This window comes from Tauraco erythrolophus, chromosome 9 (genome assembly GCF_009769465.1).
Source record: "Tauraco erythrolophus isolate bTauEry1 chromosome 9, bTauEry1.pri, whole genome shotgun sequence".
Lineage (NCBI taxonomy): Eukaryota > Metazoa > Chordata > Aves > Musophagiformes > Musophagidae > Tauraco > Tauraco erythrolophus.
The window spans coordinates 654,910-789,969 of NC_141473.1; the positions used below are offsets into that span (position 1 = coordinate 654,910).

Sequence of the window (135,060 nt, forward strand, 5' to 3'; positions counted from 1 at the left end):
TAAAAACAACAAAACCGTGCGCGACCCAGAGCTGCCGGCACCGACCAGCCGCTGCGGCGGCGGCAGCGGGGGGCGCCGGGGCAGCACCGGTCCCCCCGGGGCCGGGCCGGGCGCAGGGAACCGGGCAGGGCGGAGGGCGGCGGGGAGCTGCCGTGCCGTGATCGCACCCCGCGGCGCCGCCCCGTGCCACCGCCGCCCCGTGCCACCGCCGCCCTGTGCCACTCCACCGGCCAGAGACCCGCGCCCGCCGAGCGCGGCTGCAGCAGAGAGCGGCGCCCCCCGGGGCCGGGCCCCGCTCCGCAGCCCCTTCGGCCGGGCAGGGGGCGGGCGGGGGGCGGGCGGGGGAGGAGGGGCAGGAGGAGGCGGACCCGCCCCCTCCCCGGGCCCCGGCCAGGCCCGGCCGCACCTGCGGGCGGCGCCGCCGCCCTCCCGCCGGCCGCCGCCGGGGGCGCTGTGCTGGGGGCGGCGCGGCCCGGCCCGCCCCGCCGCCGCTCCGCTCCCGCCTCCCGGCGCTGCGGCCGCCCGGCGCGGCTCGGCTCGGCTCGGCTCGGCTCGGCTCGGCTCGGCTCGGCTCGGCTCGGCTCGGCTCGGCTCCGCCCGGCTCGGCTCGGCTCGGCTCGGCTCGCTCCGCCGCAGCCGCCGCGGGCAGGAGGACGGGAGGCGGCGGCGCCGGGCGCTGCCATGCGGGCAGGCGGCGCCGGGGCGCGGGGCGGGTGAGGGCGGCGGCGGCGGGGGCTGGCGGCGGCTCGCAGCGCCTGGTGCCGCCCGCGGGAGCCGCCGGGGCGGCGGGGAGCGGCGCGCAGGGCATGCCATCCGCCTCGCCCCGATGTTTCACTGGAGCAAGTGGAAGAAGAGGATGGGAGCGAGCGCCTCCTCCTCCAAGAGACCCGTCTTCGACGAGCGGGAGGACGGTGAGTGCGGGCCGGGATGCCCGGGAATGCCGTGCCCCGGGATGCCCTGCCGCGCACCTGTTGAGCCCCGCTCCGGTCAGTCCCGGCGGATCCCGTCGCGTCCCGCCCCGGCGGCGCTGCCCACCGGCGGGCTGCGCGGTGCGAGCGCGGGGAGAGCGGGCGGCGGCTGGGGCGGGCGGCGGGGCCGTGGCCGTGCCCCCGGTGCGGGTTTCCCGGGCGGGTCTTGCCTCCCCGCCGGGCGCGGGGGTCGCGGAGCCCCCGGCAGCGCTGCCCGGCAGCGACGGGGTGGCCGTCGTGAAAATAACGGGTAATTTGGAAGCGGGCAGAGAGGGGGCAATGAAGTTTCAATCTGCGTAAGGAAATCCCTGGTTTTCACAAGTAACGACCAAGTGCAGCTGGCCATCGAACTTCTGAAAACTACTTGTCATTGCGAAAAGGCTGCTTTGGGCTTTTTCCCCAAGATACAAGATTGTTGTGGTTTTTTTGTGGTTTTTTTTTGTAGAAATATACCATGAAATATTGCAGTTGCCTTCGACTTCTCGGATGCAGGGTGAAATTTCAGCGAACCAAAGGAAGGAAAGTTTGACCGAGGGTGCGAGAGGACTTGGGAGAGGCATCAGGCCAGCAGACGGTCTCCTGGGTGCTCGGGGGCTCTCCCGATGTACAGAGAACGCTGCATTGGCCCCGGGACACCAACCGGGCACTGGCAAAATCCCCGCGTGCTCAGCGTGCTGGGATTTTGCACTAGATAAACTTGAAGTTAAATATATGTGTTAATTCGAGCCTTCAAGGCGTGGTGATGTTCCAGTTTACCTGAGCGCTGGGTCTGCTGGCGTCCCCCTGGTGAGGGTGATCAGACCTGAGTCTGTCTGTACTGCTTCTGGCAGCTGAAGGGATGTTAAATCAGAAAAACTTTTCCTGGAGAAGTAGCTAGCTGATATCGCCAGCAAGTATTTATGAGCAATTCAGAGTGTGACATTGGATTGTTAACCCTTGCATCTTTTACTACAGAAGTGTAGAGGAAACATCTGTTAGGATTTCTGACAGCTCACTGCGCAAGGGCTGCGCGGTGGTGTGCCTGAGATGCACATCAGAATTGCTGTTGGAAGGAACTGCAACATCCATCCAACCCCCCCCCCATCCCTTTGTACTAGCGGGGTGCATGAGACGGGGTCGATGGGGCTGCTGGGTGGGGACCGTGCCGTGGGCTGTACCAGAACTTTGTGCTCGAAGTGGAAAATGTGTTTCACCTTGGATGTGGTGGGTTGGCAGGAACAGCGAGCGACTCAAGTGAAAACGCTTAAATTGAAGGCTTTGCTGCATAATTCGGAAAGCATTTCATTCTGAACTGAGCCTCTGTACAGCCCATACAGGGAAACTGAGCTTGGCAGGTGAATGACCGTTGACAGAAACCTGGTAACATCTCATAAGGCATTTCCAAGCAGTGCTTTTGCATTAGTGGAGACTTATTAGGACGTTACTTTCTTAATATTGCCTGCTTTTTCATCGTTGCTTGTTAGTGTGTGCTCAGAGCAATTACAGTGTTGTTCTGGTGAACTCCTATTTACTGGCACATCATGGTTGCTATGGAGATCTCTTAAGACATTCCAATAACTTCCTTACATAAAGAAGCCAGTTAATACTTTGGTTTTGTGTGTGACATAATGTGGAAGCATTACTAGTGCTGACAATTTAAAGTTAAATAAGATTTTTTTAAAAAGAGAAAAAGATGGGTTGATATATGAAATTTTATCCATAGGTGGTTCCAACTGATGGATATACAAGAATGAGCCTGATTGTCTAAATCCAGTGGTTAATTCATTTTAATTATGACAGTGTGTACGTAAATAGAAGGTTAACATTTATTCTACTGAGCAGTAACACAAGTATTTACTCTCAGATAAATCAAACTCCAAATGTGTAGATCTTTGAGGCAAGAAAACCTTACAGTCCTCTTGCCTGCCTTCCTCGGGACTGGTTTCAAGACTTTACTGAATTACTGCCTCAAGTCAAACTGGGGTGGCTAAGCCGGAGCGTGGTGGGGTTTCCTGGGGTGGGCAGTAACGCACTGGCTCTCGGTGTCAGATGCCTGGCCCTGGAGGATTATCTGCTCTTAACCTCACGGTTGGAAATTGTCCTTTCTCTCCAGTCTTGGTGTAGCGGCGCGCTGGGACCACGGCCACCCGGCATCCTTGTCAGTGGGTTGCAGGGACTGAGCTTTCTGAGTCCGTGACTCCGAGGGTAAACTTCCTATTCCTGAGTCTGTCCTGTGGATCTTCTCTCAACCTTCTCCATTTTTTTCAGCATCATTTTTGTTAGTGCTGGGACTGGACCCATTGCTTGGGCAGGGATTGGCCCGGGGCAGGTCGGTGCTGCTGCTGCCCGCGTGCAGCGCTGGCTCGTTGTCCCTCTGGTAACAGGGTGGTGTGGAGCTGTGCTATGGAGAGTCGTGCCCGAGGAACAGCTGTCCTGCTCCCTCCTCGCTGCCCTTCCTGCGTGCTGCGTTCTTCTCTGCCCGCCGATTTTCCCCAGCCCAGGTCATGTCTCTTGACCGTGCCAGATCCGGGCCAGGTGCGACCGGTCCTTTGCATTTCGGCTGAGCTGCAGCGGGGGCAGAGGGGCATCTGCGTGTTTCTGCCACGCGCCTGGTGCCGTCTGCTGCCTCACGCTTGCCCATGCACCCTTCGGAACGTTTCTGAGCGTTTCAGAGTTGGGATTCAATGAATGGAAAAGCTGATGGTGAAAGGAGAGTGTCTGTGTGTTTTGTGGGTGCTTCCAGGAGGCTCTGGGACGTGAGAGACAGGTTCCCCGCGCTCGGTGAGTGTCGGCTTCAGCCGGTTCCGTTTACACGGAGAACTCGGCGTGTTGAGGAGCAGCTGCATGGCATCAGTTGGGCGCCAGCTCCAGCCTGTCCAGTGGGGGATGCTGCCTCGAGAGGCCTTTCTGACAGCTTGTTTTTGGCGAGGTTTGTCGTGCGCTGTTTCTGAACAGAAAGCTAATGAAGGAGACCTTGGAAAGTTGCAGCGAATTGTCCGTTTTCCATCAGGAAAAACAGGCCTTTGTCTGTAAGGGCTTGTTAAAGTTTTCTTATTTATACTCGTAAAAACCTTTTAAAAGCTTCTTACCTGGTCAGAGAGTTGGTTTGCTGGAACTGAAGGCAGCCCAGTCCGAGTGCCAGCGCCACTCTGCCGGTCATGAGCCATCGGCGCTCCGCGGCACGGCCCGGGGCGCTGGGACGTCTCGACCCACAGCCGCAAGGCTCATTCTTCACATGGGCAGAAAGTATTGTCTGTTGTTCTGGGAAATGGCCAAGCAAGTTTTATTGACACACCTCCCTTTATTTATCTTATTTTTTATACTAAACGGGGAAAACCTGTCATCATGAAGCCAACGGGAACGTTTCAAGCCAAATATTAAAAAAAGCTTTTAGCAGAGTTGCAAGGACTTGGGAAACAGGGCGCTCTCACGCTTCGTGCTGTTGGCGTTGCCCACAGTTGTGTTACATGAGCAGGGGGGAAAAACACAGCACAGCAGATCTTTATATGCAGCTGTATCGAAAGAGGAATTTCCAGAGTGGTTGTGGCTTCTCCTGAATCACAGTGGCTTGCTAAAAAAGTGTGTGTAAATATACATGAGAATATGTAAAGCCATCTGGTGCTTTCTGCTGAGCTGTCCCTTCCTTCGCTCGCAGCGAGGCGAGTGGTCGGGGGCTTTCCTGCCTGTTCCCTGACACTGAGGTAGGTCTCCAGCTGATTTACAAGGTTTTAATGCTGCAGCCCAGTTGTTTTCGTCGTGATTTTGTCTCTATCACTTCTTTACCCATCCTGTATTTGACTTGCTCTGCCGGAGCACAGATGGCTTTTTGCAAGGAGGTCAAGCGCAGTCTCCTGCATTTATCCGACTTGCATCAAACTCAGTTTTCTTTTAAAAAAAAGTTCCCAGTTTTGCAGCCCACAGGTACAGCTCTTCCAGTAAACCAGTCTGACTCAAGCGCGTACTCAGGGTTAGCCTTTGGCCAGGTGAAACGACTGTGAGTGGGTTTGTTTCCCCTCTCAGGGAACAATCTCAGTTTGAAATTCTTTGGCTCAAGTGATACTGGGAGGAGGCATCAGACTGGAGTTCGGGAGAGCAAAAAAACCCAAGTGCAAGGGCAGCTGGTCGTGTTCAGGGGGATGCGCGGGGCGAGGGCTGCTGGGGAGGAGGGGCAGCCCTGTCCTGGGGGGCTGTGGGGTTTGGGGGCCGTGGGGTGGGTGAATGCCCCCTCTTCACTGGGGGCCGGGCTGCCCCGCAGCTCTGGGCCGGCTCTGCCGTGGGGCACCGTCCTGCGGCTGGGCCAGCGATGCCCGCGGCGGCGGCGGCTGCTCTGCCCCACGCCTGCGCGTGTCGGTAGATGTGGGGCTGAAACTTGTGAAAGAGCCGCTCTGCGATCGCCCGCTGCGAGCTTCCGAGCTGGGAAATGCTGTTCGGGAAAAACATGTTTTGGTGGTGAAACAAGAAAACTGTCCCACGTCTGGGTGATGCTCTCCTCGCGCTCCGTCCCTGAAGCGCTGGGCTGGGTGCTCCGGAAGCCCGAGCAGTGCTGGAGGGACAGTCCCTGCTCTGCCTCTGCACCGTTCTCATCCTCGCAGGACCACGGGAGGCTGGAGAGCATCGGCAGCTGCGCGGCACGGTGCCCGTCCCCATGGAAACGGGCGAGAAGCTGCAAAACCTGGGGGAACGTGCTTAAAATAATCCCCATTTTAATTTCAAACCATGTGTTGGCAGGCAGTAGGGTTACACACGCGCCAGAGCTCGCGTCCCTCCGCCTCGCCCTGCCCGTCGGGCGAGCGGAGACTGGAGCGCTTGGCTCGCGGAGCTGTTGGACGTGCACGGAACGAACCATGTGTGCTGGTGCCCAGCCTGCCTCTTGCTCCGACCCGTCGTCCTATAACTGCCTTCTGCTGAGCCTGGACCAACTGGGGGGCTGCTGGGACTGCTGGGGCTGCTGGGTGCTTCCAGCCGCAGCTCCGGGGAGGGCTCTCAGACCCACGTGTCACTGTGAACATCCATCGCTTTGAAGTCAAGAGCTCGGTTGTCACAGGTCGACAAGCTGTTTGCATTCCTCCTCTTACCTCCTGTTTTCTGATCTGATGGGAGCAAGATGTCCAGTGCACTCCACAGCACCGGGCGTTGGTTTTTCAGATCGGGATTCTACCCCGTAATTGTTTGTTCCAGGAGTTGGGACCTTCAGGGAGACAAGGCCATGCCGCCAGACTGCCGGAGGTGTCGGAGCGACAGAGATGTGGAGAGGATGGGGAGCAAAGCCTGCCCTTGTCGTGTGTCCCTGAGCTCTGTGGCCACCCAGCCCCTCCTGCCAGGTTTGCCCCAGATCTGGGGCATCCTGCTGCGCTGCTGGGAGAGGGGCCCTGGGAGATGGGACAGTCCCAGCCCTGGCCCAGGCACCAGGAAAAGTTTCTCTCCCTCTCCTCGGGTGATAAGTGTCTCAAACCATGTGCTGCTCTTTCGCGGGGTGGCCGGTGTGGCCTGGCTGGATGCCCTGGTCCCTGGGGCTGCCCTGCAGCATCATCCCTGCTCCAGCTGCTGCTGACCACGCTCCTGCTGCTGGTGCCGGCTCCTCTCGTGGTCCGATGCCCAGCACTGCTTCTCCCGTCTGGCTTCATCTCAGCTGGGCAGGGGTTCCAGGCCCTGGGCGGGAAACATTGCCCTTTTGACTGGAAAACTACGGACTAATGCCCAGTAAGGCGGTTATAAAATCCCGAATCCTATTTATTTGGGGTCAGATACAGATGTGTTAAGCTTCCGTGCTCTGCAAATTACTGAAATAATCACTGATCAGATTGCAAGGCAAACTTTTTTCATAGCCTGACTCTTACGTGGCTGTGGGTTGGGAGCACAGATGCCTTTCCCTATTATTTAAAAACAAGAGAAAAAGCCTTTCTGTATTATCAAAGTGGTAGCTAAGTAAGTAGCGGGGGGAGGAGGGAGTGGGAATTACGAGGAGGTGTCAGAAAAGCTGTGTTTAGTGTTGTCAGTGGTGCTTTGTTTTTGCTTTAGATGGTGCTTCCCCCGCACCCGTGGCATTTGTGCGTGCCTTGCCCAGAGACGAGCTCCTGCCCTGCAGCTTCCCTGGCAGAGCCAAAGCTCCTTGGTCGGTCCAAGAATTGGAAACTTCTCCGGGCGTGAAGCTTGTCAGGGTGTCACGTAAGGCAGAAATAGGTTAAATCCAGAGAACTCGGCAGTTGCAAGTCATGAAAGCGCACGGTAATACGTACGGCGTTTGGGTCACTGGCTCCTTCTCCTTCAGAAAGAATTGGTAACTTTGCTGTCACTCCACGCTGAAGCCGTGGTCTGTTCTCGGTGGTGCTGGAAGGAATGTGAAGAAAAACCGTTCTGGATTGCGCGGACAGAGGGGGACGAGATGTCTCCCTTTGAACACGGAAAACTGCAGTCACGGAACACCATTGCTATTGCTCACCTAAGAGCATGCTTTCTCCTTCGCTGGTGTGGGCTTAGGAACAAATATTTAAATCTTCTCGATCACAGCGATTTACAAAACTAAGCTGCCTTTCATAGAGAGAACACAGCACGCGTAAAGACCGGAAATTCCATGTTTCCAGCGTTTCGTTATGTATCTTGTTCTTTCGAATCCTGGTCGTGTTCTCAGGTTTCCTTTGCCGTTTCCCGTTTCCCGAGGCTGCCGTTAGCGGAGGCGCAGGGACGTTGTCGCCGGGACGGACCGCGGGCAATGCGGGGCTGTGATCGCTCCCGCTCTGCTGCCCACCACTGGCTTGGCCTCCTCCTGCCAGGGACGGCTGGGGTGGGTTTGCCCGGCGCGCGGGTTGAGGTGGTGCCCGCTGCCCGGCGCAAGCGTGGCATCAGCAACGTGCACGTTTTCCTACTTTTTGCGAAGGTCCGGCACACATGACAGACCCGGCCATGACAGCCACCAGCCCCTGAATGCTTGAGTCTGGCTCACCCAGTGTGCAGCCCAAGTGGGATGCCCTGTCCTGCAGCACTGGCACAGCATGACCTGCCCCTCAGTGCCCGCCTGTGCTGGATGGGGATTTCACGCTCTTCGTGCTGTGGCATCACCCCAGGCATCTTTGGGAGGTGGGGGAGGAAAGGTCCTGCGAGGCCTCGAGGGGCTCGTGCGTCTATGGGAGGTGTAAAGAGAGGAGACTGGGGTAGAACAAACCTGGAGGGCAGCTGAGGCTGTTTGCGTGAAGCTAAGGAAGGAAAAACTTCCTTCTGCAAATCCAATTGCGGTTCATGGGACACTTGACCGACAGGACGGGAAAAGGGCAGACAAGAAAAAGTAATTGGAAGTAGAGTTGGAGTAAAATGTTAGATCAAATTAATACTTGGTCTATTCTGTAAAGGCCACAGTCCTCAGAACTGGTTTGAAATGGGCTTTCTGTGAATTCAGAGCAACGTGTAAGAGCGTGCTGGTAGGGATCTAAACACCTTACCGACTGTGTTCCTGGTGCTGGCATGGTGACCTTCCCAGCTCCGCTGGCATTCCACCGATGTCTGCAGCTTTCCGGGGGCACATGCACAAAGGAACGGAGCTGGTGGTGCCAGGTCACTCATAGGCACCAGCACCGGCAGCTGCCGGCTGGGACAGGATGTGCCGTCAGTGCCTGGCTGCAGGGGCTCAGATCATCTGGTGCTGCGGCTGGCAGGACATCAGTGTGTCTCACCTGATGAGTAAAACCTTCCTAGGAATGAAAAAAGTTGCTCTTTTTGTACTTTGATACTTTTATGGTGTGAAACTCGGGTTCTGAGCGGGAAGCAGGTTAAGAGGCCTGGAGCTGGGCAGTCCTTGCCTGGCGGTGGGTCACCTCCGGTGCGCTGGCAGGAGGAGGCTGAGTAGCGTGGTGCGTGCTCACGAGTGCGCGCAGGCAGGGGACAAGGTATGTTTCCTTTAAAATATCCCTTAAATTCTTGTGGGGATGCCCGAAACTGGTGGGTGACATGGTAAAACAGGGAGTGAGAGCAGAACCCAGGGCACGGTGGCGGTGCCAGGGACGGTGGATGGTGTGTAGATCCGAGCGGCTGTGTGTGCCCGTGCATGGGCAGGTGTGCAGCAGGGAGAAGGGCACTGGTCGCTAAGTGCGGTTCTGGCACGTGTCTCCCAAGGTAAAGAGAGGTGGGATAGCTCGTGAGCAGCTTGGCTTTTCCTAACAAGAGAAGATAAATGTCAGTGTCCTCTTTCCCTCTCCCACTGTTTTTCCGGAATTAAGTTGCTTTAGGTGACAGTTAGGGAAAATGAAAAGTGCTTAGGATGTGTGGGAACAGGCGGCTCTGAGTAGTGCTAAGCAGTGAGATATGACAGTGTGTGAATGTTGACGTGCTCATTTACATCTAGTCTGTTGTTCAGGGCCTTTTCCGATACCTGGGACTAGCGAGGAGATGCGGGCACTGAACGATGTTCCGAATTGGGTGGCTTGCAGATTTGACCGAGCACACCGAAACCTTATGGGCCGATGGTTAGTTGTGTTGGGTAATTAAATTAAACAGCAATGTAATGTATTTACAGCTCAGCTGACAGTTCTGGGACTGGTAAATTTCATTTATTATTCCTAAAAATACACTTATTTGGTTCTAGTGGCACCAGCAAAGAGCTGGTGGGTGTCCGAGGCCAACGGTGCTCCGAGTAGCTTTCAGGTTAACCTGCAAAAGGCTGTTCCAGCATAGAAAGTTACCTGATTGTCCAAGGTTTTAGTTTCATTACAGCCTAGCTGTCCAAAGATCTACGTGATCTTTTGTATTTATGTGAGTAATATGCTGGTTGGAGCTCTGGAGACAGTGCGCTGAGTAGCTCTGGAGCAAGGGGTTTAGGGTAAGAGTAAAGACATGAAAGAACAGTGTGGTAGATACTGGCACATTGCTTTGGGTCTCCTGTTTCTGCATGGTCTGTACAAGGGAAAATAAAGCTGTCTTTGCTCAGAAAAAAAATATTTCATTCTTCCTTTCTTCATTTCAGGTTAACTCCCTGACCAAAACCCACCCCCCACCGTCCAACAACCAACCAACCCACCAACCCAAGCCAAACCCACAACTGAACTAAAGTTGGCATCACTGCTTAAAATACTGGTGATTGATTTGTGTCTTGTGAATTCAGAGGGATTATATAGTGGCAACAAAAGGCCATCATATATATATTTCGGATACCTGGGGAAAGGGGGGAAGGAACGTGGGGGAAACTCAGTAGTAACTGGGAAGAAACTTCCCTTGAAAAGAAACTTGCCGTATTTAGGAACTGAACAGCCAAGACACTTTCTCGTGTTGGACTTATGTTGTTACAACTTACATTATTTCACCCATGTTGTTGGCGTATAGGCAGGGTGTTCGGGGTAAGGGCATGTGGAGAAGGGCTCACTTAGGTCCCCTGTTATGGTCACTTGAAGAATTCCCATGTGTTTTTAATTCTAGTGCCTGAGTACACTGCCAAAGGTCAGAAGGAAGGGGCTCGGAAGGGCTTGGCTGGGGGCCGAGGTTCCTTCTCGGAGCAAGCAGCTCTCCCTGAGGATGAGGTGACACGCTTACGGAGGTGTGGGCTGCAATGAATGCTGATTGCAATTATCCAAAAAACAGAGTAAATTGTGTAGTTGGAAAGTCCCCTGCGTTAGATGTCAGTTTATCATCCAGGACTATCGGGGTCAGCCAAGTGCCCTCCAAATCTGTTTTCCGCTGACCGCACAAGTAGCACAGGACATGTACACAGCTCAGGAGTCTCTGGATCTCGGGTGAAACACGTTTTTCTTTTCCTTGCAAATAGTTTATTATTGCTACTACCATTTCTGTGCTATTTCAGGTATAGAAAAAACACTTTTGGGAGCACTGGATGGCAAACGTACTGCCGAGGTGTGACGGTCCCCGTCAGCGCGCGCTGCGGGCACCCACGAGCCACTGCCAGGAGAAATGAGACCTGCCCGAGTGCACCTGTGGCTGTGGCGTGGCTTGGCTGAGCATTCGTGGCAGCAGGGCTGGGCTGTGCCAGCTGTGGCACAGCTGGGCTCCACATCCATGGTGGTGCAGCTGAGCTGTGCCAGCTGTGATGCAGCTGGGCTGTGCCTCTGTGGCAGTAGGGCTGGGCTGTGCCAGCTGTGGCACAGTGGGCTCCACATCCGTGGTGATGCAGGTGGGCTGTGCGGGCTGCAGCCCCTCTTCTCGCTGGCGGTGGAGGCACAGCCACCTCCCGAGTCAGGCCATCGGCAGGCAGATCTCTTGCCGTCGCTGCCCTGATGTTGGCTGGACACAACAGTACCTCCACGACTCAGTGCATTTTTCACTGTCAGAATCATGTTATATCTCTTGTGAAAGACCTTTTTTTAACCTGTGGTATGTAGCATGCTAAATTACCTCGTAAAACAGATGTCGTATAATTCACTGGAAAGCTCTATACTGCGCGTTTGCCTTGTGCTTTACTGGTTCCCCAATCTTAGTGGAAACTGGCAGGCGAGAGCAGCGGGTCAGCAACACAGAAAATGATATGCATTAGGCTTGGATTGTTTGCACTGTTGGAAAACGTGCTTTATGCTTTACAGAAAATAAGGCTAAAGCTTGGTCCCAAATAATTTGCACTTTAAAGGCTCGATGCTGCATGTGGCAATCACATGAATAATTCATCCACAGGCGAGCAGTCCCCATAATTTCATATTCAAGCCTGATTCTAGATGTGCTCAGAACTCTGAACCGGCACTGATGAGTGGCTCCTCCAGCACAGAGAGCAGCTTGGCGGGACCTTCAGCACAGGGATGAAACCATAACCTCTCCAGCCCGTGCCCGTCGCATGTCTCCGTAGGGCTGGGAGTGTTCCCCATGGTCCCTGCTCGGGCACACTCGCCGGTCGCTCCGACAGGGTCCGGAGCTCAGCCACTCAACTGCCACCTGGGTCTGACCTTGGCATGTTTTCACTTGCTTTCATACACCCTTGCACCTCTAACCCATAATAATCACGACCCGGAGAGTCAGCGCGGGTTCGAGCTCTTGCCCTGAGCTCAGCACAACGCCTTGCGTTCCCCAAACGGCGCCCGGGCAAGAAGTGAACCGCGTCATGGGAAGAGATGCGGCCACCGCAGCCCGTGGTGGGCAGCGACGGGGAGCTGGTGGGCAGGTGGTGACTCGGGCTTTTCTCCATCACGGGTACCGCCTGTCGGCGTAGTGCTGGGATTTTAGGAGTGACTGGGAGTCCTGAGGCTTCAGCACAGCTGTACAGGCAGCACAGGTTCCAGGTGGAGCTGACAGGCAGAGATGCTCACGTCGTGGTACTGATGGTGGTACCGCATGGCTCTGCTTGGCCATCCCGACTGGCCACGGCGCTCCGTCTTCCGGCTGCAGCTAATTCATGAGCCAGACCCACTGGAATCTGGGAGCTGCCCTATGTTGTCAGTCACTGCCAGGACACCAGCATACTGGGGATCTGTGATAGTCCCTCGGTAACGTGTTAAAAACCAGCTGTGGGCAGCGGTGGTGCGGTGCGTGCAGCACGGGGCGAGGGCAGGCGCTGGGGCACGCGCTGGCACCGTTCGTTTTGTTCCGTCGGTTTTTACTGCACGTTAAATGCCGCAGCAGGAAAATTGCAAGCAGGTGTCAAAACAAGCACAGTTGCGACGAGGCGAACTTAGGGATTGATTAATGAATATTTTCAGCGTGTTGTGTATTTTTCTACATGGCTTTCTGATCTAAAGATCAACGTCTGAAATTATTTAAAAAATAACAGGTCTCTTTCAACTAGAACAAATCGCTTCTGTTTATCAAAACGTTGAGTAACATCAACAAACAATTCAGTCGCTGATTGCCCCTCAAAACTACTTTGGGAATAATTTTCGTTAGTGTTTGCTCTGGCCTTGGTTTGGATTTTTCTGTGCACTTAGTTCGGCACCTGCAGAGGTACCCCCGCCTCTCCGGGAGGCCTCTGTCCTCCTCCTCCTCCCTGCGCTGCCGTGGTGGTTTTCCCTTGCCGGCCCTGCTCCTGCCCTCGCCGAGGCTGCACGGGAGTTTATTCCCAGCCGTGAACCAGCGTGGGTGGAAAGCGGGCGGATGGGCGGCCCCGGAGCTGGAGGTGTTGGGCGTTGGGGATGCTGAGCCGTGCAGAGCCCTGGGGGACGTGCTCAGGCCCCGCAGCCATCCGTGCTTGGGTGCCAGCGCCGCGAACTGCCGTGCCATGCCATGCTGTGCCATGCCTGGAGGGAGGCTCTCCCAAGGGCTGTCTCTGCTCCCCATGCATGCACTGCTCTAACGGGGCGAGGGCTGCACCCCGCCGTGGCACCTGCGGCAGCAGAGGGGAGGGCGATGCTCTGCGCTCTGCGTGCCGCTGCAGGAGACAAGGTTTCCCCCTTTCTTGTGTCTAAAGTCTTTTTCATGAGATCTTGTCTTCCCAGAGCGAGTTGGTACATAACGGTGCTCAGAAGAATTTCTTATTGGGGAAACAGGATGTCTGCTTTCCCCGGAGAAGTTAGACTTGGTGAATAATTCTGTTTGACATCCCCACTCTCTGTGAATTTGGGTCTGCTCTCTTGTTGTTGAGTTGAAATGAATCCTGAGCAGTTATGGTCGTCCATCCCGTGCTCCTGCAGGTACCGGCTGGGCCGGCTCAGCCCCCGCGGTGCTCAGCACGCTCGGATGTGTCAGTGTAGTCTGTCCACTGAGCGAATCTGTTTTGACACCTCCAAATAAAGAACAGATTTGTTGTTGACTTCAGGGAGAACCGAAGGGGATCGCTGCTCCTGCCTGGGGTCAAGCCTACCCTGGCAAAAATATCTTCCAGTATTCATGAATCTCTTGTGGCACATTTTTTCCTTTCCAGATGTATCTACATGGCAAGGCTGCGGGTCTGACAGCTGCTCGTTTGTACTGGCGTGGTCCTCGTGTTCCCCTCTTTGCAGAAAAGAGCCCCCTTGGTCGCCGGGGCTGTGTGGGACCCCTTACCCAACTCCATGTGCGGCACGACGCAGAAGGTGCCGGAGACGCCAGCACTTGCAGGAGACTGAACTCCCCAGCCCCAGGACCACGTTTTGTCCTGCCCTGGTGCTGGTGTTCAGCCTTGGAGCCGATGGCTCCTGGTGCCGAGTGCTGCTGCCGGGCTCGTCGCGGCGTTGGTGCAGCAGCCTGCTCGGGTGCTTTGGTTTCCTTCCGAAGCCTCGGTGAGTGAGCCACCGGCGCTGCCGGCCCACGGTACGTGTTCCCTCTTCAGCTGTATTTGTCAAAAAAGCGTGGGGCAGTTGAGAAGCAGCGTTTCCCACAGGCATTACAGCTCTGACAAGCAACACATTCATTGATCCCAGTGGAAGGTATTTCGGGAGCGTGTCTGCTGGTCACGAGCCTCCGGCACAAGGATAGGACCGTGCACCCAAAATAGCGCCCTGGAGCCCAGCGCGCGGTGCAAACCCCACCGGTGGCTGCTCTCGGGAGGAAAACCCAGAGTTTGTTTTCAAGTCGTCATGGCTGTGTTGACAGGGCTGTCGTGGGGAAAGCCATCTCAACTGGGAATGCATAAATTAACTCCCAGAGCGATGTACGCGCACCCAGCTATCGCACGCTGCGCACATCGCAGTGAATAAAGGACTCGTTAGCTTGGAGATCTCTGTGTGGTTGCCTGCCTGTTGAAGAAGAAAAGCCTCTCCCTGGCTGTAGGTCCGTGCCTGCTCTCCTCCAAGCTGTCTGTTGGGGTTGCTCCCGGGGACCCCTGTGCCCTGAGGGCATGGCAGCCGTGTGTGCTCTGACGGGCAACAGTCCCTGCTTGTGGCTGCTCTCCCCCGGCTGCCGTGGCAGCCAGCGGTGCTGTGCCATGCCATGCCAGGTGACCTTTCTGGGAAGTGGAGCATCGTGGTCTGCTCCTGCGACATGGAGAGATTCATGGCTGATGCCAGCGGATTCGTTAATACACGTATGTTAAAAAACCCCACAACCCCAGAGCAGACATCAACTGTGTTTCCATGGCGTGAATCCATCCAGTTGCCAAGAAGTGAACGTAGCTGACAACTCCAGCCCTTTTTCATGAGATTTTTTTTTTTCTTTCCAATTTTCTGTATGATATTCCAGTGGAATGAAGTGCTGTAGCAGAGACCACCCTTAAACGCGGTCAGCAGTACTACAGTTACAGCATATATGTGTTAAAAGCAAGACAAGTGCATTTCATTTTTAGCGTATCCTTCGCTGCAGCCCTCGCAGGTGAGATGGTGCTTCGGCACGCGCAGGCGATAAGCGATGGCAGAGCGTGTCTGTTGGCTGAGCTGCTGCTTCGTGCTTGCGGGTGGGAGCCAGATGCTTCGAGCTCTTCACCCTATAGATTCACTACTGCAGTAGAAAAGTAGACAGGCCGATCTGGCCGCTGGATAAACCACTTTTTTTGGGTTTATTTCTGCAATGTTCTGATAGTCGTTTCCAGCCACAGTGAAATAGCAGGAGGAACAAGACTGTCTTTCATCCCACGATGAATTTGCTGGTATGGCAAGCAGAAAAAGCCTCTTTTGATTAAAACCCAGAAGCAGCTGATGGTAGGAAATCTTCTTGGAGACTCGTTACAAAGAGCTCTTGTCTCAGGGCTGTTACGCACTGAGTCCGGGATGCTCTGCGCGGAGCGGGTGGCTCGCCTGCCGCCAAGAGCCACGCGGATCCAGGAATGTGCCGTGGGGCCGGAGACTCGGTGGGCGCGTGGTGGAGCCCTGGGAACACCGCAGGGAGCGGGGACGCGGCTCCCTTCGCCCGGCCTCGTGCGCGTGGCGCGGGGCTCGGGGAGGGCCAGCTCCCGCGGTGCAGGCAGCCGTGGGGCTGTTTACCCTAAAAACACCGGGGACTTCTCCTGCTGGTGTGTCACCGATCGCACGCTGGTTGCTGCTGTGAGCCTAATAATTTGTGCACAATACCTCAGCGTTTGTTTCTGCATAAAACATGAAGTTCAACAAGAAGGAGGCAGCGCCTCTCCTTCTCCGCTTTGAGCAGCCTTTGTTGCTTTCTTTAGGTGCACAGAAAAAATACGCCAAGTTTGAGGACTTCAGTTACCCACGGCTGCTGGATTTCATGCAGCTCGCTCTTTCTTGGAAAAGCATTGTTAATTATTAATATTGCTAATTTTCCTATTAATTAGTGTTTAAAATCTTCCAAATACGATGTCAGGGCCTTTCCAAGTGATACGGTACTAAGATTAGCAACGGTCTATCTACTTTGGATATTCTTGTAAGCCGTTTCCCTGATCTTTTAACCCAAAGCATCATTTTTTTTTAACTTCTCCAAAATGGCTCCATCTCTGTAAGATGCATTTGTGTGATTGCGCGTCAGGAGTCGGGGTGTCGTTACAGCACGATAAAGTGCATTGGATTTCACGTTAGCAACTGGTGCATCTCTACAGTTGCTCTTGCTGCTCCTTATTATCTGCATTTCCATAGCAACCGGAAGGTCTGGTCATGGCCCCGCCGCTGCGGAGCGCAGTGCTGGGGACGCGCGGGAGCCGGAGGCAGGATCCCCCGCGCCGTGCCGGCCCCTGCTCCTCGCTGGTCAGGAATCGGTGCCGCTCAGCGCCGTAAGCGAGGCTTTGTCTCTCCGTTCAGCAGAGCTCCTTCAGAGCTCTTCCCGTCTTGTAAAAACTACAGAAACCTTTTCTTTTCTCATTTTTCTTACCCAGGTAGCAGCACTCCTGAACCTTCCATACGGTTCCTCCTCCAACTCAGATCTCTGAGCCATCCCAACACCCCGTCTCCAGGCTCGGTCGCACCAGCAGCGGTTGGGGGAGTCGGGCAGCTGGGGGCAGCCGGCAGGCGCATCTCCTGCCCGTCTGCGTGTGCCTTGACGGAGGGGTGCGAGCGTCCCTGCCGCTCTCGGCGTGTCAGCCCGTGGTGGTAATGCGACCTGACAGCCCTTAAAGGAAAGAGACTGGAGAATCTGTTCTGCTGCAGTCTCGGGGCACTGCTTTCCACAGGTTGACTGTTGCTATATAAAGAAATAGTCTGTTGTTTCTAAATTTGCTCTGTTAATGTCACAGAGCATAAAGAAAAATAGCAAGAATAAATTGGCATTTACAGCGGGGAGCGATGCAGGGTACAGGCTGGTCTGGCCGGGCGCTCTCGGAATATTTGTTCCTTGCTCTGTTTAATTACTCAAGCCCACAAAGTCATCTCCATGGGTGACATTTTCCACTTCAGACCTCACTCCTCTGTGCAATTGTCTCTGATTTTAAGCAAAACCCAGGCACTGTCAAAATTTTTAAAGAACCAAAAGGGGAGCAAAGCGGCACACTAAGTTTGCGGTCGGTTGCCGGGCGGCCACGGGGCTGTTGCCTTTCCCGGGTGGAAGGGAGCAGAGCTGTGTGCCCACGGCAGCGCTGGCACGCACCGATGCTGGCGTGCGCTGAGGTCAGGAGCTGAAAGCACCTTCCAGGCATCGGGGAGGCCGCCCCAGGGGTTTCGTTGGCGTCCAGCCGTTGTCAGTCTCACCTAAGTGGTTTGCAGCCTCGGCAAAATCTGGATACTGGTGTCATAGCGCCCAGAGTCGTCTGTCTGACCGGCACCGTCAGAGAGCTCTTGCCTCTCCTCTGCCACCAGCAATAACCTTCTCACTGGGAAAAGATCTGTGACTGCAGTCCAGAATAATCGTTAAATGTAAGAAATTACTTATGTTGCCATAAATATAGGCACATTTGAAAAAAAAGTAGTTCTTCTCACTAGGATGTGAATGTAACCTGTCTGGGCACCGTCTCCTTCTGGCCCTCAGGCATCCCTCAACTTGTCTTACTCTGGTGTTCCTCGTACGGACCTGCTCTCGGGAGTGCAGTTGGGGTTGTTCCCATAGGTCCGACATCAGATTTGCCATATCTAACATAAGTGGAAACTCAGCTCCCCTGAGTTTGTCTTTTAAGCCTTTTTGGGCAGCCCCAGTACTTGCAAGTTCTTTGTGTGCTAACGTGTTGCAAATTTTGCGTGAGGTTTATTGCAAAAGTAGGTCTTGATACGACGTCGTTGGGTAGGCTTTGAGCTCAAGTAGAGCCCTGACAGTAATGTCAAATATACGTCCCACATACATAAATTCCATCCCACAAGTGCTTCAGAGAGCTGGTATTTGAGGCCTCGGGATGCGGGGACGTACCTGCCTGTGGATGAACTCTGTTTCTGTTGGCTCTGGTCAGACAGAAGCGTTTGCCCGGGTGGTACGAGCGCCGTCCTGCAGCGAGGCTCTGCAGGATGAGCCCCTCATTTAGGGGGGGGATGTGTCCTCAGTCGCCAGTGCCCTTTTGGGTCATGAAGATTTGCCCTCCATCAGCGTGCGAGTGTCTGGGTGTTACAGTTGGCCCGTTGGACTGATGAGGGGGGGTCCCAGAAGTGGCCCCTTAGACCGCGTAGGAAGTGCCCGCTGAGTTGGGCTGAGACCTCCCAGGCAGGGCTGTGCCCCGTGGCAGACTGATGCCCCCCCACGCCCAGCACCGGAGAGGCCGTCACCGCGGGCGCACAGCGGGGCTGCACAGCCGGCGTACGGGGAAATAAACTGGGGCGAGAAATAGATGGAACGGGAAAACGATACCTCATTCTTCTCCTGCCCCGAGCTTCTGTGTCTTTTAGACCTCTCAGCTGCTGTTATTTCAAACCCATCCCTCTGTGTCAGTCTGGCACCGAGGCTCCCTCCCCACGCCGAGCAGCGGCTGTCCGCCAGACGTGGAACCTGCAGCCTGCGTGCGTCCAGCGGCGGCGGTTGGAGCTGCCGCGGGCAGTGGCACAGGGCTCAGGGTGCCAAGCGGGTGACTCGCACAAACCTCCCTTTGATCCCACCTGCGTTGCGGTCCTGTCTGTCACCCCCCATCCCGGCAGCCCCGTGCTGGGGGACACACGCCAGTGCCTCGCCGCGGGCCAGCGCCGGGGAGGTGGGTTTGGTGCCAGGGACGTGCCAACGTGGCTGGACCAGCCTGTCGTTAAACCCCACTGCATTTAGGGGGCAGCGAAAAGCCATTGAGAGGCACGCTGCTGAGGCTGCTTGGGTGATGGTAATTACTGGCAGTTAATTAAAAAACAGGAGGAAAGCTCTTTCAGGGGCTCGAGCGAGGTGCGGAGTGGCTCGCTCCGTTGTTCTCCCTGCGTTTTCTGGTTGTACCCACACGCGGCTCCGCGCTGAGGCTCTTCTGTCTCAGACGTAACTCACGTCTTGCCAGAGGCGCTTCTTGCAGCACGCAGCAGCCCGTGCCCCCTGCCCACACCCCTGCCCATGCCCCTGCTCGTGCACCCCTACTCACACTCTGCCCGCACCCCTGCCCGTGCCCCTGCTCTTGCCCATGGCCACCTGCATCCTGACGTCCATCCGTTGCTCCTCGCCCAACCCCACCACCCCCAGCCACCATCCGTCACCCAGCACCTTCCTTTCTCCTCTCCCACTGTGAATCTATATCAGCAAATGAGCAAAATAAATGTTGCTTGTTTGTTTTGACAATTACAGTACAGATTTAATTACGATCCTTCTTCCTCGTATACTGCTGAATGTTATGCGGAATGTTTGGCGTAAACAAAGATGTTCTGCTAATGTGAGATGCGGTATTAACGATGCACTGTCAAGCCGAAGCCTCGTCGCTGAGGCCGAAGGCAGCTGGAGCCCAACTTGCAGCGTGTGCGTTTTCGCGTTGGTTTTTGGCAGCCGGCGCGCCAGGGAGAAGCAGATGCTGCGCTGAGACGTCGCTGAGAGCGGCTGGGGGAGCCTTTGGGATGTGAGCGAAGGAAACTGAGACGTAAGGAGAGAAAACCGCTTCCGTCTGTGTTTGTTTTGAGGAAGCAGCTTCAGATATTGCAGCAGGAATCCTGCTCTCGGAGTGAGTTCTCTGTCGGAAACTGTGGGTACCTTCAGTTGTCACCGTGAAAAGGGCCTGATTTTCCTGCCAGTCACTTCCTGCCTTTGGAGGATCTGTTGTAAATCTGAGCCCATTGTGTCGATACCAAAGCAGCTGTGACATTGCCTTGTGATGGTGAATTGGCAGGGCCTTGGCGTTTCATAATTCGTTAACAAGGAATCGCTTACACCGTACGCGTCTTTCGAAATCTCGTTGACATGTGCAGCCCCGTTTGGCACGCCGGATGAGCAGTAGGATTTGCAAACGCTCTCGGGTGACAGTCTCCGTTTCCCTTCGCTCAGTCGGGCCGTTGGCAGAGACCAGGACGAGTTAAGTCAGGGGTTTGACTTTCCTTCTGAGAAGTGCTTCGGGACTCCAGGGTGATTAAGGAGGGATTCACAGCCCAGGGACCGTGTTTCGGATACCCCGCTCGGCGCCGAGAGGAGCAGCCCTTATCCCTTATCACGGGGCAGGAGAAGGTGCGGTGGGCTCCGGGCCGGGGCTCTGCCAGCTGCCCCGCCGCAGGTGACGGTCACTCCTCAGTTATGCCTGGTCAGAAAACCTCTCGAGGACGTAATTCAGAGGAGAAATTATTTCTAGAGATTCTTGTCAAATTACAGAGAGTCTTTAATTAAATGAGTGTCCATTACTTAATGGCAATGCGGAGAGAAAATCCTTACTTCTGAAAGAGGCATATCTCTGGTTTCCTAACAAAAATTTGCTTTTTAAAATATAAGATAAAAATAGCTTATTCTGCTCCAGAACTGAAGCCTAAAAGAAATTAAAGTCTCTCCTTGGAGGGATTTGGTGGGTAAGTGAAGAGCACTCGCCTTCGCTCTCTGCACTCATTTGCCGTGGCAGAAGTCAGCGCCGCGGGGCCGCAGCGGCTGGTGCCTCCCGGGGTCCCGCGGCACCGGGCCTTTCTGCAGGTGTGCTGCTCTTCAGCCGGACATTCTGGAAATTTCCCAGCGTTTTCCTGTCGGCCTTGAAACAAGCTGGGTCACCCCGGGGTGCGGGGGGTGATGGTGGGAGGACGCAGAGCCGAGGGGGGGACGCGGACGCGGTGCCATCTCTGCCGTCTCTCCATCCTCCCGCGGTGCTGCGGCTGCCCATCGCGGGGGGGCTGGAGCGCAGCATCCCCCCGTGCTCGGGGAGCCGTGCGGGTGCGTGTCCTGCCGGCCGCCCCAGCTCACCCCCAACCTCGTTGCCATCTCATTCCAGACTCTGGTGAGGCGACAAGTGAGAAAAAATGGCCCGACATTGCGGGTTTGGAGCCAAATGAGGGTGTTTCAACTCTGCCTTACGTCTTTCGGGTATTTTTATCGTCTGCCTCATTCGAACGGTCTTGTCTGAGTCATCTCATCCCTAGTTTAGATTTATGCTCCTTTCTGCACCTACTCCCAACAGGACCCGATTCCACCAAGCACTGCCTGCTGCTGTTCTTGTTAAATTATGTGGGCATCGGGTTGGGGAGTTCCGAATATTGATATATTTTATTTAGCAGCCTTCTGAATTTAATGATTGGCCGTAATAGAATAATTCATAATTAGCATAAATAAAGATGACAATTAGGTTGCAATTTAATTATTGCTTGTTTTTGTAGCTGTTGTGGGGTTTGTGTGGCAAAACGCGGACAGGAAAAGCAACTCTTCCTAAATTACAGCCCGTCCTTTGCGCAGGGGGCTAGGCGAACGGTCTGACTCCTTCCAGTGGTGCTGCCCACAGGAGAAAATGTCTTTGCTCCAGGAGGGCTTGCAGGACCGTGTTTTGATTCCACGTGCGTGAATGGCATTGAGGCCCTTGCGATGGCGTTATCGGAGTCACCCGGTCGTCGTGGGAGATGTGCTGCCGTCTTCTGCCCTCAATCATAGAATCATGGAATGGTTTGGGTTGGAAGGGACCTTCAAGATCATCTAGTTCCAACCCCCCTGCCATGGGCAGGGACACTCTCCACTACACCAGGTTGCCCAAAGCCTCATCCAACCTGGCCTTGAACAATTCCAGGGATGGGGCAGCCACAGCTTCTCTGGGCAACCTGTTCCACTGCCTCACCACCCTCAATGTAAGAAATGTCTTCCTTACATCTAATCTAAATCTGCCCTCTTTCAGTTTAAATCCATTGCCCCTTGTCCTATCACTACATGCCCTGGTAAAAAGTCCCTCCCCAGCTTTCCTGTAGGCCCCCTTCAGGTACTGGAAGGCTGCTATAAGATCACCCCGGAGCCTTCTCTTCTCCAGGCTGAACAGCCCCAACTCTCTCAGCCTCTGTCTTCCACAGCTTCTGCTTACTGAACGAACAAAAACCCCTCCAAGTGGGGACGACGGACAGCTGTGCTGCTCGTTTTGTTCCAAATGGTGAATATTGTATTTATGACAGAGAGACCCAAATGTGGTCCATCTGCTATGTGGCATTAAGCTGTTCACTTCATAGAGAAGAGAACGTTTCCATGTCTCTCGTGTGATGTTCACATGAAGAGCTGAGTTTTTAAAGGTGTTTCATGTTTCTCTTTAGGGAGCAGATGTCAGCACATGAGAAATCCCACCAAATCACGTGCTTTTCATGTTCCTGAAGCACCAGGGCTGCCAGCATGTGTCGTGAAGTCTGTCCTGGTCTCATGCATATCTGCATGTGCCGTCAGTTCTGCACATCGTCGCGGCTCACGGTGACCTCTCCTACGTGCTGGCGGATCCGCCAGCTCCAGCGGGATGTGGCAGTTGCATATGTCTCTCTCCCAGTTACCAGCGTCACAGCACGAACTCGCCAGGTGCATTGAAATCGGGCAAAAGCAGGCAGAGCTGTCTTGGGAGCACGGCCGGGCGCAGGGCGGGCATTGCGGGGGGCGGCTGCAGGTGGGTGCCAGCTCTGCCCCCAATGGCCGCCCGGGAAGGCCGTGGCTGATCCCAGGGGTGTCAGGGAACCCGGCGTTGGTGCCCGCTGGCATCTCCTCGGCTGAGCGTGCCGCACGCTGAGCTGCCCTGCAGCTGCCGTCGGCTGGGTCGAGGGGTGGGCGCTGAACGGAGGCTCCTGGCTCGTGACCTGGTTAGAGAGATGGATGGTACAAACGGCTTTGAGGAGTGCAGGAGCAGTTTGTTGCCAGAGGACTTTAATTTTGCAGTGAGCGTAAGAGGAGTGGAGTCAGATGTAATCGAGAGCGTGCTAGAAATAGTCCAGAGATAACGTCCCGACTTTCGCTCTGAAAGTATTAAGAGTTTCATGGTTGATTTCAAGGGAAGCAGCGCTGCAGTCTAAAATGAAAGTGAGTTGTGGAAGATGGAATGGGTCAAAGATGAGATGATTTGAAGGATCAGCGAGCTGAGAGTTGCTAAGAATAGAGTGCGCCAGAGACAAAGTGAGGTGTCAGGTAGTCTGATGGGATGCTCACGCGGCTACGGCGTCTCCGGTGATGACAGCAGCGGCGGAGTGATGAGTGGTTTGGAAGAATTGGTTAGAGAGCAGCTCTGCGAGAAAGAAGTTGTGCCTGGAACTGGCGGGGCTTGGTCAACGGTGAAGCTCAGGCTGGGTGCGCTCAGCACCGCTCCCTGGGGTGCTGCGGCTGCTCGGAGAGGGGCCAGAAGGGTCTGCTGCCCTCCAAAACCTTGTCTGACTTTGAAACTCCAAAAATCAGTATTTTGATAGCCGGAAATAGAGAGTCAGTGCCTCACTGACACACATTTATGGCAGTTTTTGTGCTTGCGCTGACTGGTCATCTGTTAATGTTTTTTCAGTATTCAATTTTCAGTGTATACCACCTTCTTTCCATACAAACATTATTTTTCTTTACTGTTTTTGAGGTGATGCTGGCCAAGGCTGTTGGATTAAGTTGATGGTGAGGCGTATGTTTCTTCGCGTCTCCAGGTCTTCCGTAGTGTTGGGATCCAGACTCACCGTGTGAGGGTGTCTCCCTTCGGACTCGGGCAGCCCCATCCCCAGCAGTTCCTGACGATCCTGATTTGCAATTACTGGCTTTGCTGGATGTGGATCCTCCCTAAGAGCCGTGTGGAGCCGGGAGGGTCACGGGGTGTCCTCGTGGCAGACGTGCCCAGCTGGGAAAACCAAACTCTCTACAAGTGTGTCTGCCAGCTTAATGCTTTTCCCTAAGATAATTATTATTGCAAATTAGAAACTCATTTTCACTGAAATTGTTTCTTAAGAATTCTTGATCACCTCAGTTAAAAAAAAGAAAAATAATTTCAGCACACTTCAGAATTTCATTGGCACAAATATTAATTTAGCAAAGTCTTTGGTTTCCTCCACGCGTGGTGCAGGCTGCCTGGTGTTCCATGAGCAACTTCTGCAACGTCCATTTTTGTAACACCACATTACATTAAATTTTGATTCACATCTCTGACATCTAGAAAATCGCTCCTTAACAGAAGGAGCGTAATAGTTGTGCTATGAAATACAGGCATGGTCTGGCCACGTTTTGGATAACTCTACCCTGTTCTTTAGAAAATTGGCTTTATTACTGGTAATTGGGCTAAAAGGAAGACTGTTTAATCCTGGCCAGCCCGACTTTCTGGGACATTAAGTTCTAATAGGCAGATATAAACTGGTTTTAATAGATGAGTCTGACATCATCTGGCTGCTTATTAACTATTAAACCTTGTTTCAGTAATTCTCTTGGCAACTATGTGTGTGTTGCCATAGTTTCTTTGTTAATAGAGCAAGGCTTTAATGCATTTTGACTACTTCTTGCCCAAAAGACATGAAAAACACCTTGTGTTTAAAGATAGAAACTCAAGCCCCTTACAAGAAGTGGGCAGAGCTGGCGTGCCATCTGCGGACGACATCCCGTCCCCGCGGCGCTGCCTTTGTTGGTGCCCAGGACGTGGGTTCGCACGGCGAGGAAGGTGTTGGACCCCCCCGAGGCAGCCTGCGCTCCGCAAGCCTCGTTGGGCAGTGATGCTGAAAAATACATGTTGCTGTTTAGGCAGACATTCACTGGGCCACCAAAGCGGGGATTCCCTGACGCCGTAGGTGTGTTTGGCTGAGGGCACTTGGGGACCCTCGAGGACCCTCCAGGACAGACTCCGCAGGGGCTGGGGAAGGTGGGGCTCAGAGGGCGTCCCAGGGGCCCCAGGGGGCTGGGGACCACTGGGGGGGCTCACACCTGGCTTGGGTACCGTTCCCCATTTTTCCCTTGTGCTGCTCCGCAGGTAGCTGTATCTCCTCCACCATTAGTCCCCAGCATCGCCCCAGAGCCTTTTGCTGGGGGCACCATGTGTCAGCAAGGTGTCGGTGAGCAGCGTGGAGCCTGCACCGCCACGTGGAGTCTTGCTTGAGCTTTTTGAGGACTTTCAATAAGCGAAAGCAGCATGTGTTTCTTCTCTTCTCCTCATCCTGGGGATGGATCAAGCTGGAGGGATAAACAGGTGGAAATAAATTGGATGACAGTCTTCAGATTCAGCCTAAGCTTACTTAGGGAGAAATCTGTGGGAGATCTGTGCAGTGGGAAAGGCTTTTGTAAGTAATTACAGGCTTAAGGGAAGTTGTAGCATTGGATAGTGGCAAGTGGTATTTATTCCATATTTTGTTCAATATCGTAAATTACATACTTATTAAAAAAATAAGATGGGCAGATACAGAGCTGCATAAAGCTCCTAAACCTGAGTCCCCAGGAACCTGGAGAGCACTTGGGTCTTTGGGTGCCCGGTGGGTACAGAGCCTCTGATAACCCTTCTCTAAGAGAAAGTTCCAAGTGCTCAGGTCTGCGCTGGATCTGCGGATGGGTCACGCTAAGGAGCATCTGCAGGTGGGTGTTAGCTGGGTGCTGCCCCTCACCCTGGGGCACCGCTGCACCCGTGCCGGGCATGTGGGCGCAGCTGCCTCTTGGTTCCCCCACTCTTACCAGGCCTCAGTGAGCTGAGTTAATTGCTCAGCCAGCAATTAACACGGCAGTTCTGAAAAGAAAAAAAAAAGCCCATGTATATGTTAGCCCTCCTTGGCTTCAGGGGCTGGGAGCTGCCCTTCTGGGGAGAGGTCTCTGTCTGGAGGTGACTCGGTCTCAGCACTTAGTTCTGTTACCCTTAGAGATGCTTTATATAAATTCCAAGCAGGTAGCGAAGCCATCCTTATTGTTTAAAAAAAAGAGACTTAAATGTTGCTTTGCTGGGATGCAGGATGGTGTTTGTACTGGTCTGGGTGAGACAGACTCTTTTGCGGGGCAGGTGTGCGTTCGAGAGCAGACACGTGCAAAAAGGCTGGAGGGTTACGTGCACAGCGGCGGGTGTCCTTGTGAAAGGGGAGAAAACGTTCACGGCAATGACCTTCTCCTGTGTTTGGAGGAGTGCTGAGACCGAAATCCGATTTAATAGAACGTTTCTGTTTCTTTTAGAATTTCTTCTCACTTTTTTGAAATTTTTGATTATGCAGCTGGGTGGTGAATGGTGCAGCGTAGCGAGTGATGGGCGGAGGGGAAAAGCACGATTCATTCAGGCTGCCACGCTTGGTTGTGATCAGCAGCACAAACTGCCTGGCACGTTCCATCCTGCGCTCGGAGAGTGCGGCACCGGCTGGGGAGCTCACGTCTTGAAATACCTCGTGGAGAAGCAGCCCACTACGCGGAGGTAAAAGGCGAGAAAAAAGATGGAATTTTTGGAAATGCAGAACATTTTTTGCCCCCCATGTTTTTTCCCCTGTAGCCCCAGAGGTGTGTTTCGTGCTGAAATGAGGCTGTGGTGAGACAGGGATTTGGAAGCTGGACGGGACAGGGCAGGTTGTGCTCGCGCAGCTTTCCGGCACGGCGCGTGTACGTGGGCTGCCGGGCAGCGGCACTCCGTTCCCACCGCGAGCAGGAGCCCTGGTCCCTCCTCTGGCAGCGCCGGCCTTCCTCCCAGTCAGCAATTACGGTGTGAATATATACATATTCTCCACTATACGGGGGTATAGATCTCCATTATAATGGCTTTTTGAATATTTCTGGATACTATTAAGCTAATTTAGGAAACGTTTAGTCTCTCTGTTTCTTAATGGGTTTAGTACTGAGACAAAGGTTCTACATTTCAGAAGAGCAAACTTCAACTCGTGCAGAGCACAGTTAGGATGGATTCCATGGGGAGTGTCCATGGTGGATGAAGGAGCACTGGGAGCTTTTCAGGAATGTTCTCCTGGAAGCACAAAAACTGTTCATCCCTGTTAAGGGTAAGGGAAGTAGAGAGAGCAAGAGACCCCCTTGACTTAACTGCGATCCCCCAGGGATCAGTGTTGGGCCCAATGCTGTTTAATATCTCCATAAGTGATCTGGATGATGGGATCAAGTGTACCCTGGTGAAGTTTTGCTGATGATACCAAACTGAGCGGGGAAGTGGACACTTTGGAAGTGAGAGCCACTCTGCAGGACGACCTGGATGGGCTGGAAGAGTGGGCTAACAAGAACCTTGTGAAGTTCGACAAAGCCAGGTGTAAGGTCTTACACCTGGGAAAACATAATCCAGGAGTGCAGCACAGGCTGGGATCTCCCCAGCTGGGAAGCAGCTCTGTGGAAAAAGACCTGTGGGTCCTGGTGGACAACAAGCTCAATGTGAGCGAACAGTGTGCTGCTGCGGCAAAGAAAGCCGACAGGATGCTGGGTTGCATCAAGAAGGACATCACCAGCAGAGATAAAGAAGTCTTTATCCCACTCCAGTCAGCACTTCTCAGGCCACACCTGGAATACTGTGTTCAGTTTTGGTCCCTGCTAAACAAAAAAGCTGTGGACAGGCTGGAGAGGGTGCAGAGAAGGGCCACAGAGATGATCCAAGGACTGGGAAGCCGGCCACATGAGGAAAGGCTGAGAGAACGGGGTCTGTTCAGCCCTGAGGAAAGGCGGCTTGGGAAGACCTTATCACCATGTTCCAGTATTTAAAGGGTGGCTACAAAGAAGATGTGACTCCTTGTAAAAAGGGCGTCTTCATGGAGACGATGAGGGGTGGTGGGCACAAATTACTCCTGGGGAGATTCCGATTGCACACAAGAGGAAAATTTTTCACCATGAGAGCAATCAGCCATTGGAATAATCTTCCAAATCCACTTCCACTGGGAAGTGGTGGATTTCTCAGCATTGGGCACTTTTAAGGTTGGCTGGACAGGGTGCTGGGCCATCTTGTCTAGACTGTGCTTTTGCCAAGAAAGGTTGGACCAGATGATCCTTGAAGTCCCTTCCAACCCAGTGTTCTGTGATTCTATGATTAAGTGAAAGGAAGCAGATTTTGAGCAATTTTTTTTCCCCCAGGAGGTAGGAAAGTAGTATTTGCCTTTAGGGAATAAGGAGAGAACACTTTCTGTTCATTAAATCTAACTGCAAAGTGCTCAAAATGTCAGGTATGAAAACGGAGGCTGAGAGAAGGGAAAGGTTTTGATTGTATTTGGTTGATTATATCATTTATTAGAATTTTGTTTGAATTTGATAATTAAGGAAAAATCTAAATCATCTGTTCTCAGTGCTGTTCACGGTGCAGTGGTTGCATGAGATGCACAGCAGCAGGCATGGTCCAGGGAAACAAGATGGAGCACAAGGAGATGGAAGGAGGATTTGTGGCAGTGGTACAGACTGGTGAGATGACCAGACAGTGTGTCACCTTCCCTTGGTGGAGAAGATTTTAATGATAAAATTTTTAATGGTAAAACCAGTCAAGCGTTGTCCTCACCTGCTTGTTCAGATTGTCTCTCTTAGGGATGAAACCCACCCCCTTCCTCTCGGGGGAGTTTGCAGTAGTTTGAGCGAAGGGAGGGTTTCACTGGCGCTTTGACTCATGGTATTTGTATTTCACGGTGTGGCCAGGACGTTTTCACAGGGGGTTATTGCTTGTGTGTACACTTGGGTGCTCTTGGCATCGGGTACACGCTGGGTTTGGGGTTTTTTCACCTTTTGAGTCTCAGCGTGGCTGCGCCGTGTGCTCTCCCGGCCGCCAAACGGCGTTCCTGCCTCCCCCGGGAGGGCTGAAGCGGTGTGCTGGGTTGACAGTGGAGGTCGGTGAATCGGTGGTGGTGGTGGTGGTGTGTTAACCAGTCTGTTACGCGTGCCACGAGAGTCGGGGCAGTGTGCTCAGGGCAGGGCTGCAGCCGCGGAGGGGCAGAGGTAAGGTTTGCCTTTCCCACGCTTGTTTGTTTTCTGTGCATGTTTTTAAATTAAAACATAGGAGTTGTTAACGTGTAGCTGCTACGTAAGAACAACATCCTCATTTAAGGAGGAGCTGCTGTAAATGCCCAGAGAAGCTGTGGCTGCCCCATCCCTGGCAGTGTTCAAGGCCAGGTTGGATGAGGCTTTGGGCAACCTGGTGTAGTGGAGAGTGTTTGGAACTAGATGATCTTTGAGGTCCCTTCCAACCCAAACCATTCTATGATTCTAGGATTCTATAAATCCGGTGCATCAGCAGGTAGATTATCTGGGAGATAAACCACGGTGCCGTGTAACCGGGAAGCCCATCAGCTCCAGATGGTGTGATTTGTTCTTGTTTGGCATCGCTGCACCGATCGTGGGTTTTTCCTGGTACAGCTTCCTTTCAGCTCGCCGTGTCCTGGCTGCCACGTGGGCTGGGCTGAGGCGGGGGCGTGGGGGTCCCGGCGAGCGGCAGCCTCCCTGCCCGGCGGCAGCGCGCCAGCTCCTCGGCCCCCGCACGCGGCGGCTGCCAGCACCACTGCCACCCGGCCACGGCGGCCCTGGGCATCCCCTCCGTCACACGCAGTGCCGGCGTTCTCCAGGCAGCTGACCTGGCATCACATTTGCGCTGTTCTGCCATGCCCCGGGTGCCAACAGCCCCGGTCTCGGCATCACTCGTCCCCTCGTGCGGCACGCTGGTTGATCAGGGTCCCTCTGCCACCCCAGCCCACAGCACGGTGGGGTCATCATGGTTTCCTCGCTTGGGGAATGCGCTGGTTTTTGGCTCCCAAACGGAGAGGTGTGCTCCCTGCCACTGGCCTAGTGCTGCTGGTGGTGGTCTCCCATTAGCAGGGGTCTCACCCCTGCCTGGCACGGCATTTTGCCAGACACAAGGATTTTTCAGTTTCCTCCTGTCATGGGTGGTGATGAGACCCTGGTTTGAGTCATGTTCTGAATGGGGAACAGAGAGGATTGGCTGGAAACCTCTGAGTTAAGTAGGGAAGATGTGCGGAGAGGGCACGGAGTGGGTGGGAACATCTGGATGTGGGGGCATGGGAACATCTGGATGCGGGGGTATTTCCGCAAAACCGCAGGCAGTGGGGACAGGAGTGGGACGTCTTGTCTGAGCTGCCCTGTGAAGGCCAGAACTTTCCAAGGGCTGCAAACAACCTGACGAGACCCCATCCATGTTTCCATCGCGCTCTTCCATGTGAAGATGCTGCTGGGACCAGGGACTGTGGGTACCTGGAGATCAGGGCTCAGTCATTGCCATACAGGCTGTGGAGGGGACAGACACAAAGCAGCCGTATATATACCTCGTGGTCTTTATTAAAAGGTTGCTTTGGTCTGCAATTAAGTACATCTCTTTTTTTTTTCCCCTCTGGGAAGTTGCAAAACTGTTTGCTATGGTTTGTTGGATTAATTTTAATCAAGAATATACAGTGTCCACTGGCAGAGAGGTACATTTCCTCAGGCCTCAGAAACAGACCAGCATCATTGCACCAGTACTTATTTGGCTGAAAAGCTGTGTTGAATACTGGGATTTTATGTTTCTACTAGGTGAGGTGTGAGTCATATGTAGTGGATATCCTTACATTTATCGGAGTCACAATTTCAGAATAGCCAGTGATACTTTCATGGTAATATTCCTATCTATATTAAGTAATAATCTATATTCACATATATGTTCTGAGCATTAAGAGCATCCGTATTCCCAGTTGATTGGTATTCGCAGGACGTTTCTTTGTCCTAGACTTGTTCTGAGATGGTTGGATATCCCAGACTTGGTTTTACCTGTTCAGCAAGTCGCGGTGACGGCTCTCCCGCTCTCGCCAGCAGGCACAGCACAGGGACCAGCCGTGCCACGGCTTTTTGTCTGCCCGAGTCCGGCTCAGAGGGAGGCTCGAGGCTGGTCAGTGCTGCTGCAGCTCTGCACTGCTCTGGTGCATCTTAAAATGTGTGGAGTGGCTCATGGGTCAGCGTGCTGTGATGGGATGAGTAGTACTTGCCATGCAGAGCAGGTCTCCATCATCAAGTGCCCACAACAAGACTTTGTTCTCCAGGAAAAAGATGTTCTTCAGCTGTCCAGGTCTGCTTTTGTCTCCTGCAAACTCACCGAGCTTTGCTCGCGGCCGCGCTGGGCATGTTCAGCTTGAGACCAGCCATCGCTGGCAGGGCCAATGTCTTTGTGGTAAGCAGCAGTGAGTCTTAAATGATTATTAGACAAGAAAGAGGCTAATTTAGTAATGAACAGTTTGACTGGCTCTCTTTGCAGTAGTAATGTTGGAAACAAGTGTCACCTACTGTGATGGAGAGCCGTTTCTGTAGGAACACCGCAGTTACTTATCTCAAACTTCAAAATGATCTTTTCCAGCTTTCCCTTGCTGGTGTGGAAAAGTGGAAAGGAGTTTACATGAATTAATACATCGTGATCAGTGCGTTTCCAGCAGGAGCTGAGCACCAGTTTGTTACAGTATTTGACTGGGAGGAAAGAAATGTGCATTTGGAAGTGAAATAAAACAGGAGAGGGAGAAGAAGGTGCAGGTTGGGGAACAGGCAAGGAGAGAGGACAATTTATCATCGGGATCTGGCTAAACCTGGATTCTCCTTTTGCATGTGATTCTGTGGTCATGTCAAGTGATTCTGTGGTCACGTCAAGTGATGGTTTCACATGATGTGAATTCTCTGCTTTGAGAAATGACAGAAACACAGAATTTATTTTTCCAGAAAGAGAAGGCTGGTGTCTTCTTAACAGGCGTGAATTTTTGCAGCCTGGAGTCACATTCTGGGCAACACCTCCTGAGACTGGCCCAGAGGTTCGCAGTCAGTCCCTTAACAGCACCGCAGAGACGATCACCGGTGAGCTGCTTGTTGAAAGGATTTGGTTTGGAAGCTCTTTCTGTGCCTGCGTGGGAGATGATGGCAATGCCTCCGTGCTGGCAGGAGGCACCATCTTTTGGGAAACCGCATCCGCGTTTGCCGCTCGCCGTTACCCAGGCGGCGAAGGCTCCAGCTGGAGCAGGAGGCGGCCGGGCGAGCTGGTGCTGGCAGCGGGGCGGAAGGCCTGTGGTGACCTACTGCTGGGGAGATCGGGCATCCCTGGCGTTCACCTCGTGCCCGTGGAGCCTGTGCACGAGCGCAGGCGGTGCCGGGGCACTCTGCACACCGAGCGCGGCAGTGAGTAAGCACAATTTCCTTCCCAGCTGCCTGGAGCGCTCGAGGCGGGCGAGGGAAGGAGCAGATGCATTTCTGAGTTCTGGATTTGCTGACGTGTGAAGTGGGAGTCTGGAGATCCAGAAATAGTGGCTGTGTTTTCTGAACGGCGAGGGATCTCCATGGGACGGGAGCCGGGCAGTGCCACCCCTGGGTCCCTGTCCCTGCTGCCATGCTGGGGCCGCGCTGGGGCCGCGGGGCGCTTGTGGGGCACTGCCTTCCTGCTGTGGGGCTGTCTGCCACTCCTGCCCGCCCGCTCTTTCCGAAATAGCCCTGTGGTGGGGGGGAGCAGAGGGAACCTGACGGACCGATTCGGAAGGGACAGGACCTTCCTGTCCCTGTCCTGCGGCTGGAGCTGTTCTGTTACATTTCTGAAATGATACCTGTCCCCAGTGCCTGAGCCTTTGCTGAAATAAAAACCAGCCAAGATTTAAAAAAAAATGGAATTTTAGCAACAAATGCTTTACTGGCTGACCTCAACAGAATCAGCTGCTGCCCCACTCCGTAAGGATGTGCGCACACACGTAGGCACCTGGGGAGGTGGACTCGATGGGGCACCCCAGTGTTGCACAGGTATGTGTGGTCTCACCAAGGATGGCCCTGCTGACATATTCACATCAGCAGTTAGGAGGGCTTCTGGGATTTATACTTCCGAATTAGAGGCCATGGTAATAGGGCATTTGTTTTTCTTTCTCTTAAGTGATCTTTAAAGACACTTTTTTGTAAGCAATAAAATTTGGGGGTAAAAAATAAAATCCTGTTGGCACAAGTGCTAGAAAGCAGTGCAGCTGCCAGAAGGAGAAGCAGGCATGGCTGGCTGAAGGACAGCATGGAAATCTGCTGCTCTTCCCAGCCCTGCACAAGAAGCAGGGAGCTAGAGCTGTGACCAGGGTACAGCTGCTCAAGCGGTCCCAAAACTTACCTCCCTCCTTGGGTTTGAACAGCGTGGTGAGATGCAGTGTGATTAGCTTAATGATAGATCAGCCAACGTCTAACCTGATTGAGCAGTATGCCCTTCTCACCTTTAACACCAAGTCACGGATGGAGGAATGTATTTTGTTTATTGCTTGTATTTTTAAACTAAGCTTTTATCTTATTTATCCTTTAGCATAATCCATTTCAAAGTACACAAGCGAGATTTCAATTTGATTCCTGGTTTGATCCTCTTGAAACTGAAGTCAACAGTGAAACACTTTGGAAGCCCAGGTAACGGAGTGCTCGTTGTTATCTTTTGAGATATTTTCATTTTTCCCAGCAAACGTTATTGGGTTGTTGTAGATTCACAGGAGCACGTTGTCTGCACGGAGTCTGTGCTGCGCAGTATGGCTTCTAGAACATTTTGTTTTCAGTTTAGACAACACTGAAAAAGTTGAGCTCAGCCCTACAGGAGTCCTAATTAGCTCCATCAGCATATGTGCACCACAATCATTACACGTGTGTTGTTGGGTTTAGCTAAGGAGGAAGGAATATCAAGTGCCACCTGACAGCACATAATTAAGTTGAAAGCGTGAAGAGTAATCCTGCTGTGTGTTAGAATTCCTGCCCTTCAGTGTGAACTCTGCATTCCTCGATACACAAGTGTTGAAAGTGAGTAGGAATTAGCAGAAGCTGTTTGCTGTTGGGCTGGACAGTTGGTTCAAACTGAACGGTGGACCAAGGTTGTGAGCAATGCTGTTATTAGCACTCGTTTTCCTGAGATGGTACCGGTCGCTCCGACCTGCTGCGGGAACAAACCGATGCGGTAATTAATCCGCTGCGTCTGGCGGGGCAGGGTTCACTCTGTCATCAGCGTCGCTCGGACTTGGTGCAAGTCAGAAATAGGATCCCGCTGCAAAGTGTTAGCCTGAGGGACCTGGCTTTCCCTGGATTCTCTGCCGGCCTCGCGTCCGCAGACCCTGCCGCGAGCAGCCGGTGCCGAGTTGTGTGAGTCCGGCTTCAGGCAGGTCCCCGGTGCTTAACGAGATGGAGCACAGGGCTGTGTGCTGGGGGGCAGCGAGGTGGGCGCCTTCTGGAGCTTCACCAGGAGAATCGCTGGCTCGGAAAGCCTCACGTTGGTTCTGCCGGGCCAAGGTGTCATCCCCTGCCATTGTGAGGAGAGTTGAATTTGGACTTTAGAATTCTCAACTGGTTTATGGACCTTTTCTCGTTATTCCTGCTCTTTATCCATCTGGGAGCTGCAAGCAGCAAGCCATCCGGTCTGCCTGTCATTCTGCTCCGACGTCTTTGCACAGTTTCCGTTGAGAATAAGACCCCTCTGCACTGGCCGCTGTGCGTACGACACGGTGCACGGCAAGCATGAAGAACAGCCTTTTCCACGAGCGACACAAAGAGAGTCAGTTCAATTCCCTTTGGATCAGAGACGGAGCCAGGAGTAGAGCACAGGGCTGGTGGCTGTCCACGTCCTCGGTCGCGTCTCCGTGGTGCTGTGGTCCCTCTCCATCCTTCTCTGCACTTGCCAAACTAGGTTTCCTTTACTCCCCTGACTGCATGCTGGGCTCAGATCTTGATTTTGGTCTTTATCATCAATTCCAGCGATGCTATGTTAAAGATTTCTTGCTTTGTACTGTGGTTTCTTGTGCCGTTTGTTTCCCTTTAGTTGAATCCCGTTTCCCAGAGGCTGTAGATACCAGTATGATTTCCATGTAGTCAAACGCTGGCAAGTGCCACCTCCGCCTGTGCAAAGCATGGCAGGAACAGAAAGCTTGAACAGGGCCCTTGTTCTGTGGTTCTCAGCAAGGAAAAATTGATGTGGACCCAAGAGACAGCAGCCTGGCCATATTATGGCTAACAGCTTGCTGGGGAACAGTCCTTAGCAAATTGCATTTAATTTGGAAATGTGTAAAAACAGAAAACTAAATGTGCCAGCAAAAAAAATTCTGTGTTTTTTTATGTTTGTTTTTTAAATGTCAAGTTGAAATCAGTTTATTTTGGAGGTATGTAAGTAAAGAAAAGGAAAGAAACCCACAACCTCCTCCCCTCTCCAAGGCAGATGAAAAAACCTGGTGGCAGAGGGTGGTGATGGTTGGGCTCTGGGTGGGAGGGGGTTTTCTCAAGCGGAGGTAGCGGTGTTGGAAAACTCGGGTCGTCTCCTTTGCAGTTATCGTTAAAGCTTTGCTCACGGTCTGTGGGAACACCAGGCAAAAGTTGGTCTATTAATTTTGTTGCTGGGTGCGGTTTCTGAAAAATGCAAAGTCAGGGCACATTGTGCAGACTGTGGGTTTAGCGTGATGGAGCAGCATGAAAAATGCAGACGGTTTAAATTTGGCCCATCCTCACGTGGAGCAGAGCTTAAAAATGGAAACGGGGCGGGGGGAGGAGAGCACATGAAGTCTGTGTTAATTCTTCTATGGCATGAGGACGACCTATTTCTGTAAGTCATTTTCGATTGCCAACTCTAGGCAATGAAAATGTGTTTTCTGAACGGTGAATAATTTAGCAACTTTAAAGTGATTAATGTAGAGAAGAAGCTGTAACGTGAAAGGTAGCGTGCTTTCGGAGCAAAATACGTTCCTGTGCAGGAGGGCGGCATGAATCCTTTGCATCCTTTAAATTCTGCAAATTCACTCAAAGCAGGTTCCTCTTGAAAGGAGATAGGAGGTTTAGGCTGGTGCTCATCCTCAGGACAAAGGTGAGGTAAAGACCTGAGGATCTGAAGCGGTTTGTAGCATCGGACCCTCGAAGGTGGCTTTGTCACTGTTCAACTTCTGTTGAATAGTGGATTGAAATTATTTAAAGAATTGGTTTCTCATTTCGTGATTTCCCTTCTACAGTCAGAACCACAGGGTGAGGAAAGTCCATGAAAATAACCAGATTTTATTTCTGATATAAAACATTTATTTATTACACTGCAAGTTCGAGACACTAAATGAAACCGTTAGTGTGGCATAAATGTGTAAAAATTCTTTTGTTATTTTAGACAGGTCTGAAAACTGGTTAATGCTTTGAGAACTGTGCCAGAAAGCCGCAGCCCATCCGGCTCGCAATCCGTTTCCCGTGTTAAATGAGGGGGTGAAACACTGGACCCGGCTCCCCGAGAGGTGGTCGATGTCCCGTTCCTGGAAACGTTCAAGTCAGGCTGGACGGGGCTCCGAGAAACCTGCTCTGGTGGAAGGTGTCCCTGCTCATTGCTGGGGAATTGGACCAGATGCCCCTCAGAGGTCCCTTCCACCCCAAACTGCCGTGTGATTGCGTGTTGTGTTGGCACAGGGCAACGTGTGACCTGTGCTCCTGCAGCGCTGAGCCTGACAGCGCAGCGCCGGCGGGGGCCTGTGCTTGCCACGCTTCCCAGACATTGCCAATTAGGCAGTTAAGCTTGGTGGACGGAATTGCTTCCCCACAGAGCAGGAAAAACTGGCATTAGTTATTTTCCTTGTTGTCTTTATCAGAGAACCCCAGAAAAGCTTCCTGCTCTATATACCCAGGGGTCAGGTAAAGCACACTGGCTTGCAGCTCCCCGCCATGGTTTTCGCCCGTGCACCATGAGCCGTGTGATGTTGGTCTGTCCCCTTCTCTCCTGGAGCCTTATCCAGGTCATGCTGGAGCGGCTGCCAAGAAAAAAACCTGAACCACAAGAAAATTGCTGTTGAAGAGGTTGCCATAAGAGCAGCTGGTTCTGGTCCTACCAACCCTTTGTGTCAGCAGGAAAGGGGTGTTGGTGGTGCCCCCCGGACAGAAATCACAGTGAGCAGCTGCTCTCAGGCTGGTCTGACGGCACATCCTCCTGCCACTTAAGGACAGTTCTGCATAAGCTGAGCTGCAAGCCCTGCCAGCGTGCCCGTCCGTTCAGGATTCATCAAGCGTCGCTGGGTGGGCTTAAATATTTTACAGTTCAGATGCAGCTCAAGGGTGCAGTGCAGGTTTTCTTCGCGAGCGTGGAGGCTGAGGAATGCTGCAGTATCCATTTTTTATGAGGCGGTAGGTCTGATGAGGAAGGTTGTAACGAAGCAGGAAGCCGACCTGCAGACAGGTTCTGCAGAGCGTGGCTGGCACCGCGGCACCACGGCTGCCTCCCCGGAGTGCCGGCACCTCTCTGCCCGGCCCGGCACCCCGTCCGTTTCGGGGAGGGGGGGAGCCGAGAACTTGGGCGTTTTGCATTTCCACGTCACGTGTTCCTGGTGGTGTGGCTAACGTTAAAACACACAGATATCCCTGCGTGACCAAACTGGCATTAGTGTGGGTTTAGTTCTTATTTTCCTGTCTCTAATAATCGTAACGAGGACTCTGTACCCGCGGGACAAGTTCAGCCAAACCGCCGCGCGTGCCATGCTTTGTGCGGGGTGCCAGGGCTCTCAGGGCGGCCCTGGCACTGCCCGCTCCAGCCCGCAGCGCTGTCCCAGCCCCCTCGGCTTTGGTGTTCTGGTGGCGGTGGCCGGTGCACGAGCAGAGGGACGGGGTCCCGGGCAGCGCCGTCCCGATGCGCTGGTGTAAAGTTTAAGGTGGGTGACTGGGGGGGCTGCCGGGCCGAGAAAATGGTTAAGAGGGGATTTCTCTGAGCTGGCTGTGATAACACAAAAACTCTCTTGCTGGCTGCGTAAAAAGCATTTGTCTGTAGTTGTGTTTCAGGACATGAAATGATGAGTTGGGGTCCCGTGAGGCTGGGCACACAACCCGTGAAGGGAAAAAAATCCTGCATCAAAGGAATTCCTATTTAAGTTACTTTCTTAGACTTTTAAAAGATCCATCTCTTTCGTATATCTTTTAATTTAATTTTGGAGATGGTTCTTGAGCTTCTACGTCCCCAATTGTATTACAGACTTTTAAAACGTTTCCTTCTTTTCTTCTTCCTCATGCTTTCTGCTTCATCATGAGAGTCCCCTGTGGACTTCTGGCTCATCTGAAGTGAGTAGTTGCCTTCTCACAAAACTTGGAGAATTGGAGCCGGCTTGCTATAGTAGCAATAAGTTTCTTCCTGGAAACAGTGTTCTTTCTTTACTGGCTGGATTTTATTTCTGATTACTGAAGGTTTCTGCATCCTCCTATGAGAATTCCTTAATTGTATTTAAATTGGCATTGCTCAGCAAAGCCTGCTGCTGCAGAGCCAAAGCATATGGTACGTACATAAAACATTAACGTGTTTCCTGTGGATGGGAGTGCACTGAGGCTGACAAACCCCAAACTTTGCTGCTGTCTTAAGCAAAACGGATCGTCAGCTTTGGTTTGAAATGGAAATGGCAAAGTTGCCCCAAACTTTGTTTTCAGCCTAGTTTTGAAGAAAGCTTGAAATGTTTCGTAAGATTTCAATTTTATTTGGTGAGTTTTCCATCAGAATGATTTTCGACAGAACGTGCCTCGGCAGCGCTGCCGGGGTGCTGGCCGGTCGCTTTGCCAGCAGCCCCAGGAACATGGCATCCAGAGTCCTTCTTGGCAGGGCAGGTGGGGAAGTGCCGAGGGGTCATCGTCCAGCCTGAGGTACTGAGGGACAAGCCGGCAGCAGCGTGGCAGAGGAGCCGGTGGTTGGGATGGGATGGGATGGGTTGGGTTGGGTTGGGCTGGAGTGGGTTGGGTTGGGTTGGGTTGGGTTGGGTTGGGTTGGGCTGGGGTGGGGTGGGTTGAGTTGGGCTGGGCTGGGCTGGGTTGTGTCCTGGGGAGTCTCCGCAGATCCACGTTGCACGGGTGGCTGCTGGAGCTGGCGGCTCTGGCACTCAGAGGGGCTGTGGCCGGGGGTGCTGGTCGGGGCTGGGGTCCAGCTGGGGTGCAGTGTCTGTGCTGAGCTGCGCCAGGAGCCGAGAGGACGGGGCTGGGCCTTCAGCAGCATTTCAGAGAAGTGAAAATACCCGTTTTGGATATTTTACCTGAAATTCCGATTTTTCAGAGAAGAAATGAAAACTTTGGTTTGGGTCAAAAGTTTAATTTTATGTAGTATTTATTCTTTTTATCTTTTAAAATTAAAATGCAAAGGAGGGCTTATTGTGCAGAAAAGTACTGTCAAGGTCAGTTTTGAAAACATTCCAGAAGAAGAGAGACTTTCCATCTCCCTATGCACTGTAAAAAAACAGGAATGAAATGGAGGAAATGAATTCAATGTTTTGGTACAGCCACTTTTACAATTTTTGTTGGAATAAATTTGTCTAAAACTGTTTAGCTTTACTAAGGTGCTTTCTGGTCACTTTAGGGTTTTTAGCAGCCACAGCCCAGCCCTGAACACAATACAGCCTGAATTTTTCATAAGGCACCTGAAGCCATCCATTCATCATTTATCACAAACGTTGCAAAAACACGAGGTAACATTTAGCAGATGTTTATTGCTAATGTCATGCTACTATAAACATGTGCTGTAAAATTTTTTTTGATAAATAAATTTTAGTTACTTGAAATAATATTTTCTGAGCAGTAGAAGTGGGGGGAAAAGCAAGAACACAACTAAAGGCTAGAGCACACGTCCAGTCTGACAGCTCGGTAGTGATGGAAGCTGAATTTGGTATTTAATTAGATTTATTTTCTAATGCCAAATGCCATGCCTTCAAGGGAGGAATATTGTCGTACATTTTAATGGTGATTTTTGCCATCTGGCTAAAATGTTTACCTGCTTGGCCCGTTGGAAACCGGTTGTCTGGTTTTGGATTCCTGGAGAAGAGGACGTCACAGACAAGCCTCACCCGAGCTTTCTGCCCGCGCCGCCGCCACCTCGGCTGTCCCCGGGGCCACCCGCGCCTCTCCCACGCTTGCCAGCCCACTGCACGCTCTAACAGCTTTACTCTTCCTCCACCCAAAGTTGCTTTTGGAAAAATCTCATCTTTCCTCTGCCATGTTATCAGCAGAGCTCATCCAGACTATCAGTAGTGCCCAAACACCTGCCGGAGCCGCCAGCTCCCTGTGCCATCCGAGGGCGGGCAGCGAGGGGTCCGGCAAGAGCACCCGTCCTTCCACACTTTTCCCCCAGGAGGAATTTTTCTCCTGGCAGGCAGCAGAGGCATCAGGGATTGCAGCCGTGAGGGCAGAGACTTGTTTTCTCTGCCACATCAGCCTTTCCTCGCAGGGTCCTCCTGCGTCAAATGGGCTTCTGAGATGTGCCTCTGCCCCAGCGGGACGCGGGTTTGTTACCCTGACACCCCCCAGGGGCCGGGATGAGCCCGGGTGTCGCCGTCGCTGCGGGCAGGGCTGTGATGAGCGGATGTTCAGCCCAGATAAGGCGACGCTGTGATCAAACGGCTGCAGCTTTGCTCTGCCCCACGCTCGGTGCGCTGGCGAGTTTGGTTGTTTGCCGGGGAGGTTCTGTTCCAGCTGCGGGTAACGTTTTCCCTTACAGACTGAACGCGGTGGTTGTGCCTCGGCAAGCCTGCAGTTGCTGTTCCCGGGAACGGATGAACTTGTGTCCATAGTGGAGAGCAGCTGCTGGTGTCGCGGGCAGCAGCTCCTCAAGGTTTTCTGCTGGCAGAGCCTCCCAGTGCAGGAGGGTTTGGTTTTGGTGGGTGCCAGCAGCGAGCCTCGAGTCTGCTGCCGAGGGACCAAACCTTTGCCTCGGCAGGGATGAAGGCGCTGCGGGGAAGGCCTTGGGGCTGGGAAGCGGTGACCCCGCCGGGGCCCCGCAGACCCCCGGGACGAGGGAGCGAGGTGCTGCCAGCTCGGGGCCGCCCGTGGGGCAGTCTGAGGCTGGCGAGCCCCGGTGCGCTGCCCACAGCGTTCGGGTGGGTAGCGGGGTGAATCCCCGTCTGACTTCAGCCGTTTCCTCCGTCACTTCGATGCCGCCGCTCTGCCATTTGCTGGGAAGCTGTTTAACAAGCTGTACCTGCATGAAACGGGCCATTTACCAGCGAGTTTTGCCGAGAGGCAGTGCCCATCTAGAAGTACCAGCCGCACGCGTGGGAGCACGGACAAACAAAACCGTCTGCAGTGTTGGCCTCAGGGCATCGGTTACTGGTTTGGTTTCGGGTGGTCTGGAGGGCTCTGGCAAGCGTTCGTGCGAGCTGCCCTCCCACAGCCCCTCCAAAAGCATCTCGCCCCGGAGCTAAGGGAGGCCAGTCGCTGCGAAAGCCGAGTGCCATGCGTGAACAGCCTTGTTTGCCAGCAGCCCATGCGGGCACAGCACGTGCTTTTGGCCAAGACCACCATGAACTCATTTAGTGCTCGCTCATCCGAGCCCGCGGAGAGCTCAGCCGGGTGGTTAATGGATAACCCGTGTGCCTCCCTGGGTTGTTACTACGAAGTAACGTAGGTTTTCCAACAGGAATAGCGTTTGTAAAGCGCACGGAACACAAGGGACAAGGTGTGGTGTTTTTCTCCGTGATCTCTGGTGCCTCCTGAGCTCGTTGATGAAGAAGCCGATGAACATAATAAGCTTGCGCTCGTTTGGAAGGGTTCCTGGCCAGTGCAAGCAGTATTTTTGCACTAATTAGGAATGGTTTCTGGCCAACGCAAACATTATTGTACCCAGTATCAATAACCCAGTCTTCCTAAAATGACTTTGCAGTTGCTTTTTAGGGTATATTGGATTTCTTACGGAGTCGCAGAGATTCATTTTTAATCATACAATAACTCACTGTTTTTACACGACTTCAGAGTTGCTTCCTAATAGTATGTTTGAATCCTTAGTTTCTAAAGGGGTTCATTTATAGCGCTGGGCTTGTATTATACCTTTAATTTCTTTCATTATCTACCAGCATTCCCTGAATTCCTGGGTAGTTAATGCTCACTTGAGTTTCCTGTCAGTCACATTATACCGTATTTCCATTTTGCTCACCCATGTAATCTTCTCTGTGGATATGAGTAGGCAAACCAGATCAGCCCGGGATGCTGGAGACCGAACATATTGCTGTACTTTTTCCAGTGATACAAAGAAAAGCAGTGGGTTTTTGTGCCATACGGAGCCTTCCAGATAGACAAGAATGGAGGCCTTGCATTCCAAGGGTTTCAGGCTGGGGGAGGGCTGCTGATACCGTTCCCCATTGCCCTTTGCTCCCTCTCTCCGTTGAATACCTCTGCGTTTCCCCTCAAGTTGCTTTACCTCATCTCTAATCATAAATCTCATAGATTTCTTAGATTTCTAGGTTGGAAAAGACCTTAGAGATCATCCAGTCCAACTGTCCCTAATGTCCCATTAAACCATATCCTTAAGTAGTCACTTATCTCACTTTTGATCTCCCCCATCTTCCCGATTCTCCCATTTCACTCAGGTTCATCCTCCAATTTAAAAGCTTTTCATACCAAGTCCTCCCTGTCCCTCCTGTCATCCTGCCTCTCTCTCGCGCTGTTTTTAGCAGACTTGCCACTTTTTTTTTAATTTTCGGGGGTTTCTGTTTGCAGTGATGCCTCTGCTTCCCTTGCAGGCTCTCTGCAGCACTTCCCTGGTCTGCCCTTGCTCGGGCCCTCCCTCTTGCTCTGAAAGCTGCTCCTGATCCCACCATCTGTTAGTCCTGCTGTGGTTCCTTGTTGTTGTCCTCTGACTTTCAGGACGGTTTTTCCCCCCTTGCAGTGCCCTGTGCCCGTGTTCCCCCAGGTTGTCCCCCTCCCGGCGCGGCCAGACTGGCTGCCCTCGCCATCCATCCACTGCCCCATGGTTTGCCAGCGTGGCCTTTTCTTTCTGGCTGGAATCGACGTGTGCGATGACTTTTGAGTCTAAGCTGTAACTCTTCTGTGAGCTGAAACTCTTGGCGTTTTGTGGCAGCAAACTTGTGGTGAGTGTGACCACATATTCATGTTTCTACATCAATTACTGCGGTGCTTTCCTCCAAAGCTAGATTGCAGTAATGTAGGTAGACAAATGCTATTAATGATGCCAACATACAGAAATACGGTGATAGAAAGTTGATTGTGCTGTACTGGCCCTACAAATTTGCTGTTACATGACTCAAAAAAGAGTTTCTTAGTTAGTTTCTTTCTTTAGCATTGTAGAGAGTCATGCCTGGAGTTAAAACGTCTCTGTTTTTATTGATGAAGCTCGAAAATGTGCAGATAAATAGTGAAAGGTTGACTCAGTCTTTAAAATGCGATTTTTAATTTTGTGTTTTCCCCAGATTTGAGGATGTTGGATACCGGGTTTACTAGATGCGTGCTTTGTTTTCCTGCTATTGGACATTAATACCAGGTCCTGGTGTTGAACCCTCACTGGGTGTCCACTGTGTATATGAAGTTTTAGGGTAGCTTTATCTTTGATGATCTACTTGAGGATATGGTTTAATGGGGATTAGGGATGGTTGGACTCGATGATCTATAAGGTCTTTTCCAACCTAGAAGTCTATGAATCTATGAATCTATGAATCTTGCCGTACTTCTAGGTATCTTGTAAATAAATACAGAATAAACAGCAAAAATAATGAAAACATTCATAATTTTAAGATAGTAAAGACAAAACCTTCATGTTTTTGTGTCTTACGTTGAGGCAAAACGTAAAATTCTTATGCATCCTTCTGCATAAAGAATTTTTGCAGAGAAACATGTTCTTCATTCTCTTCATTTCACTGGAAAATAGAAGCTGTGCATCCAGTCTGCTTTATCACACAGTACATTTTGTGACTACAATGAAATCTTAATTATAGAGATGTCAGTACAGCACCTGGCACTCTCTTGTGCAGTGGGCTGGACTGGGCTGCGTGAGGTTTGGCGAGGTCCAACAGGCGCGTGAAACCCTGCCATCCTGCTTGTCACACGTTGCTGGAGGCTGAGAACAAAACCACGCCGAACTGAGCAAATCCAGGTCACGGTATTTATCTTTGTTTGTGATTCATGGCTTGTCGCCTGATGCCAGGGAGAGTCAGGAAGAGACGTGTCTCTCTCGTGGTGAATACCAAAATCTTACATCCAGCAGTCCACTGAGCTGTGGAGGTGCTGTATTGATAACGAGCTGTTAGAGGAGTCAATAGGAATAATTAGCCTAGTTTTCTCATGAGAGCTAACAAAATACCCATTGGGGCATTTCGGCACAGCAGGTGGCATTGGGTTGTGGTGCGACCAACAAGTCAGCGTCCTTGTGCCGTGGTGCTGCGCTCCTGTGCATTCGTACGTTGCAGGTGGTTTTAGACAGGACTAGACTAGACTATTTCCATTGGAATGGACCTGCAATGATCATCTAGTCCAACTGCCTGACTCAGTTCAGGGCTGACTGAGTTAAAGGGTGTTCTTAAAGGCGTTGTCCAAATGCCTCTTAAACACCGGCAGGCTTGGGGCATCGACCACCTCTCTAGGAAGCCTGATCCAGGGTTTGAACACCTTCTCGGTGAAGAAATGCTTCCTAAAGCATCCCAGGTTTTCAGATCCCTCTCCTCCTCTCGCAGATTCCTCCGGTTCAACCTCAAGCCAAAACCATTTCTGTACTTACAGATTGTGAGTGTCAAAACTGTGCCACGCTGAAGTCGCGGTAGTGGGTGAGCATGGTCCTGGGAAGAGGCAGCAGCTGTCATCTCCGCTGGCTGGGAGCCTGTGTCATGAAATCCTCCACTGGCGTCTGTGACTCAGGCTCATACCAGTCACCCCCAAATAATCAGCTCTTCTAGTTGTGGGTGAAAGACAGCTTTCTCTTGTCAGCTCACAGAAAGTGGAGTCTCTGGAGCATACGTAATTGTCCCAGGCAGGTTCAGGATTTCTATTTTAGGGATAATCACATATTCTGTAGTGATACATTGTCATTTTTAGAAATCCAGTGTGGTGGGGTGCAGAAAAAGCAAGATGCTGCTACTATGATTTTCTTCCTCAAGTGCTGAGATTTACTTTTTCTTTAAGGGGATTGCTTACTAATTCCGGAAGAAAATAACGAAACTGAAAAAAACAGTCAGTGCCTGTTCATCTTACATCATCTGAACTTCAAATCAGCAGAACTGTGTGTTTAGTTTATTAAAAGTTACGTCTTTGCCGATGGGTTCAAAGGCCTGGTGAGTGTTCATATCTAGATTTATTTCCTGACTGCTGACTCGAGCAAGCTTTCCAGATCAGTTGTAGTCATGGATACTTGGAAATGACACTTTTGGTTCTCAGCGGCAATGCCTTTTTTACACAATATTCCAAACATTATAAAAAAGAATTGTCAAAAACTGTCCTCCTGGAGCGATGGCAGATCATGAGCACTTGCACATGGTTTAATTGCCAAGAAAATGCTGTGCTTTAAAGATGCTCGCTACAGCTGGGTTTCATCTCTGAGTGTTTCTTAGTGACTCAAGTTCAGTTCATGGATTTGCTTGCCCATGAGAAAAATTGGATGTTGCCCCAAATGCTTCAGCATTGTGTGTGCGAACATTTTGGATTTCAGAAAGAATATTCATGAACAAGATGTAGCTGTGGTTACTCGTTGCTCACTACAGTGTCTCTGGTAGGGGTGATGGGAAGTAGATATAATATATAAAATGCTGCCTGTGGCTGCAAATTGCTCCTTCCCGGGCTGGCTTTTGTCAGATGTGAAGGAGCAGGTGACCAGTTTGCAGCTCCTGCAGCATTTCGAACGAGCTGGCCACTGGCTCCAGGTGTCTCCCGTGTCCTTGCCAACGTCTCATGGCGTCTCAGCCCAAGACCCGTCAAGTCCTGCTAAAAGAAAGCTGTTTGCCCACGGAGCAGGGGAGTGATTAGGAGATGACACACCGCTCATGTAGTGGATGGGAGGCACGGGTTTCCCCACGTGGTCTTTTGTGGAGTCTCCTGGAGCATCTGCCCTTCAGCGTTGCTTATAGAGTGAACTGGGAGTGTGGGGAGATACGTGGTAGGAACTGGCCCAGACTCTGTTTTTTATTTCATTTGGCAAAGTTTTCTTGGTTCCTCTGCAGAAAATGTCCCACAAAAGTGACAATAACAATATTTTGGATATCAGCCTAGCACAAAAGGGTAATAGGAACTCCACGGGCATGCGTGGGCTTTTGATTCATCCTCAGAGATGACAGATGTGCATTTATTTAAGAGCTGGGAGTGGGACTCGGAATATTTATAGGGAATTCTTTGCTCCCACTCTTCCTGTGTGATTCTGGTCTCCACTGACAGTCAAACACGGGGTCAGTGCTCTCTGTTGACCATCTCCTGCATCAGTCACGCTGCAAATCCCCAAGCCTGTGCCAAGCATTTCTCTTTGTCCAGCCTTCAGAGATTTCTGGAGAGGAAACGCTGAGGGTCCCCTTGCATGGTCAGGGTCTCACAGTAGAAAAGTTAAGGGCTGACGGGCGGAGCTGGGCAGGGCACAACTCAGACCACTGGTGAGATCCTCCGGCCACGTCCGGCCACTTCGAGAGCACACTGGGCTTAGAGCAGAAGAGCAGTTTGGTTGCAAGAGACCTACAATGACCAACTGGTCCAAGTGATGAGCGCTTCGGGGCTGACCAGCAGTGAAAGCGTCTGCTCGTGCCGCAGCGGGCACTGACGGGCAGCGCGTGTGCGCCACGGGCTTCGTTTGCAGCCCTGCGGCCACTGAGCTGGGGGGACATTGGGGGACCGAGGTACAAAGAGGCAGTTTGTAAAATGGGGGTGGTGCTGTGTCCTTTACACTGGCTTTTGTGGCAGTGTTTGTTTGTTTGTTTGCCTGTGAGGCACTCCAGCTATAAGGCAATGGGGATTATCTCGTTATTGGTATAAATAGACCTATCTTTTTATTGATTTAAGACTGAAAGCCAACCGTATCCTGGGCTGTATCCAAAGCAGCGTGGCCAACAGGTTGAGGGAGGGGATTCTGCCCCTCTACTCTGCTCTGGTGAGAACCCACCTGGAATACTGCGTTCAGCTCTGGAGTCCCCAACACAAGAAGGACATGGAGCTGCTGGAGCGGGTCCAGAGGCCACAAAGATGATCTGAGGGCTGGAGCACCTCTGCTCTGGAGACAGGCTGAGAGAGTTGGGGCTGTTCAGCCTGGAGAAGAGAAGGCTCCGGGGTGATCTTCTTGCAGCCTTCCAGTACTTAAAGGGGGCCTACAGGAAAGCTGGAGAGGGACTTTTTACAAGGGTATGTAGTGATAGGACAAGGGGCAATGGCTTTAAACTGAAAGAGGGGAGATTTAGATTAGATATAAGGAAGAAATTCTTTACATTGAGGGTGGTGAGGCACTGGAACAGGTTGCCTAGAGAAGCTGTGGCTGCCCCATCCCTGGCAGTGTTCAAGGCCAGGTTGGATGAGGCTTTGAGCAACCTGGTGTAGTGGAGGGTGTCCCTGCCCATGGCAGGGGGTTGGAACTGGATGATCTTTGAGGTCCCTTCCAACCCAAACCATTCTGTGATTCTATGATTCTGTGATACTAGATTAGATGACAGCAATAGTTCAGTAGAGACAATGTTGTTTGCAGTGTTTGCTGATGGAGGCGGTAGCTGAAGTGCTAGAGCTGCGCTGTCCTTTCCTGTGTTCTTTCCTTACTCCTCACTACGGCTTGGGAAAAATAACAGATCTGGTGCAGGTGGGTTTGCACATGAAGAGGGTGGAAGTCCGTCGCTGTCCCCTAAACGTTGTCCTTGGAAGGCGCACACACCAGACCGCCCGGGATGGAGCCAGGCGCGGGGAGCGGCGGCCGCCCGCGCTGCCCCTCTGCCACGCTCCGAGCTGGCTCACGGCGTCTCTCCGAGGCTCCTCCTGTACGACACAGGGCGAAGCTGTATTTTAACTTGTGCTAAACCACTTCTTCAGGAACCCGGTTTCGCCTGTTTGCCAGCTGCTTCAAGCGGGTAAAAAGACACTTTGAAAGAAGAACAGCTCCTGTCCTGCATCTTCGCTGGGAGACGGTGACTTTTAATAAAAGCTTGACTGGTGCTCTTTGATTGTCTCCTTGTCTTCTTTTTAGGTAGAAGATGTTTGCAGTAAAGCATTTACAAATTTAAATTCTTTTTTCTTTACCTTGTAGTGAACTTTGACCACTTCCAGATTCTCCGGGCGATTGGGAAGGGAAGCTTTGGCAAGGTAGGCTTGAACGCTCGGCCTTGAGTTTGCTCCTATGTTTTATCAGATGCCTGCTGTTACGTACTTGTGGTTTATTGAAACAGTAACGGGGCTGAAATAGGCTATTTTGATTGTTGAATGTTGACTGCTAAGTAAACACAGGAAAAATGTGATCAGGAAAATACCTTGTCGCCATTTGGCATTGCTTTAATTCTTGACATCTTGGTGAAACAGGTGTGTTTTAAACTGCCAGCACAGTTGTGACCATTTCATGGCAAATGCTCATTATGTTTTCTGTTTCCTGAGAGGGTTTATAGGTTGTGAGGGGGGGACAGTAAGTCAGGAAGGTGTTGGAAGTTGTTCTGGGTGATCGACTGAGCTGGCACAACATGGTCAAGAGGGTTCTCTGAAGCCCTGGGCTGTTTTCCCACTCAGAAATGAGTTATGCTGAAGAGGTTTTGTTGTTTATTTTTAACAAGTTTTTTTTGCCAAGCATGTGGGAGAAGGTGGGAGGTGATGATCAAAAAGCTGGATAGCTCTGGGAATCAGTTACTGGTTGATTTCCTAGTTTTATCTCTTTTTTGTTCCCTTTTTCACTGACTCTTACTCAGTGCCTGCGTAGACAAGTATTTGCTGCTTCTGCCATGGCATTTTACACCATTTGTCTGCCCTGCACGCACCGAGTTCGGTGCATCTGTTTGCAGTTATTTTGTCACCTGCCTTTCACTGTGCCCAGCAGTGGTTGTGTCCCTCTGTTTAGCCGAGACGTCTGCTCCTGATGGACAGGAGCTGTAGGAGTGACGAACTGGCGAGGATTCATGAAAACTGCTGCGTTTGGTTGTCGTAATCTCACGTGGTGTGGGGCTTTGTGCCAGGACTGGGTGGTAGGGTGGGGAAGGGAAGTGGCCTTTGAAATTGTGCGAGATGTGCGATAGTGAACGTGTGAAATAGCACAGACCAAGTTGGAGGATGGCACAAGCGCCTCCGTGTCTCCACACGCTGCCAAAAGAAACTGAAGACCAGCTGAGCCGTCGAGGAAGGCTGCAGCCTCTCGTTGCCATCTTGGCCGGTTTCTGCCCATCTTGCTCTGATGGGCAGCTCCTACCGTGAGGGTAAGAAAATCTGAATCTGACCCAGGAGATGAACCATACTGTCCTTTGCCCTTACAGCCCTAACGAGGCAGCGTCACGCCGGGCGATGGCCGCGTGAGCAGCCTGGCCTGCGGCGTTCGGTGCTCGCAAACTTTGGGCACTTGGAAACTTTGCAAAGGCAGAAATTTCTCAGGAGATCTGAGACCTGTTTGGCCAGAAGGGCCCAAATTTTTGCTCGTTACTCAAAGGCTCTTTTTAAATACTTCAAATGTATTCAGTAGCATGAGTCTTGAGAGACGTAGCAGTACAAAATCCAGCTGCCATCTCGATGAGGTAGAGTCCAGCTCTTCTTAGAGTCAAGAGAGTGGACACTATTAGTCATAGTGCTGTCATTAGCACTGCTTTCTAACGAACATTTTTCATCTCAGCCTCAGTTAACTGACAAACACTGAGGTATTTATTACACTGTTCTGGAGTGCTCAGGGTACAATGTACCCACAGGAATTCCCGCCTGGCTTCGTTGTAAGTCCGCACGGGATCAGGGCTAATGAAAATGTAATGCCAAGTAGCGTGCAAGTCATGGAGAGGGTGGTTTTAAATAGTCACCCATATTTGCAGCCATGTCTCTTGAGCAAGAGACGAAAGCTGGCGGAAGAGCCATGTCAGATTTCTGATGTTATGTTAGATGATGGAGAATGATTAAGTACGTGCTCAGGTCCTTCCTTAGGGTAGCACTGTAAAGGTAAAGCATATAGCAGAGGAAAGCCTCCCCCAGGTGCTTGTGGTGAGAACGGGAACTCTCAGGGTCTTGTGACTTCGGTTCATCATCAAAGACCAAAATCTAACTCAAAAACCTTGCTAAAAAATAGCGGCTAACATTTTTTTCAAGCTCATGTGAGAAGACATAAGCTTCCAAACATTAAACTTTCCAGAGAAAAGAGGTTTTATTCTGTTGAGCAGCAGCTCTTGGTGCTGGAAAATTAATTCTTCTCAGAACATGAAAAGGAGAAAAAAATATTGTTGTCCCAGGGCAGGACCTTTTTGGCTTTGAAGAGAGCTGCTCCTCATGGCTGCTTCCTTTTCTGTTTATGCTAAAGAAAGGTCAAGTCTAGCACATGGCAGTCTATCAGGCATCAGAACTGTATATACACTTTCAAGAAAACGCTGAAATGATTCATCTGTCATCTTTCTGGATAATTATGTCAATATGCTAAATTTCCTTTGATACTGAGAAAAGCTTTTTACATTTACAACTTGCCTTTAATTACACAAAATGTAGAACTACCTACCTGAAAACTCTTACCTGAAATTTATGAGAAATTTAGTTGCTTTGGTTGGTTTAAGCACTGTCTGCCCACATCCAGGAAGGTCTGTGGGAGCCACGGTCCCGTCCGTCTCAGAGGGAGGGTGCGGGCTCTCCGTGCGCAGCGAGTGACCTGTGAAATCCGTGACGGCTGATCTCGCGGGGACGGCACGTAGGAGACAGCGACCGCCGTGTCGCTCTGGGCAAGGTGTTTGCTTTCTGCTCACGCTTTGTGCGCCGCTCAGGACGGACTCTGCGGTCCTCGGTACAGGAACCGTACCAAATGCAGGGAAAGGGAACTCGGAAATCACTTTCGAAGAGCCCGGAGAGCCCCTGAGCTGTGGCTCTGGCATATCTGCAAAAACCAACCCGTTTCTGTTTCCTAGAGATGAGTTTAATCATCTGTAAGATACTATTAATCAAATTACGGCCACGCTCAATTCCATGTTTACTCAAATTAGCAGATGTGTAATATTTTCCATACATATTAGAGGTAATATTATTTGATTCTGGGTATTTTAATCGCAGCGCTGTGCTCTCCTGTAGCACAGGCTCCTTTCTCGGGCAGCAGCAGTTGCTCAGGTGTCAGCCCGTCCGTGGCCGTTACCCACGGAGCAGTAGTCAGGGCAGGATTTCCAGAATGTGATGCACTCTGTGACCCTCTGTTTTAATGGAAAACACACTCCGACTTTCATTGTGCTTCACGAGAGACGTGATGAGCCCTGGAAATTTCAGAAGGTGTTGGTTGCGTTGCAGGTATCCTGACATCTCCCTTCTCAAAAATTGACCTCTGCTGGCCAAAGTCTCTGTCTGGTCAAACTGGGCAGCAGACGAGGGAATGTTGGCTTCTGTGTTCCTCCTCCCACCTGGGCTTCCCTCCCGATTCTCCCTCGAATCAGCCACCGCCACCTTTTCCAAGGGATAAAGAGCTGGATGGGGATATGGGAAATTCATTATTTCCACTTGACTGCTGTGAAGAAGTAAAAACATGTCTGAAGTTCTTCAGCACGGATTTATGTCTTTGTCTGCTGTTGGAAAGAGGGGATTAAACCAGAGGATGGGGGCTGGAATGCGCAGCAGCGTGAAATGAAATTTCCCGGAGAGAACAGATACGTGGCGAGGTGGGCAGAGGGGCCTGGGGGGACGCTGCTTTCATTTTTCTTCTTTTTCTCCTTTTTTTTTTTTTTAAATTTTGAGTAATTTGTGAAGTTTTAGTGGGACCTGCGAAGTTTCAGGGCAACCCGTCTGGTAGCAAAGAGGTTTTTCTGGCAGGCGACTGCCCCATCCCTGGGGAGCAGGGAGCCCAGTGCAGGCGTGACGGCGGGGGATCGGCGGGAGCTGCGGTGCAGCACGGGTGGAGAGGCGGCCGACGGACGGCCGTGCTCAGCGCTGCGGGGCGGCTGCGGGGCAGCTGCGGGGCGGCTGTGGGGCACGACGGCTGCCAGCGGAGGTGTCCCGCTCCCCAGCCGGGCACCTGCGGGGCCGGGGCGGGCGGCACTCCCCGCTCGGGGGCGGCCGCGGCGCCGTGGGGCGGCTGCCGAGCGGCCGTCCCGCAGCGATCCGGCGTGCAGCGCGGCTGGCTTTGCCCAAGTGCCTTAGCCGCGCGGTTCTGTTGCTCTGATAATGCACACAGCCTGGAGCTGGGTATGGAAAAGCTTTAATCCAGTTTCTAAAGGTCATAAATGCCCACCCAGCAGATAGACCGTAAATAGAATTCCCTTAAAGTGTATTCTCAACTGAATCCTTCTTGGATACCAACACAAGCTTGATCCTTTGTCTTTTTTTTTCCGGCTTTATAAATGTTGGATTTTTCCCCTAAAAGAAAGGCTCGAGACATAATCCTTTAATATTAAAATGCCAGGGATGTTTTTTGCCCTTGTTTTCTCCTTTGCCTACACTGGAGCTTGCACAGGGCCAGGGGTTTGTCGGAACGGCAGGCAGGGTCTGCAGATGCACGTCCCTGCTGGGCATCGGCCCCGACTCCCGTTCACACGCTGGCGACAGCCCGGGCCCTGGCGTCAGGGGGCAGCAGGAGGACCTGTGTGTTGCCAGGAGGCTCTGGAGGTGAAAACGTGTTTGTTTTTTAAAAGGGTGGCGTGGTTAGCTGAGAGGGGACAGCCAGGCGAGGGGTGTCCGTGAGTTCCGGGGCACCACAGAGCCTCTGGGGTTTGACCACCCAGCCCTGCCCGGGTGAGGTTCTGCTGGGTGGCCCCAGCCCTGGAGGAGGGCAGGGCTGTGCTGTGCCAGCGCTGTTCAGGCACCGTCCTGCTTGGCCCCCAGAGCTGCACAGGGTGTCGTGCAGGACGTAGCAGGTCCTCCAGGCAGGAGATGGGCAATTGCAGGAGCAGTGATGTGAAGGATGTGCTTCATCGTAGCATGCGGCGCAGCTCCCCTGGCTGAGGGGCGCATCCGCCCAAAGCCCTCGTCTGGCAATGACAACGAGTGGGAGCGTGAGAAAGCACAGAGCACACAGAGGGCAATCCTCCCTCTGGTACAACCTCCTAGGTGGTATTTAGTGATTTTTTTCTTTCTTGGATGTTGCTAAGCTGTAAATGTGTCACCGGTAAAAGCCACAGGAGAGGGAACAGCAAAGAACAAAAAGCCCAAGTGATGATGTGGTCCGACACTACCTTACTGTCCGGATCTCGCAGTAAAATTACAGAGCAGAAAAGGCTGCTGAGTGATCTCAGGTGACAGAGCGAGCAGTGACTTCAGCTGGAAGGAGGGCTGGGATGTGATCCTGCCTGCCCCTGCTGGGGACCTGTTTGGGTTCGGTGAAGAATCAGACTTCATAAGACGGTGGCTTACGGCAAAAGCTGCCCACTTTTGTTGCTATTATACACCCAGGGCCTTGTGAACATTTGCCTTAGAAACTGCCTGGGGTTTATTTCAGCCCCCGTCGTTCCCTGTGGATGAGTCACACCGGTGTGGGACGGGAGGTGGGACCGATGTTCCTGCCAGCAGCCCGGAGGCTGTGGACAGGAAAGCGATGTAGGGGAGCGGAGGGTGGAAACACCTCCCTCACCCAAACCCCCACTGATGGCCCCTGGGCACCGCTGAAGGTTTCCACACTCAGGTGGGGACTTGTGGCAGAGCAGAGCACCATGGCAGGGTGGCATCATCTCCCCAGGGGCTGCGAAGCTGCTGCATCCCCCTTCTCGGGCAGTCCCTTTGCGTGGGCACACAGGGAGGGGAACGGTCCCCTGCAGAGGGACACACGTGAGCGGCAGCTGCTGGGAGCTGGCTGTTGAGCGCGGAGGCTTCATTGTGTGCGCCACACTTGCCCCATCTTCATATGGTTTGCCATCGTACAGCTCAGACGGCCTCTGTCCCTCCCAGGTCCTGAAATGTGCTGGTTCCCAGTCATCAGGAGGCTTCGAGGAGAACAGGATGCTGGTTGCAAATTGTGGTGTTGGAATGTGACGCTTATTCTCAAACAGGCTCCAGCCCTGAGCTCGCTGTAGTCTGTGCACTGATTCATTGCATCTTGTGTCAGGGGAAGTCTCCGGCGTATTTTGCTGAGGCCTCGTCACGGGGTAAGGATGGCTTTTCTGGGGCAGTACATGACACCCACTCTTCAGTGACCAGCACACGTCTGCTCACACAGCTCCTTCCTCTTGTGCATTCCTGCCTGGGCCATGTGGGACAGGCAGGGCACGCTGCTTGTGCTCGCTGCACGTTGGGAGCTGAGAAATGCACTGCAGGTCTTATGCACAACCAAGAATAACATTTGTGCGGGTGTCAACCTCTCTCCTTTATCCACTACAAAACAACCCAGAAGAGGTTTTCACTTGGTTTGCTCCCCGTGCTTGATAGACACGCTCCACTGTGTGCTTGTAGAGCTGCTGGGGAAAGTGCCTCTTTGCTCCTTGTCTGAAATTTTGTCATTTTCTTGTGTCGTCATCTTTTGCCATCAAAGTGCACCAACACGGGGAGGATCTAGTGCCTTGTTGCCAGAAGAGAGCTTGTCTCTTCTAACTCACATGTAGCAGTGAAGCCTGATTTGGTGTGATGAATTCATGAGGATTCCCTGGTGTCTGATAATACGGTTTAATTAATGACGGAGCCTTTGCCTTCGGAACATCCTTCCGAATCTCTGTCTTTTTCGTTGTCTGTTTGGTTTTCACAAAGCCGAGAGGAACCTCTACATCTTTGAGATGCCCATCCATCTGTAAAATCTGGCTGAAACTGGCCAACAGTCCTAAAAGTCGGTAGGGGCGAGTGTGAAAAAATAATTCCATAACCTCGTTTTCTTAGGAAAGCAGACACAAATGTTTAATTCATGAAGCCGTAAGCAAGTCCAGCAGATGGGATCCCTCCTGGCGTGAGCTGGGATTATAATACAGCGGAGCTCCTCTTCAGGAAAACCAGAGCCCTGGGCCACCAGGAGGAGCGGGTCCGGTGTGACGCTGTGACACCGTCCCCCTTCCGCCCCGCTGGGGCTGGCGCCGCCGGCAGCAGGGCAGGCAGTGCACAGACGCGGCACTCGGGGCAGGCTGCCACTGCGGGGAGCTTCGCCATGGGATGCGGTGATTCCAAATGTCCCAGCGCTGGTGGTGCCACCTCGGGAGGTGCTGCCGGTGCTATCCGTGTGCCCTGTGTTGGCGGCACCATAAACTGTCACTAGCAATCGTAATGTAGTAAGTGATGGAAAAGGGAAGAACAAAGGGTCCCGGATGATCTCCTCCTCCGATTGCTCATTCTGCCTGGCTCTTGTTCTTCAGCGGTGTTGGCCCCAGGGGGTCACTAGTGCCTGCCTCTGGGATCCACTTCCAAGCTGTTTTGTTTTTTTTTCCCTGTGTTTTTTCCTTCCCCTGCCACCTCTGAACTGCACAAAAGGAAGAAAAAGTAGACATGAAATATAACATGTTTTAAGTTTTATATAATTTTATATATTTTTTTTAGTTCTTAAGAAAGCTAGCGTGAAATGAAAGGGGAAAAAAAGATGTCTGCGTGTGTAAGTGCAACTTTAAACCTGACCTCTGTAGACTTTTAAAAGTTGCAGCCAGGCAGTTCCACTGAGGCATGGTGCCGGCCGGCCGGCTGGGTTTCTTGGCCCTGGTGGGCACTGGCACCACTGGCCACGTGCACCCCCCTGCCCACCGACACCTGCTTGCAGCCAGCGGCATCCCTCTCCAAAACAGCATGTAGCCCCGGGTGACGCATCCCTGCGGCAGGAGCCTGCCCGCAGCAACAAACGCCGTTCCCTGGCACAAACCAGCCCATTCCATTGGGATGTAGTTCATGGAGTCTGTAAGGCACAGGGAGTGGGCAGGTGGCACAGCTGTGCTGGGGGCAGCCCTGCGATGGCATGTGCATGCACCCGCAGCTTGCCCACCTGCCTGGGCACGGCGAGGTAAGCCGCCCTCGCTGCCACGGCAGCAGGGTATATGATCCCCCGTGCCGGGGCGGCCGGAGAGCCCTGCGGTGGGCTCCCAGCTCCACGCACCGCTCAGGCTGGAGGTGTGAAGAGGTGCAGGTGGCGCGGGGAGGCTGGAGCCAGCGTGGGCTCTGCGGCTGCGTGGCCGTGCCGCCGTGCGCCCGAGGGACGAGCCTGCTGGCAGCCGTGACCAGCGCGGGCATAGGCTCAGAGCTGCCTTGTGCCGGAGGAGCTGGGTGGCACTCATCATCGCGTTGCTGTTTGAAGAATCCCCTTTTCGCTTGCGCTGCTCGGCAAAGCAGGGCTCTGTGGATCAGGTAATTCCCGAAAATAGTAAAGGAGACAAAGATGCTGCTGTTTGCGAGGCAGCCCAGCCTTCCTCAGACCCTGCACCCTTTCTCAGGGCTTTCTCAGCCCCGAAGTCACCCAGTGATAGGCATATACACTGTTTTCCTACTGCAGTTTGCAAAAAGGTCGTTAGTGGGAGGAAGCCTAGACAGCAAATCCATAATACAGCTTCCACATGGCATGTTTGTGTAAAGACTATGAAGTTCTTGTTTGCTATAAAGAGTAAAATGATGCAGTGCCGTTACGGCGTGGGCAAAAGAGACAACTCCCAAGAGGCTACAGCTCGGTCCTGTACGCCCGAGGCACGAAGCCAAACTTTCGTAGGGGCATTTTCTCCTTCCTCCACAAAATCCCCTGTCAGAGTCCCACAGGTGTCTCCAACTGCCCGAAAAGAGACTGGCAGTGAAGTCCCAATGGATGGGAATGTCCAGCATGTTCTCATGTGCCCTTTGAAAAACAAGGTGTTTCCCAGTTACGTGTGACTGTTGCAGCTGTATGTTTAGTTGTTGTTGCCATCAACCCAAGCTCTCTCTCTGACAGTTTAGGACCGCAGGGTGGACCCTCTGGAACATCTCTCTGCCATATTCTTTGGCTGGTTTTCCTTCACCGCATTGTCTCGGACCTTTAGCTCTTGTTTGTGGTCTCCTTCTGCCAGACGAACCCATGCTGTGCGTCCCGGGTCTGAAGGCAGCACAGCTTTCATTTTTCATTCCCTGCTGTCACTGCTGTTTCACTATTTGCACAACAACTTGTAACTGCCAGAGGAGGCATTGCAAGGGGTGCTGCAGGAGAAGCCTCGAAGGCTGCCAAAGCCTCTGTGAATGCTCAGAACACTTGGACAGAGAAGCAGGTGGGCCTCGTAGCAGACGTGGTCGATGGATGGAGGGTGGCTGGCTTCGCGGGGTGCGCGTCCCCAGCACCGCGGCAGCGGCTCCTCCTTGTCTGGCAGCAGAACCCCCATCCCGAGGGGAACCACAGGGCTGGTGCTGCTGCCGACACCATGGAAGCTTGCCACGGCCCGTGTCAGCACAGGGGTTTTCTCACATATATTACTGTGTGTGCATCAAGGCTAAATAGCTATTTCCTGCTCAAATTCTTCCTAGCTCTTACACGTGACTTTTTTCAATATTAAGTTATTAAATTCTAACAACAAAATCTGCACACACCACCGCTACCCCCCTCCTGCCTAAGCCACAAATGCAATCTCATTCCTAGGTCTTTGATTCAGGAGACCTTGTTGTGGATCAACATCTGCTGTCTGTTGCGTGGCAGATGTCTCTGAGTCAAACACTGGCTCTTGTGTTCAGAAGGGCCAACCTAATTATGGGGTAAGGAGAAGGAGAGCTAAAGGTCTTTGAGAGGAGGAGGGGATGTTGCAGCATGGGAGATCTCCAGACTCTGCAGGAGCCTCATGGACTCTCACAAGAAAAACTGGGAGTAGGAGAGGGAAGAGCTGAGTTACGTGGTGTGGCTACAAAGAAACCCAACCTAAATGCGTTACTGGATTTCATAAACTGTCATCCATCTGTGATGACAATCAGTGGAATATTTTGACACTTGATTGGATTAATAATTGGAAATCTGATTATTGTCGCTCTTCTCCCTTTGCCTGTCTTCATTCTTTGCTGCACTGGAGAAGGAGGGTGACTCCGGTGCAGGGGGTCTCCTCTGGCCCCAGCCCTCTGCGCCAGCCGTGCAGCCGATGCGCAGACTGATGGTCTAACATGGCTGACAGTAAAAAGTCTATTTTTAAAGTAGAAAATGTGCCCTGCTTTGCTAATATTAATTATAAATCTCTCAGAGACTTAAATATGACCAGCATTTGGGTCTTTTTTTTTTGTTCTGACAAGCCATCAGACAGCACACCCCCACAAGCTGATTAATTGAACCAAGAACATGGGATGTTTCAGCATGAGATGCAGGATTCGGCAACAATAACATTGAAGCTACGTTGGACATGAAAATCATCTACAGGTCCTTAGAAGTTGCACCTTGTGGGTTTGGGAGGTTCTGTTAATGCTCATGGCTGGACAATCCAATTACAAAGCACTTAATGTCGTAAATGATAAGGAACAGTATGTCCTCTAGGCGGGACCATAATTCGGTGATGTTTGCAGGAGACTCGCTCCTTCTCTTCACATGATGTATTTCTCCTTGTGGGTTGGGTCAGCATTCCAAGAAGTCAGAAGTTCATGACTTTCTGTTTAAGTGTCTGTACACTGCTTAAAACCAAATCCGTATCTCATAGTACTTGCGCAGACATGAGTCTGGGGAAGCTGTACTGGGTACAGTTCGGTTCTTCTGTCTTTTTGTGGCGAGTGCAGGAGCTGCCCAGCAGCCAGTAACAGGCATTTGAGATGTTCTGTGTCTCAGCAAGGAAGAAAAAATGGAACATGAGAAATATAAACAGAAACTCCTGCAGCTGGTATGCAATTAACTATAGAAACTGGTGATGTAATGATAGATTTGCTGTAATTCTGCTGCAGTCAGAGAGACTTCCCACCTGTGCTGGGCACCCAAGTCACCTGCAGCACCTGCACCAGACTTGCCATGGGACAGATACTTCTCATGAGCAAGAATTACTAGGACGTGTCTTTCCCATTGATGAGCATATGACATGCTTTTATTCCTCCCAATTTTCCTGCCTGCCTTTCTCCTTTGAAATTCCCTCTTTTCCAGTCTCTTAAGGATTAGGTAGTGGTTTGCTTGTTTTCCAGATGAACCATGGTGATGCATTCTGGAGACAGGCAAAAAGAGGATGTAGAAGATGTTGCTGTTGTGAAATAGACCTTTAGAGGTGGATCAGAAGGGTTGTGTGGAGGGTTGAATATTTCACGTGACAGGGTTGGGGAGACCATGAGTGTCGGAGTGCAGATCCTTGAAGAGACTGCACGAAGAAAATCCTGTGTAAATAGAGACTGGAGCTCTAAAGTTAGGCCTCAAGGGCTGAATGCCCTTGAAGTTAAGGATAAGAAAACTATGCAGTATGATAAGGGAGTAGTGTTTGCTTAGAGCAGAGCTTCGCTAGGCGGGTACCTGTTTGAAATAAGCTGTTAAATATGACAAGCATATGTATCATCCAATAATGGTGTAGAAAAGGTGTGGTCTCAGGATTATTGGCAAATACTGTCTATATAAGCAATAAGAACTGCGCAATAAACGAGACTTCCTGCAGCTAACTCATATTGAGTCGTCTCAGTACTTCTCCAAATCCCTTCTCCGCATTATGGCGCCCGAACAGGGACGGGAAAAAATGAGCTGGACTCATCGTTTCACTCGGGACATTTATTACTTGTTTTGAACGAGTGTTATTTTAGCGGAGAAGGGACGGCGACCTCAGGCGGCCCATCGGGGAAAGCCGGGCGGATCTACCCAGGCGGCCTATACAGGAAAGCCGACGATCCGCAGGATCCATTAAGGCGGCCCATCGGGGAAAGCCGTGCAGATCTACATACAGGCGGCCTATAGGGGAAAGCCGGAAGATCTGTAGGATCCACTGTCGCGGTAAGACGATGGAACAGGACGTTGCATTGTCGTTGTTGGGAAGCTTCTTCGAGAAGCGTGGATTAAAACTTGGAAAAAGATATTGGCCCCCCCTGATTGCAGGGGGGTATGCAAAAGATATTATCGTGAAACACGAAGAATTAGGAACCAAAGGAAAGAAGAAGTAAACGACTGAAGAAAAAAAAATAAGCGACAACTGCCTCAACAGGAGGAGGTAAGCGACTGGGAACAATGGGAAGCATGGCTTTAATAGAACATAAGTCTGTAGTTAAAGTGCTGACAAAGTGCTAGAGAAACCAGCACTATTAACAGTTCTAACTTGATAAAACTCCCGGTACTCCTGGTTTGGGTATCAGCCCATGTACCGGAGGCAAGCTCTTCAAATATATACCTGACAAGGACTTGGGACACTATAGACGTTAAGCTTTGGTGTGCAGCCACCTGTGGGGATGCTGCTGGCCTGGAAAAGTCATCATCGAATCTTTTGATCCAGGGCCCCGAACGAAAGACAGACTTATTTCTTTCCCCCTCTTCCAACGAAGTCGGTACACCGGCACCCCCGCGCCGCGCCGCCCACCGCGCCCGGCGGCGCCCCGGGGACGCCGCTGCTGCTGCCGGCCGGGGCCGCGGGCGCGGCGTTTGCCGCGGCGCTGCCGCCCGTGCGCGGAGCGAGCCGCGGCTGGACGGGACGGAGACGCGCTGCGGACCCCGCTGCGCCGGTTCGTTCGCAGCTGATGGTCCCTCGGCGGGAGGGGGCGGCGGCGGTTACGGAGCGCGAGCGGCCGGAGCTGCGGCAACAACAACAACAGCAACAACAAGGGGGGGGCCGGCACAGGGCCGCTGGGTCGTCATCGCCACCCTGCCCCCCCGCCCGGCTGAGGCGAGGGAGGGCTGACCCGCCCCCCCCCCCCCCCCCCCCGGCCGCTGCTGCCCCCCCACCCGCCGGCCGCGCCTGGCGAGCGGCCGCTTGGCCCCGCCCCCCCGCCCGGCTGAGGCCCGCGGCCCGGGTTGTACCGAGAGAGCACATCGTAACTTGGATCGTCTCGATCGGCATCGCGGGAAATAACTAATCCTCTTCTGTTCCAGCAATTTGAACAGTTAATATCAGTGTTGCAAAACCGTAAACATGCACATTCCATGGTACATCTGCGAGCGCACACCACGCTTCCAGGGTCTATAGCAGAAGGGAACAGGCGAGCTGAGCCTCTCACGAGTGCAGCTCTGGTACCAAACTCGCTCATGCAGGCAACATCTTGCATGACTGCTACCATCAGAATGCTAATGCTATTAGGTGACAATTTGGTATAACAACAGAGCAAGCCCGCTCAATTGTACAATTGTGTAGTACCTGTCAAAATATGATCATGCCACCAGTGAATGGTGTTGATCTTCGTGGTTTACGCTCGCAGGAACTTTGGCATACACTTCGTATCAGACATATGTATTTTTGTCATCATAAGATATTGAGCATGTTACTGGTATTCTTTACAATCCTACTGGGCAACCGATCATAGAATACACACATGGTACTTTGGAGAATACGCTTTTAAAACAAGAATGATGGGGAAATCTCCCAATGAAACAATAGCTAAAGTGTTATAGGTGTTAAATCTCTTAAATCGAGAGCTAAATATTTTAGGATGAATAAAATGTCACTCATGTCAAAATCAGGCACAGGCAGGGTTATAGCAAGTGGCTTTCCAACAACTGACTGAATTGGCTACGAGAGCATTAAGACGTGTCCCTGATTTTTGGGACAGGGGAGGCTTCCTTTGCTTCCATTCGGCAGGGAGCACAGGAACCTTATGAGCATTTCTTTGATCAGCTACAAATGGCAGTTCAGAGATAAACAGAAAATCCGGCTACTGCAGATGTGTTGATATTCCAGTTAGCCATTGAAAATGCTAACACAGACTGCCAACAAGCTCTTGATCTTATCAGAAATCAGGCAAAAACGATTGCAGATTTAGTAAAGGCGTGTCACAATGTGGGCTCGGAACACTATAAAGCAGAGATATTGGCAGCTAAATGTTTTGGTCAACAGTAATCACTGACACGTTGGTGCATTTAATTCCTACTGGTGTCTTTGGTCTTATATCACGAGGATTATGTGCACTATTGCTGGGACGATCATCCACCACAAAATTAGGATTGTTTGTACTCCCAAGGGTAATTGATCCTGCGGAAAAAAAAAAAAAAAAAAAAAAAAAAAAAAAAAAAAAAAAAAAAAAAAAAAAAAGCCAAACAAACAAACAAAACACCAAAATGCTAGTAACTGCTTCTGCAGGGCTATAATAGAGCTTAGCAAGGTATTCCTTTGCATATAAAGGGAGATCCATGTACTATAGGGACTTCAAGAATGTATTTCCCTAACACCACCATGAACCTAAGTCATAGACACACCCAGAATAGCTGCAGCGCGCATGCTTATGATAGCTAGTGCGATTCCAGAGCAGAATTTTGGGAACCAGCTAAAATCATTGCAGCTTCAATATTTGCACCAGGAGTTGGAATGGCACAGGTGTTAACTACACTGAATAAGTTGGGTTGTTGGCTTGCAAAACAAACTAATGCTACAGCTTCTGCTTTATCAATGCTCTTAATTGACAGGATGGTTAAAATCTCTAGTAAAGCAGACATTATATTGCTAGTAGTTCTTTTATGCATAGTAATAATCACCCCCTGCCTATTGTCACGCTCCCAGCGAACGGTACAGAGTACGGTTCATCAAGTAATGGTCACAGAAAAACAAAAAAGGGGAATTGTGGCATCATGCACACAGTTACAGTTGGGGTTTGACCTTGATGATTTAAGCCTGTGCTCTTTTCTGAAGTTGGAAAACACCGATAACAAGGATGAGAAAGAAAAGGGAGTGTGAACAGCTGGCGCAGGGAGTGTGAGAAGCTGACATGGGAGTTTGGGAAGTTGATATAGAGTGTATGAGAAAATGATGTTTAGTTTAGCAAGTAAAAAATAGCTCCTTTTTAGGCATAGCCAATAGTAAAGTTAAAATAGGTGCGTGCACTATTGTTTGTAATCAATCACAGCTGGGTAAGGGGCGCGTGGACACATCGTGGCTAGAGTAATAATCTGTAAAAGCTGCCTGTATAACAACAATAAAGGCCACTCTGCTATCACAAAAGAATTTTGGACACAGACAGTCACAGCTGCACAGCCTCCTTTAACAGTAATCATTAATGGGAAGGCTTTTCTGGCCTAGTTGACACAGGGGCTGATGTATCTATAGTGAAAAATCCTGACTGGCCTCCCTCTCGGCCTCTGATACAAGCCCTGGCAGCTGTGATCAGAGTAGGTGGAACACAGATCCCACAGCAGAGTGCACAGACCTTGTTAGTAGTAGGCCCAGGTAACAAACAAGCTATTTTGAAACCATATGTTTTTGATGTCCCACGTACATTATGAGGTCGGAATTGTTGAATCGCTGGAATGTGAGGCTAACCCCAAATTTTTAACACACATCACTGATGTCCAGCCCTGACTTAAGCTGGCAAGCCGGTCTGGGTCGATCAGTGGCCATTAAAAAGCGAGCGGCTGGAGTGAGCTCAAAAATTAGTCGACGAACAGCTCAAATTAGGACATATAATTCTCTCCACTAGCCCATAGAATACTCCAAAATTTGTTATCTCAAAGAAATCAGGAAAGTGGAGATTTATGTTAAAAGATTTAAGAGCTATTAATGCAATCATTTCACCAATGGGTGCTTTACAACCGGGTGTACCAAATCCTACTATGATTCCAGAATGTTAGCATTTGATGGTGATTGATTTAAAAGATTGGGTTATTTCACCTTTTTACTTTTTTATTTATTTGCACCCTAATGATTGTCCTAGATTTGCCTTTTTCCGTTCCAGTGCTTAACAATGAACGACCCACGCAACAATATCATTGGATTGTACTGCTTCAAGGAATGATGAATAGTCCTACAGTTTGTCAATTGGTGGTAGGTGATGCTCTCTGTCAGGTCAGAGAGCAGATCAAGCTCAGCAGATTGTATGTGCCTGCCCTGACCGTCAACGTATTGTGCCTTCAAATACTCCAGCAGGAGTAAATCCAACAGGTTTATGTGCCAATGAATTATGGCAAACTGATATTACTTATAGTCAATCGTTTAATCGATCTATATATGCGCATGTAACTGTTGATATGTTTTCTGCCTTTGCTGTTGCTACTGCTCACACTGAAGAAAACCATGGGAGTACCAAAGAAAATTGGGACAGACAGTGATCCAGTATGGTGCCTTTTTACAGGATTGGGGAGTGAATCACATTACCGGTATCCCTCATTTCACCTACAGGACAAGCTGTTATTGAATGAACTCATTTAACGTTAAAACAAATGCTTGATAAACAAAAAAGGGGCAGTCTTCCGTATATTTCCCCACAAGAGTTAAATTTATTAGGACCAAAATTTGTAGGTAGGGCCAGCAACAACCACGTTACACAAACGTTGTTTTAATCTAAGTGACCATGGTGAGTCCATCCACGAACAATTGCAATGGCTTGGAGAGCATTTGGGGAGAATTGTGGTAGAGGATTGTATATCGATATGTAAACTGTCTTTATGTTTCTTATGATTTAGTATATTACGTGTGTGAAAGTTGTTTGTATATATTGCTTGTATATATGCTTTGTGTGTTTTTTTTCCAATCAGAAGTGAGCTACTGGAAGGAAAAGCATTAACTGGTACCGAATTAATGACAAAGAATTACAAACTAGACTTAGTTGTGAGCACGTAACTTTGAAAAGAGAAGCTAGGAGGATTGTTATTGAACAACATGTTGCGATTTGCAAAATCCGCTGTTGGCCAGCAGAGCACATACCTGGCGGCCTTGTCGCACGCACTGGCCACGCGTGCGGCAACGCCGTGTCAGTACCTATTTCATAGACTCTGCTGAGGGTGAAAAGAGATGGCTCAGAGCGGAGCGGAAAGAGGCTGCAGAGCACACTGTGTGGATAAACAGGGGACGCCCTGAAGGTGCCGTGCCTGCCTCTCTTCTCTGCGATGACCCTGCCGATTGACACCCTCCTGCTCAGTGGAATCTTGGATATAACGGAAATAGTAAAGCCCTCAGAAAGGGAAGTAGTATGCTAGAAACTGCTTTGCAAGGCTGTACCAAGACAACATGCTAGTAACTGGGGTTGACAGTCTCGTGCACAGGGTTTTCTTCGTGCAAGAAAAGAAAGGGGGATTTGTCGGAGTGCAGATCCTTGAAGAGACTGCACGAAGAAAATCCTGTGTAAATAGAGACTGGAGCTCTAAAGTTAGGCCTCAAGGGCTGAATGCCCTTGAAGTTAAGGATAAGAAAACTATGCAGTATGATAAGGGAGTAGTGTTTGCTTAGAGCAGAGCTTCGCTAGGCGGGTACCTGTTTGAAATAAGCTGTTAAATATGACAAGCATATGTATCATCCAATAATGGTGTAGAAAAGGTGTGGTCTCAGGATTATTGGCAAATACTGTCTATATAAGCAATAAGAACTGCGCAATAAACGAGACTTCCTGCAGCTAACTCATATTGAGTCGTCTCAGTACTTCTCCAAATCCCTTCTCCGCACATGAGAGTGCATTTCTTGTTACTTCTGCTTGGGATGGAGCCTCCTCCCTCCCATGACCGCTGTATTGCCCAGCATTGGGCTGCTGGAGCGGCGTGCCAACCAACTGAGTCTGCAGAGACCTCTGTGTTGGTTTTCTGCATCATTTCTATTCCATTTCTATTTATGTACCGTTTCTATTTGCATGGCTTCAGGTTTGGTGACCCTCTGCATTAGCCTCGGAGTGCCTTTTCCCGTGTTCCTGTGCACCTTGGCCTTTGGTCCCTGTCCTCACGCAGGCGAGCACGTCCCCAGTGGTAACTCAGTAGTGGTGCAGTCAAGAGATGCTACTTTACTGTTGTGGAACTGAATCTGAAAAGTAAGAACAGGGTTTTTTTATTTGTGTTACCCTGACCTGGGGAACTGGGTTCTACTGGGAGAGCAACGATAGGTAGGTAGGTAGATATGTGCACATATATATCTATACATACCTACACAAACACTCAGAGGGTAGGAAGGCTATTAGGTGCTGCCTTCCTTTTGTGCTTTGTTAGCCCCCGAGGGAGGAAGCACCAACTTTACAGATTTAACTACACACTATTTCTTAAACCGTGCGATGATCCAGGTCCCCCTCGATGGTGTCTCTCCTTCAAAGCAGCAGCACATGTTGCTGACATCAGATGTCCTTTTGCAAAAGGTCTGTGGTTTTCTAGGCAGGCTTTACTTGTAACTCCTGTTCCCTGGGAAGCAAATGAGCCTTACAGTCTCATTCCCTAATTGTGTTGTAAAAGCTGTACAATTTGTCTTATGAGCATAGCCAGGTTAGCCTCAGTCTTGGTTATTTATGGCATTGCTTAAAATCATTGTATCCGACCATATTCCGAACAAAATCTAGGGATCCTGGCGTCATTGAGTGTAAATACAGGTAAAAGCGTTTCGGATACACCTTTCCTTTTCATGCTCATGTCCGTGTGCTGCCGAGCTGTTTGTCCAGCTGGGCGGTGTGTGAACACTGTGACGTCTGGGGCCCATGTGCTGTGGCCAGAAAATGGGCAGAGTTGTCAAAGTGCAACGTATCGGATATTTTCATGAGTGTTTTCATTCTCTGACTACCTGGAAAAAGCTTCCTGAAAAATTGACCTACCTTGTATAGAATACCTGCTTCCTTGGCAAACACTTAAGGAACCCGGGAATGCGTGTTTGTGGCACAAAGGGTGGCATTTTGCCAATAGCAAGTGGTGAAGAGCTGCTGCTCCCCCCGTTTCTCAGAAGCTTGATAGTTGTCTGGCTGCTCCCTGACAATGAATTCGTTCGGTCAAGGGCGGTGTAACGGTGTGTATGGACCAGAAAAGCTGGCTCGTGGCAGCGGATGGGCACGGAGCCCGCGGTGTGCACAGTGCAGGGCTCGGCCCCGCGTGTGACCGTGCCGTGTTTCGGAGCGGAGCCGGGCGCGTGCTGCCCAGCGTCCTGCAGACCCCGCTGCTCTGCAGAAACAAAACCCCTTCTTCCTAACGTGCCCCACAACAATCCGAAGTTGTGCACTGGGACTTCTCTGCTTCTCATTTCATTCTCTGCCCAGGATTGATGGGTTTGGAGGGTGGAAGAGGCAGAAGTGACTAATTCTCATGCCTCAGTGGTGTTCTGTCCTGTATTTAGGGACCTGCCCTTTTTTTTGTCTCTGTTACATATCTCTCTGCTAAATACTGCTTTGGCATTGGGGAAACAGGGAAGCGAAGAATGGGCAGAGGGAAAGGTTGAGCTGCTCAGCCTGCCACGAGTGAGGAGCTTCTGAGAACATGGCCGTGAAATAAAGAACAAGTTTTGTGAGCAGCATAAGGAAGAGGATGTGGTTTTCGGTGGATCAGGGTCCCTGAATGCTGCTCCCCCCGTCTGCCTTCCCGTTAGCAGCCCTGTCGGCTGGCCCCGGGTGCGGAGCGACCGCTGGGCAGCGGTGCCAGTGCTGCCGCGGCAGCCAGGGGCCGTCAGATCCAACCGGGTGAGGGGCACCCGCTGAAAAGGTCTAGACGTGGTTGTTGATATAATGGGTAGCAGAAATATTGGCCGTTCCCATAGTCTCAATAAAATTAAAAGATTAGGAATGAAAACACTGATGAGTTCTGAATTTAGAGCTTTCCATTCTCACACAAACTGGAGGTTTTGTTCTCTGAAATAAAACCTTAGGTGTAGTGTCGCTTTGACAGTTGCGAATATGCTTTTCTAATGTTTTATACTTTTTTTATTCTATTGACCCATCACAGGTGTGATAAACTTATGTTTTTTCTGTATGATCAGGAATTCTACCTCCCTCAGGAAAACACTCTGGACTGTAAACACGTCAGATTTTTTTAAAGAAAGAAAAGAACGGAGAGTAACAGTATTTACTAAAGAGAAGTCTTTTGTGTCTCTGCTTTTCATTCTCACCACATTTAGTTACTATTTATGTACAAAATGCATCAAGAATCCTTCTGTTAATGTTCCTCACCGAGTTGCAGCAAGATTGTTGTGCTGTATTATTACTTTTGATCTAAAAATTCTTTTTAAAAGTAAGTGCTAAAAATTCCTCTAAATAAAGGGCAATGCAGTATAAAATACATAATCTGTTCGTGTTCAGCAAATGGTGCAGTTAAACCAAACCACACAGCAGATTAAATAACAACCAGCCCCTTCTTCACAGCTGCCGTTTTGACAAGTGCCATTTAGCAGGGGTGGAGGAGCTTTGTTTGGCCGCCACTCATCCCCTGACGAAACAGTGCCCTGCGCGCGCTCGGCGCAGAGGTCCGTGTGTCGTGCTGCACCCCGGCGCCCTCAGCCCCGCTCTGCTCTGCCTCATTTCCTTGGTGGGGAAGCGCATTCACGTGCAAACTGAGAGCAGAACGCTTGCATAAGATGAGAGAAGTAGATTTTAGCCCCCTGCTGTTATCTTTTGACTTTTCAGAGAGAATAAGGGGCAATGGATTTAAACTGAAAGAGGGGAGATTTAGGTTAGATATAAGAAAGAAATTTTTCACTCTGAGGGTGGTGAGGCAGTGGAACAGGTTGCCCAGAGAAGTTGTGGATGCCCTGTCCCTGGAAGCGTTCAAGGCCAGGTTGGATGGGGCTTTGGGCAACCTGGTGTAGTGGAGGGTGTCCCTGCCCGTGGCAGGGGGGTTGGAACTGGATGATCTTTGAGGTCCCTTCCAACCCAAACCATTCTGTGATTCTATGATTCTAATAAGGTACGCAGGGTTGTTCCTGGGCAGAGTGCTCCAGCTGGAAGCCCTTCTCAGCAGCAGCAGCTCCTCTTCTGGGCAATGTGTCCAGGACCGAGGCAGAATTTAAGCCGTGATCAAGCACTGCTGCTCAGTGGCAGCGAAGAGCTCAGGCATTGATCCGCCCCTTCCTGATGCCCGGTTCCATTAATCCAGCGAGCACAGTTGGGATCCTGCAATGGATCTGCTCACCACGGGGCACGCAGGGCGGGACTGGGTTGCTGCTGGCTCTTCTGGGCGGTCAGGCTGCAATCACAGCCATGACTCAGCTCGGTAGGCGCTGCCCGATGTTCATGGAGCCATGCGTGATGATGGGCCACCTGAGGGATGGTGAATAATTCAGCAGCATTAAAGAATGGAAGCGTAAAAGCTCTGTAGATGCCTAATGGCTGAGTTGCAGTAGGAAGATCCTCTTCTCTGCTGTTGAATGCTCGAAGCATATTTCTTCATTTTGGTGATACGATATAATCAATTACTGTTTGGTAGGTTTGATAGAAAGACTTGTGAAGGAATGCTGTGGCTCCGTGGGAACAGGCTGGAGGTGGAGAAGGGACTGGGTATAATTTGTACATTGAGTTCCTGCATGTGCAGAGGTAGATGCTGGAGCTGCTTTAACATTCACTTTCTTGCTTTTTCTAAAGGAAGGGTCAACAGTGGTCACAGTGAAATTCATCAGTCGTTATAGAGTTGTGCTAGGCATGGTGAGTTGGTCTTAACCACAAATTATCATTAATCCTCTCACTTCCAAGATGATGTTTTCTCATCGATACTTTTGCTGTTTGTATACTTTGATAGTTGCTTAGGATGGTCTCTGTTGGTGGCCCTCCAAATGCTTTGCGTTGAGTGTTGGGTGTGTAGGAAAAAGGGAAAGTAAAGCTATGTTTGGTCAGGACCTACAAGGTCTAGGTCTGAACTGTCCTTTTTTCCAAGGGAGAGATAGGAGGGATTTTAATGCAATATTGAAAAGCAAATCCAAACAGATGGGACTCGAATGTGGCCAAACTTCCATCCAGCCAAGTTACAGACTTTAAACCTGGAGAGGGCTGCGGTGGTTGCTGGAGGGATTGATGCTGTGTGACGATTTGCTGTCACGTAAATTGTTTACAGTTATTCTGATTTCTGACTGCCAGGTGGCAGACCCGACAGCTGATACAAAGGTTTGGGAGGTTTCCATAGCTCTGGTGTATTAGGTGTTTTTAGTGAACTGAACAGGGCTTTGCTCACCTTTCTGCTGGAAGTCACTTCGCCATTTGCTGGCATCTTAGGTACAAGCATCTGCCGTGGGATAGCTCTTACGGTTACTTTGCAATGCCTGGGGCCTGCTGCTGAAAAAACGGGTCTTTCAGTACAGAGGACCTTCCCTAGAGGAGATGTCTACCAGGGCAGATGCCTTTGTAGCAATTTGGTGGTAAACACATCAGTGCATTGAAGCAAGCTTCCACCAATGAGGAATTAAGCATTTGGCTGCAAGTGGCATTAACTCCTCTGAAGGTTTTGCACTGTGCAACACGAGTATCTCCTTCTTTCTTAGGTGAAAAGTTAGACCTGTATTTATTTACTTCGGCACGGAATGGAAACTTGGGTGCCTGGGAGGCACGTTGCGGCAGCAGCACAGAAGCGAAGACATTAGACCACATTGCTCTCAGTGCCATTGCCCGGCAGCGCCGTTTCAAAATGAGTGATGAGGTTTTTCAAAATAGCACAGTGAGTGTTCTTGCCTGGGGATCGGGAAAAGCTTCAACATTAATTTACGTTCGGAGATTAAATAAAGCCCTCCATTCTTCATTGGAAATAATTAGATTTCTCTCTGTTCCCAAGTTTTATCGGATACGTAACTAAAACAATAATTTCATCTGCCTCTCCGACCAGCGTATAAAACATCACAGAATGTAATCATGGCTGTAATGAAAGATGACTCCAAACATAAGACTTAACTCAAAATGGATGTCAGCCATAGGAAGATGTACTTTCCATATTTTATTCAGGAAAGACTTGGTAACTGTAGTTGTATACAGGGGTCCAGATCCTGTGTAAATCCCTGGAGTGCTGCTGAGTTGGAGTAAATGGTGGATCCAGGTTTGAATCCATCCAAAAGGCAGAAGGAAGGTGGGTCATGGTGTCTTCAGGGATTTCTACAGGTTGGTCTCATTTTCATCATTCTTCTTTAAATAATATTAAAGCCAGAAAAGCCCAGCAGAGATACGAGCATGTCTAGATGCCTAACAGCCTTTCCGTAGGAAGTGTGACAGCTCCAGAACACATCTCCCTGTTTGTTCTCCTCCCTGTTCTCGACAGAGCCATCCGTGCAGTGGGAAACATGGTTCCCGTCCACTTTGAAACCTCCTCAGTGAGGGTCTGCTACTCTGTGTCCTGAAGGACAAGTCCAGGCCGTGCCACATCAAGGATACTCGCTCAAGACTATGACCAAAGGATGCTCCAAGATGCCTACATTTTTTGTTTTAAAATTTAGTAAAGACGTCAGATTTTGAGATATCTGACTGTCTGTGATTTCTATCAAACGATGAAACTATATAGCTAGCGTGCAAGAAGGGAGAGCGTGGAGAACGAGGACAAACAAAAAAAATAAAGAAAAATGCTCCTTTTTCTTTTCTGTTTCTTAGGTATTTAGGCTGTCACTGCTTTAGTTTTTCCTTGTTTATTTGGATTAATGTCTCTCAGGATGTAAGGCAATCTACATGTTTTTTGGAACTGCAAGTCAAATAATTACCTATATCCAAAACTCGATTATAGAAACATCTGCTTAGTGTCTGACGAGATGTTGTTTTCTCAGCGTGACGGTAAAAGGAGGTACTTAACCTGAACCACCTAAAATTGCTCTAAATCCTAGGATTCCAAGCATATAGATAACATTCTGCATGAATTCTTGCAGGACGATTGGAAAATATTCCATGGTAGATGCCAAAGAGAAGAATTCGGCTCCCCGCTTGCGGTGTGCGGGTGCCAACAAGGAGAGCTTCTGACATCGTTCGTGTGCTGGTTGTGTGCCATTTATGTCACCAGCGAGGCAGGAACGAGGTTCATTCTGAAGAAAAAAATATGTGCAAGCCTAATTTTGGATGTGTTTGAGCACGTTCTCACCTATACCTGTATGCTGTGGTTTACTTTCCTGGTGCACAGAGGGTTGTCCACGTTCACAGCTGATACAACTCCGTGCAGTCTGTGGAGCTTCAAGGAGGTCTGCAGATGCGCATGGAATAAGAACATGAACACGGTCTTACGACTACAGAGTTGAAATTGCTGATGTGTGGCATGCTGAGGCGTGATCTCAAACAGCAGGTTTTGTTCAGGGTCAGAAGAGGTTTTTGTCTCTAACACAAGCAACCGAGAAAGGGATTTTTAATGGAAGTGTTGACACGACCTGAAAACCCTGATGGGCTTGCTATGAATAAAAGTTTCATCAGTAACTGTTACAACTTGGCTGTGGCAAACAGCAGTACTGAATTAAAGAGATTTTAATGATTTATGGTGTTCTGACAAACCAGTCCTTCATCAATCTTGTGATAAAGCACAACTTTTCAGCAGGAACAAAGTCAAGTTGTAAGACTCCATGAAAAATATTTTAAGGAGTGAAACGTGGCGAGGTGTTTGGAACAGAAACCAAGATCAGCTCTGGAAGACATGAAGGCAGATTTGTGTAGCGGGCAACCTCAGCAAGGCTCCTGAGGGTTGCAGTCATTTTCCATTCACTGCAGTGTTACACCTTTTAATTTGCTTTATACCTCTGTAGACAGGTTCTGGTTTTGACCTTTGCATCCGAAGGGCAGACTGTGTTGTTAAAATACTTGCTGTTATCCTTGGAGATGTGGCTATGAAGTGGTCCCAACTGGCTAGAACCGTTAATTGCAGAAGAGCTGCTGCAGTACTGGGTGTCCCTGGAGGGCTGGGTGTCCGTGCCTGGGGGCAGCCCTGCGGATGTGCACAGCACAGAGCGCTGGAGACTGGCTGTACGGAGTTGGTGTGCCCGCTGCTGCACCCGTCAGGAGCCCAGAGACGTGGGGGTATTTGCAGAGAGCAGCAGAGCAGCAGCAGTAGGTACCTGCTCGTGCCACGTGTCCCCGGTCTGCGAGCGTCACATCTCACCAGGACCAGTTGTGGCTGCAGGTAGGAGCAGCGATGTGAGCGTGACGCCTGGAAGAATCCGTTGTTCGGAGGAGCGCAGCAGCGCAGGCGGGCACCCGCAGGCGGGGAGCTCTGCTGCCCCCGGGCACTGCCTGCGGCCCGATCCGGTCCGGAGGCACGGCCGAAGGCTGGAGGGACGTGGAGAGGCGGAGCAGCGCCGTTGTCACGGCCCGCAGCCACCACCTGTTTGTGTCACCGAGCCTGGTCCGTCGCCGTGGCATAATACAGAAGATTGCTGGGCAGCTTGGCACGGGGAGCAGAGCTGCAGATGTCCCATTCTTTCAGTTGGGTCTTTGTGTGCCGGAGATAATAGTTGGGAAAAACGCTGCCAGAGACACTGCTGTCTAAACTGTTCCCAGAACAAAGTTCTGGTTAAATAAGCTGCATAATCAAGCAATGAAGGTTTTTGATTGTTCCAAAGTATGTTTTTATTCAGGATCAGACAGTATTATGGTAACGAGTGCCTGCTGAGCGTGGGGTAAGCGTCACGGTAAGTTGTGTGCAACTGCGCTCTGGCTCCCAGGACTTTCCTCTGGCCGCGGTGGCACAGCCTCCCCGGGGTGCTGCGAGGTCCCTCTGAACTGCGCCAGACCTGTTGCCCACTGGGCCACCAACATCATCAGAGGACCTCTTCTAGGGACAGGTCTGAAATGTTAACGTCTTGCCCAGAACGCCCTCCGGCAGGAGCAGCCCTGAAGGGACGGTGAGGGGCTGCGCAGGCTCCTGCGGTGCCAGCTGCCTTTAGCACTTCCAGCCTCTTGTGCTCATTGAGCCCCGTGCTGGGGCAGCAGCTGTGGAGGGGGAATACCTTCGAGGGACCAGCATCCTTGAGGGGTTGAGTGCCTCTTCTGGACCTGCTCTTGTAGGGGAGCTGCTCCTGGGGGGGTCTGTGATCTTCAGCCCCAGCCCCGTCCCCTTAGATCAGCTGATTTTACTGTCCTGGTATCAGGTAATTATTGATTTATCATGACTCATCCTGCCCAGGGCGCACAGCTGCCCATAGCTGCACTTCCAGCCATGCTCAAGAGAGCACATCTGTCTGTCTGTCTGTCTGTCCTCTCTTGTTTGCTCGATTCTGGATGTTGGGAGAGGAGAACATCTGCAGAGCTGGGCAGTGTTGTCAGATGCCCAGGGCCCAGGTGCCAGGGCATTGCTTCTGTCAGAGTCAACACGACTGTTGCCTTTTTCAGAACACTTTTGATTAGATAAATCTGATTTGATAAATTTGAGGTGATTTTTAGTGGAGGTTGTCAGCAGTTCACACCTGATACTACCCGTAACTCACGACTTTTGTGGCTTTGAAGGAGGTGCTGTTTTCCGTGAGTTGTCACAAGGTGGTGGCTGGGAACCAGCACAGTAATTACAGGGGTCAAAGGAGTCCCCACGGGATTGTCCCCAAGGGAAGGCAGGGGATGGTTTTGGCACCAGCCACTTCCAGTTGCTGGTGGCCCTCAGGGGACCATGCCCCGAGCCGGGCAGGGAGGACTTGGGAATGGACCCTTCCTGGTTCCAGGTGGAGCCCATCGTTTGCAGATTGAGCCTGGCCCCTTCACCGCACTGGTGGCTGGCAGCCGGTACCAGCAGCAGCAGCCGAGAGCTGGGCAGCCCAAGCCGGGCAGCTCGGGGCCGCGCTGGTGGTTCATGGCCGTGGCCCTGGCAAAGTCGCCATCCCCTTCATGTCCACCCACAGCTGGGCTGGTGTGGAGTGCTGCAGGGGATGACTTTGGTCCTGGGGTCCTTCCCAGTCGGACACAAAAGTTATGGACAATCCCCTGGAAAGCAGGTAGATGCTTCCAGCAGAGCTTCATCCAGCTGCTCATGTGGCTCATGTGTGGAGTGAATCCCTGGTGGTGTATATGGCTGTGAATACACCTGGGAGGCAGCTTTAGGCTTTGCTGTCTTGGCTATGCCTAAAAAAAATTGATGAGCTGTTTTTATCCTTAATGTTTATGAGAACTGTAGAACAAGTTAATATTATCTTTTTAATCACAAGTGTTATACAGATGTTAATTGCCAGGCAAAGATTGTATTTCAATTAGCGTCAGTGCCATCGTAATACAAACCGGATACGAAGATTGCTTTGCAACGGTGGGGTAACTGATACCACGTCCCGTGCCACCGTGGGACCGTGGCCGTGTCAAACGCCTTCGGGTGCTGCTCAGAACAGCACCCTCCCCACTTGTTACTTTCCTGATAGCAGCTGAGAATTTATTTTAGTTTTTTTAATATAATTGGCAAGATTCTGTCTACAGCTCTGGGTACAGAACCACTCTCAAACGGTGAAGCAGGGGGGTCCTGGGGGTGCTGGTCCCTGGAGGCCCCGGGGCAGGGCTGGGGGTGCAGCCTGTGGTGCCCAGAGCCCCATCTGCCAGCACCATGGCGGTGCCGCTCTCCTCCTGCGCGGGCATCGCTCTGCCCGTTGCGGCGTTAGTTGCTGATAAAGTCCTCTCCCACTCTTCCCTCCAGCTGATCGGATGTAGCCCCTTTCTGAAGAATGAAAACACTCGGAGAAGTGAACAGTTCATCGTCCTGGTTTAATGGGTGAGCTGTTAGAGGAGAGCTTGTCTAAAGGAGATGAACTTGTTAAAAATCAGTATGGAAGGTTATTCTTTCAGCAACAGAACAGCAGTGCATCGTTTACAGTAACCCCTTTCTTACCTGCTCTGCTGTCTGTTTGCTCAACAAACTCACTCTGGTTTGCAAGCAACCAGTAACCACAATCGCCTTGCTCTTCTTTGCGAGAGAGAACCGACTGCCCTGGGTTTGCAGTCTGTCTTTGAAGTCTCAGACCCTCACTGAGCACCTGTGGGTGGTTTCCAGCCATACTGGAGTGATGGGTGTTTAACCCAGACCTTCCCTGTGAGCCTCAGCGGAGGTGCAGTAAGCACGTGCTTACGTGGCTCTATCACAAATGACCAGTTCTTTCTCTTTTCTCCCATTGAACTCAGTTCTCCAAAAAAGCTCGACCTGTTTGTACATCATGGTAAGTGCCTCCGTACTGCCTCTGCTCCTGCCGAACAAAGAACTTGGTTCTTCCTGCTCCTGCAAATCTCCCATTTCCTTGACAGGCTGTGTCCTTCCGAGAGTACTGGAGTACTGCCATGCTGTCCCCTGCGGCGGAGACTCTTTCCCCAAGCAGTCGCAAAGCCTACTGATGCTTTTGGGTGCCACGGGCAATTTTATGTTTATGCTTCACATGTCAAGTTTCAACCTTGCAAGTACAATGGCAACTATGTAGATATTGGGGAAAACAGGAAGGGATTTGGCCCCGGCAGTCCGAGAGGGGAGAATGAGCCCAGCTGGTGGTCCAGCCAGGGTCCTCCCCTGCTCCAGCCTGTGTCTTGGTGGGACCCAGTGCTGGGACGTGGTGCTGGTGGCCCCAGCAGATGTGGTGACTGCTGGGTCTCGCTGAGTTTGTGCAGCAGAAGCGCTGCAGGCTGGGCCGGGTTTTTGGCCCCATACTTCATGTCTTCTGTGCTGCCGTTCTCGGGCAGAGGCAGTGCCTCGTCCAAGACCACCAGCACAGGAGGGGGTTGGTGTTGGAGGTGGCTGATATTTCCTTTGCTGGGTGAAAGCTTAGGGCCAGGTTCTGGTTGTGCTTTTGCTCATGATAATTCCTCATGACTTCGTCAGGGTTCGCTTATTTTTGAGAGCTGAAAACTGCTGCTGCAGGTGATTAATGGTTGGAGAACGCTGCTGGGATCAGATAAGCTCTGCTGAGGGATCGATGTGTCATCCCAGAGTCACAGCCATTTCCAAATGACCACTTACAACTGCTGTGCTTTTCATCTCTGGAGAATGGGAAATACGGAGACTATTTTAACCATTTCCACATCTAACTGTAGGTTTTCCACATTGGGAGTCCAGACATAAATACCCAAGGGAAGCCAGCAGAAGCTGGAGGAGAAATCAATATACGTGGGCAAGGTGCAACCACTCCAAAGAAGCCTTTTTGTAAGCTAGAGCAGTGTCTGGCTGTGGTTCGCTATCGTGTAGGGTTAAGGTGGTTGATGTGGGTGCGTAGTGCTTGCTAATGCTGAGCCTTGCCCCGACTCTAAAAATGAAACAGGTGGAATCCAGCTTCATGTGCTGAAGCTTCCTGATGACTCTGGGCCAAAGTCCATCAAGGGTCTGTGTGTGTGTGAGGGTTACAGCGCGTTTGTCTCGTCTTCCAAAGGCAGAAACCCACGGAGTGATTCGAGAAGAAAAACTACTGCTCCCAGTTTGGGAGCGAAAGGGAGATCCCTGGAACCCAGCTGTGGGTATCCGCATCCGACACAGGGGACGGGATCGCGGCTGCCTTCGTTTAAGATAGAATCATAGAATCATAGAATCGTTAGGGCTGGAAGGGACCTTCAAAGGTCATCTAGTCCAACCCCCCTGCAAGGAACAGGGATATCTCCAACTAGATCAGGTTGCTCAGGGCCTCATCCAACCTGGCCTTGAACGTCTCCAGGGATGGAGCATCCACCACCTCTCTGGGCAACCTGTTCCAGTGTTCTACAACTCTCATGGTAAAAAATTTTTTCCTAATATCCAACCTGAATCTACCTCCCTCTATTTTAAAACCATTACCCCTTGTCCTATCACAACAGGCCCTCCTGAACAGCCTCTCCCCATCTTTCCTGTAGGCCCCCTTGAGGTACTGGAAGACCGCTATAAGGTCACCCCGGAGCCTCCTCTTCTCCAGTCTGAACAGCTCCAACTCTTTTAGCCTGTCCTCATAGGAAAGGTGCATTTCTATATGCACCATGCATTTCTATATGCATTTCTATATGCACCTCATAGGAAAGATGACATCTGCATTTGCAGAAGGAAAAAAATAATCTTTGCAGAGCCAAGCTCAGGCGATCCTAAGCATTTATCAGCTCCGCAGATCCTGCCCAGAATGCAAACGACTTGCTTTTGTTTGAGCCCAGGCACATTGCACTGCGCCTTTATAATTAGTTTGCGATAAGTCAGGACATGCTATTAAATGATTAGATGACCTTTCATCCGAGCGGGGATTTCAGCCCGTTGGATTCCTTCGGAATCAGCAGGAAAAAAGTTGTTGGATTTCTAAAGGAGAAAAAGCAAAGCCTGCCTCAGAGAGCAAGTCTGACTGGAAAATGTACAGAGCAGCGAAAATTTAGGTTGGGGAAAGTATCCTAAATTAGCAAGGACAAAAAAACTTCCAAAAAGGGCATAATGTCTGAGTCCCCTGGGCACCAGGAAACACCCAAATCCCAGCTCTCTGTTTCCGTACCGACTTACATCGTGGTTGGGTGGAAACCAGACATAACTCCTGTAAGCAGCAGCTCAGTGAGTGATGCAGGGCAATAAGAAGCCAAATAATTCCTGGCAAGTTGTGGACTTTGTTTCTGGTTTTGGTGCTTAATCCCTGGTGTGAGGGAGAGTGCTTTGGTCCCACAGAGTAAGGTTTATCCTGAGGCTTTACCCTACGGTCAGGTTTGTGTGAGCGGAAGTGGTGCGTGTGGCTCCGACGGAATGAGCAAGGTCTGTCCCTGCAGGTCACGGTCATGGCGTGGGTGGCAGTAGATGAACGACTCAGGAGTCCCTCACATAGATTCTACTTATTTAGTCCCGGTATTAGTTTTTGGTTGTTTATTTTGGTTTCTAAACCTTCAGTTGTGGTCTGATATTTGAAATTCTTAATGTTTTGCCTGGATCAGTTGGAAGCTGGAGAAAACGGACACTGCCAAGCTGACGCCAGGGCAGCGGCCCAGAGCCGTGCCAGCTGTTCCCGCTCCAGAGGCTGCTGTTCCTTCCTTCTTCACAAGTTAAAGCTGGTCCCTTTGTCCCCGTCTTTGGTTTTCAGACACTATGAGAAAATCAGGTGAGCTTTGGGGGCTGTCTGTGTGCCTCGTGGGAGCATTGCCGGAGCTTGGCACAGCACGGCACAGCACACAGGAGTCTTCCACGTGCCCAGCGCTGCCATGGCAGAGGGATACAGCCCTGCGCCCAGTGCCCCGTGAGATGCCCGGCTCCTGCCGTGGGGCTTCCTCCTGCCTTCCCATCCCTGGGCTTTCCGGCGGTTCTCACGCCTCTCTCTCCCGTTGATTATCGGGGCAGTTTGAACTGATGGATTTGCTGTCACCTTGGCAGAGGGTGAAACGTTTTGGCACTGGGGAGCCACGGGGGCAGCTCTGCAGTGGAGGAGGATGGCGACACTGTCCGGGCAGTGTGGCAGGGCAGGGGGTGGCAGGGAGCTGTGCCACCGTCTGCCCTCGCCAGAGGCAGCGAGGAACCTCGCCTGCTGCTGCAGGGAAGTCAAACGAAGTCAGGCAACTTCCTGGAGGGCTTCTGCTGGCAAAACAAACTTCGTGCCAAAGCGGAGAGGTGGCTCCGAACGCTTCTGTTCATCTACTGCGTTTTTAGTGACAACTCTCACCCATCAGAAAGGTAAAAGTATTTCAAAGCCAAGAGTCAGTTTTCCCTGCATGTTACTTTTTTAGTAACACCCAGATCAGCGGTCCTCGTTAGTGCCCGCTAAGTTAACGAGGTGGCTGGGGCTGTTGAGTGAAGACAGAGATTGCCCCAGCTGGAGGTGGCCAGCAGAGGCCGGCGCTGGGGACAGGACAGGCGGCATCATGATCTGGGGCCCCGTAAAGTGAGGTTGAACTGGGGGATGTTAAATGCACATCCCATGTCCTGAGTCACAGACGGGAGCTCCAGACCCTTTATGCCTTTAATGCAATAAAAGCAAAGGCAGCTGTATACAAACCATTTGGCAGCAGCTGAACGTTCAGGGTATCTGGGACTCTGTTAAATCTTTTATGTGCCGTGTCTTGAGCAATCTCCTCCCAGCTGATGCCTGCCTTCTGCTTCGCAAATCTGGCAGCGTTACAGCCCATTTTTTCCAATGGCTGTATTTAACCACTGAACATTCCCTTTGTGCGGCGAGGGACTGCGTTATGCAGAAGGAGGACAAAGTAGTCTCTTCTTTCTGCTTTCTTGCCTTGCTTCGCCTTGGAGATCTGCTTCAAAATGGATTGAGATTAATTTAAAAAACCACTCTGACTTGTTACCAAGTAGATGTTTATTCCTTCCCCAAACAGATGCACGGACGGAGAAGCACAGAAAAGAAAAGATATGTGTTGGGGCACTGATGTTGTGGGGTGAGGGGGTGGGCTGCACTTCTGTAACCAGGGGTGTTCTACAAAGGGTTCCTGCCTGTGGCAGAGGGCAGTGGCCGAGCCTGGCCGGGGCAGCACCGACACTGGTTCTGACGTTGATTCGATCCTCGCAAAAGCTGTATTAGCGTGATCATTAGCTGCTGATGGCCGTGGTACCTATGGCAGTGCAAACAGAGCATAACCAGGGGACCAGACAAGTGCCCTCTCGTCCCAGCCGTCCGTCAGCGACGGGGCCCACTGCCCCGGGAGCTGTGCCGTCGGGCAGCACCACCACAGGGACCACACACCACGTGCGGGCATGTGCTCTGGGCCGCCCTGCGCACTTCAGCCACCTCCCACGTGTACCCCTGGGCTGCCCCTCCTGCCACCCGGGCGTTCTGGGTGGCTGGGCTGGCAGGGGCACATTGCCATGGATGCCCACGTTGGCGTTCTTTTCCAGAAAACAGAGAACAAAAATTGCCAGAGCGCCTGGAACCGGCATTGTGTCGTAGGTAGGTGACGCCGTTCCATTTCAGAAAACCGTTTATGATGATTACAGAGTACAAGAAGTTTTTGTCGCTTTCTCATTTATTATACGAGGTTTCCATTTTCCCTGCAGAGAAACAAGAGGCAAATGACATAAATATGAAATGCAATGCCTGGTAAGATATTGCAAGCCACAACCTAAAAAAAAGTTAAAGGAATTTAGGAATTAATGAGCTTCTAGTCATCATGTGAAATAAACTGAAATCAGGAAAGAATGTTGTTCACTGCCTAGATGGCTGTAATTCAGAGGTTTGGTTTTGGAGAATTCATATAGCAATGATCATGTTTTAAAGGGATATTACCAGGTCTTTTCTGCTCAAAGAATTGGTAAAATATTAAGGTATTTTTTCCTGGTTTATTGAATGTACAACCAGTTTAGTCTGCTTTAGGCAGGGGTTGGATCCTGCTGGTGCTTTGCATTGCACTGGGTAGTTCATTATTATTATTAAGTCTGCACAAAGCAGGGTTTTACTTTAACATTCTGGAATTCTGCAGCAGTCCCTGGCAGCTGTAGCCGATGAGCGTTTGGACGCCAACAGGCACCGGAGGGGACTGTGCCAGCCGGGGCACGGGGCTGAGGATGCCCGTTCTTGCCCGAGAGCTCCATGGCGTGCGGGGCACCGGCTGCCCTGCCTCAGCGTAGCTGCCTGCGCAGGACACGGCGCTCAGGATTGAGCCCCGTCTGTGGGCGTTGGGCTCGGTGGTGCTGCCACAGGCAAGGGACAGGCAGCTGGCAGCAGCGGTTCGGGCAGGGGCTGAGCCGGGGTCCGGTGAGCCCGCGGCCCAAGATGCGCCCTGCCGTGGCTGCCCGCTCACCGTGCCGGTTGGCCCCGCTCTGTGCCAGCTGCGGACGTGCTCTGCCAGTGGTGCTTGCCTCTGCGCAAAGCAGGGCTGTGCCCGGAGAACGCTGCTCGGGTTGAGCTGCCCGAGAGGTGAGGCTTTCACGTGAGGTCTGAGGTGTGCCTGGAGTTATGGCAATACATGATTTTCCGTTCTGCGCTATAGTCCCCGTAACTTCGGTGCGTGCCGCTAATTGGGATGTTTTTCTCAGGCTAACGATACCCACCTATTATTTTGTCACCTTCTTGCTGTGATGTGTCCTTGGTGATATTATATTTTGCGCCATTAACACTTGCAAATGGTTATTAATGGCAGAGGTGTAGAAGCGCGGCGGAGTTCAGTGGCTCCTGCCTGTCTGCCGTGGTTTCTGCCCTCCACAGAACTCCCTTCACATGCTGCCGTGCTCCGGGAACGCCGCCTGCTCTGGAATGAGCAGCCTGAAGCCACGTCCAGGGCAGCCTCCCCGCGCGCTCCGGATGAAGGCTGTGTGACCGAAATGCCAAATTACTTCTTTTTCAAATAACGTATATCCAGCGCATTGGAATCGTGAGCATGTCTGATAATTAAAAGAGGACAGACTTAATTATACCAGATGTAGAAATTTCATTAGTTCCTTTAAAAATAGTTACCTTGATAACTAATTAGCTCTTTTGAAAATAGTTACCTTGGTGATTAAGGTGGTGTTGGCATCAGAAGAGCCGAGGGAGAGACACCAAAGGTGATGCTGGCTGGGAAGCCCATGCCAACCCCATGGGCTTTGTGCCTGTCGGCAGAGCGGGTGCCGGGGCCGGGTGCCGGGTTCTCCCATTGGTGCCAGGTGCTGGTGGCTGCCGGGTGGCCTGGCTCTGCGTGCCAGGACGGAGATGACCGGTGGGAAGCTGATGTTTTGTGGTGGGGAGCCACCGTGGCCTCCTGCTCGCCCAGCCGTGGGAACAGGCTATCCGAGCCGCGGTGGGGGTGGCAGGCAGCTCAGTCCACAGTGTGGCCAGTGCCCACGGGAGGACACGTCCCCCTGGTGTGGCTGTGCACTCAAAACCATTGGGGCAGGTGGTGCAGCACCCATGAAGGATGTGCGCGGGTGCTGCACTCGGCGCAGGGGTGCTGATGTTCCCGGGGCCGAGTCGCAGCCCGCGGAGCAGTTACCCGGTAGCAGGTGGACGTGCTGAGCGGTGCGGGTCTCAGCCCGGTAAAGCAGCCACTGAGCATATGGACCGTTCTACTAAATCTCCTTTTTCCCTTCCCCTTCTGCGGGACTTTAGGTGTGTATTGTGCAGAAGAGAGACACCGAGAAGATGTATGCCATGAAGTACATGAACAAGCAGCAGTGCATCGAAAGGGACGAGGTTCGCAATGTGTTCCGAGAGCTGGAAATCCTGCAGGAGATCGAGCACGTGTTCCTGGTGAATCTCTGGTGAGCATCTCCCCGCCGCTGCCTTCGGGGCCGCCTGCCCTCGGGGGCTCGCAGGGCTACGTTCTCCCCGTCCTCCTGGGTCACGGGCATCCGTGGGAGAAGCCCAGTGCACTGCTGCAGCAGAGGCCCGTGATAACGTGACAGGCGTTCGGGGATCAGCTGGCTTTGCGTAGAGGTACCCAGTGTTCTGGCATCAACCATTTTAAAACAGCAGCAGCTGGCGTGGGCCAGTCCGCTCCGGCCACAGCGGATGCGCCGCAGGCTGGTGGGCAGGAAGGTTTTCAAAAATTCAGAAAGTTTTATACCCAAAGTGGTGAAAGTTGATAATACTTTACATTCTTTTTGTTGGTCTGTTACTCCAGAATAGCCAGATAAGTTAATATTTATTTTTTCAGCGTTTTAGCAATAGCAGATTTTTTTTTCTGACAGGTAACGAAATCAAGACTTGCCCTCTGAGCAGATGTTTCCCTTTCAGCTCGTACTTTTAGAATAAGCGTACGTTCAAGATGGGAGCAGAAGCGTGTGATTCATAAGTATTATACAACCCCACAGGCTCTGCCCTTAGAAATGCTGTCGCCAAATACAACAATGGAGCGTTGTTTGTAGTGTGTCCTCACTGCTGTCACTCTCCTGCGGGACCCACTGCACATTCAGAGAGGCGTTTTACTCTGCAGTATATATATAAACATCTCTTTTTCTGGTTTTTATGGTTAAATTAGCACTTGTGTTTTGCAGCTCTTTTTCAGGATGCTTGCGCTTGCTTAATTAGAAGGGTGTAAACACTGCAGTGGTGCGTGTTGGCAGCGGGAGCGTTTGCAGCTTTCGCAGGAGCTGTGCCATAGGGGAGGGCAGCGGCCTGGCACGGCTCTGCTGGCTCATGCACGGCCGGTCCCGCAGGTACTCCTTCCAGGACGAGGAGGACATGTTCATGGTGGTGGACTTGCTTCTCGGTGGCGACCTGCGCTATCATCTGCAGCAAAACGTTCAGTTTACGGAAGAGACGGTCAAGCTCTACATCTGTGAGATGGCGCTGGCTCTCGACTACCTGCGAAGTCAGCACATCATCCACAGGTAGCCACACAGTCCCTTCCTGGCACTCGGAGGCTGGTAGAAGCTGGCGGAGCACCGTGCTGCCCGTGGCTGGGGTGGGGTGGAGGACACTGTGCTGCAGTGAAGCCCTTCACCCCGTGGGTACCCCCAAGTTGGGCAACTGCTGGTGTTAAATCGCACCAGCAGTGCCGGTCCTGGGCACCCTCCGGTGCTGGTCCTGCTCCCCATCGCTCAGCAGAAGCCTCACGCTTTGCCGGGGGGGCCAAAAGCACCATCTGGGGCGGGTTTCAAAGTGATCTCACAGAAATAGGCTCAGTCTTGTGTTACTAATTTTCCGTAGAAATGATGCCCAAAGAAGTCAAGTGCTCCCACTTTTTGCCCAGTTGCCCAGGAAAAGCAAATTTCTAGTCCATCATGGAGGGACTTGTCTCATGTGGTGTTTTTGTTTTATTTGTTTCTAATTTTTGATAGATAAAGAAGTTGCAGATTTTTTGTTGTTGAGTTTCATCCTTGATCTGACTGAGATTTCACCTTGCTGTAACCTTGCTTCTTTTCCCAGAGATGTCAAACCAGACAACATCCTCCTCGATGAGCAAGGTAGGACTCTCTGCCTCGCTCTGTCTGCCTCCTTCATTTGAGGGACAGATTCTTTACAGTCTCGAATACTCTGCATCTTTTTATCTGGGGAAGGTGTGGAAAAGGCACTGCTCCATCTAATTGCTCGGTGTTTGGTCGGACGGACCTGTGCATTGCAATGCCAGGGGAGATCCAGCAAGGGCAGTCCCTCTCGTTACCCCCTGGCTTCTCGCTGGTGCCCCAGCACGCAGGTCGCTGTGCCAGGGCTGTGGGACTCGGCATCACGGGAGGGCGCGAAGCACAAGGACTGTTTTTGTTGAGTTTTGGAGTGGGTGATCTGCACGTAGGCTTTCAGGATAGTTTTGATGTCTCCCTGGGGGGTGGATCGGGGCTGAGCCAGGTGGAGCAAGCTCAGGAGCCTTTATGACAGCACCTATTGGTAATGTCTCAGTGGCCTACATGGGAGAATGCCATAGGAGATCCTATAATGACCTCTATTCCAGTAGTAGATCTTATAAAAACAAGACATGATCTCTCAGGCTCCAGACCATCTGAGTAGTATCATAAAGCCTGATAAAAACCAAAGCTTGCACTTGCATGGAAGTTCATTAGAAAACAGTGCAGGGTATAATGTCCAAACACAGGTGGGTCAAAGGAGACGGAAGGGAATCCTTCACAGGACAAGGCAGGCTGTGATTTACACACCGTTTTCATAGCTGCCTCGTGGACAGAGAGGAAAGTAGCCTCCAGAAGGGGGAGTGGGTGGGTTTTCTGTGTACCAGGCTGACTCGAAAATAATGATAGTTTCTGAATTTGAACTTTCAATCCTGATGACAGACAAAGTAGAAACAGACAGAAGGTGTTCCAGCACTTTCTGTAATATCTTAATGATTTCTTCATACAGGCTTAGGGTTTGGGAAGTATCGTTATGATTTCATTCAACTGGCACGTCCGGATTTGCTGCGGTCTGTACGGAGTGGGCAGTTGAGTGTTTTAACTCTTGGACTTTGGGGCAGTCGTGGTTCAGTGGCCTTTATCAAACACAGTTCTAGGGTTTTAATCAATGTGACCAAGATGATCTCTTAGTATAGTGTTTCCCTGTTGTCTTCTTGCTGACCGTAGGTTCTGGACAGAGCAATTTTACAACTGCCAGAGCTGGTGTAGGTTGCTAGTTCCCTCCAAGGGCAATTTAAAATCAAGACCAAAAGCTAGCTACCATTTAATCACCTGGCCAGACCGAGATCCTGGGAGAGCCTCAGGGTCTGTCGTGGCCGTTTGGTGGGGTCTAACCCTGATCTGCCTGCGCCTGTCCTGAGCTGTCCGAGGGCAGAAACTTATGAAACAAATGTATTCTGACTCTGCATTGCCACTGTCCTGTGCTGCGATTAATTCCTTCTTAAATGTGTCTTTATTTAAGGTCATGCACATTTAACAGATTTTAATATTGCAACAATAATTAGGGACGGTGAAAGAGCAACTGCGTTAGCTGGAACAAAGCCATACATGGGTAAGAAACAGTAGCTGTTCCTTCGTCTGGATTGTGCATTTCGGGAGCGCTCACCGCGTGCCGCCTGGCAGCCCCTGTCTGGGACAAAGGCACTCAGTTAATTAGCACATTAGCACATGTGCCCAAGTCATTGGGGAGCAGAACCCCCAGAGTGCATGAATCCCTGCCTGCACACCCTCCCCATCCCGCCCTGCCCTCCCCGCCGGCCGCAGCTGGGTCTTGGTGTGTCCTGGTGGGCACCGGGTTTCTGCAGCCCCTTGGGCTCTCGGTTGGGACGGTTCTCCTGGCATGTGCTGGATAACCCAGCTGCCCAGTGAGGGCAGGCCTGCTGCCACTGCTGCTGCTGCCACTGCTGCTGCCACTGCTGCTGCTGTCAGTGCTGCTGCTGCTGCCACTGCTGCTGCCGCTGCTGCTGCCACTGCCGCTGCTGCCAGTGCTGCCACTGCTGCCACTGCTGCTGCCACTGCTGCTGCTGCCACTGCTGCCACTGCTGCTGCCACTGCTGCTGCTGCCAGTGCTGCCACTGCTGCCGCTGCTGCTGCCACTGCCGCTGCTGCCAGTGCTGCCACTGCTGCTGCTGCTGCTGCTGCTGCTGCCAGTGCTGCCAGTGCTGCTGCTGCTGCTGCTGCTGCTGCTGCTGCTCCCGCTGCTCCCACTGCTGTGGCTGCCGCCCCTGCCTTGCAAAGCCCCCCTCGGGCAGTGGTGCATGAAAATAACCATAAGTTTTATGTACTGACTTATATGAAATACCGAAATCGAAGCAAACTGAAGTCAGCGGATAACCTCTTGCATTTTGCCCTTTCTGTTCAGCCCCGGAGATTTTCCATTCCTTCCTGAACGGCGGGACAGGCTACTCCTTCGAGGTTGACTGGTGGTCGCTGGGGATCATGGCCTACGAGCTGCTGCGGGGCTGGGTAGGGCTCCCGGCCCATGCGAGGCCGAAGAACGTGTTTTCTGATTGACTGCAGAGAGGGGCAGGAATTTCTTCTCATCTTTCTGCGTTTTCCCCCTAGAGACCGTATGACATCCACTCCAACAACCCCGTGGAGTCTTTAGTTCAGCTCTTCAGCACTGTGAGCGTCCAGTACTCGTCGGCGTGGTCAAAGGAAATGGTTGCACTATTGAGGAAGGTAAGTAGTCCTGCTGGCGTGGCTTACGCTGGGCATTGGCTGCCGTGCGTGCGGGACTAGCTGGAAAATTTTCAGTGTATTAATAAATAATGTAAAATTGAAATAGGACTGATTTCTATGACTTTGTTCATGCTTAAGGACAGATTAATCTTGTGTTTTGTTTATTATCTCTGTAATAAGATGCATTATGTTTGACAGCAAGAGAAGGAAAAAGGCCAGGTTTGATGTGGCAATCAAATTCCTTCCTGGGCCAGAACTCTCCCCTTCCAGCATCCCCTCTGTGATCACCGTGACCCAAAAGGGCAGCAGCGATCGTGGCTGAGACGGCCGCGGGAGACGGAGCAGCGCGTGCTGCCCCTGCGGCGTTAGCTGCTCCCCTCGCCGGTTCCGCCGGGCCGGAGGGGCCGAGTCGGTGTGTTCGGTTGTGAGAGCTGCCGGGGGGTTCCGTGTCTGCGGGACGCTCCGCTCTGCCGCGTTCCTGGGGCTGCGGCTCGACACAGTCGTGGCCCCGCTGTGCGGGCTGTGGGGTTGGCTTCTGCCCGCCTGGGAGCTCTGCGAGTGCCCGATGGGCGTGCTGCAGAAACGATACGCACGGCGCTGGCAGCAAAGACGTGACTGCAATGTGCGTTCATGTCGGGTGGCCAGTTTGCATAATTGGATTTTGTTTTGATGAGAAGCAGCGTTGCTGGCGCTGCCCGCCGTGGCGCGTTCGGCGGGTTCACATTGCCATCTGCTGGGCCCGGCCGTCGGCCTTCCAGACACCGGGCTGGAATTCCGTGTCTCACCAGGAAAGTGCCAGCAGCCCCCTCGGCCTGGAAGGACCTCCTGTGTCCCCCCAAAGTGCTGGCGTTTCTGAGCTTGGGGTGCCCCAGTGTCATCCTGCCTGCTGGGATGGCCTGGGGGGCTCTGCTGCTGCTCAGGGGTGACGTTGGTTGCTGTGCTGCCCACCCACCCACTGGGACCAGCTCCCATGGCCCATGCCCTGCACCCCACGCGCTACACCCTGCACCCTGCACCCTACGCCGTGTGCCCTGCGCCCCATGGCCCACACCCTGCTCTGGCACTGCAGCTGTCCTGGCATTGACACCCTGCGACTCCTTCCTGCTGGGCTGGTGCCTTATTCAGGAGCTGGGAATTTCCCCCTTTTCATTTTAAAGATGAAGAGAATTTTATGCCATAAAAAAGTGCCTGAAAATTTCCCCCGTGTGTGTGATAAACAGAGCAGTTTTCCCTGGTGTCACAGAACTGGTGTGAAGACAGGACATGTGGAGGGTGGAGCCGAAACGATGAGCCTCTGGGGGAATTTACCCCAGGAGCAGGGTCTGTCCGTGGCACGGGGAGGGACGTGCCGGGGCGGCAGCGCCCGGGTGCTGTGCTGAAGGCTCCTGTGTCGTAGGTCGGCTCAGGAGGAGCAAACCCACGCTGGTCCCAGTGCTCATGGAGCTGAATGTTTGGCCGTCTGGTTCACAACCTCCAGAATATTTTTCTAATGTGCTTTTTTTCCTGGAGTCCATAGTTTTTTTCTATAGTTAGGTATTTCCCATGACAGAAAGATTGCTGCGTGGCTGAACCATCTGAGTCATCGGAAAGGCAGGATGATGCTGGGCTCCTTTTCTTCCTCCTCTGACGGGAACGCTTTTCTCTCCCCAGCTGCTGACGGTGAACCCCGAGCATCGCTTCTCCTGCCTGGCCGACGTTCAGGCCTCGGCGTACTTGTCCGACGTGGTGTGGAGCGACGTCTGCGCGAAGCGTGTGGAGCCGGGCTTCGTCCCCAACGTGAGTGGGAGCGACCCGTGTCCCGGCCCCGAGCAGGGCTGGGTCTCCTCCTTAGAGGAACCGCTGCGTTCAGCAGAGGCTTTCTGGCAGGGAAGTTGTGTCTGAGCGTGTTTGCGGCCAGAGGGAGCCTGAGCGGTGCGTAACGCGCGCGGTGTCGTGTCGTGTGTCCCGGCAGAAGGGCCGCCTGCACTGCGACCCCACCTTCGAGCTGGAGGAGATGATTCTGGAGTCGAGGCCCTTGCACAAGAAGAAGAAGAGGCTGGCGAAGAACAAGTCGAGGGATAACAGCAAGGACAGCTCGCAGTCTGTGAGTGCTTCCTGGGGTAACGGCCGGCCGGGAAGAAAGGCTGAGCTGCTGAATTTGGGGGTGGATAGCAGTATTACTGCGACAATGCAGTAACTGCAGGTTTATTTTGATAAAAACATTTGCCCCGTGGAGTCTTCCCGACAGCCAAATGTTCCTCTTACGTAAGTTTGATAAAACTCTTTCATGGTAGTTTGTACTTTGGAAAATGAAATGAGAAACAGAGGTCTGGGCACCCTGGTCAGGAGAAAAACTAAAACCCACCCCACATCCATATGAGGTGATTCTCCCCCTCTACTCTGCCCTCGTGAGACCTCACTTGGAGTATTGCATCCAGTTCTGGAGTCCCCAACATAAGAAGGACATGGACCAGTTGGAGAGGGTCCAGAGGAGGGCCACGAAGATGATAAGAGGGCTGGAGCACCTTTCCTATGAGGACAGGCTGAAAGAGTTGGGGCTGTTCAGCCTGGAGAAGAGGAGGCTCCGGGGTGACCTTATAGCGGTCTTCCAGTACCTCAAGGGGGCCTACAAGAAAGATGGGGAGAGGCTGTTCAGGAGGGCCAGTTGTGATAGGACAAGGGGTAATGGTTTTAAAATAGAGGGAGGTAGATTCAGGTTGGATATTAGGAAAAAGTTTTTTACCATGAGAGTTGTAGAACACTGGAACAGGTTGCCCAGAGGGGTGGTGGATGCTCCATCCCTGGAGACGTTCAAGGCCCGGTTGGATGAGGCCCTGAGCAACCTGATCTAGTTGGAGATATCCCTGTTCCTTGCAGGGGGGTTGGACTAGATGACCTTTGAAGGTCCCTTCCAGCCCTAACCATTCTATGATTCTATGATTCTATGATCTTCACCCTTTTGAGAGGTGCTGCCCGGCGTCTGCGGCAGCTGCCGGTGGGGTTAACAGGCAGTTTATCCAGGTGCTGGTGATGGTCGCACAGAAACCTCCGGCACGTCAGGCCTGGTTTTGGGTAACTGTCCCGTGTTTTCTCTCACCGCATGAGCGGTGCAGTTGGTTAAGCCCCGCAGCTCCACCGGGCTCCCGTGCCAGGGCGAGCTCCGGCTGCGCTGGCTGGAGGCGCCAGGACGTGAGCATGGGAGACGTGTGCCCGCGAGTGCTTTCAGCAGAGAGGGCTCCATTAGCCGGGAAGGGAAGCTAGGGATGAGATGTGTTTGTTTCTTCTTGCTGTGGGAGTCACGAGGCTTTTATATCACTGGGGAGATAAATCCGAGAATCTCATTTTTACAGCGCAGACATGTCCCAGGAGTAAAACCACCTCCCTGCACAGCAGAGCGGGCACTCGTCCTGCAGAGAGCAGGGTTTGGGGGGGGGTTGCCGGGACACTGACGTGCCGGGAGGCCCGTGGGAGCAAACATGCGTCACCCACTGTCCCCGCGTCCCCGGCGCAGAGCCTCTGAGCTGCACAGATCCCAGACTAAGGGAACAAACGCTGCTCTCCTGCAGCGAGGTCTGGACCATCCCCGCTCTGAGAGCAGCAGGGAGCAGGGTAGGATCCTGCAGGGCAGGATTTTGGCTGTCTCATTGTGCCAGTGAAGTGCAGTGGATCCCTTCTCTCCTCAGCAAGAGTCACTGCTGCCATCGATGGGACTGGCTGTGAATGCTGAAGAATAAATTGGGAAGCGAGGGAGGAAAAAAACAGAATAAGCAAACTTGCAGATCCCTCTCAGAGGTTTTGCTGCCCAGAGAGTTAAGGGCACTTTCCCTGTCGGGACCCACAGCCGATGGCCAGCGGCACGCACAGTGCCAGGCAGGAGCCCATCCCTCGCCGTGGCCACAGCCCGTGGCAGGGGGTGCACGGGTGGGCAGCGCGAGGGCCGGGCGAGACGGCCTGGGTGGGAGATGGGCATCCCTGCTTCGGCTGGAGGGGGAGTGGAGCAGCAGAGTCTGGCTCCGGAGGAGCTCTCTGCGCCCAGACAGGAGATGCAGGAGGTAAAATAAAGGCAGAGATCGGGGAACGTGGGCTGTCCATGCACCTGCACCTCCCTCCTGCCCCGCGGGTGCTGCCAGCTGCTGCGGTGTGCCTGCAGCCAGCGCCTGCACGGCCCCTGGCACCATGTTGGTGGGACGGGGCAGCAGCCTCGTGCCATGTTCCTGCAGGGACTCACAGGCGCAGGCTTTGTGCCAGTCTGTCCCCCACGAAGATTTTCCTTCCTATGAGCAGATAGCACTCCTGAAACCGGAATATACAGTTAAACGTGTTCTGTTTATCTGGAAAACTGTGTGTTATCTATGTTTTATGGAAAACTGTGCCCACCGCAGCTGAAACAAGGTGCCGGTGACAGCCATGCAGCTGTTTCCGTCAGCTGTTCCAGCTGTGTGCCGGTGGCTGGGAGGCTCCGTGCACACAGCTGGGAGCGCTGCCGTGCCGTGGGCCGCACGTGGGACTGCTTGTGCATGCATTGTTTTTCTTCAACAGGAAAATGACTATCTCCAAGAATGCCTTGAAGCTATCCAGCAAGACTTTGTCATCTTTAACAGAGAGAAGTGAGTGTGTGGGGTATTTTTTTTAAGGAAAAAATACTTTTTCTTGACTTAGGAATCAGAGTGCCAGTGCCTGATGTTCAGGAGCATCTCACTGCCAGCTGAGCCCTGGCTGACTGATGTCAGCCAAGGAGCTCAGGTGCTGCCTCTGTATGAAAAGCAGTTCTCATCAAAAAGGGAGACAGCTCAGGGATTAATCACTACTGTCAAATAAAATACACTGCAGAGACACTGCTGGGATTTAATGTGCGTATGTGACACTGCTTCCGTTCCCCCACTGCATCTTCTCACCCCTCCTGCTTTTAGAGGGTGATGCTGTGGAAAAGGAAGGGAAGGAACGTGCTGAAATCTCCACAGGTCATGAGTGGGCAGTGAAAGCACTGGAGGTGGAGCAGCTGCTTTCCCCTGTGTTCGAGCACACTGACGGGGAGGGTTCGGTTCGTATGTGAGGCTGGAGGCAGCCTCGGTGGCGGAGGCAGTGCGTGGCAGGGAGCCCGTGGCACTGCCCGGGGTGGGCAGCGCTCTGGAAGGCTGAAGCCGTGCAGGGCACTGCAGAGCGTTTCGGTGTGTTCTGCTGATACGTCGGTCCCTGTCATGACCTTCGTGTGTGCTCTGGAAAGACTCCTCTTGCTCACCGTGGGTCTGCTGTAGGCACCTCGTGCTGCCGTGGGCCACCGTCACGCCACTCTCCGCGGGGCGTTTGGTCTGGGGTGGCCGCGTAACGCCCGGTTCCTCTGCCCCGCACAGGCTAAAGAAGAGCCAAGAGCAGATGAGCGAGTCCGTGTCCCCCCCCGAGACCACCGACGAGGCCGAGACGGAGGCTGAGTCCGAGACCTCCAACTTGAACATGTGCAGCTCCGTCTGCTCCTCGGCGGGCAGCAGTTAGGCTGCCGCCGCCGGGCGAGGGTCGCCGGCCTGTGCCACGCCGATATCCCCATCTCAGGCTGCGCTGAGCACCGCAGGCTGTCCTCGGGCACCGCCGGGGAGCACCGACAACTCGTCTTGCAAAGCTGTAGCAAAAGAGACGGTTCTTACAGAACTGCGTTCCTGGGTGTAACGGGCCGCCTGTCCGGCGCACTGGTGGCCCGTTGTGGGTAAAGACGCTTGCTATGCAACTTGTCGGAGGCGGTGGATGGACTTCTTCACTTGTTCTTTTTTAACGTCAGGTTGCTGATCTGCACACGTTTTTAATACAGTGAGACGACAAGAAAAGAAGCGACGTCCTTGGGCACAGCGAGGGGGGACACGGAGCAGGTGTGGTGAGGGAGGACGGCTGAATAGGTGGCTGGTGTTTTACTCCGGCGTTCCCTGTTCGTACAGGCTGCCATAGGGATGAGCAACCCCCGTGTAACTGGGAGCAGCCCCGGGGTCTCTGCGGCTGCGGTGGGCAGCACTGGCCTCTGGGGAGCCTCGAGCCGTTCGGGTCCTGCAGCGCAAGGACATCCCAGGCACGTCCCTGTCCTCTCGTCACCTGTCAGAGTTTCTTTCCCGACTTGGGACAAATAAACGTTTTTTGTGCACTCCATGAATTTTTCTGGGGCTGAGTAGTGATTAAACACATAGTTGAGATGCAGAACGTATTTAAAACGTTTGCCTTCTTCACGTAGCTGCTGCGCGGGGCGAGGGGCCGAGCGGACGGCCCTGGGTTTGGCTGTTTGTCCGGGTTCAGAGGACACGCGTCGTCCCAGGTTCAGCTTTCGCTGGCCTCGCAGTGCTGCTCGGTTATGAGGGTCTTGTTTTGCTCTTTGATTTGCTTTGTTTTCAGTGTAAAGTAAGAGTACTGTATATAATTTACTAATACCTGTTCTAGCTTCTTAGTACGACGGGAGAGCTCCGTGACTTGTTCCAGCTGTAGATATTGCCTTCTTGGCTCAGAAGCCTTCACTATGTTGGTTGCTTCATCTGCTGTAGAGTGGCTTTTGGTTGCTAGTGCTAAAAACGAGCGGTGGGTTCCGCTGCAGCGTAGGGCTGTTGTGCCACACGGGGGGTCGGCAGGACCGCGCTCACTGCCGAACGGCCGACGTCTGTTTGCTGCCGGACGCAGGAGGTTGCAGTGTTTGCATCCTCGCTGTAAGGCGGAAATGGACAGAAAACGTTTTTAACAGACTCTTTCAGGACAAATTTTGTTGCCTTTTTTGTTTCTGTGAATAAAATAGAAAGACGTAAGTGGTATGAAACAACCTCATATGAAAAGTGACACGATGCATTTATTTTCCACAGTTTTATGTGGAAATTAGTACGTGGCTAAGGTTGTGCAGAACCAAATTTTGATAGAAGCCTTGAAAGAAATCTGCAGGCACCGCTTGTACGGGGCAGGGAAGCCAAAGCTCCGGTACCGGGCGCACGGTTGTTTCCAGGACAGAGCCAGGCAGTCGCTGTCGGACGCGGCTGCTCTCGCTGCGGTGCTGAGCGTCCGGTGCCGTGGCCGTGCCCGGTGAGGGACCGGCATCGCACCGCGGGGCCCCAGTGTCAGCAGCGGGTCCTTGGCCGGGCACACCCTGTGCCTCGTTAGGAGCTGCGTTGATGAGGGGCTGATGGGGAGCTGCAGCATCCAGGGAGCCAGGTCTGACATGGGCACTTTCCCTCTGCCCCTTCCCCAGCTGCGGGAGGGCACCTGCCCCTGGCCTGGGGCCCGGCTGACGGAGCACCTGCCCTTGCCTCCTCCTGCCCTACTACGCAGCAGTAACACTTTAATCTCCAGGCACAAAACCACATCCAGACCAGTTCCGATTTGTTCCTGATGAGCGTGGGCCGATGACCCCGCTGCCACGAGGGGCCAGAGACCCACCGCTGCGCCTGCCAGGGCTGGGGTGGGTGAGAATGAGGGTCAAAACCACATATTTATTCAGGAATTATAAATTACAGGTGATTTACTCTACCGGTATGGATAGGGTTTTTTGGTAAACTCCATTGCACCGTTTATCGTCTTTCTGTAAATAATGACAAAAGTCTGGACTCTCAGAACGACAAGGAGCATAACTTATTTTTTTGACCAAACCGTCCCATATATGAGCGAGGCAGATGATAGATCCTATTCTGCCAGAAGCTCTTGGGCCAGGAGAGGTGCTGGCAGTTTGGCAGGACATGTCTAATCGGGAGTTTTCGCCGCTTCCTTTAGGACAAGCGACAAACAGCCCTCGAGGTCGGGTCAGTGTGTGCAGGGAGGAGCTGGCTTACTTCTGCGACGGATGTTTCTCACCCCGAACCCTCTCCGTGTCGGTCCTTTATGTTCCCTTTCCAGCACTGCTCTTCCTGGGTAAATCGTGTGAAATGGCCTCGGCAGGACTCGGCAGAGCTGCTGGGGACATGGCAGCTCATCGCTCCTTCCCGGGTGCCGTAATTGGGGGCAGACTCCGGCTGCCCGGGGGGCACCGCTGCAGTCCCAGGGCGGTGCTGGGAGACTCTGCTGCCCGCAGCGATCTATTCCTAAACCTTAATCACTGAGAAAGCAGCAGGACACAGACCTCGAGGACCACTGAGTAGCTGAGACACCGTGAGTACAATGGAACTGGGGTGCTCGGTTTTGATCTGAGGTAACGCGTGGGCGTAACGTCTCTCGAGCCCTTTGGAGACCAGGTTTTATTGGCGCCTGTTTACGCCTCCTCCTTGGAGAAGAAATTACAAGAAAAGAATAATTGGAAAAACGGAAAAAATGATAGGAAATAAATGCGTGTTCGCTTCGTTGTCAAAGTCTCCATGATGGGTTTCCAGTACACTGGACCCTCCTGTCCCCGCTGTGCCGCTGCTCTCTGGGCCCCTTCTGGGTCATGTCCCCATCGCTGTGTCCCCGGAACGAGCCTGTGCTGATGGAGCCGTTGGCACTGCACGTCCCCACGGCTCCTGCCAGGGACGTCCCATGTAAAGCAAACCCCATCCACGCCGGCTTCCTGCGGGGGACGGGACCCTCCTTCCTCCCTGCACCGTGCCAGCGGCGATGTGCCGCGGGCAGCTGGCACGGATTGCGGTGGGGACAGGAGTCGTGTCTGGGCGTGCAGCGGGGTGACCCACCACCGCCGCCGTCGTCTGTGGCCATCGGGGCTGAATGAGCTGCCACCATCCGTGGGACTGGCAGAGGGTCACCTGCCCCAGCCCTTGGGGCAGCACACGCGGCGTTGGGGGCAGCTCACCGGTGCTGGGCAGGACGCGTGCGCTGGGGATGCGGGGCTGGTGCGAAGGGTTATTCTTTGCAAAAAGGGCAGGTTCCAGCGAAAACCTCGTGGCGTTGACATCTCTGCCCCGCTCCGTGGCTGTTCCTCGCTCCGGTGCGTCGGAGCCTGACGCAGCTGCGGGCGTGAGCAGAACCCGCAGTGAAGTCGTTGAGGTGCTCCTGGTACCAAACCCCGTCAGGCAGAGCTTGAAAGAAGTCAACAGCAGCTCTGGTTTACATCTCTGCTACAACCAGAATACAATAATTTTCTGTATATAAATACTGAAATACCTGTATTTTTTGTATGACTGATTTATACAGGGTGTGCCGTCGTTCGCTGTAAGAAGTCTACGTCGCCTATAAATTATTCTCCTTAAATTCCTTGCCATAAGATTGTTTTCTTATCTCTGTTGTGTTACCAAGTTTTGCAATGTTGCATATTTTTAAGTGTTTCCATTGAAATTCCACAGACTTCACTGGGAATTTTGTGTAGAAAACAAATGCCTGATGTTTCTTCTGTTGCCAATTCTTTATTGCTCTATACCTTGCCAGAAGGAGCATGAGAGTGACGAAATAATCGCAGGAAGGCTGGTAATGTGGACTTGACATTGGACAGTGCTGAAATCTCGATGCCTTGGTAGGGTATGGTTTTAAATTATTTCAGTGGAAATATATGTAAAGTATATCTTTGTATTTTATGTTAATACATTTCTGTAATTTTATTGCATGAAAATTTTACCATGTCACAGAATATTTAATTTCTGACAAGTTTGTGTTTTTGCAGATGCTGCGAGAAGCCATTGCGTACGTGGAGTAATAAATGTGTATTTTTACCATTGCCAAGTATTTGTTGTCATTTCTAGGGCGCTGATCTGCAGGAAAACAAACTCCAATCTTATAAGAAGAGGCTGTTACAGTTATGATTCGTTTGCACATCGCAGACGGGAGCGGGTTGGCATCCAGGCTGCAGCGGTGGGTGTGACAGCCGAGCGTACCCCCGCCCTGCCGCGGTGCCGAAGGGGAGCGGGTGAGCCGGGCACGTTGCGGTGCCCCGCTCTCGGCGTCGCTCAGAAGGGACCCACCATTCCCTCGGGACAGTTTGTCTTGGCGGCGGTGGGCCTGAGCGCCCTGTCCGTGGTGGGGCTGAGGTCCCGGAGAGGAGGAGGAGCGCCCTGGGCATGGCTACTGGCTGGGGGGACCTCTGCCCGCACCAGCCCCTGCCCAGGGGGACCTGCACCGCCTGGCTCTGAGTGTCTCAGTTAATAACGGGCTGGTGCTGGGCTGGTGCCCGGGAACGCAACGGCAGAGCGGGGCGGCGTGTGCCAGGTCGTGCCCACGCAGCGTCCAGGGCATGGTCCCAGTGCCCAGCGCCCGCCATTGAGGCACCGACAACTGTGGCTCACTGCGCTTCAGTGTTTCACTGCATAACCCTGGATTTTGTGTCTTAAACTCGATAAAAACGGCCCCGGGGAACTTCAGGAGGTCTCTGGTTTTTCTCTTTCATCCCTCATCAGTACAGGGAATTATTTATGACGGTTGTCGGCGCACTGTGCTGCCTGACTTCATCGCGGTGTAGGAAACATCTGCAAAGGCTCTTCCTCGCTTCAGAAGAAGTGGCAAAGCAATGAGCCAAGTCGGTGTCTGTAAGGGCTTTCTGCAGAGCCCTTTGCTGGTGGTTGGCCGCCCCGTGATGTCGGCAGAGCTGTGCCCCTGGCATGGCCCCTGGCAGCGTCCTGGGTGCCCTCAAGGACACACAGGGCACCTGGCAAGCCAGGCCGCTCGCCCCTTGTGCGGGGGCAGAGGGTGATGGTAGCGGGGCGAGGACAGTTCCCCGTGCACAGCCCTGATAGACTCAAACCACCGCGGCAGCCCGGCGTGCGGGCAGCTCTGCAGCCGCAGCTCGCCCTCGGGGTGGGATGGGCACGGAACGGCCCCCCATGCTCAGCACCCCATTTTGCCATTCTTACCCGCTGAGATGTACCGTGCCACGGTTTGGGATGGCTGGACTGGAGGAAAGGCGGGTGCCAGCTGCTGTGCCGACGCGAGGTGGGCTGGGGAAGGGCCCAGTTACCCAGCAGTGCAGGTTGGGGCAAGGTTTGCCACAGCCTGGGAAAAAAGCAGCCAGGAGCATGGAAACACAGGGATAACTTTGTCAGCTAGCTGATTCGCACCCCTGGGGCAGTGTCGGGAGGGTTTCCACGCAGCGTGAGCCCTGCGGCACCCCTCTCCCCCATTCCTCTGCTGCGGCTGGTGAGATGATGCCAGATGCCACCGGGGCAGCCACGGCCTCTCAGCCCACGGGCATCCTCGGCCAGGCACCTCCTGGCAGCTCGGCACGTGGGGGCTCCAGGCTGCTCCAGCACGGCTGCGGTGCCGCACCGCCGCTGCTGCAGAGCCGGCTGGCAGCGCCGCGCCAGGCACAAGCCCTCGGCCAAGGGCACAAAGCATCTCCCTGGCCCCCTTCACCCGTGTGTGCCTGACCCAGAGCCTGCAGGAAAGCTGTCCGAAATAATCAGGGCCAGAGACCGTGTTTGTGCCCTGGGTGGTTTCATTTCCCGGAGGCTCTGGCGGCGTTAGCTGGCAGCTGGCTCTGCCAGGATGCTGCTCAGCAGCTCCTGGCACCAGCAGAGCGGCAGAACCACTCTCAGCCCCACGGCGTGTGTTGGAGCTGGGGCGACTGCGCAGCAGTGCCAGTCCCAGCTTTGGGAATCGTCTCCGTGACAGAGGAGATAAACACAAACCCGTCCTTCAACGGGGAAGGGGTAGCCGGATTTCAGCCCTCGGCTGGGGAGGGGAATGGAGGGACCAGCCCAAACCACGATGCTGGGAGAGGGGACGGGGTCTCCACCATCCCACAGCACCTTTCACTACCAAGCCTGGCTGTTGGGAACAGGGATGTTTCCAGGGCGGAGATCACAGAATGTTTCTTGCTAAGTGCTGCCAAGCTGGGGGTGCTGGGGTGTCCCCGTCACCCCACAGATGTCTGAGCGGCTGGGAGCAGTCACTGCCAGCAGGGTGTAACTTTTACCTTTCCCATTCCTTCTGCAGCTTCCACTGCCCTCACTTAAAAACTCTGAAACTCTATTTAGAAAGAAAATAAATAGATGTTCAATAGTCTTGGTGCCATTGCAGGAAAAAACAGAAAACCAGCAAATGAAATTAGGTAATTTGTTTAAAATTAAATATAAAATATATGAACGAATGCTTTTCCATGTATGTTCGATGCAGGAATTACTACAGGTCATTGCATTAAGCTGCGAGATGTAGGTCAGATCAGATAATAAAAAAAAAAAACACACCAGAAAAGAATCCCTTCCTGGTTCAATGGTGTGAATTCAGACAGTACAGCATTCATTCCTCTTTAACTCGTGGCTGCACACAAGTGCCTGTACCAAGTTTTCCCACCCATCAGGCTTCGTGCTGCCTCCCATCAGCTGCTGAGACGTGGCTCTGGGTGGGTGCTGGGTCACCACCCCCTTCCACCCCGCAGGACGCCCATCCCTGCCGTGGCTCAGCAGCATGTGGCCGGCCCCGGCGCGCTCTGCAGCCCCTCCGGTCCCCTTTCCCTCCGGCATTCCGTACCCAGAGTAGCACAAGTTACGTGCCCAGAGCGGCAGAGCAGGATGCTGTCACTGTCACCCACGGAGCGGGCGCTCGCTCACGTTTCCACAGCTCCCTCTCCTGCTCCTGCCTTCGGACAGAGCTGGGAACTGCAGCACAGTGCCCAAGAAGGCCCGGCGTCTGTACAGCAGCTCCCGCTGTGCCAGTATCTCCCAGGCGCTGGAATTGCCGCTGACCCCGTGGGGACAATCCCACCACCCTCCTGGCACGTGCGCTCTATTTGCAGCCCAAAGGCTTTCCCCGCTGCCACCGGACCTGGCGGAGCAGCTCTCGGCCGGCGTGCCGGGTTATGGCCAAGGGTGGCGTTCCCCATTGTTCTGACACAGCTAATAATAAGCCTCTCTGCATTGTCCGAGGGGAGCACAGGAACGTGCGAGTGATGAACTGATGATACAAACCTTTGCGCGTAAAAACCCAAAGGAGGAAAACCCCAAAATCGACTCGGCTGGATGAACCGCTTCCATTGTTTTGTGATTTCCAACAAACTTTATTCAGAGCAAGGAAAAGAAGACGAATGGCGAGCCATTCTCTTAGAGGTACATGCATAGCTTCGTGGCATAGAGGTTCACCTTTACTGTACATACCTTTAAATATAATAAACGGGTTAGAATAACCTTTATAAAAGAGTTTGTCGTATGCAAGCGGCCTTCAACTGAGCCTTGTTTCTGGTTATAAGACTTGCACTCGGTTCTTGAAAAACTGTATAAATAATCTTTAAAAAACAAGCCTAACAGAAAGACTACAGCCCATCAGCACGTCTGCCGCGGCGCCGGGTCCCATCCTACCCCAGGGCGCGGGGTGCCGGCACCCACCCCGCCGACACTGTGCCCGCTGCAGGGACGGACAGATGTGCCGCCGTCCCGCACAGCCGCCGGCTCACGGGCACAGGGAGATGGTGCCCAGGTCTGCTCGGGGGTGCTGCCAACAGATGAGATGCAATTCACTGTCTTAAAACCACAGGGAGTCGGCAGTGCTGAGCGGTTAAACGTCCTTCGACGACAAAGGGCAGTCATTGCTGCCGGAAAGGAGCGTGTTCCAGCCAAAATGCACCTCCGTTCCTGTCCTGGCCCCGGCAGCAGCGCGGCTGAGCAGGCGGCCGAGCGAACGTCAAGGTGCCGCATGCACGAGGTGAGGGCTACGGAGCAGGTGGGGAGAGACACGGACTGGGAGAAATGGAGATGGGAGTGCTACCTCTCGGGGGTTACTCTATTTTCTACCTACGAGAAGAAGGGGCTGGGGCAGCTGACGAGTGCTCGCTTTCATCCGGCGCTCCGGGGCGACCCACCGTCCCCTTCCCGGCTGGACCCGGCCCCGGCAGGATCCGAGCGTGCCCCGGCGGGGGGGCCAGCCGCAGCGGTGCGGGGGCCGTCAGGACAGCGAGGTGATGTTGGACCGTCCGCCCGGCGGGGCGATGATTTTCTGAGCCGTGCGTCGGGCAATGTGGTCGTCCGCCTGCGACCCTGGGGAAGAGCACAGGCATGGGGTGTGCCGGCGGCGTGGGAGCCCCGCGGCTTTACACGCACAAATCATAAACCGCCTCCTTTGCAGGAAATACTAATAACAGGTTCTATATAAAAACATGGGACCTTGAACATTTATTAAACAAGGTATCATGGAATGGTTGGGGTTGGAAGGGACCTCAAAGATCATCTAGTTCCAAACCCCCCTGTCATGGGCAGGGACACCTTTCACTACACCAGGTTGCCCAAAGCCCCATCCAACCTGGCCTTGAACACTTCCAGGGATGGGGCAGCCACAGCTTCTCTGGGCAACCTGTGCCAGTGCCTCACCACCTCAATGTAAAAAAATTTCTTCCTTAGATCTAGTCCGAATTTCCCCTCTTTCAGTTTAAAAACATTGCCCCTTGTCCTGTCACTACACGCCCTACTGAAAAGGCTGTCCCCATCTTTCATATAAGCCCTCTTTAAGCACTGGAAGGCCCCATACGATCCATCTGATTTCAAGCAGCTGAGAAAACAACATTACGCAGGTCATTTGATGGCAGAGCATTGGCTTTCCACGGTCCCTAAAGCTGCTGGGCAGATCTCCGCAGGACGCTGAGCTGAGCGATGCTTAAGCATTCTCTGCTTACACAGAAAGACCACAGGAATTACCCTTCTGGTTCCTGACAATGGAGTTATTTGGCTCATCTCTACAAACCCAATCGCTTCTAACCCCTGACTCGCAGTGGATGCAGCGGGGGGACCCCCCAGCATCATCCCCATGGAGCGGGGCTGGCCACGTGGCCCCCCTGGCCTTCATCCTCATCCTCCCACTTCCCACAGCCGCAGCCCCCCACCACCATGGAGTCTGTCCCCGGGGCCGCCTCCAGCTCCCGTGTATCCGTGATGCACCGTCACCGGTGTGTTTGCACAGACCCCGGCACACGTCCCGGGATTTCTGCGCTGCGTTTAGTCCCTAAGCTGCCGCAACGGCAGGAACTGCTGAGCAAAAATCCAGTTTCTGTTCCTCAGCTCTGCCTGGCCGCTCATGTGAGCCCGGGAGCTGGTGATGCCCATGCCCCCCTGCCCCCAGCCCGCAGTCCCCCTGCCACCCTCAGCCCCCGCCCAGTCCCTGCCTGGCCCTACCGGAGAGGCTGAACCCCGACTGGTGCAGGTTGCGCACGGCGGCAGCGGGGGCTTTGCCCGCACAGGCGGCCATCCGGGGCGCCGCAGGGGGGGCTCCGGCCCTGGAGCTGGCGAGGACATCGTGGACCGGCCCGTCGTACAGCCCGCGGGGCACGCCGTGGACCTCGGCCAGCTGCGGGGGGCAAGCGGAGGGGAGAGCACGTGTGAGCTCGGGTGTCCAGAACCCTGAGGGCGACGTGCCCTGTGGTGCCACCCGCTGCGGCCGCCACGTCCTCCTGCAGGGACAGGCAGCTCAGCCCCGGGCGCTCGGGGAGCCAGAGCCCGGATGATGGCGCTACCAGTGCTCCATCATGGGTCTGCTCAGGGCTGTTCCTCTGCCAGCGGCGGCACAGGCAGCCCGTGCACAGGCAGGGTCCCACGGGGCTTGTTTTGAAGGTGACCAGCACTGGGTTTCCAGTTAGACAGGCACGGATGACAGGTTATCAAGAAGTATATAGCACCTTCTGTAGAAACGTTCCTCTTACGTGACCTTCATCTTCATCGCGCCAAACACCTTGCTAAGGAAACACCTGCTCGGGGATGCCCAGGGCTCTTTTCAGCCACAGCTTTTGCCAGGCTCTGTTAACTCACTGGGGAGCGGGCGCAGGTGGCCACTGGGTCGCTGTGAAGTGCCAGCTGCGCCTGGCTGACCACGTTAGCCCAACAAACCCACCCCTCACCGCCGGGCTGGCACCAGCCATTGCCCGCCAGAGCAGGACGGGGCGGAGATGGCTGCCCACCGCCACGCAGAGCCGTGACCTGGCAGGCTCCATCGCTCCCCATCCTGCAGGGACCCAGCAGGCTCCCATCCCATCCCACCCTGACTCCAGAGGCACCCCAGGAGGCACCTCTGGGCTCCCCCCGGGCTCCCCCCAGCACTGGAGGTTCCTGCGGCAGCTGCCAGCACTACTGGTGCCTCAGTAATTGGGGTTAAGGGTTTCTGCTCTACCTCCATCGACAATGTGTAATGAAATGATGTAATGATGGGTATAAGCTTAGTCAGGGGAGGTTCAGGTTGGATGTCAGGAAGTGTTTCTTCTCTGAAAGGGTTGTCAGCCACTGGAATAGGCTGCCCAGGGAGGTGGTTGAGTCCCCATCCCTGGATGTGTTTAAGAACAGGGTGGATGATCTACTTAGCGATATGGTTTAATGGGGGATTAGGGAAGGTTGGACTGGATGATCTCTAAGGTCTTTTCCAACCTAGAAATCTATGAAATCTATGAATCTATGAAAACGTCTGCACTAACACGTGGAAAAGGGGAGGAGGGCAGAGCTGTTAAGAAGTTTTTTATATATTTGCACATCTTCCCATCGCCTAAAACAGCTGTGCCAGCACACGGAAAGGTTTATCTGACTGAATTTCCAGTAACCACTGAAGGCTACACCATTAGTCTTTGACAGACGCAGAGCAGCACTGGAAATGCAGTAACATACACTTTTCTACTACAGGCAGGAGGGGAACTCCTCCCTTCTACCTCAATGCAAACAAAACCAAACCAGGTTTGCTAGAAGCCATAGTTTTGCTTTGCAACTTTGTAACAGGTAAATAACACTAGTATTATTAGCTGTAACACTAGCTAATTATTATTAGCCATAACACTAACACAGCATTACGATTACTGATTAATGTGCCAAGCCACACCCCAAAGCAGTTCCATGACAGCCTTACAAGTTTTGAAGGCCTGAGAAGAAATAACATCAATAATATTCTTGTTTCTGCTGCCTATTCCGTGAGCAGGCTCGCCGTACAGCGACAGCAATACAACAGTGCAGAGAGATCGTGATGAAAATACAGGATTATTGCAAATAAAATTCTCCTTACCCTGTTTCTTGCTTTTATCCTTTTATAAACGAAATCAGGGAACGTCTTTCTAGGAATGAAGCGACCTGACCCCTGGGTGACAACCAGGTTTCCATCTTCAAGAACAACTTTTCCTTGACTTATGACCACGGTGGGAATCCCGTGGCACTCTGTGCCTTCGAATATGTTGTACTCCACGTTCTGCAGAGAACAAACCAAGATATTCAACATGGTTAAGATTTAAGAAGAGAAGGTGATGGTCTGGCCAGCTCTACACACAACCCCATTTCTGTACATTGCTCCTCGTGCACCATCAGTTGTACTTAACTGACCCTTCACATTTCATGTAATAAGGTTCTTCTAACTGCATGAACTAAAGCAAACTGGAACAGAGAGACTAAATCCCAAAAATACTCAGTAATTGCCCAAAAGACATGCAGCACTCCTGGAGCAAATGAGACTTTTACCATACGTGAACAATTGTCTCTCAGCCCCAGAAGAGCCCTGCTTAACTTCTCCACTTGGGGACAGAAGTTCTTGGTGTTTCTTCCAAGTCACTGTGCCTTCTACCAAAACAGGTAGAGAAAGTCAGGTCTGTCTTGTGGGAAATGCAAAATTGTGCCACTTTCTTCAAATGCTCCCATTACTACCACTAACAAACTACCAAAAAAAAAGTTTACAGTGAAAAAATGCGGCATTATAAAAAAACAAAACTGAATTTTTTGGATCAAAAGAAAAGCAATTTCTATTTTTTAAAGAAAACATCTGAGTATTTCAATCATAGTGATAATTTTCTTCCATAAAAATGTTTTGGTAAAAAAAAAAAAAGGGTCAAAAATGTTTCTACTAACTTCAATCAGCTGTGTCGCCAACGTTCCTCACAGCCCCTCATCCCTGCCTCTCTTTCAGCTGCACCTTTCTGTCTGAGGCTCATGGTGGAAATTAATTTGGGGATGTCCATGGCCTGGAAAACCGCGGCTACAAAGCCATCAAGGTGTTTACCACCCGAATCGCTCCCGAATGAGTCCTTCCTGCGCAGTGTCCGTGGAGGACCGGAGGGGTCTGGCTCTTTGGGAAGGATGCTGATATATCAAACTAAAGATGGTTTAATATTTAAAACAAGTTCAGCACTTCCATTACCCCAGCCCACAGCGGATACACTGATTGGCAAATTCGTGTCCCAGGGGCAGACTGCCTCAGAGCAGTCACTCTGCGACTCGGGTACAATCCCACCCCTTCCCAATTATCCAGCTTTACAGTAACCAAAGGATATTTCATGTGCTTATATTTCAAACGGGAAATGCGAGGTCCTTCATCCCCTCATCCCCATCCACAGCTCCTCCCCTGGTGAATGCACTGATCTTTGCCATCGGAAGAAACCCATTGCTTTACTGCTCTCTTCTGACTCTAAAACCAGCTCAAGAAATTAATTTTACCAGATTGTGGGTTTTTGCTGAGATGATTTTGGTAGCCTTGGGGTTCCACAAAACCAAGTCTGCGTCAGCGCCCACAGCGACGCGTCCCTTCCTGGGGTAGCAGTTGAAGATCTTGGCAGCGTTGGTACTGGTCACCGCTACAAAATCGTTCTCATCCATCTTCCCAGAGACCTGGGAAACAGAAGGAAGGACGGACCATGACATAGATCCGCCCTGCTCCCAGCAGCGGCAGCCACCCCGACCCCGTGGCCGGATTCTCCCTCTCCCACCAGCAGGAACGAGGTACCAGGAGAAGAAATTGCAGGATTGAACTGCGTGACCACACGGTGTGAGGATCCATACTGCGACAGGGTCGCAGTTATGGGGAAAAGGGAGACATGGGGGCATAAGCCTTGTCCCTGTGGGCTAAATAATACGATAGAGGTTTTTAGTTTCCCTGGGCTCTGTGAAATTTAAGGTCTCTGAAAAACAAGACCTTCCCTGGTAGGCTCCAAGTCCCTGTACAGGCATCTCACATTCACCAGAGATGGATATTTCAATGAAGACAACTGGAAGTGAACCTAAATAGTGCTATTTATCATCTTTATCTGTTATCTTTTGATAAATTCTATTTATCTTTGAACAAAGCCTATCTAAGACAGAGACTTCAGGGTGGCTTGGCTCCCAAGCTCCTGGAAGTCCGCCCAGAGATGTCTGCTCCGTGGGATGCGGGCTGCAGCCTCCCAGGGATGCTCCTGGGGAGGGCGGGGTGCACGGGGATCGGGGAACTCGGTCCTGCTGGCCAGGGGCTCGCACACCGCGGCTCTCCCTTGGCAGCAGAGCAACTGCCCGCCGGGCATGGAGCGGCTGCGGGAATTGTCCCCATCGGTGGGGTCTGGGCTGCCGGCAGCTGGCAGGCACGGCCGTGCCCATGGCCACCGAGTGTGAGGTGTCCTGTCCCATCTGCCTCCCCAGGCTGCCTGCAGGCACCAGGGAAGAGGAACGGTCGCGTCTGACCCTTAGGAAAATTTGTTGGAGAGACCTTCTCTTGCGCGTGCAAGTGGGAGTGGGGCGGATGATCCCTCTACTGAAGCCTTTGAAGACACTTTGAAGGCATTTGAGTGTCCCAGTTCCTCTCACCGGGAAGCTCCTGTGAAGCAGCAGTCTAGACGCTGTCACACCGCTTGGCTCGTCTGCGTTAACGAGGGCGCTGCCATCACCTCGCGCACGCGCAGCTTCGCGAGGAACCGGCGTTACGTTGGTACCTACCACGCACTTCTCCCAGATGATGGACATCCGCTCTTCCACGCCGTTGGTTCCCTCGGGGATGAGGGTGAAGTTGTCCTTCCCCACGGCCTTCTGCGCGGTGGTGAAGGTGCAGTGAGCGCTGCCGGCGACCTGCAGGTCCCCGCTGGGCAAAGCACAGCACAGGAGGTTGGGGGGGGCCCCCAGCGGCGAGCGGCCACCCCAGCACGGCCACCACCCCCAGCCCCGTGGCACCACGCCTCCATCCTCACCCGGCAGATGGTGCGTGGCACGAGTGGCACGTGGGCACCGTGCTCCGTCTGTTCAGTCCAGACTGGTTCCACCACCAAGGATGGTAAAGGCAGGTGGCTCACCAGCCGCAGATCCCGGGGGAAGTCGAGTCAAAAGGCAATTTGCACAGGTACACAGACATCCCCCTCTGCTAATTTATACGGGAATTAAGCACTGCCATCATCTAAGAGGCGTAAAGAGCAGCCTCATAAGCACCATTCATATCCTCTCCTAAACTGGCCATGATGATTCTCTGATTACGATCTATGATTCTATGATTATTTTTACTATTTAAGTTGACATTTTAATCTCTGTACTTCCTTTTGAACCGCAGATTATTTTAGGAAACGGTTCTCCACGCAAGGTTCTTCTCAAGCAAGGTTGTTTTAAAGCAAGGGTATGGCTAAACAGAACAAGAGCCTGGCAAAGGCAGCTGTTGGGCACTGTCCCGCAGCGCAGCGGGAGGGTCGGGACACAGGCGGGCAGGCAGTGCCAGGCAGGGCGAGACGGGAAGTGCGCACGCGTCGGCTTGGCGAGCCCGGGAGCGTGCCGCCACCTTTATGCCAACGCTGTGCTAGACTGAACTGTGCTTGTCCTTTGTTGCCTCTCTTAAGGAAATACCAAATGTATCGAGGTATCTTTACATGCTGTGTAAGATACGCGGACGTGAAACACTTTTATTAACTACTGTTTATCGCTCTAGGAAAAAAAAAAACATTTCAGGGAAATCTAAGAAATGTTTATTGCTTCTTTAAAATATATACTTCATGTGCTTTTTTTACAATTATCTGGATCCATAAACATTGCTTCATCCCATTTCAAAAATTCTTTGGGCATTACTTCTGGACCTGATTTTTCTAACCCCACCCACACCAAACAGCATTCAGTGCTTGAGAGCTTTACTGCCTGGTGCTGTGCCGACATGGCAACGAACGGCACGGGTGCCAGGGCCGTGGTGTGGGTACCCAAGCACAAACCCTCCGCTGTGAATGAACCCCCCCTTCTACCATGGCTTTCTGCGGGGCAGCGGTGACAAATTTCATGCGTATTTACTATGAAATGTGAAACTCTGACCCATGGCAAAGCTCCGACCATGATTAACAGCCTGATGGAGCATCCTTGGGTACAGCCCCTGCAGCCAGGTGTTTGTATTGACTTCCCTGCCCGTTGGCATTCCCCTGCCCGTTGGCATGCCCCTGCCCATTTCACTGCTGGGCTGCCAGTACCCACCGGGTCCCTGCATGGCTCCTGGGATGGTCCTGCCAGCCCCAGGGCTCTGCTGCGTAACTCAACCCAGTGCAACAACTCCGCACGCTGCCCTGCCCTAACACCGTGTGTTCCACACATTGTAAAACCTTGCAAGCGCCCAGCGCTGCCCCGATAAATCCCTCTTTCTGCTCCAGCACTACAGCAGGCAGGGGCTCTCCCTGGGACACGCGCCCTGAGCACGGGCCACCGTGTCCCTCCTGCGATGGGGTGTCCTGGCTGTCCCTTGGGATGCTGTGCCTGCCCCACTCCAGTTCTGGAGGAGGAACCAGTAGCGTGAGCCTGATTTTTACAGGAAAAGTCTGGTAACCCTTACCTGGCTTCACCAAAGCACAATTTAAACTTTTTGAAAGAGTCACCTGGCTCCTCGCTCAAAACTCCAAAGATTTACTCTTCTGATATGGAAAAGTGTGCCAAATGACAGACTATTTTTCCTACTCTGATGACAGTATCACTGGGAAAGCTGAGCGGCGTGCCAGCCTGCACTGCACTGCTGTACCCCACAGCGCCCAGCTATGGGAGAGGACTGGGGGTGCCCCAGGAACAGTGGGAAGGGCAGGGGGGGAGGCCAGGGAGGTCAGAGGGCACACCTGACGTGGCAGATGTGCTCAGGCAGTGGTGCCCACAGGGAACTCACCAGGCCAGGAGGGAGGTGAGATGGTCCGGCGTGGTGGGGTCCGGGCTGATGGGGGGAGACGTGACGAAAGCTGCAGCTTTGGCCCAGTTCTTACTCCAGTAGTGCGAGCCGTCGGCGCCCAGGCTGGCGGTGATGGGCTCGCCGTACACCACCGCGCCTACGGAGCAAGCAATTAATGCGTGCGGCCGCGCCGCGTGTCCGGCTGCCGCATGTCACACGCCGCAGGCAAGCACGGTGGTTAATGATACACGATGGTTTCACTTCTCTCCAGTGTTCCCACTACTTCAGTTTTTAAAATTCACGTTAATCTTTTAGATTATCCCAGATGACTGGGAAACGCTGTCAAAACAAGCTGTGCATCCGTCTGTTTTCTCCTTAGCCCAAGCACACATTCACAGCTACAGCCCATCACCCCTTCCTTTAGCTCAAAGCAGCGTCTCTGGCAGCGCCTCCCGGCTGGGGGCTGCAGATCCCCAGTCCCTGGGCACGACCTCGTGCTCTGCTCCTGGCAGGAACGCTCCCAGCCCTTCCCACTCTACCCCCAGTTTGAATTTGGAGCTTGCTCCAGATTAATTTTTCATTTAGCTCATGACAAATGATTCCCACTGAATTATTTCCTTTTTTTCAGCTGCGTCTACTGAGATTCAGGTGTCAAGCGCATCTCCCCGAGTCTCTCCAGCCCAGAGCCATCAGCTGTGGCACGCGCTGCGAAAGGATGGCAGCACCAAGTTTTAGCACCGTTAACATGTGAGAGAACATGAGTGATAACGGGTCCTTAAACCCTGCAGCCAGAGTGATGCTCCTGGACACGTTTAAATGGGCTATGTCAGGGTGGGAACACGGATCGGCGCTTTACCTTTTCTCTTCGCTTGAGCTAAGACATCTGCTGCGCCTCTGCTCATGATCTTGGTGACGTACAAGGGGCAGTTGGCTTGTTTGGCGATGGTGATGGCGCGGTACACCGCCTCCGCTTCCACCTGCCGACATGAGCACACGGGCAGAAGACATCTCAGGGCACGTCCGCGACAGCCGCAGCGGGGCTGGGGAGCACTGGGGACGTACCTCCTCGGGGCGGCTGAGGACGTGCCCTTCCGGCCCCGTAATCCCCAGTTCCAGCAGCCTCTTCTGCTCCTAGGTGGACGAAGATGAACGGGAGAGCAGTCAGCGATATGAACAGCCTGTCTGGAGCAACCCGGGGACAAAACACCTGTTCAGAAGCACCTGAAGGGCGATGGAAATTCCCGAGGATGACATGGGGAGACCATCTATACCCACAACACTCCAAGAACTGCTGCGGTTACTTCCTACTAAACCCACCTCCTGCTGTGGAAACACTACTGAACACTGGGCACTACTGAGTCCCGACGGCACCTTTGGACCTTCCCCACTCTCCAAACCCAGCTATCTGTCTGGAGGATGTGGGATTTTAAACCTCATCCAGTTTCCTTTCTACCACGTAATGCCCCACTTCACTGGCACCAGGCGCAAGGACGTTGTTCGACACTCCAGAGCAGATCCCACAGGTTGCAAAGGATCCTGCTCTCAGAGGGTGTTTCTGTCTCCATCCGCTGTGTTCCTCTTGCAGACATCCTCTGAGTTTGCCTCCAGGCCTCCAGCATCATGCTGGCAGCTTAAAGAAACACTTCTGAAGATACTGAACTGCTTGGGATCATTTTATGTTTCACAGCTGAAGAAAAGGTTTCTCAGCTAAAATCCCAGGAGGTGGGAATTAGCCTCTATCCCATTTGTCCCATTAAGCCCATTTGAAGGATTGGGATTCTGCTTTCATTTTAAACTCTCCTCCCACACCAGGCTGAACACTCGTGCAAGCCACAAGGAACCACAAGTCTGATTCTACCTCGTGCTATCAGTATGTATCTAAGATTTTACGTTCTAAAGGTAAAAGGAAAAACAAGGAACATGAGCCAAGTCTGCAATGCCAAGGGAGTTTCTGAGTGCCATCCTCAGAGATAAACATTGCCAAGTGCAAAGGACGTTATTTCAAAAGGGGCAAACCTTTTTGTTTTTCCAGTACTCAAGAAAACTTCTCCTAAGACAGATAACATGATCAAGCGTCACTTACGGCAGTGAGTTGTCCTTTCAGGAGCCCCAAAACGTACTCGTTGGGAACCCCTGAACAGTCCTGAAAAACACTTCTGCAAGAAACCCCAGCGCGTGAGAAGTACCAGGGGGGAGGATGCTGGTTTCAGCGGGAGCCCCTGACCCCCCCTGCACGTTCTTCCGCCTGCAGACGCTGCCACCACCACTGGGTCTCCTGTCGGCCCCTTCCCTCCAGGGCCTGGGCAACCAGCTCATCCCAGGAAGCAGACCCCCAGCGCACGGGTGGAGGGGCAGGGCAGGAGCACCATTCCAGCAATGTCCTGGCTGCTGCCAGACTCGATGCCCGCCGCACAGACCAACCAGAGGCTGCTCTGCTGCGAGGCCACCAGCCACTCAACTCGGCTTGGCTTCTGCAGAGATCTCAGCGTGAGTGCCTGGGGTGATGCCCAGGGTGATGCCCTCCTGACCACAGGCATGGGGACGTGCTCGCTGCTCCTACCCCCAAAGCAACCAGGTGTCACAGCAGGCTGCTCCTCCTCCTCCCATCTGGACCAATCCCTATGGAATTGGCAGTACCAACTGAAGGCTAAAAGCGTGCTGGCACAGCTCCACCTTCCACTGGACACTACAGCCCATCCGTTAAAGTCAGCATTTTGCCTTCATAGAATCATAGAATCGTGGAATGGTTTGGGTCGGAAGGGACCTTCAAGATCATCCAGTTCCAACCCCCCTGCCATGGGCAGGGACACCCTCCACTACACCAGGTTGCCCAAAGCCCCATCCAACCTGGCCTTGAACACTTCCAAGGATGGGGCAGCCACAACTTCTCTGGGCAACCTGTGCCAGTGCCTCACCACCCTCAGAGGGAAGAATTTCTTCCTTATATCCGATCTAAATCTCCCCTCTTTCAGTTTAAAGCCATTGCCCCTTGTCCTGTCACTACACACCCTTGTCCAAAGCCCCTCTCCAGCTTTCTTGTAGCCCCTTTAGGCACTGGAAGGTCTCCCCGGAGCCTTCTCTTCTCCAGGCTGAACAGCCTCAACTCTCTCAGCCTGTCCTCATAGGAAAGGTGCTATGAAGAGGTGCCTGCAATCAAAATACTCCGGCCAAATTTCATTTAAATGAATACAAATACCGTACCTCATCGATGATGTCCCCGTTCTCAGCATGCACTTGGGCAATGGCCCCCAGGTCTCGAATGATGCAGAATATTTCATACATCTGCCAAGAGACAGCGGTTGCCCGACATATCAGATAAATCACAGCTTACACTCGGCGCGTGGGCAACGACTCCCCTGGGCCGCTGGCCGGCTCCGTTACCTGGGCATCGCTGCACTGAAGTTTGTCTTTGTAGGCCATAAAAACCAGGAAGGAGTTCACACCTGGAGAAAAGCAAATTAAACGTGTTCATTGTCCCAGCTGAGAACCCGGCGACTCGGTGGGGGCTGAGCAGGGGGGGATGGAACCAGGGGGGTTTGGACTGAAAGCAGAGCAAAAGGCGAAGGGCTGAAACGGGACCTGTCCCCACAAGGACTGAGCCCCAAAGCCTGGGAGTCACGACAGACAGGACACCCCTATCCTGGGATGCACCTGAGCCACAACATCCTCACAGTCCGTTTCGGCTTTAGGTGCTCTCTGGAACTTGCTCCAAATCCACGGGATCAGACGTGTTGCTCCCAAGTCGAGTCTTCTCTCCAGGGGTGGTTTCAATTTATGGTTTATCTCCAACTTCTTTCTGACAACTGTCTTGGAATTAGTGTGTTAGCGCCAAGGCTGCAAATTGCAGCAGCAGGCGAGGCGCTCTGCTGCTGGAGCACTGGCATTTGGTGCACTGGCACCAAGCTTGGCATCCAGCATCGCACACAATCCTCATTCCTAAGATAAAACGTGATCCATGAAGCACTGACTCAAAGACGGAGAATCGCTGCTGTATTTCATACGGATAGAGGCAACAACTAATCCCAAATGACAATCAAATTACAAACAAACTGTATTTCATGGGAATGTACTTATGAAAAATACCCGGTATGAGCTTGGAATAGCTGCATTACTTCAGCCACTCTGCACTTTAATAGAAATTTACTGCAAATTTCTATGGTAATTGACCAATTAAGCTCTTGCTTCAAGACTGCAAATTAGACTGAAGTCATTTAGCTCTACATTAGCATATCTGAAAGCAAAATGCAGTTGCAAACACGGAAATAAGTATTCATGAAATGCATGAATCCCTGCCGCGTGGCCTGCTTTCCAGTAAGCCATGTCCCGCGGATACGTCAGGATGTGCAGGAATTATAGGTGTGAACGGAATCTCTACGGAAAGCCCAAAGCTTAGTTTCACTCTGTAAGCCCTATCTTGACTGTTTTTATTTAAATAATTTTCTGTACACCAAGCAGCTGGAATCAGGGCGCCTGATCCTGTTCCTTTAGTTTCCAAAATGGAATTTCAGGATGGGGCTGTATGTTCCCCAAAGCAGAGCACACGAACGAGCTGTTCCGGTGTGAACCTGGTGCCACCACCCCATCTGCTCCTTCCTCCCGGACGCCGAAGGACGGGCAGCTGATGGCAGCGCGGCACAGCAGCCACCAACCATCCTGGCACACCCTCCAGCGACCTGCTCACGCGCCCGTACCGCAACAGTTAGGGCTGGGGGGGTGGGGGGTCTCTGCCAGAACACTGCTCCTCCAGTCCTTACCCTTGTCCTTCACCAGCGCCTCCAGCTCCTCCTTCAGGCTCTCGTGCCAGCGCGGGATGTCGACGTGCAGCGCGTAGTCGCAGCAGGCCTGGCTGTCGGCGCTGCCCCGCCACCGCTCGTAGGCAGCCAGCAGCCCCGTCCCCGCGTCCGGGCACACGTGGTCAACTGAGGAGACAGCGTGGCGGTGGCATCAGTGGCAGCAGTACAGCTACCACTGTCCCCTCGCATGGCCCTGCAACTCTCGCACAGCTCCCCTGGGTGTCTTCCATGTCCGGTCACCCACAGCCCATCGGCTACAGCCCTTCCTCTCATCTCTGTCCCCATTCCCGGCAGCACTGGCTCCGGGATTGGCACGGATCTACGCCAGCGTGTGTTGGGAATGGGCCTTCGGTTAAATGCTACAGTGGGCCTTGGGACCAGGACGAGAACAAAACAGAAATCAAAAGGATTTTACATTAACACAAAGATGGAACTCACGCTCGCAGAGCTGAAAAACATGCTTTTTCCTATAAAAACATGCTTGCAAAGCTATTAAAAACATATTAAAAGGCGTTTCTAGTTTTCCTCTATTCTGTTCTCTTATGAGGTGAAGCATGAGCAGCTATATATTTTTAATATATGTGTGTAGCAATGGAAGGAGGTTCTGAAAGGTACATAATGCCTTTTAATTAGCTTTGTAATGCCTTGATTTCTACAGCAAAAATCAACATTTCTCAGCTATGAGGGTAAATAATCTCTGCACTGACAAAAGGCCCCACGTATTTTGCTAAACAACGCTCTACTCAGAAGTTGGTTTGAAAGCTGCTCCATCTTACTGATCATCGTGGTTCCTCCTGCCAGGGCAGCTTTCGTGCCTTGGTAGAAGTCATCAGCAGAGGTCATCCCCATGACTGGCATCTGCAGTCTGGTATGGACATCGATCCCCCCCGGCATCACCAGCTGCCCGTAGGCATTGACTGTCTTGACATCACCAGGAACGATCAGGTTTTCTCCAATTTGTCTGAAAATGGTATTAAGAGCTCCTGATAATTGGCAATGACTTTCAAGCAAAGATGCAAACCCAACCCCTTCCACGGAGCGCTGGTGGGCACACACCCCGGGCACGCAGGTGAGCGCCAGCCAGGGCTCCCCGCACCGTGGGGACGGGCTCTCCCTGCCAGGAGAAGCAGTTGCACACAGGGAGCACAGTGCTCCATCAGCTGCAGGAGTGGAAATAGAGCCAGGGTCTGCTGGAGACCCCTATGGGTCCCACCCGCCCACCCAGCAGCCCCCGTCCGACTCCCGCCCTGGCTGGGCAGTGCCAGGACCCACCGGGCTGCGGCTGAGGGACCCGGGGCATCGCGTAGGAGCACCGAGGTGTCGGCGCCGGACTCTGTACGCCGCTGCTAACGTGTGCCGGTGCCACGCTCCACCCGGCCCCCCGCTCGCCTCTGCTCAGCTCAACGGAGCACCAACGCTCCGCGCTCTACACGCCGTGGCAGCCACAGAAGTGCACTAAGGTAGGTATCTCTTGGCAATATTCTAAAAAGCTGCCCTGTTTTTTAAGAAGGGAACAAACTTCCAAGAGAAAAATGACAGGAAGGAACCTTGTTCAAACTCCACGGCTCTGTATCATGCCTGGAAATTACGTGACCCAATATAAATTTTAACTTACTTTATTAAACCGTCTTCCACATAAACGTCTGCATAAAATGACTGATCATCGTTGACGATTTTTCCTCCTTTGATTAGAAGGCAGTCACTCTAACAGAAAAAAGCATAAGATTACTTTATTTAGATGCTGCTTTACTCATTGTGAGCTTTCGTTACATCTAGGATTTAATATTTTGCCCTTCAATCATACAAGTTTAGTTGAACATCCAAGCTACTCGCCACCAAAGCCTTTGCATCCTGCAAAGGAAGCCATGCAGAATTGTCGTTTGAGAGGAACGCAGCTCCCCTGCGGAGCGTGGTACCAGCCTGGGGTGCACAGGCAGCGTGTGCTCCGGCCTCCACTGCTCCAGACCTGCCTTGCAGGATGCACACCTCCGCCCGGCAGCCCACCGAGAGCCACTGCAGAGCAGGGTCGGAGTGACCGAGGTGCTCAGCAGTGTTAAAAGGTTTGCAGGATGACATCTGCAGCTCACCACGTATCTGCCTCCTCCATCGGCTCCGATTACAGAGACTTTTAAGTGCATCTCATTAACCTGGTAATTTATTGATATTCATTATTTTTCACAGTCTCCTCGGAGGCAGATAATGTCTCAAGGACTTCTCTCACTTCAAAGCAAGACACTTGGCACAGTTGTCAGATTTGCAGAATCTTTAACCAGAAAAATTAGAAGGCAGCAGTATTTATGTAAATGTGGAACTGCAGCCTAATTTAAGAGGATTCCTCTCCTGCTCTCTGCTGTTGCTAGAAAAATTATTACCAAGGCTAAAATGGGCAACAAAGGGCCTGGCCTTCACACAGACACAACTGAGGGATGCACGAGCACGTGGAGAAGACTTACAGCACAGCAACGTGTGCTGATGCTAAACAGCCTGGAAAATATTTTGGGGTCTTGTTTTAAAGAGCATCACTACTATAAAAAAAAACCAAACAAAACACTATCAAAGAATTGCATTGTGTTTTTAAGTATTGAGGCTTTCACTGCATCTTTATTGTTTTCCCTTGTCCCATAAAATCAATCAAAAGAAGCTTCTGTGTTGGCTGCCCCACGGGAGAGCCCGGCGGCCCCTCCCCTTGTGGGGCCCACCCTCACCCCAGCCCCTTCCCCACCTCATCCCCAACCTCACCCCATCCCCTTCCCGACCTCATCCCCAACCTCACCCCATCCCCTTCCCCAACCTCATCCTCACCCCATCCCCTTCCCCACGGCCCCAGCCCCGCTCCCGCAGCCGACTATCGCAGCCGGTCACCGGCCCCCGCCGCCACCGGGATGTTTTCAAGGGAACCGAGCCGTGAGCCAGCAGAACGAGGGGGGGAAGCAAAGCATCGTTATCTCGAGATTGTTCCTGGCGCCTGCCGAGAAGCGCTGGCACCAGGCGGAGGGAATCCCCTCCTACACCCGCCCGGCGGGGGAGCGTAGGCGGCTCCGGATCGGAGCGGCGGTACCGGGGAACGGCGAGCGGCTGCCGCCGGCTCCGCCAGCCAAACACCGCGGGATCGGGCGGAGCGATCGGTAACGACCTGGGCTCGGAGGCGACCAGATGCCGGGCAGGGAACAAGGCGGGCAGATGCCCCCCATCCTGCCCCCCCGCCCAAGCCCATTCCCCGAAAAAAGCGTTTCTGAAACACATTTTCCAGCGCCCAAACGAAAGTTATGGAGGCGGCGGGGCAGCCCCGCAGCCCTGGTGAGGGTCGCGCCTGCCTTTGTCCGCCGGCAGCCGGGCGGGCTTTGTCGGCGGGACCCCGGCTGCGCCCCCGGCAGCGGCAGACAAAGCGCCGGGGCCGCCGGGCTCAGGCCGGGCCGCGGCCAACAAAGGGACGGCGGAGCCGGCGGGGCGGGGGGCTGCACCGCCCGCGCCCCCCAGCCTGGGAGCAACGGCTGCTTCGGCAGCCACGGGACCACCGGGACCGCCGGGCTCCCGACCCCCCTTAGCGGACCAAACTCCGGCAGCGACCCCCGGGTGTCCGTCAGCACCGGGGGATCCGCTCCATCACCGCCGGCTGGGAGAGGTCCCGGCACCACCGGACCGGCACCGGGTCGGGTCGCGCCCGCAGCCCCCGGGGTCCCGCCCGCCCGCGCTGCGGAGCCCCTCACCGTGACGCGGGGGACGCTCTTCTTGCCCTGGTGCGACATCTTCCCGCCGCGCTCCGCCTGTGCGTGCGTGTGTGTTTGTGTGCGTGTGCCCGCCCGTGTGTCACGTCCCCGCGTGCGTGCGCGCCCCCCGCCGCTGCCGCCGGCTCCCCCCGCCCGCCGCCGGCCCGGGGCCGCGCTCCCGGCGCGGCAGACAAAGCCGGTCTGGCGCGGAGCGGAGCGGAGCCGCCCGGGGTGGGTTCCGCAGCCCCCGTCGCCCCGCGGGCGCGGCGGCGGGACGGGGCGCGCAGCCCCTGCCCGGTCCCGCTGCCGCCCGGAGCGGCCCCGTAGCCGCGGACAGGGGCCAGGAGTCGCGGGGTCGGTGAAAGTTGTTTCCCGCGGCCGCTCGCCGCCCCCTCGGACCGTCACCTGCACGCAACCGGTCCGCCGGCCCGTTCCTCGCCCCCTTCCCGGGCGCGGGGCTCCGGTCGGTCGGTGGGTCTCAGCCCGGCGCGGCTCGGACGGCGCCCGCGCAGCAGCACCGCGACGGGCCGGGGTACGGGGGGTTTGCCGGGCCGCGGCCCCCTCCCGCCCGCCCGCCCGGCGGGGTCTCGGCCAGGGCGGCTCCGCGCTCCGCCCGGGGCTCCGCTCCGAGAAGCGGCGGGGGCCGCTGCTCCCCCCGCGGGGCAAGTGCCGGGCCGGGGCCGGCGGCTCCCCCCGCCCGCCGGCTGGCTCCACGCCTGCCCCCGGGCCGGCAGGGGGGGCAGGACGGGGAGGGAAGGGGCGGGGGGGCGGCCCCAGCCCCTGCCCCGGCGCAGCGGCCCCTTACCTGCGGGCAGCCGTCGGGCAGCTCTCCCGGGGCGGCGGCCCCCGGGGGCGGCGCGGCCGCGGCGGGGCCGGGGGCCGGGGCTTGGCGGTGGCCGGCGGAGGGTGTCCCGGGGCCGGGGGCACCGAGCGAGGGGAAGTCCAGCGTCTTGTTGTCGAAGGCGTCCTCCACGCTGCAGAACATGCCGCCGCGCTTCTGCCGCGGCCGCGGGCTGCCCGCGCCCAGCCCCGCGAAGCAGGCGGGCAGCGCGTCCTCCCGCCGCCCCGACATGGGCTCCGCGGCGGGGGCCCGGGAGCCGCCGGTGCGCGGCCGCTGCAGCCGCCTCGCCCTGGGGAGGAAGAGCAAAGCGCGTTAAAAGCGGCGCAGGGACCGACGGCCGCCCGCCCCGCCCGGCCGTGCCCACCCCTGCGTGGCACGGCCCCGCGCAGGGCAGGTGGGCTTCCCGCTGGGAGCGCGGCCCCGCCGGGGAGGGTCCCACCTCCCCGCCCCGGGAGTGGCGGAGCCGGCGCCGGGCCCCGCCGCTCCTCCCCGCTCACCCCGCGGCGCGGGGCTCCGGGGGCCGCTCCAGCTCCCGAAGGGGGGTTCTGGCCCGGGGGCGGCCGAGGGAGGTGGCACGGTCCGGGGCTGTCACATCTCACCGGGCGCTCCCGTCGGACCGCGGCTTCCCGGTCACTGCGGTGGGCACCAGCCGGGCTCGATGCCACCGGCAATTAAGCGATGAGGAAACGAGAAAAGTTAATATGCTGCACGGTAGGAGGTAAGTTACATCGCTGTGGGTTTGCAAGAATATTATTTTTTTATTTTATTCACGATTTAGTCAATTTTGCAGGTGGAACTTAAAAACGGGTTAAAAAGTTACCGCGTTATAAAGAAAAAAAAAAATCAGCAAAGTTACTCTAACTAATCAAAGGTTTCCTTTTTGCAACCTGGGAAAAGAACCAAAACGATGTATCTGATTTGAAGGTTTAAAACAGATCTTTTTATTAAAAGTTTACAATAATTTATGTATTTTACAAATGAATAGAAAGTCTCTCGATATATATCATATGAATCACAATACAAAAATATGTGTAAAATTCTGTAATTGATCAATCCAGCCCCATTTTAGGCCTGTCAATTACTGTTTCAGCACTGAACCAAACGTTACGTGTTTAGGATATGGTCGTCAGGATATATTAGAGAACACGAGCCACGGCACGCCGGCCGTTGGAGAAAAAAAACCCAACATTTTCTCTGGTTTACGCTTTGCATAAGTTTACAACAGTTCCTTCTTACAAAATGTACAATACATAAGTACAGGGATTAATACACATATTCACAATACGATTTCCTGAGTCTAAACTAAACCGGTTTCTGCGCCAACGCACGCTGCCCACCGCGGGGTGGTGGCAGCGGGCAGTCGGGGTGCGAGGGGAGGTGGCGTCAGCCCCCCGAGGGACTCGGCTGTGTTTGCTGTCCTCGGTCAGGCGTTGTGTTCACGGCTGTGTAAGGCACTCAGGGACACACCGAAGGCTACGGATAGTTCTGGAGCAGAGCACTGGAAAGAACAGCCACCGTCCTCCGACGGCTTGCACACGGAGCACGGGCCTGGAGCACGCACGGCGCGGCCGCTGACGGAGCAAGCTGCACGTCCCGCGGATTCCAGTTCGGACGTGTTGCCCGGCCTGTGGCTGCGGGACGCGGGCAGGGAGCGTCTCTGGCACCTCAGTGCTCGTCCAGAGGCTCCGTGCGTGGGAGCGAACCCATCCACACCCGCGGCTCCCGCTCTCGTACGCGGAATGTGGCGATGGGCTGTCAGTAACGCCCCAGGCGGTACGCCGGGGTTATCCGGGCCCCGTCCTGCTGTTATTTGAAGGAAATCTGGGGAATTTATAAAGGATGCTTATAGGTGAGAAAGGAGGGCGGTTGGCAGCCCTGCCTCTGGAGCAGGCACTCGCCAGCCTGGGAACGGCTGGGGACCCTCCCGGGTGGCCAGCCCCACCTGCCCTCTGCTGCTTTACACCGAGGGACGGAGGGGCTGCAGGGAGAAGGCTTGTGACAGAGACCCAGGTCAGGGAAATGCCCCCACCATGGTCTGGTGGCTTCCAGACCTTGTTTTTAAAAGATGCACGAGATGCAGAGGCGAGGAGACAGCCAAGGAGACCTGACACAGCTCATTGCACCGACGAAGGGCGGCACCGTCTCCAGAACGGCTCCGTGCCATGGACACCGACTCATCCTACACACTCATCGTACAGAGGGATCGACATCAAAGTGACTGAAAACTGAGTGAAAATCCTCGTGTTGAAATTAAGGAGCACATTTCTGTAAATTTCCTGTCTGTGCATTTATAAGAAAGAAAATTTTGAAAACATTCTTTGAGCCATTTTTTTCTTTCCTATGTACATATCTTTTTACATATAAATATTAACATATACATAAGCATAATCTCTTATTTACACGTGTACCTGTCCTGTATTGTTAGCTTTTTAATTAAAAAAAAACCCCCATGATTAAGAAAGTCTAATTAATGGAAAAACAGAACTGAGATTCCAAATTCATACAGACACCGTGCAAAAGCATGGCCTGAGTAAACAGGGATGAAACGGATCCGAGCTGCTTCCACCCGCGCTCGCCGTCACCATTCCCAGTTGCGCCCGCTCTCCCCCCCCGCAGCTCCCGGGGCAGTGGGCCTCCATCTCCTGGGCCCCCCCCACAGCTCCCGGGGCAGCGGGGCTGCATCTCCTGGGCCCCCCCCACAGCTCCCGGGGCAGTGGGGCTCCATCTCCTGGGCCTCCCCCTCAGCTCCTGGGGCAGCGGGGCTGCATCTCCTGGGCCCCCCCCGCAGCTCCCGGGGCGATGGGGCTGTGTCTCCGGCCCCCCGGGAGGGCGATTGGAGAGGTGCTGGCGCAGCACGTTCCTGCAGGCTTCCAGGGAGAGGTCAGTAACGCCTCGGACTGCGGGCGTTATCCCAACTGCTGTTTGCAGTTCTTCCGAGGAAATAACGCATTTTAAGCCATGAAGTATTTAAGTAGAACTCAAAAGGGGCAGTTGGGATTTAACAACGTTTCAAGCATGAAATGCAGAAGTAAAAATGTAGCTCATCAATGTTATCCCAATATTGGTATTTGTCTCTGGCAGAGCTGGAATTTGTTCCATTACTTTTACAATATAATCATATGGGGATATCAAAATCCATAACCTTCGACTTAAAATGTTGTATTACTTCAGTACAAATATAACACTTTTCTGAACAATTAATTTTCTTACATTTTTGTAGTTTAGCTCCCTTTGCCGTTTACACTGTCCGGTTTAAAACAGTCGATTGATGTGACGTATCTGGAGAGTTTTTAGAATTTCAGTATCAAGGGCTTTTCTTCATAGCTTTGTAAACTCAACACCAGTTTTGGAAGCGATGCAGGTACCTACGGAATAAAAGAAATACCAGGATTAATTACAACTGGGATTCTCTCTGCAGCACTTTAGTCCCAAGCACTACAAGGCTTCCATTTCCTGGGGTTTGCTACATTGAGTTGAGCAGCACTCAATTAAGTCCACAGTTGCAGTGGGCTTATCCAATCGCTGTTTTTCCTGAAAAAAAAAAGGTAACTCATTAAATGTTAACTGAGCTAGTTTCTATAGGCTGCACCATACATTATATTGTTCATTTTTCTCAAGCAGTACTCCCCAGTAGGTCTCAGGTAACACTCAGAACATAACGATGATAATGAGGAACAAGGAATTTAAAATTTGTCCCGTCTACCTTCGCGCGACCTCCGAGGCCACCTTTCCTGGGCGCCATCTCCGCCAGCACCCACGTCCCTCCCCTTCGGAGCGCCGCTCCGGTGCAAGTGAATCCCCGGGATGTGGGAAGTGCTGCGGGTTGGGACCCCAAAGATAGGGAGTGCACGAGCAGCGCCCTGCAACGTGCTGAGACATGGCCCCTTCTGCGTTACGGTCGGCAAACGGCAGTCAGATGATTCGTTTGATAATTATTATCTACAAAGAGATCATCCTTGAGAGTTGTAGAACACTGGAACAGGTTGCCCAGAGAGGTGGTGGATGCTCCATCCCTGGAGACGTTCAAGGCCAGGTTGGACAAGGCCCTGAGCAACCTGATCTAGTTGGAGATATCCCTGTTCCTTGCAGGGGGGTTGGACTAGATGACCTTTGAAGGTCCCTTCCAGCCCTAACCATTCTATGATTCTATGATTCTATGATTCTATGATCCTCCTATCGGGAATTAAAGGGAAAAAAGGCCAAGGCAAATCTAGCTGAATTTGTGAGCTGACAGAGAGCTGGTAAAGGCTGCCTCACTCGGCAGCAGAACGTGCCCACCAAGCAGAAACCATTCCCCCTCCTGTTTCCAGAACTGGATGGATATACCCCCTGGATGCTGCCAGGATGGCGATAGGTGCCACATTCTGCTGCCAGGCATGGGGACTATTGAAGAGGCGGCGCAGCAGTGCAGGGTGCTTTGGAGGGAGTTGATCCCCACGGATAGTTTGTGCCAGTGCAATGGACAGAGGAAGGAGGGGTGTCACGGGGAGGAGAAGTTAACAACCTGTGGAGCCAAATTCGGCCTCCTCCAGCAAGGAAAGATGGCACAAAAGGACATCACACCCTTGCAGGGAAGGGTGGCTGCCTCTAAGCTGCTGCATCCCTTCCTGTGCTCTGCCCTTGGATCGTTCTTCATCGTTTGCTGGTTTACACTGGGCTACGAGACCAGTGTTGGACGGAAGGGGAATTTCTAGGACAAACACACAGAAAGCAGAACAGTTCAGCCAACGACTGGAAAGGAAGAGAAACCCTCATTTTCCCGTGCCTTTTTCCTCCGGACCTCTGGATAGGCTCAGGAGTCCCTCTCCCCAGCACAGCCCTCTTGCACTGCTCGGGGAATGAGTTAACCCTTCCCAGCCCACCCGGCTGCCCAGCCTGCAGATCCCGCAGCTCCGGCGGCTCTTCCTTCCCTCTGCAGCGAGCCCTTCCCCAGCGGCCTCAGGACACGTAGAAAATAAACCCCTGAGAATTTTAATAAAAAATTCCTAAAAAGGCACAGAACTCGGAGAAATCAAGAGTAAGTAACACTGAATTTTGAAGATGCCAGTTTGTTCCACGCCCGAGTATGTCACTCGGAGCAGCAGCCAGGTCGCAGCGCCGGGCAGGGTGCGGGAGTCACAACGAGTTTAGGCGAAGGCGAACACGGGCGCTGGGCGCTCACGGGCGATCACGTCCGCTGCCATTTCACATGTCACCTCAGTGCTGTCTGGGGCACTGCCTGCAGGGCTGATGTTTGCTGCTTTTAAAAGGAACAGTTACCATTCTCTCACCATGCAATCTTCTGCTGAAGATAATTTTTTTTTCAGAAAGCTGTAAAACTGGGACAAAGAAGGATTTAAAAAATGGTAATGGATGGAGCTCTAGTATTTGTGCACCTGGGCACTCACTGCTTGTGAAAAATTGCAGCTTCACTGAAACAGAGCGATACAGAAATGGAATTCATTGAAGATTATGGATAAAATTTCCTATGGAAAAGGAACGATTGCCTTCATGAGCCTTTTATTATTGTGCACAGCCTCTTACAAGACTGCAGTGGAAGGAGAGAGAGAGCGAGCTGTTTCTCTATTTATAAATGGTACTAAGGGGATTTGCTGTGAGTTTGTCTAAACACACCACGCTGAGCTGTAAATCCCATTTCGCCCGCTCTTTCCTGTCGCGTGCCCCCAGTAGGAAGGGAGGAGGACGGCGGCTCCGGATGAGGCCGTCCCCAGTGACGCCCAGCAGATGGGCCATCTGCCCTCGCAGCCAACGCTGACCCGGCGGCAGCAGCACGAGTGACCATATGGCTGAGAGAAGCAGGCGCCGTCGGCGTTGGACGAGCATCTCTTGCAACGGCTTGGGAAAACACGGGAAATGTTCAGGGAATAACAAAGAGGCAACTAAAACACACAGGCAGCAATTCATCTCGCTAACTTCATGCTTTACAATATCTTACTCCACTTACGTTAAGCAGAGTTAATAATCAGTGGAAACACGGGTGCAAGCTTAAATTGGCTGAAAATGTGAAATATTTGCTTGAGCACCCTGACAACGTTCAGTGAATCTCACCAGGAGGTGCTTCCCGGTGTGCCCGCTGTCACAGCCGGTCACCTCGGCGGCTGTCCTGCTGGAAAGGCCAAAGACACAGTGAATTTGGGGATTCAAATAGTCATTTCTAGCCTGGAGCCATCCTGCTTGGGGCTGAATTGCCAGGAGTTACAAGAATGAGCTTGAGTTGGTGGCTTCAGTCCCCAGCACCCGTCAGCTGAATGCCTTTCGGGAGCCTGGACTCGTACCGATGCTCATCCCAACCTGGTGCCATGCAGTGGCATTGCCGGCGGGTCGTTCCGGGCACCCCGGGCACTGCAGGGAGAGCAAGAGATGCTGGAGGTGTTTCTAAAGCAGATCAGCCCTCTCGCCCCACGGAGAGCCCATGGGTATGAGTCTGAGGCTCTTTATGGTCTGCGAAACTTGAGCAAGCCTGGAACCCAGCTGCCCTCTGCGAGATGTGGTTGGCCGACAGAGCAGTCTCCTGGGACCCCCATCCCATGCTGTGAGACACCCCCACTTCGGAGAGCCCTCGCACCAACACTGGGGGCGTTGGGGCTGGACCCCACCTGCTCCTGGGAAACCACAAGCTTTGTCACTCGCACGTGTGAATGGAAACTCTCTCCTGTCTTCTCACTGTCATCATTCTGAGAATACAAAGGTGGAATTTCATCTTCATGTTAGGAGAAATGGGCCAGGCTTGGCTTCCTCTTTATTTTCCCCTTCCTCTCCCGCTAGATCCATATGCAGTATCACTTGGAACAAGGTGACATCAGTAAATCTATGGCATATCTGACCCCTCTTCTTGTAAATGCAGATAAGCCATCGGTAACTACTGCGTGGGAGGGAGGAGGTCGTAGGAAACAGGAAGATGAGAAATCATGAGCAGAATGAAACATTGAGGGAGGTTATTTAACCATTTCAAATAGAAAAAAAAAAGTGGCCATTTGGTTCAAGTAAGTTGCACAGAATGGTGAACGTTTTATGTTGGGGAAGATGATGGTGCAGGTACCTGGTGAGGAAGAGGGAATGACCTCTCTTCTTTTTCTTTTTTTCTTTTTTTCTCATCTGAAAGAGGAAACTCTCTGCTGCTTGCAATGAAGTTACGGTGATTTACAGCAGCTAAAGATCCGGCTAATGATAGTTATGAATCTTTCAATACTTACACAAATTACAGCTGCAATCACAGCTTGGTAGAAGTGCACCTTATTTTTTAAGGTGTTATTTTTTGCTAATACCTGACTGTGCGAGCCAGATGAGTGGTTGAAGACCACTCATGCAATTTCCCTAGTTCAGTTCTCTACTGAGCAAGAAGGGAGTCTGTGCAAAAATTCAGGAGCTGCCACAGGAGCATCATCCTGCCTAAAGCTAAAACAAAATTTTAAGCGCTGCGGGCAAAGCTAGCTCGGCTACAAAAACATCACTGTACCTTTTGCCCACAGTGTTCCCCTCTGAGGGCATAAGTGGCCATGAGCACCCGACGCTCGCAGCCTCCCCTCCGCAGAAACCTTGATCTGATGCTGCCCGACTCCTGCGGTGCCAGGATGGGCCTGATCCTCACCTGCTGCCCCATGCCCTGCTCGCGGGTCCCTGTGCTGGGAGCCCCAGCTCCTGCGGTCCCTGCCTTGCCCGGGGAGCTGCTGCCATCTGCTCACCTGCCAGTCCCCAGTAAATGCCAGGCAGCAGGACGGAGCCACGTTCAAACAGCTTTTGTGGCACGAGTATCAGTTACCAGCCCCGAATGCCTCAGTAATCAGCCTTTTACTGCCCGCTTAATCGGTTACTGAACTCGTAATTTTTACTTTGATTTCGGCATTTAAGAATTGAGAACACTTTTTTGCAGGACATCCCAGCAAATATATCTGTGGTGTACTTTGTTCCTGACCATACTGATTTGGAAAATTCTGGTGTATTTCCCCCTTAAAATAGTCAACTACAGCAACAGAAGGGAAATTACCGGACATGATCCATTTCTGTTGATAAGCCCTGTGAACATACGCTACGCAAAAGAACTATTCATGAGCACAGGAGCATTTCGACTCATAAATATTTCTAGGGCTGGAATCTGAAAGGCTGTTCTTGGGGCCCTGGCTCCCCCTGAAGCTGGTGAGCCCCTGCAGGTGCCCGGGCGAGCCCGGAGCTGGCCCCACGTCGGGGCGCAGGGGAGTTCGGGCAGCGCTGGAGCCTCTGCCCTTCGCCACCCATCACGGGGCTCTGCTGAGATCCCCGCTGACAACCAGTACACCGGCTTTCTAACCATTTCTGGTCACCTCTTGTCACAATTTTCCGCCTTAAGCAGACCCAGACGCAGGGCAGAGCTGCGGTTCTGGCGCGGGCGACACTCGGGAAGCGGCGGCACAGGATGCCAGCGGCCAGTGCCGCACCACTGGGCTTCTCCGCCTTCCCTTAACGGAGACCGGAGGGAATCCGGCACAGACACGCTAGAAACTGCTTCTGCTGCAGGACAGGAGAGTGGTGACCCTTTGACGCCTAATAGCGGGGTTTAAAAGCTGCTTCCTTCCATTACAAATCATTTATTTGGGATAAAATCTGGTAAACTGGATGCTATTCATTTTACACGCACGTATATATAAATCTGGGTGTGCAGAGAAGTCTGTAGCATTTTCTTTTCATGTTGGATTTTGAAGCAGTGTGTAACAGAGAACAAGAAGATTTATAATTCAAACTCTTTGATGACTCCTATGCCATCCAAAAAGCAGCACGTGATAGCATGGCCTTGGTTCTGGTACTCCCACCAGAACAGGTTAAATTTATCTATTTTTATCATGCATTGTTTTCAGAATAATGACTGATTCTGCACTGAAAACTATTTGTTTTGCCCTTGAAATGTGGTTTACATTGATTTCTTGTATCAACCCCTAATTATTGGGGTATTTCATTTGGGTAAATGGTGCTTATGGATGAATTTGTAACACATTTACATGTACTTTTCATGTAATTGGTAAATGATGTTAGAATGCTTTTTAAAAAGACAGTTCTATCAGAAGACAGCCATTATGGTATTGGAAAATACGGCACAATAGCTATAAAATATATTTACATGTTGTGTTATCAATAAAATATGAGATAATATCAGCATTTGTTACATACCCAGAAAACATAAATAGCATCTATTTGTTTTCCAACTCAAGAAAAGAATTTAAAATATTTGTGATATTTGCAATAATGTGGATTTTAAAAACTTTGTTAGCACTTAACCCTTACAGAAATCCCTGTGTGCAATGCATAAGCAGTGAGTTCACGGCTGGGGTCCCTTACAGAGCACGTGCACCCAGCTGCTGCCGCGCTGGAAGGGCTGGAGAGGCGCAGGAGGAAATGAAGCCTTTAGCCGGGAGCGTCTCCATGGGAGCTGGGGATTGGGAATTTTGTATTTGGGGGACTCTTAGGAAAACTGCAGATAATGAAGCCGTTCAGCTCCACTCAGCCTAGTCAAATAGTAACGGATTTGTTTTACTTTCACAATTAATCTGCAGAAAAGGAGCCCTTTGATGGCAGCAATGGGCAACGCCGGAGCTCAGTGTGCCCGCCTTGGCCTGGGGCTGAGCTGTCCCTGCCCGGATCCATCCTCAACCAGGTGTTGCAATGGTCCCTTCTGCTGCGTTAGGAGAGCAAGTCTCCTGTACTGTTGGAAAATCATAATTACACAACACAGCAGGGAATAAAAACATCCCCCTGCTTCACCTACTCTGTACCACATCAGCTCCGAGGGGTAACGGAAACAAAGAATTGAGAAAGCTCTGAAAGAGAAAAGAATAATAAAAATATGACAGTCTGCCAAGAACCTGCTTGCTCACAAGCATTATCTCCCACTGCAGACCACCGGGTCACGGAGAGGAGATCAGCTGCAGCACCAGCACGTGCCGTTTGTGACGGGAGGGTGTCACGGCCGGGCAGAGCTGTCGAGCCGCCGCAGAAGATGCAGCCTGACACCGCGACGGCAGTGCGGGGCGCTCCTGTGGGAAGGGCAGCCAAGGGTGAGAGCTCGGGGCGAGACATCGGCCCCGACCTCGGCCTGACGAGGATCCCCGGGCTCCTCCGGGCTGAAGGCAGCTGCTTCATCTGACCAAAACGTCGTGCTCTTTCCTGGATTACTTTTTCGTGGCAGTTTTTAGGAAACATAGCTACAATTGATGCTCTCAGAAATCTGTTGAATTATATATTTACAGCCTTTAGGATTCTACAGCCACTCTCTTGGTACAATTAGTGTAGGTCGAAAAGGATGCTTTGATTTGACCACGTGTGAGTGTTTTATAGTCCTCTTACCTTTGTGACCATCACAGCGTTGCTAACGCGTGCTGGTATCTCCTTGACAGCCCTTCTGACACTCCTTTCATCAATTTGTTGTATCTCTAGGGTGTGTTCTTGTTTATAACAAGAAGGAAACTGGCCACTGGGGCAATCCATCTTTGAGATGGATTTCCTACATCTGCCTCTAGAGACCTGCACAAGGCCGTTATAGCTCTTAGCGACTTGGACAAGTCCTCCTTTCCTGGGAGAGGTTTACCAGGGATTTCTAACGACCCATCCACTGTGCATCCCAATGCCGCTGCATCACGCGCTGAAGACCACCTGCACACCGGCAGCAAAGGCGGTGGGCATGGGACGTGCCGGGCACGGTCACGGTACCCGGCGCAGGGACTGGGGGCTGGCCTCGCCAGCGGGACACGACGCGCACGTGAGGGAAGCCCTCCCGTTTGTGCCACGGTGGAGCAGGTGAGAGGTGCGAGCAGACACTCTGCTCCCTGGATTCAGCAGAAAAATTCTCTTTGATTTCAGTGGAGCAGAGTCACACCTGAACCCCATGACCAGCAGAGGTTTGTGGAAGATACAGAGCACCGCCCCACCTACACGGGCCACCCTCACAGTAACCTCTCCAGCACAGCCAGCCTGGAGCCGTCCTGCGCCCGATCCGCCCCCCAGCCGGGCTGTCCCCTCTCTGCCATCAGGCCAGCACCCCAAGAACCCCAAATCCGCACGCAGCAGGATTAGCTGCTGCAGGTTTTCCACCCAGGAGTCAGTCTGACCTACCAAATTTGCCTTACACTCGTGTTACATTAGGACAGTGTCTCCAAAAGAGCAAGAAAGAACCTGCAGCTCCATAACCAAAGCCAGGTTGTCCACTACGCTCTCCCGTGTATGTTCTCCCGTGTCTGTTCTCATCGCTGCCCTGTCCAGCACCGGGGCACCTCTGGCTCTCTCAGCCACCTGCCTCGTTTCACACCATCTGTAGGAATCAGTAACTTCATGGGAATTTTGACACAATTACTTGGTTTGGGGCTGGGCAGGCAGCACTGGGTTTCTGTCTCTTTATGAAACCAGACTAAAACCAGAAAACTTGAAGTTTAAGACTTGGTAACACAACATCCTAATAGCTAATACTGCTAAACAGTAAGAAATAATCATTATTCTCACCTAATTATCTAACCAAAAAACTTCAGAATTGTGACTCTTCCCAATATATCTCAAAACAAAACCTTTGCAATACATTTTTATGCTTTGATACATGCATATTATAATAGCATTGGAAAGGATAAATAATGGCCATGGTATCACAGAATCGTAGAATATCTCAAGTTGGAAGGGACCCATAAGGATCATCCAGACTATGGTGATACATACAATACTGTCAAACAGTTGTAGCACTTTTGCAGGCCTATCATGTAGAATCTTTATGAATAAAGAGCATTAATTGACAAAAAGTTGTGCCTATCAGCACTGTGAACTAGTCATAAAAAATCAAGTTTAATCTAGCTAATTTGCATTTATGCTCAAAATTTGATTCTCCAGATAATATTTCAGTGTTTTGTTGTGCTTCTTGGCTCTCTATCAGAAGTGAAAGGATGAGGTCCCTGACAGGAATCAAGAAAAGGTTTCTGCTAATTTATGCTACAGTATGCTCAAAACTATATTTTTTTCCTTTGCTATTCTGTATCAGCATAACGACTTCCCCAAAGGTGTTGACTGCTGCAAGCCTGGCAAATTAATGCTATGGATATAAAAGTGTATTTGTATATATATGTAGGGAGTGTGTACACAAACAGATTAATTTACAAATATAATGTATTTTTTAAAAAAAGTTCACTTTATAATAGATTTTCCAGCTAATTAATTCTTCAGGCTAAGAGTGAGTTTGATGCATGATAGAAACATGTCCTTATTATTTACAAGAACTTGGCAAGAACAAAATTAAGGGGAGGAACACTTCAGACTTAATGGCAACTGAATCTGCTGCGTCTGGCAGTGCTTTGGAAAACGAATGATTAAATGAGTGATTATCTTTAAAAACAGACCCGAGGACCAGGCTTTTCTAATGCCAAATCTCAGTTCTGCACCGAGTTATGCTGAGTGTGTGTTTTGATTATAATTACTGTATTTTCACCCAGGAAAACCCCTACACTGCTGACTAGATAGAGGCATGAAGGATGTTTACCCTCCGAGAAAGCTCTTTGCTGCTTCTCCCAGACACAAGAACGCCTGTATTGATGATGCTGTGTATCAGATACCCCTCCAACAGGACGAGAGCGTGGGCTTCTCGGTCGTGGGAAGGATAAAGGATTGTCCCAGGTACTGCCCTTTCTTAACCTGCCCAGGAAGCACAACGAACGTTTACTGCCATGATAAAAGAGATGCTCTACTTAGAAGGAATATCTCAGCAGGTCTGCTTCAAATGGTTTTCCTGCAGGAGTCAGCGAAACCATAAATAGCAGCAGCTTTATAAACTGAGACCTCTCCATGATGAGGGAGCTTTCCCAGACGCGCCTCAATCCGAACTGGGCTGAATGAAGCTCTCGTTAAACGCCGGCGACGTCGTTACTCTTGCCCAAGGGCCTCCATCTAATCCCAGCCATAAATTCAGACTGACATTGTCATTTCTATGCATTTCGGTTCGTAACAACCCCTGAAACACTAAAGCAGAAATACTGTGCAACGAGACGCCCTACGCTTTTATATAAATTGAAGATTATTAATCTGCTGGAAATCACTTTGTTATTACCAATTCTGCTCTCAGCTGAGAGCAAGAAAGTCTCACACGATTTACAGCGCCGTAAAAATGAGCAGCTTTTGAGTCATTTCCCTGAACGCCGTTTGCTCAACTGGAGGCTCTTTGATGGCTTGAATTTCACCTACACAGTTCACTTTAAACAAAGATGTTTTGGGTCGTCCTGCACAGCAAAGACTTGTCAATTAGTATTCTAATAATGGAGCTCGTTAGCCTTATCCCCGTACCCCTGTGAAGAAAGCCATTTACAACTCCTTTCAAAATGCATGAATATATCTACACAGAAGGCAGCTGATAGAATATTACAGGAAAATTTAAGCTCCAGTAGCTCATCGTCTCCCCTGTGGATCATTTCTGGAAAAATGAGCTTCTGACCTTAAAAATCCCAATCTCTTCTGACAACTAAAGCACACCAATGCGAAAAGCAATTTGATGATGGGATCTGTGCATAAAGTGGTGTAAAGAAAAGTAATTAGCTGCAAACCAAACAGGTTCACACGGACAGGTCCAGCACTGGGGTCGAAGAAGGTGACCCCCGCGGGAGCTCTGCAGGCCTTCACTGGGGGAGCTGCCCCCGCACGCTCACGTGTACGACTCTTAATTAGATAAAAAGATCAGATCCTGAAGATTTGAAGTTGGTATTTCTAATTTCTGCCCACTGGAGGAAATACATTGTATATTCATTCCTAAAAATGTTAAGACCACTTCTAAAAAGAATTTTTGCTGAGGTAAGAAACACAAGGGCTGGAGGATCTGAAGATAGGTGGGTTATTGTCTGAGCTCATTGTCCATGATGAGCCTAAAGCTGGTTTGCTGCTGGTCAACATCCCTGATACTTGTGGGGGAGAAGCCTCTCCCCACACTCCTGCAGCACATGCTGTTCCACAGGTCCCAATTCATAGATTCATAGATTCATAGATTTCTAGGTTGGAAAAGACCTTAGAGATCATCGAGTCCAACCGTCCCTAATCCCCATTAAACCATATCCCTAAGTAGATCATCCACCCTATTCTTAAACACATCCAGGGATGGGGACTCAACCACCTCCCTGGGCAGCCTATTCCAGTGGCTGACAACCCTTTCAGAGAAGAAATACTTCCTAACATCCAACCTGAATCTGCCCTGACTAAGCTTATACCCATTTCCTCTTGTTCTATCACCCAACACTAATGTAAAGAGCCCTTCCCCTACCTCCCCACCATCCCTTCTCAAGTATTTGTAGGCTGTAATTAAACACGGCAACCCTCCTGCAGACAGAGATCTCTCCATCCTTCTGTCACTGAAAAACTGTGAATAATCTTCTTTTAATATGAATATTGTCAATGTTTTAATTAAGACTGAAATAATTAAGACTGTAATTACAGCACTATCTTTCCAACAGGAAACCTTACAGTCACGAATCAAACTGCATCACTGCCCTGATGCGATCCTTCTTCATGGAGGGAATATCTCTTTGTAAGGGTGAGCGCGGGACTGATTTTTGTCATGCCAACTTTATCTGTGCCAGCCTTCAGCCCAGGCGAACATGACGTAGTGTCTCGGATGTATTTATCAGAAGGAATTTATTTACAAAAGATACTGTGCTGTCGTGATGGGCAACTGCTCCTGTCCCTCAAACACACGCGTTTAGGGGCTGCTTCAAGGAGCAGCCTCGCAGCTCGCCGTTCTCCATACGTGTACGCGCACACGGACACACAAACTCCATCATATCTGCTAAAACTTTTTAGCTGTCAGGCAGTAACTGCACCGATACACTGGAAACCACAACCCAACAGCCTGCTCTGCATTTGGGATGGTTTTTCTTACTCAGACAGCTATTGCCAGCGAGAGCAGAGGGGTTATTGCCTGCACGGTACAAACCCCCACGATTTCTGCTACGAAGCGCTGCCCACCCCAACCCCAGCCGTGGAGAACTTTGGTCCGTGACCACCCCCCGCTCAGCAGAGCTGGCTGTGGGCAATGGCATCGCACCGGAGCTCTTCCTGCGTGTTTATGTAAGCCCCAGGCACGGCCTGGGGGAGAACGGGACTTTGGGTCTGTTTGTCCCTCTGTCCCCCCAAAGCAAAGGCAATGTTGGGGGGGCAGGGAAGGACTGAAACTCCTTCTTCCAGGGGCACGGGACCTCGCCGGGCTGGGGAAGTGGCTGGGGGAATGGCACAGTCAGTAGCCACCTCCTGTGGATGGGATGGGGCCGCAGACCAGAGGGGTGTACACACTGCGTGAGGGTGAGGGGAGCAGGACAGGAAGCTTGTAGACAGCAGAGAAAACAGGGAACAGGGAAAACGATCTTCTGAAACCCAATAGCATCATGTCGTGAGCAATTCCAACCCAAGGGACAGGTTTCCTTCTGATGATATGCAGGGTCTTAGGGGTTTTAACCTGAAACCAGAAAGCCTTTTGGCCAGATGAATCATAGAATCATAGAATGGTTAGGGTTGGAAGGGACCTCAAAGATCATCTAGTTGATATGAAATGTGAGTCTAATGCTGGGATGTATCTCCCAACGTTTGTTTAGGATTTGACTGAATATACGCTTAGACACGTGCCGCTGAATTCCCAAAGCACGTGCACGCAAGTGTGAGCTTGTGCATCGAGCACAGATTATGCTTATGGAAACCTGGGCTTCAGCAAGTCACGCCTCATTTTTTTTTTTTGGAAACTCCTGCGATGTCTGTATGTGCTTCAACCCATTCCAGAAAAACAGAAATGTACATCTTTCTAGGCATAACCTAGATAAGCAGAAAGCCAGCAGCATTCAGGTCCAGGTTTTTGGGAAAACGTGCATTTGCTTTAGCTTAGAGCCTAACGCTCTGTGTTGTGTTTGCTTCCTCCAAAAAGGAGACGCTAATTACTGCATTTGTCAGTTAACGGCCGCTGCAGCAGCACCCACTTCTATGCCTGACACAAAGTGAAGAAATAGCAGGTTTTATGACAGAACAGGAATGTTCAGTTTCCAAGTAGAACTCTTTTAAAATGCTACTTATCTTTATCAGATGTTGCTTCTTTTGAACGAATAAACATCAAGTAGAGTTATAATAAATGTTATTTTTTTTTAATTAAAGCAAGATAATTGGGAAAAAGATGACAAATTTTGGGATGCTCAAGCCCTTCTATAAATGTAAAAGTTAAAATCAAGAAAAACTTATCCTAGTTTAACTGACAACTTATTTATTTGGAAATATGCGAGTGCTACCTCTCCCTGGGAGTCTCCAATCTCCAATACGACTGACACACGCACCGAAAAATAAGGAAACCGCCTACAGCAACTTCCTAAAACTGCTCAAACCAACGAAGCAGCCCCTAAAGCAGCAGTTTACAACCCCCCAGCACAGGCATTTCCAGCTCCTTTTTGCCTGCAGCACCCTCCCGCGGAGGGGTGACGGACAGGGTGGCACCCCCGGGTGCCCCCGCTGTGCCCAGTCCCGCTGCCCACCGCCCGGGTGGGCATATATTTATATCAAGATGTCGCTCGCAGCCTGTGATCCCTGTTCCACACTTCTCCCTTCCTTTCCCATTTCTCCAGAGCACGTTCTGGCACACCCTGGGCTGCCCTGGGCACCCCGCTGGGAACGGCTGGGGTGCACCCCTCCAGCATCCTCTGCCCCAGCTCCCACCCACCCGTCAGCCTTCGCCACGGCCAGAGGTTGTGCCATGGAGGGATTCCTGCTGTGCACGAGCACTGCTGAGACACGGAGGTGTGTTCAGGGTGCAACGACGTTATCCCGAATGCCTCTAAGAATAGGCACACATTAAGATACCCCAACTCTGAGTCCATAGGTTTGCCAACCCCATGCCTGAGCACTTGATTTTTGCTTCAGCAAGTGTCCAAAATGCCTCCACGCAGCAAGGCGGAGCGGTCTGAGACCCGGAGGTTAACCCCCCTCCCGCCAACGCTCCCGGAAAGGTTCACGTGAAAGAAAGATTTGGGTAAGTCTGTCTTCTTGGTTTGTTTGCCATCTTTGTAAATCTGTTCTTGTTTTTAAAAAGCCCTCCTATTGTTGTAAACTCATCTCCATCGTTCCCCAATTTAGATTATTTCCCTCCTTTTACTGCATTAAGGTTCTTTTTCGGGTTACTAAGCACATAGATCTCCTCGATCTTACTGCCCAGCAAACTCCCGCCCCTTGGAGACTGGTGTGACACTGATGGACACGAAGGATTTTGGCTGCTCTCTGAAAACTAGCAGGGCTGAGATGCACAACTGCAAGTTTTGAAGAAGAGCGGGCGTCGTCAAATCTAACCCTGGGCACAGCTTACCTCCGTGACACCCCACGGAAGACAAATAATTTCTAAGACTCCCTGTAGGCATCCCTCTGTACCCAGACATCCTACGTCTGACTGGTTTTAAAAGCAGCAATCCCAGCTAGAGCAGCACATCAATAACCTGCAGTCAAACACCTTAAGACCTGAGAGGTGTTCAAACTCAGATTTGACAGACATTCTGCTTAGAAAAACTATTTGGGGAAAAAAAAAAGAAGAAGAAAACTGATCAGATGAAGTGTAGAGAGACAATTTCTCCTTTAAAGCAGAAAC

At 52.3% G+C, this 135,060-nt stretch overlaps 2 protein-coding genes across 3 annotated transcripts; one reads left to right on the plus strand and one right to left on the minus strand.

Moving 5' to 3' along the window:
• The first annotated feature begins 826 nt into the window (after window positions 1-826).
• Window positions 827-91,974, plus strand: STK32C (serine/threonine kinase 32C). Its single transcript, XM_086616462.1, has 12 exons — window positions 827-911; window positions 47,731-47,786; window positions 82,091-82,242; window positions 83,140-83,313; window positions 83,852-83,889; window positions 85,286-85,375; window positions 86,186-86,289; window positions 86,389-86,505; window positions 88,156-88,281; window positions 88,457-88,588; window positions 91,024-91,091; window positions 91,836-91,974. The coding sequence occupies exons 1-12, from the start codon at window positions 827-829 to the stop codon at window positions 91,972-91,974; spliced, it is 1,281 nt and encodes a 426-aa protein (XP_086472588.1).
• An 8,250-nt stretch (window positions 91,975-100,224) lies between these two features.
• On the minus strand, window positions 100,225-117,710 carry DPYSL4 (dihydropyrimidinase like 4). 2 transcript variants are annotated; one of them, XM_086617020.1, is made up of 14 exons: window positions 117,444-117,710; window positions 114,547-114,635; window positions 113,708-113,892; window positions 112,893-113,057; window positions 111,520-111,581; window positions 111,340-111,420; window positions 109,201-109,269; window positions 108,995-109,115; window positions 108,139-108,295; window positions 105,969-106,110; window positions 104,721-104,891; window positions 103,306-103,485; window positions 101,445-101,616; window positions 100,225-100,316 (listed from the first exon to the last, which is right to left on the minus strand). In XM_086617020.1, exons 1-14 carry the CDS (start codon window positions 117,708-117,710, stop codon window positions 100,225-100,227), a joined length of 1,953 nt encoding a protein of 650 aa, XP_086473146.1. The 2 variants fall into 2 exon arrangements, with proteins under 2 accessions (XP_086473146.1, XP_086473147.1); XM_086617021.1 differs by lacking the exon at window positions 117,444-117,710 and adding an exon at window positions 116,639-116,677.
• Window positions 117,711-135,060: the final 17,350 nt, after the last annotated feature.

Bases quoted from the DNA above. Each gene is read 5' to 3' on its own strand.
- DPYSL4 (XM_086617020.1), bottom strand. From the start codon at position 117,710: ATGTCGGGGCGGCGGGAGGACGCGCTGCCCGCCTGCTTCGCGGGGCTG. The intron at 109,270-111,339 runs GTACGGTATTTG...TCGTCCACCTAG, and splicing joins ACGGGGACATCATCGATGAG to GAGCAGAAGAGGCTGCTGGA. The intron at 103,486-104,720 runs GTAAAATTAATT...TGTTCTCTGCAG, and splicing joins CAGCAAAAACCCACAATCTG to AACGTGGAGTACAACATATT.
- STK32C (XM_086616462.1), top strand. From the start codon at position 827: ATGTTTCACTGGAGCAAGTGGAAGAAGAGGATGGGAGCGAGCGCCTCC. The intron at 86,290-86,388 runs GTAGGGCTCCCG...TTTTCCCCCTAG, and splicing joins ACGAGCTGCTGCGGGGCTGG to AGACCGTATGACATCCACTC. The intron at 88,589-91,023 runs GTGAGTGCTTCC...TTTCTTCAACAG, and splicing joins GCAAGGACAGCTCGCAGTCT to GAAAATGACTATCTCCAAGA.